The 132,872-nt window shown below is 37.8% G+C and overlaps 8 protein-coding genes and 2 long non-coding RNA genes across 10 annotated transcripts; 1 reads left to right on the forward strand and 9 right to left on the reverse strand.

Annotated features, from left to right (window-relative positions):
- Nucleotides 1-24,690: 24,690 nt before the first annotated feature.
- LOC115921700 lies at nucleotides 24,691-31,028 on the reverse strand. Its single transcript, XR_004063053.1, has 2 exons — nucleotides 30,940-31,028; nucleotides 24,691-24,830 (listed from the first exon to the last, which is right to left on the reverse strand). It is a non-coding gene; the product is annotated as an uncharacterized LOC115921700 (long non-coding RNA).
- Nucleotides 24,721-31,058, forward strand: LOC115921701. Its single transcript, XR_004063054.1, has 2 exons — nucleotides 24,721-24,809; nucleotides 30,919-31,058. It is a non-coding gene; the product is annotated as an uncharacterized LOC115921701 (long non-coding RNA).
- LOC115921699 lies at nucleotides 24,985-30,270 on the reverse strand. Its single transcript, XM_030979666.1, has 2 exons — nucleotides 29,474-30,270; nucleotides 24,985-29,340 (listed from the first exon to the last, which is right to left on the reverse strand). Exon 2 carries the CDS (start codon nucleotides 29,317-29,319, stop codon nucleotides 26,347-26,349), a length of 2,973 nt encoding a protein of 990 aa, XP_030835526.1. The 5' UTR covers nucleotides 29,320-29,340; nucleotides 29,474-30,270; the 3' UTR covers nucleotides 24,985-26,346.
- A 32,445-nt stretch (nucleotides 31,059-63,503) lies between the features above and the next one.
- Nucleotides 63,504-66,210, reverse strand: LOC105446633 (E3 ubiquitin-protein ligase Midline-1-like). Its single transcript, XM_030979128.1, has 2 exons — nucleotides 65,575-66,210; nucleotides 63,504-64,034 (listed from the first exon to the last, which is right to left on the reverse strand). Exons 1-2 carry the CDS (start codon nucleotides 66,208-66,210, stop codon nucleotides 63,504-63,506), a joined length of 1,167 nt encoding a protein of 388 aa, XP_030834988.1.
- A 5,154-nt stretch (nucleotides 66,211-71,364) lies between these two features.
- On the reverse strand, nucleotides 71,365-74,396 carry LOC105446634 (tripartite motif-containing protein 45-like). The gene is made up of 2 exons (XM_030979667.1): nucleotides 73,493-74,396; nucleotides 71,365-73,138 (listed from the first exon to the last, which is right to left on the reverse strand). The coding sequence occupies exons 1-2, from the start codon at nucleotides 74,126-74,128 to the stop codon at nucleotides 71,879-71,881; spliced, it is 1,896 nt and encodes a 631-aa protein (XP_030835527.1). The 5' UTR covers nucleotides 74,129-74,396; the 3' UTR covers nucleotides 71,365-71,878.
- A 3,426-nt stretch (nucleotides 74,397-77,822) lies between these two features.
- On the reverse strand, nucleotides 77,823-81,086 carry LOC115921567 (E3 ubiquitin-protein ligase TRIM71-like). The gene is made up of 2 exons (XM_030979129.1): nucleotides 80,451-81,086; nucleotides 77,823-79,091 (listed from the first exon to the last, which is right to left on the reverse strand). The coding sequence occupies exons 1-2, from the start codon at nucleotides 81,084-81,086 to the stop codon at nucleotides 77,823-77,825; spliced, it is 1,905 nt and encodes a 634-aa protein (XP_030834989.1).
- Nucleotides 81,087-85,584: 4,498 nt separating this feature from the next.
- On the reverse strand, nucleotides 85,585-90,823 carry LOC115921568 (E3 ubiquitin-protein ligase TRIM71-like). The gene is made up of 2 exons (XM_030979130.1): nucleotides 90,182-90,823; nucleotides 85,585-86,946 (listed from the first exon to the last, which is right to left on the reverse strand). The coding sequence occupies exons 1-2, from the start codon at nucleotides 90,821-90,823 to the stop codon at nucleotides 85,585-85,587; spliced, it is 2,004 nt and encodes a 667-aa protein (XP_030834990.1).
- Nucleotides 90,824-104,517: 13,694 nt separating this feature from the next.
- LOC115921703 (tripartite motif-containing protein 45-like) lies at nucleotides 104,518-109,534 on the reverse strand. Its single transcript, XM_030979669.1, has 2 exons — nucleotides 108,656-109,534; nucleotides 104,518-105,940 (listed from the first exon to the last, which is right to left on the reverse strand). Exons 1-2 carry the CDS (start codon nucleotides 109,289-109,291, stop codon nucleotides 104,684-104,686), a joined length of 1,893 nt encoding a protein of 630 aa, XP_030835529.1. The 5' UTR covers nucleotides 109,292-109,534; the 3' UTR covers nucleotides 104,518-104,683.
- Nucleotides 109,535-113,930: 4,396 nt separating this feature from the next.
- On the reverse strand, nucleotides 113,931-119,327 carry LOC115921569 (E3 ubiquitin-protein ligase Midline-1-like). Its single transcript, XM_030979131.1, has 2 exons — nucleotides 118,692-119,327; nucleotides 113,931-115,187 (listed from the first exon to the last, which is right to left on the reverse strand). Exons 1-2 carry the CDS (start codon nucleotides 119,325-119,327, stop codon nucleotides 113,931-113,933), a joined length of 1,893 nt encoding a protein of 630 aa, XP_030834991.1.
- A 4,613-nt stretch (nucleotides 119,328-123,940) lies between these two features.
- On the reverse strand, nucleotides 123,941-127,355 carry LOC115921570 (E3 ubiquitin-protein ligase TRIM71-like). The gene is made up of 2 exons (XM_030979132.1): nucleotides 126,720-127,355; nucleotides 123,941-125,200 (listed from the first exon to the last, which is right to left on the reverse strand). Exons 1-2 carry the CDS (start codon nucleotides 127,353-127,355, stop codon nucleotides 123,941-123,943), a joined length of 1,896 nt encoding a protein of 631 aa, XP_030834992.1.
- Nucleotides 127,356-132,872: the final 5,517 nt, after the last annotated feature.

The following is a 132,872-nucleotide window of genomic DNA, read 5'->3' on the forward strand; positions in this document are numbered from 1 at the left end:
ATTCACAATGTCACATATGTTGTGATACATGTTGATCTAATAGGGCTTCCAAATTCTCCTTCGCGGAATTTCCCCTCCCCCAGACCCTCCTCGTATCACCCCATAACTATTTTATCATCATTGTATACACAGCTCTCGCTAAACTTTGTATACCCGAAGTGTTCCCAATTTTTCAAATATTCGATGATATAGGTCAATTGAAGAAAAATACTAATTATTTTAGTAGTTTCCATTTCAAAAGGTCAGAAAATATTATCCTACCTTTGATATTGGTTTTACAGATACGAGTTGGCTTCAGTACTTATATCAATCAATGACCTAGTTCTTAAACCCCATTGATAATTTATTCGAACCGGATTAGACAAAAATGAATAGAATATTAGATGCGCTGGATAGACATTTAGTTTCATCGTTTCCATGACCTTGGCCAAGATCCTCGTTTAACTGAAAGGAGGAAGTTAATTCTTTTCATTCAAAAATAAATAATTAAATGAAAACCTAGATAAAATTTCGAAATGCAAACTTACTTGTTAGAATTAATTAATGAGATACAGCCCATAGGTTTTGTGGGCCAAATGGTCAAGTTCAGGGGGAAATTCCCACGATCTCTCCTTTGGGGGTTATAACAAATTTTTGCGTTTCACTCGAGAACAAAAACAAATGTACAAAATCCCTTTTTAGAAACATAGTGATCACTTCGTCAACCTTCAAACTTGGTTTCAAATATTTTATTTAACCAAAATAATCGTGTGATTTTTACTTTCTTATTGGGATTTATCAATAAGCGTAACAGGTCATTGGTTAATAATTTTGTCATTTCCTATATGTATTTAAAAATACTTACAACTGATTGTAAAAACCTGGAATAAACACATGATGCACATTACGATGTATGAAAATTACTGCTTACATAATACATGTATTACATGTATATATTTTAGGAGTAGCTTCCTTAGAACCTATTTATCATAGATTCATTGTATGACATAATTAAGAGAACACCATCCCTGGTTTTCTGGAGACATAATGTTTTTAAACTTGTATTTATTGTTTGTTTATTTGTTTGTATGTTGGATTTTGTTTGTTGTTTTTGTATAAAAACATGTTCATTTGTTTGTTTTGTTTGTTTATATTCTTTTTCTTATTTTTTTGCAGATGTAATGAGATAATGGTTTAAACCCTGCGATAAATTCGATCTTAATTAATCACACATCCGATGATCATCTTTAGAAAGTATTTTCTAAATATCCTCAAAATTGGTGCTGAATTCGTCAGCTCGGTATTCTTCCACCAATACAGCATTGTGTCATCAATTAATTAGATGCAACACGTGCATATTCGATGGCGTAAAACACATAATTATGCTCATTGCATTAATAAGGTATCGTCTTTGACAAAACCCCGTCTCGTTTTACGCCTGATGAATGGAAGATCATTGGCTCTCGGATCGTCTGAGTTGATTAATTGTTTGAGTAATGCGAGTCATAACAAATGGATGATGATTAAAACCCACCATGATGGGATTTGCAAAGGCATACCGGGGTTTCAGTAATAATCTCTTTTTGATCATGGTTAAGCTCAGCGCGTTCTTGTGTTTGAGTAACGGTTGGATAACAATATGCAACTGCAGTCAACTCATAGAAATCTAAATATGAAATTGTAATGGGGGAACACAGAGTTTCAGTACCAATCTGTATAATTTTCATCATCATTAAACCCAATTCGTTCTCATGTTGAGAGTAATGGTTGTATAACGATCTGAAATTATATTCATAGAACAAAACCCCTACATGAAAATGCAGCAGACTTTAGGGTTTTAGTAATCATCTTCACTTTATTATTATAGCTAAGCTCAATTCGATCGCATTTTGAGAATAATGATAGTTGCAATTCTTGGGTACATATCCGACGCCCATAGTATGACTATTATCAGCTAAGCTGTTGTAATGCATTCGATGAATTTCATCCTACCAGGTACCTATTAAGTATTATTTGCCCTGGGTGGAGCAAATGACGATTTAGGTCTTGCAAAACCAGGGAATGCCCAATGCTCCTACAAAGTATTACTGCTACCCAGGCTCAGCCTAGTGCCCCCTTCACCTCTGATAATTTACCCTCTTAAAATGTTAGAGATGCCCCTTTTCCTTCCTAATAAGTGTCACTTTTCTTTCTTTTAAGCGCCCCTTTTCCTTTCTCCATCACATGGATTTATTTAAAGCGACTAAGAGCGACTTTTTCTCGAACCCCCCCCCCCCTCCCAAGCTTGCTCACTGCACTCGCTCACATTAATAATTGATGTAATTATATAATTTATTAAAGGTCTTTGCAGTCTTTCATTATGAGATTATGCCTAAAATTACGCCAGCATTTTTTCTGCTTCTTTATAAGATCTAATTGATGGCAATGCGACCTAAAAATCTCCATATACCAGCCCACCCACGTATGATGTTTTGTTGGATCACGCGAAGAGAAAAACACATATTGAAATCATCCCTGACAACGTAATCACAATGAAGGGGTATATACCAATGTCAATGTCTGAAAAATATATTTTCGCTTTGAGGTTTCCCCTAGTAGGTGCCTCCTTTTTTCCAGAAGGTGTCTTTTTTGGCTTTGGAAGACGCTTCGCCACCCCTACAACTCAGTGTTGTATCTCCATATGCAGCCGCGTATCCTAATATTTATTAAGAGGAAGATATCAATGCTAAATGTTGTAATACCAACACCATAACTTATGTATGTAAACTGGTTAACCGTTTTCCCCTTATTTGTGGTTATATATGTCCACAATTTATTTTAACGTAAATATTGACACATATAATACAGAGTTCTCAATAATTTCCACAAAAACAAACATAAAAAAATAATTATTATCCTTAAAATGTACTCATTGATTGAAATCCTTCAGTCATAATACCCATCCACTTTTGATCCGGTGATTAACAAAGTATAATTTCAGATCTCCATAATATAAACTATTCTGGTGATTGCAACAAAACTGAAATACTAGTATTTCATTTGTACACTTACACTTTGAATTAAACATTTAACCGGTGCATATTCTATTTTCTTTTGAATGTACTTACATTAACATAGGTTTGACCAACATAAAGAAGTTGGATCCCCGTTTTTGTAAATAAAGACAAAAGATAAAAACTGATTTTTAAAATCTCTACAGATGCTTTCTAGATTTAGTAGCCCCATAACTTTCGTTCATGGGTCTGTGAAATACATAATGTAGGCCATAAGAACAGAACATGTGATAAGAAAGAAAATATTGCATCATTCTTGATTTACAATTGAATATAATTATTGTATATTCTGCTGATGGGTCACAATTTCTGGATTATTCTTGAGTGAAAATATATTTCTATAATCAATCAGAATACTGACGAGATCTTTATTCGTGGAAAAGAAGCGACATAAAATCCTTCTCGTTATAGACCAGGAGTCTACATGATGAAATTCAATTAGTTTTTACACAATATTTCATAGCCATATATGATTAATGATTAATGATAAATAATCATTTTTTTATCTCAAACAACACGTCAAAAATGTTATTGCTTCGTTCATAAATGGAAAAAGGTATGTAGCAAAAACAATAACAAATACTTATGATAATTGAATAAGACCAAATTACATATATAAGCATTAAGAATAAAGCTAAGTTTGAATTCAAATTAAACCAAATTCTAACATGTAGAGTCGACTTACCATAGGCAGGTGGCCCAAACCACCCTGGATACGCAAACATCATTGGCAGAAACTCAAAGAAGAGCACAAGAAAAGTTGAAATGTCCGCAAGTTGCTGCGACGACCTTGAAAGTTGAGCTTACAACAAGTCACAAAATTTGGCGCCTTTCCTCAGCTACAACAAATTCGACAGGTGATACGGTGTAATATACACATACACGCAAGCGGAGGAATGCACTATCGCCTGTTGCTATCTGGGACCGCAGTGAATGTGATAACATTTACAAGCATATAGCTCAGATCATGCGTGCATGTGGATCAGTTTGCACCGCTGCACCATTGACTTTTACATTAGCCAAATTAACACGGTCGGCTACTTGTTTGCTGGTATGCCGATAGGTTAGAATGATTCAGGATGCAATTAGAGTATCTATCCTTCGGTATTTAAAAAAAAAAGGTTATTGTTACCCCGTCTGGGCATTGAAAGTTTCAAGGCTTCGCGGCCGAACGGAGGTCTCTAGCGGTGTGGGTCAAAGTCAAGACGCCGAAACTGCAGGGGTTGAATACCATCTGATCACATGCACCTCGGAAGAATCACGCAACAACAAAAAGTAGTGAATCTTGAAAAGTTTTTAATTTATTGCGACTTCGCTATGTTTCTCTAGGATACATGTCCGTCTGATGTAAAGCTAATTCGCAAACCATCAGATCAGTTGTACGCTACGGGCTATTTGCATCGGTCCCCGACTTTTAAAAAAAAAATCGATTATGAATGGGCGGTGAGAAAATATAGATGGCTTAGTTATTCAAATCACAATACTTCTAAAAGAAAAACACATTTATCATACAATGGCTGAACGTGACAGAGTCGTATTGTGATGCCCGGGCTTGTGGTGAACCTGTGGGGAGTGTTGTTGAAGAATTTAGGAGATGGAGCAAGAGAGATAGAGAGGGAGAGAAGAGGGGAGAGGCGGAAAGAGGGACCTTAATTGCTATACTGTCGACATAATATTAGCGATGCTGTTGTGTTTTTAGCCGCCGGCGTCTGAAAGCACATTTAGGTAGTCCCATCAAATCAAAAGAAGCTTTTCTTCCAAGGACGCCGCGGAAATAAGGTATTCATCGGTCCCAAAGTCACCAAATGTTATTTGTTACCCTCTCAATACGATTTCAAATGCCATGAAATATGTTGTTTCCGATTATCATTGTTATCTCTGACCCCTCCAGTAATACCTTCCCCTCAGAAGAAGAAAAAAAATCTATCTGTGGTTTTTCGATTTCATATCATCCAATCTGTCCTTCTCTCTCACCTTCTTCCCCAGTCTCTCGCTCTCTCTCTCTCTCTCTCTCTCTCTCTCTCTCTCTCTCTTCCCCGTCTCAAATTTGTAGAAGATCTTCTTCTATTCTTCCCGGACTTGTCTGCTATTATTACGCCCAGGGTACTTGATAACACCCAAAATTCCATTACAAAAAACCCCAAAAGGTGCCCCCCCCCCTTCCTCCCCCTTGATTTTCTATTCAACTCATTTATGAATCACTTCAAGCGTTTATCTTGCACGGCGATCATCATCATCAATGAAAACAGAATTCCTCCCGGAGAGGAAAAAAATGAAATTAAATATCCAAATCTTGTTGACGACTTCTCGTGACACGCATCAAAAAAGTGCAACTATATCTCTTTGGCCGCTCGCCTCTATCGAGATTTTCATTACCAGGTAGTCCCCCAGTTATTTAAAACTTGTCGGTGTGTAAAGTCGCCCCCTTCGGGGCAAATAGATCCTATATTGTATCTCTTTCTATTGGCTCGGTTGATCATTACGAAAGCGGTTATCATCATATCCTTTATTAAAGCAATTTGTACTTTATTTCTTCACTGTAGACTCTTTTTTTCCTTCTTTTTCTTAGAGCTTTTTAAGGCGTGGGAAAAGGAAGATGGAGTTATCAAGCTTTCCTAATCACCGCCTATTTCGTCTCGTCAAGAAGTTACCTAATAATCTATGTCCTATACATGTACATGAATACAGTTGAATATGTCAACGTTGAATGAAAGGCAAAAGGGCGTTAACTCAGCTATTTTATCCACATACTCTTACACATATTGGGTAAAAAATTGTCTAGTACGTGGAAAATTATGTTCAACTTTATAGGCATTTTCCTTTATCTAACTTGGGTAACGTAACTCATTGTCCAATTAGGATCAAAATACTGAATAATTGCTTCAAAATGCGCAAAAAATTACAAAAGTTGGGTGAAAAAATGGCGAAAATTGGCCAATCACATAATTATACTCTCTCGGCAAAGTTTTACCCAATATCTTCAGGAGTGTGGAGCTAACGGCCTTCTGTCTCTCATCAGAAAGTCGATTACAATTTTGTGATTGCGGTAACAAGACGGTTAATCAACCGAAATAAAAACTATGAAAATATGAAATAAAAAAAACTATGAACTAAATATTGAGCAGACCGGGTCATATTACGGTCAGACCCAATAGTGCGTTTAACCAGACAATTGTTATCAGAATTGAGATTCATTCTTTAATACTTTTCTTTACTCGTAATTTCGCTGCTTAACGACTTGGGGACGTTTTTATCAAAGCTTGAATATAATCCTTTTTCCATAAGCTTAATTAGCCTTCGAGTATTAATCACTTTTGGGAGTTCATGGAAGGGTTACATGAGTTATTTTTGTTAAAGAAACGGAAATCATTTTAAAATATTGATTTCCTTTACTACTTTAAGTAATTTAAAAGTATATTCAAGGTTTATGATGAGTATGAATGAAAATTGTTTTTGGCTTTCTTAATGATTTCAAATAGCTCATATCAACGTCAAATGAATTGGAAGTTGTTAAGATTATGCTAAATCTTCTTAAGTCACTTCTTAAGTCTTAAAGTACAAGTATTCTAATATTCAAATGAGGAACTTAATACTTCAACAAGCTCTGCTTCTAGTTAGTTCCTCTTTTTTCGTGCCATTACTATTCTATTTGTCTTGTTTCATTGGATATTTTTTGTAATATGCTTATATTAAATTACAGATAACATTGCAATTTCAGTTTTTATTATGTTTTGCATGAGAACTAAAATCATTTGAATCTTGGATCTTGACTAAAATAACTTTACTTTACAAGATACATATGTTTTTGTTCTTGTAACATGGATACGATTTTGATATTATATTCAATTTTGAACCAGATTCTACATATTTTACTTATAACAGATTTTATCTTTTGGGTGACTTGACAACATGAGAAGATGCCGTTTCATATTAACGTCAATCATTTTATTTTTCAAATTATGTTAAACCTAAATACTTTACATAAAAACAAATGTGGCGAACAGAAAAGGTCTCCTTGACAGCTTTATGATATATAGCCTTTTTATTCTTAGTTTTTTTTTTTCTTAAAACATGGATGCAGCATTGATTTCTATTCCATGCCCCTTTTAAGGTTTAAAAATAAGGAAATCTACATTTTCGTCGGTATGATAAGCAGTAATATCAAAGATAACTCGAAAGATGATGTGACGAACTTTTATGTAAAAAGACTTAAATCCATTAACAAACATCAAGGAGTGAACAAATGAACTAAGACTTTATTTCATTCTACTCTTTCCCCGTAAAAATCAATTCATTTTTTCAAAACAGATTCAAGCCTCATTACACCGCCAAGCAACCCATCATCGTAATCCCTGTCTTCCTATGGGCTTCTTAAGAAAGCAAAGTGGTGATCACATTCTCGCACATGCACACAAAAGAAAATGCGCATCGACGAAACAATAAGCATAAATTGAAAAACCTTTGAATTATATTTTACGATAAATGGTATCTATTCAAAGCTGAGTATATGAATTGATTTGAATATACTAATCATAATTTGTACTTCACTTTTTAACAACGGATATAAGAGAGATACTTTCGGGATGAAGTTGGAGGTGTGGTGTTTAGACGATTTCAAAGCCGAACCCATTTGTATGGTGGTCGCAAAACGAAAACAAAGCCGAATTGCTTTTTTATGAATGAAACGGAAATTAACACAATAAAGTCAACCGCTCCTGGTGGTATAAAGCATCAAGGTCATCGTGTTGTTAAATTACTACATAACTTCATTGCAAAATATAATATATATACTTTCCTGTCACAACATTCTATTAATTTAAGGGTTGTAGTAGTAGAGAATTTGCTCTTTTTTTTCAATTTTCATTTAATTATATTAAATTCAAATCATTTTATCATTTTTAGATCGATCACAACTTTAAATGACATTTGTAATATAACATGAAAAAAAAATAAAAATTATTTGTAACTATACAATCCTGAATTAAAAGTAATCGAAGCATTTAAAGATACACAAATATATAAGCGTATCATAAATTAATTTTGTAAAGGAAAATAGAAATCCACTAAAAAAACAGAACTCATATATGTGTAGATTACTCCCCCCAAAAAGGAAGAAAGAAAAACAGAAACACAGATGCACTCCTCGGAATTATGGGCATTCATAGACATCAGAGCAGTTTATGTGGGGACAGACTATGCTCCAACACCCAAGGGCGGACGAGGAAACTTGGAAGAAGTCATCCATAAATTATGTTAAGCTCCTATTAAAAAATAATGGAGTTACTTTCTTTTTTAACGAGATGATTTACACAAATATACCCAGAATGTATATGTTGGAGTACAATGATGTATGTGATTGCCCTATCAAAATCATTACACTTCATGCTATTACTGCACCTGTACTAGCGGTTTCCAATCAAATATTCGCAAATGGTAATATTCCAATATTTCTCTAAAAAGGAACTGTCAGTCTCCATTCAATGTTGGACCCCTTCCGAAATTCATGGCAAAAAGATTCTTAATCTCTTTATATAAAGGCTTAGTTAAAAAAAAATTGTGGTAGGCAACTTCTGCAATATATTTGTTTATCACGATGAAGTGTGTAATAATTTCACAATACTTCTTAAAAAGGGGGACAAACTTTTTGACATGGACTCATACTAATAAAGGTTTTATACTAAGCCTACTTGTAAACTATGTATCATCATGGTTATAGCCTATGTATTTATTTGACAACTAGATTTATAAGGTTTTATTTTTTTAAATGAGCCCAGGTGTTTGATATAAAACCTTTTAATTTATCCGTCTGTTACTTCACTTTTAAGTAACGATTTTAAAATATCAGTCTGGTCTTTTTTTAAATGAATTGAAAAGGGAATCCTACAAATTATCTATGTTCTCGGATGGATTAGGGGGTTATATACTCTTGTTGTATTTGCACATGACATTTGATATTATACAATGAATAGTGCCTCTGTGTCAAGTTTGTGTCAATCAAAATCGATTAAAAATAATCTGTAAAATGCAGATGTTCAAGTAATTTATGTGGGAGTTTACCATCGTGAATAACACAATGACTGAGTAAAACAATCATTTGTATTCCAAAGATTTTATTTCAAAATCATGGACTTTCCGAGCAGGAAGTAAACAAAATTAATGTACTATTGTTGCGACGCGTGCGCAGAGCGGATGTATATTTTCAGTGGTAATCATGTCAACAACAAAATCTGATAGAGAATTGAATTACGGTTTATGAGGATTTATTTGGCATTAAAAGGCAAATTATAAAACTTTGTTCACAACAAATTTCACTCTTGTACAGCCATCTCTAAACATAAGTCAAATCATTAATCTGACCTTGTGACTAATTTTATCTTTCCTTTTATTTTCAAAATGATTTTACGACGGATGAAATAACACCAATTACCAGATTTTACTGGTGAAAATTGTGATAATCAAATATAGCCCCTGGCCAGTGAAATACCAGATGATACAAGATAAGGTCTGATATTCGAACAACCTGTACAGTGCGGATTCCGGCTCTTAAATGGCAATGAATAGTGTCGCATTATAAAGAAAATCATCATTTAAAAAAACAATTTTAGACAACTAAAAAAAAATGAGCTAGCACATCTTTTGCAAAACATAACATGGAACTCTTTTTATGAGACAGCTGTATTTTAATTGCACAAGGCAAAATGTGCATCAGTAATAGATGTAAAAAAAAGATGATATATTTCGTCATCAAAATAATTCGCTAAAGATGATAATTGTGGAATCTCGTTCCACAGATGTGTGCGTATTGGGGCAACTTTTTGCCTCGACATGAGCTCGGCTAACTCTTCAATTATGTGCTGGCGGTTGCCCGAATATTGGTATTTTTCAAACTTCTTGCCCCTAAAAAAAACACAAAGTGCCCCTCTATCAAACTTGCTTCCCATACACACACTCAAATGCTTTGAGTGTAAGGCAGACATTTTTTCACCAGAAAATCCAACTTTGATAATTTCTCAATCGAATGGTTTTCATGTTATTCAGAGTTACTTCGAGATTCGCAATTTCTTTCTTGTGTATTTATATTGTGAAATGAAAATATCGTTAGCTACTCAAAGGAAGCTGCAAACTGGACAATGTATTTTTTGTCTAAAGCTGGAGACGAATTTACCGGAATTAAACGTAAAAAGTGGCTAAGGTATCTTTAAAGCTTGTTTCATTATAAAGTGTAATTTTTTTACTGTTTATTGAGACGATTTATACAAACACGATAACAACTACTTTCAAAAAATCAACCTAAGTTATTTTCAATAGCCTTGTGCGTCACCTATTGAAATGTGCTAACATTTCGATGACGTTTTGCGAAATACGAACATGGTTTCTACACGAGGCATACTGAATAACTGAAATGTATAGGATCCTATAAAAACTGTTATTATTCTCTGAAGACATATCTATTCATCACTTCATAAATAATCAGAATCATGAACCCAGTGCATTGTTTTGTTTTTTCTTAAAGTGCATAGAGACATACAATTTGCCAATGTGTTATGCGCTATATAAAAATGTTTAATTATTATCAAATATTTTTATAAGTAGGGTGTTCAAAATGCCCTTGAGTTGACTTTTCGTAATTAGTTGCGATCATGTTCATGGTATATTGGTAATAATTAAGACCTATAGAGAGAATGAACATTTTAAGAAATCTTTAAATAGATAGTTTACCAGTGAAGGTATTTCATGGCGATGGGAAGATCATTTTGTGCATGTTTATGAGGTTTAATTTGATAAATGCATATTGTCTGTTCCGGAAGTCTTTTTCAAACTTAAACCGAACGGGGACTATATCCTAGTCCTTTCAAAAAATAAATTAATAAAAGCAGATGTTGGAGAAAGCTTCATCATGTTTAGTTCTGTTTCATTGACTTTATCAGCGCATGTATTGCGATCTGTGTCATCTCCGACAAACATACAAAACAATTAATTTTTGAAAGAATACAACTACTATCGATTCATTTATAAGTTATAACTCATCCATAACTTCCTAAATGCGAACGCTCTTTGCACACTCGGCGGGACGCAGAACACTAAACGCGCACTGCGACACTGCAATTTCTGAGGAGGCATGTGCATTCCAGCGTTGTGTAACCTTTTCACCAGGTATAACATTTGCAGGGTCTAAGTTGGGGTCTGCTTTTGAAATTTATGCCCGATTGTGAAGGGCTGGTGGCTGATCTAACTCTTCTGCACATAGGGCACTTGTTGCCGTCACGTTGCTTGAATACTAAATTACCCATGGTTTCCCGGTCTTTTGTGCCTAGTCCATGAGCATGGGGCAATTTGCTTGCCTCTGTGCCTTCTAAAATCTTTCTATTCTTCCCTCAGAGGAAAAATAATGCGCTATTCTTACTTATCCCAGGTCGCGAAAATTAGAAAGGGTAAAAATAGACGTTTATGTTTTTATCTTAATTGTGAACACTTCCTTTTTCAGCTGGTCGACAAATCGTTATCAGTTTTTTAGCAGTGCTGCTAAAAGATATTCATTTATTTCATCATCATGTTCTGATCTCTCCAATATGGCAAAACATTAGAACGACGCATGCGCTGCAAACTCCTAGGTTCTTCTTCGCTTTGATTATCATCATAGTCCATCCATACGTCTAACAAAGGCTGACGTTTCATGTGATAGAGGTGATTTCTTTCAATTTCTTTATCATTCTTTGAATATCTCTCCTTTTCGAATAAAATATCTGATTGTATAAAGTTAAGATATTTTCAAGGAAATATTGGTTTGTCTTCTTTGTTTGGTTTGTTTTTAAGGTTTTTTTCTCAAAATGCTAGCGATCAGATCATTTCAAAACCAACTATACTAGAGTAAAGCAAACCTTTGAAAGTGCGTGAAGTATAGTACAATTATGTGACAAATATTACGGATCTTGTTTCCCTTTCCTTCTCTTTCCTCGCTCTCTCTGTCTTTATCCCCCTCTCTCTCTCTCTCTCTCTCTCTCTCTCTCTCTCTCTCTCTTTTATATTTCTCGTATTTCTTACCTTCTCTTTTCTCCTTTCTCGCCCACTCTATCTCCTGCATAATCAATCTTTCGCTCGTATACAAACCAACCCATATCCCTCAGACGTAACCCCTTCATCTAATTATTGGTCTGTCCGATTATTTGTTTTCTCTAAATTAATACATATTCTCTCGTTATCTTTTTTTTTTTTGTCTCTCCCTTAATTTCTTCATTATCCCCAAACTCATAATTTGTCCATGTAATGTATATGTCTGTAGTTACGTATCTTCTCCTCTCCCCCTCCCCCCCCCCCTTAAAACTTCTCCATCTACCTCCTTCCCTTTTCTCTCTCTCTCTCTCTCTCTCTCTCTCTCTCTCTCTCTCTCTCTCTCTCTCTCTCTTTCAAACGATTATACATAACCTTTTTATCCAGTTACCTGTGCTATTTCAAGTACATAACCTGTTTCTCTCTCTCTCTCTCTCTCTCTCTCGCTCTCTCTCTCTCCGGTGAACTTTCTTTCGCACCCCATCTTCAGCACATCACACCTCATTACATTCACTTTCCCTTTCTTTCTACATTTTCCTCGTTCTTTGCTCCAATCCCGGGACGAAAAAAAATCCCATAAAGTCGACCAATATTGCTAGCATACTATCTTGAAAACCCATTAATAATCACAGTGCGATTATAATGGGAGCCAGTTGGTGTGTGTTTGTGATTGTGATGGTAAATGAGCCGATGAAAATACAGGGAAGAAAGAACTCCTGGAAAAACTGGAACGAGCCCAGATATTGCAAATGATTGGAAAATTAGGACATCGTTCCAATATATCACTGCGGAAAGACAGAAGGCATGGAGGTACCCTATTATGCGAGGGAAGAATATGCAAAGCAAGTTGGTGTGAGAGTATGATTGTTCAACTTTTCGATGTTTGTCATTGATTGATATGCTTATTTTTCTCAACAACAACAAACAACAAAACATATCTAATTTGCTTGACATTTATGATTCGTTATTACGAGAAAATGTACTCTTGTCTTAGCCTTTAGAGTAAGGTTAACGCCTAGAGGTGTGACTTTTATATGCGATGATAATATAATGTTCTACAAATTTGTTTGATTTGATTGGATTTCTGTATTTTTCAAATTGATAAAAAGTAATTTATATAAACTAGATGTACATTTATATTATTAACAAAAGTACATATAAATATATAATCATATCATAATATAAATCAATGAAATAATAACATCTTTGAAGAAAAAACATACTTCAACAATCATTTAAAAACTGAAAAAAGCAGGATACAGCCACCTTATTAGCTAGAGCTTGAACGTGATGACGGCCTCAGGAAGGGAGACTATATGGGCGACCAAACTTATGATAGGCTTATATATAATCAGAAAGAAATCAATTTATTATAACAGCCACATAACGAAGGAAATCAATTTTCTTACAGGCATCATATGAAATGCGTTTAGCTTGAATGTGTTATCATGGAAGTGTATGTCTTTTGTGAAACGTGTTATGTTTGATTTTTTTTTTTTATGTACAGCTGTATGTGCATTTGCCGTCATGTGATGGTTCTGCAATACTGCATTCTATAGGATAGGGATTTGTATATGAATTTCAAATCTATTTTATCCTTTTACTAAAATCTTCCATTCACTCTTTTTGTTTCTACCATCCACCCCGTCTCTTTCTATCCTTTTACAATAACAATTTATTTGTGTCGTTGATTTGCTATATTTTTATGATTTTTATTAACTAGCTTCGCATTTTCTTATGCTTTTCAGGGCCTTTATACCTCGATCCTTTATTTTTATATTCGTAATTCTATCATTTTATATATATTACAGATGAAGGAAATAAGCGTTATTTTTAAGAGAATTAAATTGATCTTGATTAATTGAATATCTTTACAAATATAGGCGTATACAGAAATTTATGATTGAAATTGCAATACTCAGGGCATTAGTAATTTATTAATAAATACACGGACTAGATATCGATTTTCATTTGAAGCTTTTTCACGGCTGCTGGAATTAAACACATTTGAAACCTTCGTGCTTATGCTATTTTCAGAAGGGACATATTTTCGTTTAACATTGCTCATGAAACAAACTTTTGATTAACATTCTTCTGAATATTTTTTACCAATATGGCGGCAATTTGGAGAACAAAAAGTTAAATCAGACTCTGCAAATATAAAGTGATGTTAATGCGCGGTGCTCAATTTTGTTTGGTCCAGTCTCAATTCCATTGGCACAAGTCGAATGAGCCTAATCAAAATAGGAAAACTGTTTGTATCTCTGTGATATTATCGATTCCCTCTTTCTGAATTCTCAGCTCCAGCTTCGGCGACAATCGCGCGGCGCCATTCGGTACACGTGCCGTGAATGTCCCGGCCGCGTGCAGCCCAGCAGGGTTTTAACGCATTAACGCTGATAGTGGTAGGTCCATGCTGAAACCTTCGCGTTTTCCGCGAATGGTGAGAGGGAAGGGGGCAGGTAAGAGAAGGGAGGGGAAAACGTACGGAGAAGGGGAAAAGGGAATATGGTCAAGTGAGATAGAAATATGTGGAGAGAAATTCGGCACTGTAGGGAGAATAGGAAACAGAATGATATTAATTTTTCTTTACAATGTCTTCTTACTTTACAGCGAACCTTGCTGTAATCTATTTGAAGATTTCTTTGGGAAACTCGATTTGAAAGGAACAATTTTAATTCCCCGCATTTTCATCAATGCGCACATATTAATGAGCGGTTTTGAGCACTTCACTGATGTTGGCAATGTTGACGCTCTGTGTTCTTCCCGTTTCTAGATATGACACTGTGATAAACTGTGGATATATGAGAATCATATTATGTAAAACGGTGTTACCAAGGGGAAATTTGGAATCCTTCCACAGTTTTACAATGTAAACACAATATAGGCACAGTAATTTCATATTGTGAGACACGATGTGACACACTGTGGACAAGGAGATACGTACAGTGTGTTCACACCGCAGTGTGATCACAAGGAAGATCTGGAACAATTTCACAATTTGAGCATACTTTTCACAACTGTGAACACACTTTGTGCCTACTGGTTTTTCCATATTGCGAGACACACTATGAAAACCTAATAGAATCACAATGTTAACACATCACAATGTAAACGTGGGGTGATTTGAATACCTTCACAGTGTGGCAGTTTTGACACACTATGTTCACAGTGTATCACTTTTGAAATACACGGTGGAAATGCGAAAATCGATGTATGTACATGTATACACACTGCAGCAATGTATCCACAGTGATCATTTGGAACATTTTCACAATCTGATAATGTGAACACACAGTATTCACAGTGTTTGTATATTTGTGAGACACACAGTGATATACTGTGGACACTTAAAATGTTATCACAGCAAAATTTTCAAACACTTCCATCGGATGACAATTAATTTCAAATCTTTTTATCATTTTGAACACTCTAGTCTCTCCGTTTAGGTCATAATAGCTACAGTTTTGTCTTTGGATTTTTCCGTTTTGCTTTGTGTTGACATGTACTTTTTTTTTGTTAGAGAATAACACTTTAGATATTGTGGAGAGATATCAAACTGAAACTTTTGAGGCAGTATTTTCATCGGTATCACAAAATCACAGAAGGTTGGACATGGAAGATTGATATTGGGGACATCCCATCATACACTATTCATATATTTTCAGTAATTGTGTTCGTGTGAATCCTGATTTTGTACGGATAATACTGCGTTATGATGCAGCGAGAGATATCCCGCTTTCAACTTTCACTAGTATAACGTTCATACATCATCCCATTTGGGGCTGTGACATTTAATCGTTCAGTTGAATCGTCGTACTGTTCTCCTAAGAATGGTGAATTCTCTTTTTTCTCCCTCTCTCTCACACACAGAGACTCTTTCTCTCTGTGTCTGATTCTCTGTCTCTCTCTCTCTTTCTCACTCACTGGTTCTCTTTATCCCTCCATTTATATGTCTATTCCCCCCCCCCCCTCTTCTCCTCCCCCTCTCTCCGTCTCTCTCTCTCTTTCTCTCTCTGTCGCTCTCTCTCTCCCTCTCCCCCTCTCTCTCTCTTTCTATTTATACTTTGAGTATCTTTAACATTGTTTGTTCTTTCTCTTATTTCATATAGATCTGCCTCTCCTTCACTCTCCGTGTCATAATTTCGACCACTGTGTACCAATACATCAACAATGTTTCATTTTTCTGTCTTTTGTGTATTTATATGTTCATGTCACTCCCCACTAACTTTTCTTCCTGAAACCTTACACATACCCTGTGAGCACCCCTTCCCCTGTGAACAACCATCTACCCTTTCATAGTCTACATCAGTTCTCCCGACTCATCCTCACTCTATAGTTTTTCTCAAATATCCACACACCAACACATCCACTCGGCTTCAAATTGGATATCAATCATCAGGCAATGTCTCCCAAAATATAGTTCAATCCTCCAATCTCTTCCTCTTCCTCTCTCTCTCTCTCTCTCTCTCTCTCTTTCTCTCTCTCTCTCTTTCCATCCCCCCTCTCTCTCTCTCTCTCTCTCTCTTGCCTTTCTATTTCTGTCTGCCTTCCCCTGCCCTCTCTCCGTCGTCTACCCGATACACCCCTCTCCATTTATTTCTTTCTTCCTTTCTTTCTTTCTCTTGTATTTTAATAGGTATCTCTCATTGTATCTTCACCTATTAAACCCGTATCTCATTGTTTTCCTTCTGTCCCTCTCCTCTCTCTCTCTCTCTCTCTCTCTCTCTCCCATTCTTTTCTCCTCTCTAGTCATACACAGACACATGCACACCCACACGCCTACTCACACACTCGTACACCCAACCTCTCTCTCTCTCTCTCTCTCTCTCTCTCTCTCTCTCTCTCCTTCCCCACCCCCCCCCCCCCCCCCCCCTCTCTCTCTCTCTCTCTCTTATTCCCGTCCCGCCACCCCTGGCTACTTCTCCATCTTTCACTCTCTCCTATCTGACTCCCCCTCAAACAATCTCTCTCTCTCTCTTTCTCGACATGACATCCATCATGGACGACTCATCCCTTTCTTAACTTCATCATTTCCACCAACCCATAAACAGATGGGCAATTTTATTACAGTTATTCCTCTAATCGGCCCCGAGGTTTCTTCCTATTACTGGGTTCTGTGTATTACTAGTGAATGAGAATATCACATTGAGTACGATGGTTGATTGTGGACCAAAAAAAATATTCATGATTCGCAGATTTGAAAAAGACGGATGGAGCTGGGGTAGAAAAGACACATAGCTCACATACAACTGTAACCACAGAATTAAATAGATATAATTTGATACATTGTATGATGAAAAGTAAGAGAACGTGAGAATATATAAAACTGCGTAAGAGAAGACGAAAAGGAGGGGAGGAGGAAGAAGAGGAATGCAAGATATACTGAAAGAGAGATAACTTTAAAACACGTAAACATCACTATCTGTCTTCTACTACTACTTCTTCTGCTATTACTACTACTACTACTACTACTACTACTACTACTACTACTACTACTACTACTACTACTACTACTACTACTCCTACTACTACTACTACCACTACAACTACTGTTATAACATATACGTCACTGCTACTAATACTACTACCTCCCCTGATACTTCTCACATCACCACCACCACCACCACTACAGTACAAGAAGAAGTACTATTTACTAATAGTAGCACTTCTACTACTGTTACTTATCCTACTACTACTACTACTTATACTACTACTACTACTAAAAACTACTTTTACTACTACTACTACTACTACTACTACTACTACTACTACTACTACTACTTCTACAACAACGTATACGACTACTAACACCATCACCGCTACTTTTACCATCAACACTAATACTACTTTAAGACAATTAGTCTACACTCTCAACAAAAGCAAAATAACATAAATTGAGTTAAAAGGGATCTGATTCATTAACTAAAGACAGTCTGATCACAAAAAGGTTCGACATACGGTTGCTAGTTTTGATACATAAAAAAGATGACATGGAAATTTATAGCAAAAAGAACGATGATAACAACAGTGTGTTTAAACTATGTTTGTATGATGATTGCTACAACGGCCTAAACGAACTCGACTATGATTGTGATGACGATAAAAAATCAAAACAAAAAAAAATATGATGAATTGCATGAAAAGTTAACGTAATAGCAATGATGCCAATAACAAAAATTTAATGATGACACAAATGTAGTCAAAATTATACTCTAAGGAAGAAAAAATTATGTTCAAATCTGTGCATTATCCTGGAAAAGGCGTTATAAAAATACATGTACAATATTATTACTATATAGATATTTGTATATATAAATATACATTATTAAATTATATTAAAGTAGTAGTACTAATAGAAGTAGTACTATATCGTGAATATGCATACTACGATGAAGACCCCCTGTTCAGAAAACACGACGAAGAACCAAAATATGATATCTTTGGATTTCATATTTATGATCACGAGATGTCGCTCTTCTAGAAATATGAAATCATAATTGGATTCCCTTCATCATTACCGTAGCAAATCGTAATGATACAATTAAATTTGCAAATTATATTTTCCTGAAAATAAAAATTTCCACATGGGTGCACACATGGATTCAGTTTAATAATTCATGGCGATGGGGTCGCTCATCCTACTTTTTAATTATGACGTTTCTATATTCTTTTTTGTTTTACCTCTATTCTCTATTACCAAGTCACAGGTACACTTTTTATCATTAGATATATATTATGTGTAGAAATATGGTAATTTTTTTAAATCTATTTTGTAAGCGCCTCTGTAATATTCGTCTGCGTTTTTGATAGTCAACGCATTCTTGTACAATACTGTGAATGTTAATAACCGGTTGTTTTTGTATCTCTCTCTCTCTCTCTCTCTCTCTCTCTCTCTCTCTCAATCTCTTTCTACATATTGCTGTTCATGAGGAGTCAGAGACACGTTTTTGCTAGAGGACTGTGTTGATGGCCCTGTTGAGTTTTTGTTCATTTGTTTTCTTTTCTTGTAAATTATATTTAAGTCTAAGCACCTTCTCTTGTTTGCTTTTTTGTTCTATATTTGAACTTTTGTCTGTTTGTTTGTTCTGTTTATTGTTCCTTTCATTCCTATATTTTTCTCTATCCTTTCTACTTTAAAGAACAGTTTGTGTAAACATATAATTTGATTGATGTTTGCCAATGGAAATTTATATACGAAGCCCATTTCATTGTGGGTTACAGTACTTCGCAAAGATTTCCGTTGGAAATTTACCAACTTCCTTATTTTACTCAGCCTTACTCACCATCAAAAGTGCAAACTATTATGTATCATGCTCCCGATTGCAATGGCGCTTAAATTAGCCGATGAAATCGATGAGTCTGGGATTAGCAGTTCAGGAAATGATATAATTATCATTCAGAATTAGGGTATCTAATTTGCCTCGATCAATTGTGTTGCGGTCACGACTTGGGCCTACATGTTTCCATTTCATTAATTAGAGAGAAAAACGAGGAAACCGTTGTCTCCGCTCTTTATTAATCGTTCTACGTGCTTTTGACGACGGGATGGGGCGGACTCTTTAGCTGACCGTGACCGCTGGAGCTTCGGGATGGAGTGCGAGGAAGACACGGAAAAGACAACGCGTGCGTGGGTAAACCGTGGATGATCGAGAAAAAATAAAACGAGGATAATGTTGTTAATACGCTCTGCGCGTGGTACAGGCGCGAAGATTCCAGACGTACGTCGCGCAGCGTATCAACGCAACTCAACTGAAACCGGAAAACTTCAAGAACATCATGCACTGGTTTAATGTCGTATTAAACAAGGTGACATGTCCCGGATTTAGCCGTGAAGAAGACACACAATTTATTAACAAACCATCACGATCTCGCGTGGCTGGGAGAAAGAAAGAGAAATCACGAAACTGGTTAAGTTCTCCTCGTTCATTAGTCCAGTTCTCTCAGCTTATTTGTCACCGGATATATTATTTTGATTCAATGATGTGACGTGGTGAAAAGGGGGTGTGGAAAGGGGAGTGGCACAATTCCACCGGTGGTGGTGGGAGAGGTAACATCTCTTGTCCCAATTTCAACTTTCCCAGTATTAAATTGTACAAGCGAGGTGATGGAGCTGAAAAAAATGATGTTAATGATAATGATGATGATGTACCTGGTGATGATGATGATGATGGTGATGATGATAATGGTGATGATGTTAATGAAAATGATGATGATGGTGTTGATGATGATGTACCTCGTGATGATGATGATGTTAATGATGATGATGATGATGATGATGATGTTGATGATGATATTGATGTTAATGAAAATGATGATGATGGTGTTGATGATGATGTACCTCGTGATGATGATGATGTTAATGATGATGATGGTGATGATGATGATGATGTACCTCGTGTTGATGATGATGATGTTGATGATGATAATGATGTTAATGAAAATGATGATGATGATGATGATAATGTTGATGGTTGTAGTGGTAGTGAAGATGATGATGATGATGATGATAATAACTACGATGGTGATTATGATGATGTCAATGGTGGTGACAATGATGATGATGATGATATTGATAATGCATATATCGCCACCATTCTAACACATCAGAAGGAAAGAGATTTACAAAAATACAATAAATACAGATTGATAAACTGAGAGGCTGAGAGACTATCAGTTGGAAAATATAAGAGGAAATGGTGCCAAATAATTATACGGCCAAATGTATAAGGGACGAAATCAATCTGAAAACAAACTTTACGTAGGATCATGTCAACATCTTTTGATTGATATATCTGTGGTTTTTCGGAGGAATCGTAAAAAGACACAACTATGATAGGAATTTTATCTTCTGTATAATCCTCTATCCCTAAGGCATGCATAACATTTTAAAGCCTTGTTATTGAAGAGATCATCAATACTTACATAGATTTATTGCCATTGATGGCGTCTGAATTCACGAAATTGCTAAAGATAAAATATTTGTGTAGTGACAAACAAAATTATGATACATCACTTGCGTAAAGTATGTCGGCGTTTTGACGACAGTGCGAGATACAATTTGTGTTTACAAAATAATTCGAAAATACTATTTTGGGATGACTGTGCAAAAGGCAAAGTAGGTAAATATTAGAGTCATGAGACACACGTGAACAGAAGGATTGTTTGATTTATGATCCATTTTATATTGTGGGGGTGTCGTGGTATAGTGGTTCGTTCACTTGACTCTCAATCCGAGGGTTGAGGGCTCGAATCTAGGTCTGACACTAACGTCTTTGTGCATGACGTTAATCCACATTTGCCACTTTCTCTATCTAGGTGTAAATGGGAACCTGCAATTGTTAGTGCACTAATTACTGCAGGGCCCTCAGGAAGAAGAAGAGGCTTCCCTGGGTAAACAAAGTTATGGTTATTATTATCATGATTATTGTTATTATTTATATATTTTATTGTTATCATTATTATTGTTATTATAATAATCATTATTATTATTGTCATTGTTCTTCTTCTTCTTATTATTATTATTATTATTATTATCATATTGTGGCATGCTGAAGGAACTGGGTATAGATGTCTTTCATTTAGTTTGGACACAATTATTCTTAGTGCAGTAGAAGAAGTTTTAAGCAAAAAAGAGCTACCACTGCAGAGTATATGTGAATTACAGTGTAGCAATAATGTAGTATACTGTGATATAAAAGTTAAGAATATCATTAAAAACTAGTCTGTAAAAAGTAAACAAAACAGCAGTAGGTTACGAGGAATTGGCATTTGTATAAAGTAGAAAGGCAGAGGAGACAAAAGCGGTAGTACATTTGATAGTATTATCGCCCTTTTACATGCTGATGATGTTCGCCACACTAAACTAAAAAAAATGTCCAATACTTTCTTAAATTGATCAAAGGAATGGAAAGACAACAGATAATCTAATTGACATCAAGTATAGAAGTAAATTCAATTCACAAATGGGTACATACACATTTACCTATAAACGTAACTTTGTAGCTATTGGAAGTATGTAAGTAGAAAATGAAGTACTGATGTACATGACTGATAAGATTGTCAGGAGGTGTATAATGTGAGTAAGTGAGTAAAAACAAGAGAGTTCATAAATGGGAGGGGGTCTCTACTGAGTTGTAATATAGAGGAAAACTGACCGATGCCATTAACGAAAGGATGGCCATGGTAAGAAATTGGGAAACAAACGGAATGAAGAAGAAAAAAACAGCATGAAAAAGAGGAGGAAGGTTAAGAAATAAGGGATAGAGGGAGAAATTAGAATTTTAGAAAGATAACATAAAAGGAGTATGTTGAGAGAAAAGTTGAGAGAAAGAGAGATTGAGAAGATATTTTTGTAAAGGCTTAGAAAAAGACCGAAATAGTTAAGAGAGGGAAATTTTGAGAGTGTGGGAATAGATATGTAAATAAGCAGAGAAAGAGAAAGAGTAAGAAACAGAGGGAGAAAGAAAGAGAAAGACATGTACGGACGTAAAAAGATAGGGAAGGGAAGAGATAACGGGAGAGAGAGAGAGAGAGAGAGAGAGAGAGAGATAGACAGAGAAATAGAGATGAGAGCGATAAAGCAAATACAGAGAAAAATACGAAAGAAATGTTTAGAGTTGTAGCCCTGACATTGATAGTTGTAAATGTGACAAATCACCCATTATCATGCCTGCGCTAAACCATCAACAATGCCTTGAAGTTTCTTCGTCTGTCCGGCTCTCTCAAGGGACAAAAGTGCGAATTAGTCAACGGCGCCAGCGAGCCATGTCTAAATTCCTATTGTCAAGAGTGTCGTCTGCCCTTAAGTCGCCATGTCAAAGGTTTTAACAGTCAAAGTTCTACAATAATTTTACGCCAACACTGATTGTCTGGTGTAGTCCCACGCACTAGATTTCGCCTCCGTTTAGATTCTATTTTAGAGTCCATGGTTATATCAAGAATACTATCATTTCTATAACTTTAGGGGGGATTATATTCGTTGCCGTCCTCATTTTTTTTTTATCCTGCGTGTCAACGTGTCCTGATCGATGAATGAATACATGAAAACAAATATTTAGTTTGCATACTGTTGTTGTATGACAATGTTGTTGAAAATTATCTCTCTTTCTTTCTCTTTCTCTCTCTCCCTCTCTCTCTCTCTCTCTCTCTCTCTCTCTCTCTCTGTCTCTGTCTCTGTCTCTGTCTCTGTCTGTATGTCTGTCTCTGTCTCTCTCTCTCTCTCTCTCTCTCTCTCTCTCTGTCTGTCTCTCTCTTATATAATTATAATAGATATAAGTATGCACTAGTGCGCGAGCACGAGTGTGGACGTGGGTGTACGTGGGTGTACGTGTGGGTGTGGGTGTACTTTATGCATATGACGTGAACAAACACACACATACACAAGCAAATATACACATATACACACACAAAGCCAGTACATTTAATTTATGATATAGACCTATCATTTTTATACTGAAATTATACATTATAATTCATAGAAATTTCGGCATTTTGAAAAGCTTTCTCATTTCTATATTTCGGTAAATATGACCTATTATTTGGTGCATATTGTCCCACTAAAATAGATCTTTGGGATTGGAGGGTAAGAGGTCGATTTTGTACAGAAAATACGAAATGAATTCTATGGATTAATGACCTCAATTTGAAGAAGTCAGGGACATATCTTACAAAAAGTCTCAATTGATCTCGATTGATTTGAATTCCTTCAATCAATAAGGGAGTTTACAGATACAATCTGCGCATGGGCAGATAAAAGTCATTTGTACCAAAAAGGTAAAACCCACAGAGATGAATACTGGATATGCGCTCATGAAAGTTATGTAACATTATTCATTTATGCACCAACGGTACATTCTATGATACGCAGGTGGAAGTATTCTTGTCAAGAGGGCAAACAAAAGGTCTTCATGAAGCACATCTAGGACTTTGGCAGTTATTATTCTAATATGCTCAAAGTGGAACTTCTCCATGTGTAAAAGACCTGTGGATATTTGGGGTCATTTGTACCATGTGCTCCTATCTCTTTAGTACAGAATTGCGATTGGTATCAAGTTAGAATCATTTTCATTTCTCGAAACCGTTGATAAGTTGGGGCTCATATTAAAAATTTCTTATTCATTGCTACATCACGCTTAGAATCGTCAATGAGTTCATTGGTAACACTTCCGCCATATGTCTAGATTAATTTCTATCTAAATCATTTTCATTTCAGACTCTTTATAAAAACAAAAGAGGGAGAGGGGTGGGAGAGATAAAGAGAGGCAGAGAGAAACATAGAGATTGAGAGAGGAGGAAGAGGGGTAGATAGACGAAGATAGCTGGGCGACAAAAAGAAAAGGCGAGAGGGTTACCGTGTGGTAAAGAAAATAAAAGAGCAGGAGTGGTGTGGAATGATAACCAGGAAATAGATGCAATGGGAGTCGGGTAAATTCAGAGAATAACAAAATAGAAAGACATTTTTTTTAAAGAAAAAGAGGGGGCAGATGACAGACATATATATTTCGCAAATAGATCCATCACAACATATCTATTGTTGTGTTTGGGATCGGTGTCGTAAAGTTATTGGAATATTGAGAGGTACATGAAATAAAGAGATGCTGAGACTTTCTTTGAAGTGTAATATGCAAGAGTATAATTTATTATAACTCTAAAACGATGAGTCGCATAGTCCAGATTCACAAGTATATTTACAAGATATAGAGCAGACAAAGTATAGGTACTAGCTTGGTGATGGTCTGAACTCTTCTCCTTTCCAGAAAGCCAGAACCTCTCCTAATTATACAGGAGGACACAAGGAATATCAGGGTAGGTTACATTGTGTCAAAGGGACAAAGACAAGTCAATTCTAGCTAACACTGTTCTGGGAAAGGGTCTTACCAAACAAGGGGGGGGGCTTTGGTTATTGGGAGGAAGACAGGAAGTCTTTTGTTTTGGTGGTTTAGGGGCACTTTAAAGATGTATACAATTCGTGGTTTATTTAGCTGGAATAAGTTATTAAACAAATGTCTTGGAAGGAGGTCTGGTATTTCGCAGGGTGGGTCTTATCTGTATTGGGGCATACTGAGTGATATTACATATTATTACTGAGGGGGTGTAGATTTGTAATACCTTTACATAACATCCCCTTTCTTTGGAAAATAAGGCTCCTCTCCCTCTTTTCAAAAACAGTAGAGGAAGAAAAAGGGGGACATCTTAAAATTATACACATATTAATTAATTAATGAAAAGTAAAAACTGATAAGCGAAACATGTGATCATTGTTCCATCTTCTCTTACTCTCCCTCTCTCTCAAACATATACAACATTGTAAATAATTAATATTGAAGCCTATACAAACTAATAATCCTAAACGATTAAACAATCATAACATGTAGCAAAACTTATTTGTGATTCAATACTGAATCCATCCTTACGTGCTAGTGCAGACTTATGCACAATAAGCAACTGTAACATTATAAAATTGTGCAGACTTATGCACATAAAAACAAAACTTCCAACTTTCAAATTATAAATTGTGCAGACTTATGCACATGAACATAAAAAAAAAAAATATATAATCATGTTAAATAACCATTATAAAGTTATTAAAGCCAAAACGTTCTCAAAATGTAAACGTGTGTCACTTATCAAATGACTCGATCCTTAAAGGAATATACGAGTCTAACCAAATAATAAATCGTCATCACAGTATGCACACTGTGGTTTAGAAATATACGAACAAAACTGTCGATGTAAATCTAACATCTTAACAATATGATTATAAATGAGAAAGCAAACGGGTGCGCTCTAGGCATTGAAAGTACTTCTGTGTTTAAACAGACAATATATGTACTTCGTATGAAGCATCAACACAGAATTCAAGTGACTAACATTCCTAACCCATTATAGAGTTCTTTCCATAATCATAAAACAACTTAAAGAATAATAAATGATGAACAAGTAATTTCAAACTTGTTGAATATCATATAACAAGTGTACATTCAATCCTTGTAAAACCATCAAAATGATGAGCTATGATACGTTATATAACTTCTGTCTTGAACGAGCTATAGTGCGTTCAACTTGTGTAAAATTCAACAAGAATTTAACATTCAATAACAATTGTCATACTAATCTTAACTACAAAGTGCCTGTAGACTTATGCAGGAAAACTTTGATTCAAATTTACAGTGATTTGTATAAACTAGGATGCTTCTAGACTTATAAAAGCATACAAAAAAATTATATTTTCTAGGGCATACACAATTGATATAGAGGCAACTGCCTACAAATATAAAGACTTATAAAATCTTCCTGGGCTGCCTGTAATCTGTATTCTTCTGTTTGTCAGTATGTCATTAATTAAGTTTTCTGTGCCTTTATACAAATTGACATTCCACCAAAAACGCACTTGCTTGGTGGTGTTATAACCAGTGTCAAATGATGTCAATATTTGTAGATTTCCAGCTTTGAAACGTCCTTTATGAAGGGTCATGTTCTGGTTATTGGGGGCAGTCATAAGTAGGTCAAATTGTCTTTCTAGGTCTGTCTGTGTTAAGGGTCTGGGGGCAGCTATCCCATTGTTGTCTGTTAGTGCATGCAAATAGTCTGAATCTTGGATCGGGTCTGATAGTTGGGAACACATAACCTGCTCAACATCAATCTCAGGGAGTTTCTCATCATTTTCATTGATGAAGTTTACTGATGGTTGCTCAGTGTTTTGTCTCCCTTGCTCTGTGTTTTTCCCGAGAGCCTCTTTGAGCTTCTGTATGTGCGTTATGTGTTTCCTATCATCGGACGCTTTCATGAAGCATGGCTTCAGTCTATTGAAGCTAAACACATCTCGCAGAATTTCTCCCTTTAGTGTGGCCAAAATGTAATGGGTCCTATCTAGAACATCATGTATTACTAATGGGCCGACCCACTCAGCTGCAATCTTCTTAGAATTAGCTGTCAAAGAAGAAGAGGTGGGCTTATACAAATATACTAATTGGCCTCTAGAATAAATGGGTGTCCTCCCCAATTTGTTTGCAATTTCAACATTCTGCTTATCTTGCTGTTTTCTCTGTAAAGAGAGCATTGTTCTGGAAATCTGATCAAATTTCTGTTTCAAATGGTCTACATATTCTTTGTATGATTGGGAAAGGCCAGACATGGGATTGAAGGACAAAGTTGTTAAATTTGGGGGCTCTCTTCCAAAAACGAGCTGGTAGGGGCTGTGGTCACCGAGGTGTTGGGAGGAAAAGGAATTGTAAGCATAGGTTGTAGTAGAAATGTATCTAACCCAATCGGTTCCAAATTGATTCAAGTTTATTTTGAGAAAACTTGAAAGGGTTCGGATGTGCCGTTCAACTTGTAGACTCCCATGATTTTCCACACTAATGACCTTGCGGTCAATGTTCAATGCTGAACACAAAGTAGTCAGTAGTTTGCCTGTCAGTGAAGATGCTGCGTCAGTCACTAGACATGATGGTGGTCCAAAAATGCAAACTACTTTTTGGATTAAAGCTTCGCAAATTGTCTCTGCATCGAGCGTCTTGAGAGGCGCGCAGATGACAAAGCGAGTTATCTCATCGCATATCACCATCAAATGTCTAAATCCAGTCCCAGAGGTCGGCATAGTCTTAAAGTCAAGACTAATGCGGTCAAATGGTCTGTACGAGTCTGGTACTCTTGTGTGAAATGGTCTAGTCTTGTCGGGCTTACCGCGAAACTGCTGACAACGCAAACAAGCTTTAACATAATTGTTAATTCGCTCAAACATGTTGGGCATATAGAAGTTGCGTCGTATTGTCAGGTAAGTTCGTTGGGTCCCTTGGTGGTTACTAAGTAGGTTGTCATGGTATTGGGAGATGATAGTGTCTGTCAGTGTTTCTGGTATTGCAAGTTGAAGTCGAAAGTCGTCATTCTTGTCAAAGAAGAGCCTAAAAAGAACGCCATCACAAAGAATATATTCCTCTGCCTTCAATCGTATAGCCTTAGCTGCCTTTTTGTCACTTGGCAGAATGTCATGGGCTAGAAAATCATAAACAGGCTTGAAGAATGGTGATGTTTGTTGTTCCGTTTTAAGTTCTCTCATGTCAATGGGGAGGTTGTAGTCTCTGATTATTTTCCTCTTTATTATGTCCGTAATCCTATCAAGTTCATGTTGTTTGGGGATATGTCCTGCTATTCTATTGTTTACCTTGGTGGTCAGTGGCTTAGGCGGTGTGTATAGATCAGGTGGTACATCTCTGTGGTGGTCATTAGTATGTCTGTCAACGAGTCTAGGCTCTTGGGGAGTGGGAGAAAAAGGGGGCATAATTCTAGAGTGAGAACATGTACTGTCTTGGTCACGCACTGGTGCCTGCCTGAGGGGCATGGTAAGTCGTAATGCCTGTCCGTGATTGGTTGGTCGTGGGGGGTGTGTAGTAGGCTTGTCAGGGGGTGTTGGGTCAGCTGGCCTAGTGGGTGTGTTTACACTAGTTTCTGTTGTCGTGGGGCTCTGAGATCTGTTGGGGAAAATGTCAGGAACAGATATTCCCATCTTCTTGGCATAAGCCCGTGTTATTCTCCTATCCATGGGTTGGACTGGGTTAAGGGTGTACATATGAACAAAATCACTCTCGTCAAATAAGCAGCATGAAATGGGGACAACCCTGTCAATCTCATCATGGTCACCAGAAGGGGCTCGAGAAAGAAAATCTGCCAAAACGAGTTCAGTACCCTTTTTGTATCCAATTTGGAAGGAGTATTCAGATAATTTCAAAATCAATTTTTGCAGCCGTGTTGTGCACGGTGCATCCTTTGATTTTAAAATCTGGACAATTGAACTATGGTCAACGAATGCATTGAACTCACATCCTTTAAGCAAATGCTTAAAGGCTGAGACATTGATCAATAGTCCAAATAGTTCCAACTCTGTCACACTGTATCTCTGACATGCATCGGGCAATACTTTCGAGTAATACCCAATAATACGTTCCTGTCCGTTAATAAGTTGAGTCAAGTAAGAGCCGGTAGCAGTCCGAGAAGTGTCACTGTATAGTGAGAATCGTCCTGTACTTTGGGGCATGTGTAATACTGGAGGGTTGGTCATTAGCTCTTTAACTTTGTTAAAGGCAGTTTCGTGTTTGTCAGTCCAGATGAATTTGTTTTTCTTTCTAGTCAGTTGGTGTAGGGGTTTGAGAACAGATTGTATATCGGGGAAAAATCCTGCAACATAGTTCACTGCTCCCACTAGTCTCCTAACTTGTCTGGGGGTCTTCGGTTTGGGCATGCCATGGATGGCAGCACACCTGTCACGAAGGGGTTGAAAACATGCCTCTCCCTCCTTATTGACAGTGATTCGGTGGCCCATATAATCAACATCAGTGCGGAAGAGCTTGCACTTTTTCGGGCTGACTTTAAGTCCATTGTCAGAGAGGGCCTTTAGTACATCTATCAAGTGGGATCGATGGGAGGTCTTGTCTTGGCTAAATAGTATTATGTCGTCATGGTGAGCTATGCAAAATTGCCTAGAATTGGGGATCGAACCCAAAATATCATCAATCTTTGCCTGAAAGATAGCGGGTGAAACGTTTAAGCCTTGTGCCAAACGTTTGTAAAAGTAATGTTTCCCGCCATGGTATGATGCAATACCTGTATACTTTTGAGCTGACTTGGATAGGGGGATGCAATGAAAAGCTGACTTCAAGTCAATCACACTAAGGACTTTTGTGTTAGCATTGCCAATTCGTTTGAGGGTTTCCGAAAGTAGGGGGAAGGGATGATTAATTCGTTTAACTCTAGAATTGAGATACCGAAAATCAGTAACAACTCTCTTTTCGGAGGTGTTCTTTTTGGAAAGGAGGAGGACAGGTGAGGTGTATGATTGATGTCCTACTTCTAAAATTCCCAACTTGACGAGTTTGGTTAGCTCATATTCTATCCTAGCCTTGTCAGTCTCAGTTGCAAAGTAAGGTCGAATGAAAAATGGTTCGTCATTAGTCAGTTCAATGTCTACTTCGAAATTCGGGCAACTAGATAGTTCGCCATATAGAGAAAATGCATCTCTATTTTCCATCAGAACACGAACGATTTCCTGTTTTTCATTTTGAGACAGAATACTCCCATTTAAGTCAATATGTTTCCGTATTATCTCGTCTTCTGTCATATCAACGATGGGGTCACTGGGGTCAAGGTGGGGGTATTTCCCTAAGTTATCAAGTCTAGTTTTGTTGACATGGGGGCTGTATTGAATCACAAATAAGTTTTGCTACATGTTATGATTGTTTAATCGTTTAGGATTATTAGTTTGTATAGGCTTCAATATTAATTATTTACAATGTTGTATATGTTTGCGAGAGAGGGAGAGTAAGAGAAGATGGAACAATGATCACATGTTTCGCTTATCAGTTTTCACCTTTCATTAATTAATTAATATGTGTATAATTTTAAAATGTCCCCCTTTTTCTTCCTCTACTGTTTTGAAAAGAGGGAGAAGAGCCTTATTTTCCAAAGAAAGGGGATGTTATGTAAAGGTATTACAAATCTACACACCCTCAGTAATAACATGTAATATCACTCAGTATGCCCCAATACAAATAAGACCCAACCTGCGAAATACCAGACCTCCTTCGAAGACATTTGTTTAATAACTTATTCCAGGTAAATAAACCCCAAATTGTATACATCTTTAAAGTGCCCCTAAACCTCCAAAACAAAAGACTTCCTGTCTTCCTCCCAATAACCAAAGCCCCCCTTGTTTGGTAAGACTTTTTCCCAGAACAGTGTTAGCTAGAATTGACTTGTCTTTGTCCCTTTGACACAATGTAACCTACCCTGATATTCCTTGTGTCCTCCTGTATAATTAGGAGATGTTCTGGCTTTCTGAAAGGAGAAGAGTTCAGACCATCACCAAGCTAGTACCTATACTTTGTCTGCTCTATATCTTGTAAATATACTTGTGAATCTGGACTATGCGACTCATCGTTTTAGAGTTATAATAAATTATACTCTTGCATATTACACTTCAAAGAAAGTCTCAGCATCTCTTTATTTCATGTACCTCTCAATATTCCAATAACTTTACGACACCGATCCCAAACACAACACTATCTATGGTGTTGTGAGTGTTTTATGGGACCTTTGTATCTTTACAGCACCCAGTCTCTGGCGGATCATCGCGTTGATGTATCGGCCATGCATCTATCATCAGACACAAAAGATTTGACAGCAAAACAAACACTCCTACAAAGACACACACCGCATCTTTTAGAACTATACCATTGTGAAGAAGTGGCTAAAGGGTTCATATTAAACTAAAATCAGGCGCGAGCACCCGTACTACAGCATTCTAAAGCCTACCAAATCACTGACCCCCTTCGTGTAAGTAACCTTTCTCTTTATGAAATGTGTTTTTTAATGGGCACGTTTTTATGGGGGCTCTAATTTTTTTGAGGGATTTGGCGCTTGGAGCGAGTGACAATAATACTTTATCGGTGATTCGGCAGGGGACAAGGAGGCCATTACAGGGGCCATTAATCCACCATTAGCATAGTCGATGGTCTGGAAGAGGGGAACAAAGATACAAAGAGGGGTAAAATGGTCCAGACCAGGGCAACCATTGGACCACCATCAATACCAAGTTACAAGTGTTAGGCGAGGCCGAAGAAGGGGGAGGGCAAGGGGTCTGATAGCATTGTCACTACGAGGACTTAACAAATCCACAAAAAATCCATCTATCTGTCTTTCTTTATAGAGAATAACCAAATTTGCCGGTTTGGGGGTTTTGTTTTTGTTATTATTGAAATTTATGTACTATAGTTTGTTCAACAGTATACTTTAAACTTGTGAGCTGAAATCAATGCTTATCTTAGAGCAGCAGTGAGCTGTGATGAAAGGGGATTGATGTTTGTCCGACAAGTTAGGATTCGTTATCCCAAATAACAGGTACAAACTTGTTTCTCTTCAATTCAATACATCAGAATTGGAAAGACAAGTAGAAGCTAACAATCAAAGAGAAATTGTGATTATTATTATTATTAATAAATGATCTACAAAAGTTAGTCGAGACACTTAAAGGAACACCAACAAGACTGACAACAAACCGAACAATACTTCTACTGACAAAGAATTTCGGAGTTTCGGTTTAGCGATGTGACTGTGTTTCAACGTATACGAATAAATATCCACTAATAATGTGCAAGATATGTTCACATCGAATGAAATTGTTGATATAACCCCTTTAAGGATTGGGTGTTAGTCACATCACTTCGCATATTTGTCACGAAATTTAAGAATGGTATCATGATGTCTTTTGTAACATAAACTTGGAATATCATATTTCAAGGTCATCACTATTCATCACAGTATGCTATAGAACGGATTTGATGTCGTAAATGGGACAATAAAACAGACACATGCTCTGTCCCTATTGTGCGAGGCAAAACTTTGCCAGATTTGAAGTCGCATGCTGGGCGCCAGTATGCAAACCACTGATAAAGAATCAGACACCATATTTTGTCAGGTTCTTTGATACTTTTTCGGGGATTGGCGTTGGATGTGTAAGGTTCCCATGACAACGAGGGTATTCAGCGATTTATGATCAGCGTTGGAGTTTGGTATGAGAATGAAAAGCATCGTGGTGATGATTTGTGTTGTGAAAATATATGCCAAAGGTCGCGTGAAGTTGAAAGTAACACTGTGCTCATCCTAAGGTGGTAATTGAAACACCCCTGCAATAATAGATGTATATTTCAAATTTATTTAGTTTTGTCCAAATAACATTCGCCTTTTAATTTTTCTTCAAATGATACTTAATCCCCTCATTTTTCTTGTACACATTATAAAACTAAACATCTTACAAACTAAGGAATAAGTGTGCAATTCTGCTACAAAAGCAGTACCCTCTGCTACAATAGCAATAGGCTACCTCCGCCAAATAAGCGTAGGTGGATGCAAATCTGCACCCACATTGGGCCCTTTCTTCTTAGTGTGTAAGGACCTAATGATTAATGTCAGGTTCATACCTATATTGTATAGTGTACGATTTAAGGGCAATTAGACCTTTACAAATCAGTGATGTAATAATGTATAATGATGATGACATCAAAAATAGTTCTTTTTTTCACAACCAAGTTACATCACCAGTCAGGTGAACCTCTTCAATAATTTAATGACGATGAAAGTAAATCAAGACAAGAAGTTGCTAGAACGAAGAAGAGCAAAGAAAAAAAGATATTCTCTAATACTCGAATCGAATAAGAGTCCATTATACTATACACACACCATGGCCTGTGAACATTAGGATATCGCACATCTTCAAGGGAAACTAAAGAGTGTTATGAATCGATGGATGGGGAAAAATATGTGTTGCTCACTGAATATACCACATGATTCATTCATACAAAGACTATGAAACGAAAGCAAAAAATAGAAGGAATGGAAATACCAGATACACCAACACATTTTGACCTTGATCACGTTGATGGTGAATCGCAACGCAAGAAAAGCACTAGGCCTTGTTTTATGAAAGCTTGTAACCAATTACAAATGCTAAATTTCAATGACAAATTTGCTCTCAGCCAATCAGATGCCACGATCTCAGAAGCTTATAACAGTTTATGTAACGTGTTATTGATGACATGTTTTATGAAAGTGGGTCCTGATATCTTAACTCCCCCACGGACACGGCGCCGCGCCGGCATGACATCTACTGATGACGTTACATCGTTTTCCTAAGATTGGAACCATTTGTATCTTCACCGTCTCATCCGAGACAAAGAATCTAATATAGCTAATCTATCAACACTGAACAGAAAAATAAGAAGAAAGTATGAATAACTACTACGAACAGACATCTGGTATACAATAGATGTTGTATGTTATACGACACGGATATAAATCATCTCATGTCTGTATTAATCTTTGGTTTACTGTCAATGAAAAGCCACAGCCAGCATGTTTGTAATATAGTAGAATTAACGATTTAAGAACATGTGACATGTCTTAAGCTACCTCCTGCCACAATAATGTACCACGTGATCACGGATGTGACTGCCAGGCGCGGATCCAGGATTACTTAGGGGAGGGGGCCCAACTTTTTTTTTTTTTTGCTCCCGAAAATTTGAAAATCGCGCCGGCCGAAAAGTCGCTCAGTGTGGGGGGGGGGGGGGGGGGGGGGGGGGGGGGGGGGGGGGGGGGGGGTACAGAGCACAATTTTTTTTTTTTTTTTTTTTTTTTTTTTTTTGCTCCCGAAAATTTGAAAAACGCGCCGGCCAAAAATTCGCTCAGTGGGGGGGGGGGGGGGGGGGGGGGGGGGGGGGGGGGGGGGGGGGGAGGGGGGGGGGGGGTAGTGAGTACATTTTTTTTTTTTTTTTTGATCCTCAAAAAAAAATTCAATTTGCACCCCCCCCCCCCCCCCCCCTTGAGCGCCAGGGGGGGGGGGGCCCAACCCCAAAAAAAGGTAAAAATCACGTGATTTTACATGATTTTTTTTCTCAAGGGGGGGGGCCGGGCCCCCGGGCCCCCCCCCCCCCCCCCCCCCCCCCCCCCCTGGATCCGCCACTGGTGACCGCTGATTGGACCGAACGTAACGCTACCAATGATCAAAACAAAGCGGCCAAGAGGCGTGCTTTATTATCAATAATATTCTTAGACAAAGAAGGAGGTAATAATGAAATCTACTTTCATTTATTTAAATTCCAAACCACATCTGGTCCTGTATGTAAAGATAAACACATAAAGAAGCCTTAACCACGCGCTGCAACCGGTAATGTGACGTTAATGCGATAATAAATGATGTTCTCTTCAATACGTTAATGTGCTAAGAACATGAATGGAGAAAATCTCAGAACTGGGGTGCACGAATGTCTCCAAGGATTCGGGGTGGTTGCATCTTCTCTCTCTTTTCATTCGCAATATTAATGTTGTTTGTCAGGAGCACATTTTCAGTTTTCTTTGGTCTGGTAAAGAAACAATGTGACAGCTGCCTTTTTATAAAAAAAAAGAATTACTGGAGATATTTCGAATGTTTACAAAAAAGTGATAAATCAGCGTCACTATTTTTCAAACTTTGACAATCTAAAAGAATATTATTTACTCAGATATTTCATGACTTATCGAGGCATTTCAATTACGTTTATACACTGAACTATCAGTAAACTTCTGAGGCATGTTTGATAATAGTTATATTTTTCCATTCATCTAATTCTAAATCACTGAAACCTAAAGCACACAATTCAGTGAGTGCGAGGGGGAAAGGGGGACATTGTAAAGGGAGCGATATGGGTTCGAATAGGGAGAAGGGTGAACATTTCTCCTCTTCCCACTTCGTTAATTTTGTAAGGCAGACACATAACAACTTTATAAAGAAGATAGTGTCTTATGTAGATGCAATAATATATAATCAACACATTATTGTGTACATCAATCACACATCCACGCTGAGAGTATTCAAAAATGTTACTCGATCTTTAAAATATATTGGAGAGTCACTTGAATCCGGAGTTTTTCTCTTTACAAAAGAATCATCAAAATATCACGACTGCAAGCTCAACAAATGTTCATTTAATATAGTCATGGCTGTTCAATGTAGTCATACAATGCAGAAAATTCATTGCTCATACTCATATATCTTTCATACCTACATGTCACACAAAGCAATGATGTTGGGGCAATGAGAAAGATATAGGGGAGCGAGATGGAGTTGACATGCTAGATATCATGATAGGGAATACCAACTTACTAAACGGAATGATGTTTGGATTCATCAAAGATTGGAAAGGGTTCAATATGATGCTATTAAATCACTTGTTGCTAATGTTTAAAAGATATATTTATATCCAAAAAAATGCAAAAAAAATGTTCAAGTGGGCTAACGTCTTTTATCAGTAACACGAAATATATAGAACTTAACATGGCAAAACAGAAAAAGATTGAAGGAATGCACTATATGAAATGGTTCCCTGTGGAAGAAGTATTTTGATTATAATCCTATGATAAACACTGTAGAAAAGAAAGTGTTATCCACTATCTCTGTATTGTTTGACGTTTTTCATCTGTTTTTTTACCTTTTGTAATTATTGTGCAGTGATTTTTATGATTATTGGTATCATGATGTATATATGAATTACTTGATAAATAAAAGTTTTAAAAGAAAGAAAAAATACAAACTTACTAGTCCTGCTTCCCTGGCATGCCATGTATCCGTTGGTCACACGGGGTCCATGCTCGACGCCATCTCTGTCGTAAAGCTCTTGTTTTATATCCATCCTCTCAGCCATCTTCCTTCAGGAACCCAGCCGAAAAACAACAACGATTATACCTTCCGAGGAACCACAGCAGATGATGTCAAATACGTTAGAGTGCCAATAGGCCAAACAATCTCTGATGATTAAGAAGGATATGCCAGTGTCTTGCTGTTGCTTTCAAAATCTATTTTTGTATTTGAATGTTTGTTAGTTACTGATAGCTCATCAGGTTCATCAGGCAGTGGTACATCTACAGAAAACTAAACAGTTCTGAATTTCCGACGTCAATTATACCTCAATCATTGTTCAGTATGTCGAATAGAATTGATATTCCAAATATGAGAAATCAATATTTTTGTTTAACTGGATCAAAAGCCAGAGGGCAGTTTTGTTTGGGAAAATCCCTTCAAAACATTTATGCAAGTCGAATAGGTCTACTCACATGAACCGCACACAAATGAACCTAGGAAGCACTGTTAAAAGCAGTATAGCATATGTGCCAAAATGAACACAGACATTCGATTTTTACTGAATCCACAAAGCTTACACTTGATGTAAATTAATGCTGTCCTTGGAAATCGGAGGTGCATCGGATAGGAGAAGTCGAAGTCCTGGATAAGTTAAAGATGAGGGGTATAGCTAGCAGATTCACAGCTCGATGGGCAACAAATGACCGCGAAAGACCATGAAAAAGACGAAATCCGAGCTTAGGCCCTAGCACGTACTGGAACAAGAATATCCGATGAAGTCAACGGCAACTTCGTAGAGTTCGACTGTCTCTGGAGTTAAAGTTTGTAAAAATAAAACTTTTGGTGAGTTGTCTGGTGAGCAAATTTCAAAGCCAGCTTGGGGCATCACCTCTGAATAAAGTGAACACAACGGAGAGGTGTCGAAAAGCTGCAAACGTAACGTCAATGAAGCGTGTAAACAGATCTAGGGTAGTAGGTGTCCTAAATGATTGTGTCCATACCTGGTTTATTCCCCGATTCTTGATTCACCGTTGTTTTTCTTTAAGAAATGGGAGTTTTATTCAGACAGCAAAAATATCCAAGCCTCATTCAGGAGGAGACCTTTGTATGTAAAGGCTTACTTTCCTCTTTCAATTCGGGTAAGTTATCATAGATTTCATGAATCAAATATGAAAACACAACATTCGATATCATTCGGTGGAAATAAACATCAATATTCATTACAATTTCACTCTTTAATACGAACTTCCTCGTCTTGTTTTCCTCTAGAACAATTCATCATAAAAAAAGCGTCACTAAGTGTTATGTTTTTAAATATAATTCTACAATTACAATAATCTGTTGAGCAGGCTAAATTCCGCTAATCAATAAAGATATGCGTTTCGAAATGCCACTAACTTTATTTTGTTCTGGAGTCAAAATCTGTCCAAATGAGAAAGAAGACTTACTCTGTTAAAACAGGAAATCTCAGTTCAAATCCGATAAAATATTCATAATTTCCTTACCGAGTAAAGCTATTCAATCAGTGGAAAACTTTGTATAGACGAATCCGTCAATTTTGCTTTAAAAATCGGGATACGCATTATCACACCGTTGGTGTCGTCTGGAGTTGAAGATTAAAGGTGATGGGTATGTCAAATGGTAGGGTTGGGGTGTTTATTGGGCGTGGTCACGGAACGACAGGTGGGAGCGGATTCGTTCTGGATATCAAAGACCATGAATCATATCTTCATAATTCTTTTCAAGATATTACTTCTACTTCTGCATAGGGTATTTGATAATCTTCTTTTTACATAGCTGTTATCAATACTGAAGACATCTCAATAAGTGATACTCCATGTGTCTTTTTATTCTTGATTTTTGTTCTTCTTCTTTATTCTCTTCTTTCTTTCTTCTTTTTTTTTTTTTTTTTTTTTTTTTTTTGCTTTTTCTTTAATGGACGGGAATCACCGAATAATATACACATATGATGGACGGGGAACGTATTAGATGAATGACAGATCAAGAAAAGAAAATTTGTGAATGCTGTTCCATTGTCATGGCCAACAAAGAGTCAATACTATGAATGGATTATCACCCTGTAAAAAGAGAGATTTGGTGATATAATTAATCAAGAATTTAGGCAGGTTTTTCTTTTGTTAATCGAAGATGGATGGTTGAGGCAGCATATCTTTCATGACACGCTTAGCGGGAGAGAATTCCTGCCGTGATGTTTGGAATGAGGGGTAATTTGTCCCCAATCTATGAACTTTTAAATGGAAGAATGATTAATTTCAGTCATGGATCCAGGATTAAATCTCAGGCCAGTGAGGGGACATGAGCCCCCAAGATCCGTGACAAGCAGAGATATTGGTCATCAGAGTTAGAGGTGCCTTTTTACCCCATATTTTCTGAGAAACTGAACATTGAAGGAACAAATTGTATTTACTTTTTTAACTCTAAAGTTTCATGAGAACAAGGATGTTGTCACTTTTGAAAAGTGAGTACATCGGAGCAAAACAAATCGTACCTGTGATATCTTTTTCTTTTGCATAAAATGTGTAGTAATGGTATAACAGATTGAACTTTGACCGGGGAATTGTATCCCCATGTCCCCCCACCCTGGATCCGAAATTTCATTTATGTAGTGTCAGATTTTACAGTACATGTTATTGGAATTGTCATTGCCCCCCCCCCCTTCTGCGGATACTACGCTGTAGTAGGTTAACATACTGAACTCAAGAGCAGTTGTAACAAAATCATGAGGATAACGTGACAAGTGTAACACTTTAGAAAAAAATTGTATTCCCCTTTACGACCGACCCAAAAATCTTAAAATCTATCGTCAGCTTTTTTTTATCAAAATTTTTTTTTTCCCATTTTTTGGAGAAAAAACATATGTATCAAAGCCTTCAAAACTAAAAACTATCAGCCTAAAGAAGAAAAAAATCGACCGACCGACCCAGGTGCTGGCACCTAAAGGACATCTTTGTGTAGGCCTAATGTGCGTGCAGCTCTGGACTAGAATACAAAGAGTAAGACCAGGAATAGACCAAAGTTTAGTCTCTTGTATCGACGTTTTCTTTTTCATCGAGACGACTACGTCCGACTCCAATACAATGACCGCCTCCACACACAGATGTTGAATAATTAAAGTTTTATTTTAAACATTCCCCATACCGAACGATTACTTCTATCTAAAAAGTAGATCAGGACCTGGTCTAGCTTGAAGTCCTATCAGAGGGACTTTGATGAGGCAGTGGCTTTACCCCCAGACACTGTAGCGAGTGCGACAGGAAAAGATACTCATGACCCAAGAGACCGACAATTACGGTCTCCCGGGCCGTAGGGAGTAATGTATTGTAAAGTTGTTTTGGTTTGTTGTCGATATGGTGTCGGTCTGTTCGATATGTCCGGATTATCAACTGTTTGACACGAGCTTGCACCTGAATAGTAGATTTAAGGATGGCAATCAAAATACCTAGCAAGATTGTCAGTCAGGTGAAGATGTAAAAAGAAATGGGTGATTATAATTTCCCGACCTGAAGATTTTGTGGCTACTTTTGATAAGCAGAAGCACATTCGAATTTTTCAATAACTCAGACGAGGAAAGAAAAATCATCTGATACGGGATGGTAGCATAATAATAGTTGCTGTGCTAGAAAATTACACTTGTGTATATGTGAATTTGCACTAAGTTGAATAATGAATTTTTTAATTATCGAAGTTGAAAGGTCAAAGTGCACTTTTGTGTTTTATCGAAAAGATCCGAGCTGACATCCCTCTGCGATCAAAAATGTGCACTTGCGTAGTATTTTGATGAACATCTCCCTTCTGACAAAAAAAATTGTTCATCTGCTTCTAGGAGGAAACTGACCCAATTATTTGAGGGGCACGTGACAGCCCTCCCCGACAGAATTCACAATTTCGTTTTTTTTTTAATGACAGCGATACTATTTCCTTTGGAAAATATCAAGTATAAGGGATATACTCTGGCGTCATTTGCCATGCTCTGCATTGGAGGAGGGGATGGCTAAACCTAACCGCCACTGTTAGCTGAACACCTTTTCATCAATGACTAAGATGTTCTATATTACTTTTAAGGATCATGTCCTATTGGCTTAATTTGATGACCGTTTTAAGACAGGCTCTTGGCCGAATACCAGGTTGCAATCATTGATACTGTTATTACACCAGTAAGCTAGGGCTCAATGTTTTACCTATTCAGTGTATTCAATTCAATTCAAAGTGACACTTATTTTATGTTTTTTCAACAAAATAATATGAGGTAAACATAATGACGTAAGCAAGTTTGAAGAGCATATCACATTTGGCAGAAGACGCCAATCCCATTCACGCATAAGTTTGTGTCGGATACGCTTCTACAAAACGGTACGATTAAAAATTGTTTAAGGCGAAAAAGGAAGGATAGACGGAAAAGTGGAGGAAAAAAGAATTTAGAAGGAAAAAAAATGACATGCATGATGGCGTATAACTATGCAAAATTATGTGAATCCTGTAACGCGATACCTTTATTAACCTTTGCAGATTCTTTTTTTTAATCCAAAGCTCTCATTAAGATCTCGAAAATGAATCCCAATGCTTATCTTAGATCCTTTATTACTTCCACGTATGATTATCCCACTGATCTCAAAGGAATTCATTTGGACTTTAGTGAGTTGATTGTGTGGAACTGTTAATGCGATAGAGTCTAGTAACTCCCTGAAAAGTATTTTTTGCGGCTATTGGTGTGCCCTTTTTTTTCCCTCTTTCTTTTCTTCACTCATCGTCCCTTGGGAAAGATGAAAAGAAGAATGAAATGAGAGAAAGAATTAAGAACGAAAGAGGAAGTAGTTAAATGAAGCGGATCAGAAATGAGACGGATAACAATCAAGTTGTACAGAAATGTAAACCGAAAAGGGAAGATGATTGATAGCTTCAAGAACCAGGAAAGATTAAGACCCCATTCACACTTACCAGACCGGTCATAGCTATATAACGCGGGCTAACGTCAGTGTGAAGACACAACCGTGCCAGGAAGCGTACCTCTAGACCGGTCTAGAAGACCATTTCGGGTATGGCCTCATTCACACTCACCCTGTTAGACCGGTCTTAGTCAAAGCGGTCTCAATAAGAGCGGTCAAACGTGAGTGTGAAGACACAACCGTGCCAGGAAGCGTACATCTGGACCGGTCCAAAACACTACATCGGGTATGGGGTCTGAAGGTCCGATTCGCTATGAGCCCATGGTGAGCTGGGTTTTGTTCTCCGGTGACAATTGTTCATTTTGTCAAAGATAAGTGTTATTATACAATACCATACCCACTTACATTACGATCCCTTACCATACTTCATCATACCATAATTACCATACCATACTTTATGATACCATTATATACCATATTATACCATAACATATGTTATGATACCATATCATACCATATTTAATGATACCATTCTATACCCTATAATACCATAACGTATCTTATCATACCATATCATGTCATACTTTATGATACCATTATATACCCTATAATACCTTAACATATATTACCATACCATACCATGCCATACTTTATGATACCATTGTATACCCTACAATACCATAACATATGTTATGATACCATTTCATTATATACCCTACAATACCATCAAATATGTTATGATACCATATCATTATATACCCTACAATGCCATAACATATGTTATGATATCATATCATACCATACTTTACCATACCGTACCATACTTGACCGTATATAATGCCTGACCACATCATACCATATCATTACATAATACTGTAGTATACTGTACAACACAAAACTATATACGTTGCCACACCATTTCACCCTTTACCACACGTTAACTTATGCCTTACCACACCACATCATATAAAATAACATACGTCTTACCACACCATGCCATGTTATATTTACCATATTATATCATACAATAAAATAAATAACTCATACCATAAAGTACACGACACCGCATTAAGCCCTTACACACCATTCCAAAAAATAATGTATGATACTGTTACCAAACCGAACTACCCTTTACCACAACATACCATACCATACCGTATCATATCATATCACACATCTATTTTTAAAAATATGATAAAATACTTTTGAGAGGAGGATTATATTTAAGAACTGAGTGATAAACGACTCTAAACTCCTTTCGTCTTCCATTTCTTTTCTTTTAACATTCCCAGGAGCCTCCAAGTAAATAGGAAGACATGCATGGTAGGGCAGGGGAAAGGGATCGTGAAGCCTATCAAAGGTTGGAAACCAATATAAAACGTCTCCACTCAATCACTTTGAATTGTGCGCTCTTTTAAGATGGCTATTGTAAACATGAAAACATCCTCTCTCTTTTTTAATACGCCCTTTTAAGACCTCTGCCAGTTGCAGTCAGTGCAGGGGTTAGTGCAAAAGATTATTCAGATGGCGGCCAGTGGAATTATTGCTAAACATTCCACTTCACATATTAATTGAGAAGAAAAATTGCAACTCTTTAGAATTGTTTGTACTTTACTATTCGTTAACTAAAATCCAAGTTGAATAAATCTGTTTGCGAAAATGTAGCTAGTATGGACTAGTGGGCTTCAGGGTGCAGTCTTTTAGACCGACAGCCAACGAGACCGTAGATGTCGGTCTCGTGGACCATGTGATGACTCTCCAGGGGGTGTTTCGCAAAGATCCTAAGTCAAACTTAACTCTAAGTTGGGCTTAAATATTGTGGAGAGCTATTTGTAGCCTTAAAATAAAATATAATAAAATAGAAAATTGAAGTATTTTAGACTTTTCATAAATTACACATCCAGAACATAAAATTTTCTTGATATAAATAGAAAATATGAATGATTTGAATTAACAATTTATGCCTTTTAAAATAACTTTTACAAAATATTTTCAAAGATGCTAACGGCTTTCCATAATTTTTAAGTCCATCTTAGAGGTAAGTTCAACTTAGGATCTTTGTGAAACGTTCCCCCCCCAAAAAAAAAAAAAAGTTCCAGGAGACTGAAATCATCAGTCTTGGGGTGATGTCGGTCTTTTAGGCTGTCGCCGGCATTTAGATAAACTAAACGAAGCTACCTTCAACTGAAAGAGAAAATAGACGAAAAAAGTAAATCTATCGCGAGCTAAACGTAGTCTAGAGTAGCTAATTGGAACTAACTGAGTAAGCTAAAGTGACCAAGGATAAATGAAACTACCTTAAATATGCTGAAGAGTGAACCGAATGTGACTGTCTCGATCCAAAACCAAGTAGCTACAAGTAGGACAGTGGGGCTTTAAAGAAACAAATAGACCATCAAAAATCTAGCCATATAAACATGTTTGAAATAAAATGAATTCTAATCGGGGTTTTCAGTTGATTTTGTTCCTAAATGTCTCAATTTCACCCTGGACGGTTTCCTTTTTAATGCATATATACGGCCTTCGTTCCACAAGACTCCACATGCCACTCTCGTTCCGGTCTCGTAGCGCGACCTAGAAAGGTGTCTTTTGCGCACCCCTGCTTCACCCCTTGCGCACACTCTCTTACCCCTATAGACTCCTTAACGCACCCGTTTAACCTCTCCCCCTCGTATTCTCTCTTTCCTGGCCTTTTTTCAAAATAGTACATTGACCGGGGCGTCGCACTCCTCTCGCCTTGCAGGGGACGTTGAAAAAAGACCAGACTATTGTAGACTCATTAACGGGGTCGGGAGGGTCATTACATAATAGCACCCCCTTTATGAGTGCTCTTTTGACTTCTCTATTCGATCAGATAATCCTATTCCGTTACAGAGTGGCGCTCCTATTCATGTGGTGAATGAGAATCAATTTAGCTTTTATTTTGCACGCTGACGTATTTTGTAAGGTTGCATCGGAATTTGTTAACTTCGTCGTTTCCCTTCCCTTCATACCTTTATCGTTGTTTTAAGATAGTTCCTATAATTCTATTTCAACTCAGCAATTAAAACTACCCAAAAATTAAATCAACAAATACAAAAAAACATAATTCCAAGAAAATTGATTATTCTTAAAGGCTCCTTTTCAACTCAGCAATCTTCAAATACCAAAACTAACATCAACAAATGAATTAGTATTGAATATGTATAATACAATATTATCATTCTGTGTCATTACACGTATAAGACATGAGACAGGATTTTTATAAATCATTTTACTTTATCATTCATTTTCTTTATGTCCTCCCTTATCTTCTGATATCCCTTTGAAAAAAATTAGGATTTCGACGATTCAACTGCTCTTTCGTTTTACCTTCTCTTGGGGAAATCGACTTGTTTGTTTGATCGTTTGATTTGTTTTATTCATTTATTTCTATTTTCTCTACAAAACTGCTTTCAATTATAAATATACACAATATAACCTAATAAACATTATAAAAACGGTGGGATAGCTTTGCTCTTTCTAGAGGTCTAGTAAGAAAGTCATTTCATGGTCTCTTTCATAACTTATGCCATCTGATAATCATGTAACATGGCTGATATGAGAATGTATTATACGTCTGCTCTTTAAAAGAAAATGAGATAGTCATGTGGGATTGTTTTAATCATCACCTCAAAACAAAACAAAATAACTGAGGGCATAATTAGAAGTAGACTTGAGTCCAATTTGTCATTGGAATTTTCACGTTTCCGCTCACATTTCTTTTTACTCGTGACCTTTATTAGAGCTTCGTTGCTCAAAGTAAAGAGCAGAAAATTGACACGCGGTTTTTTACTTTTATCGCCAAATGAAGACGGAACTGACGGATTATCTTTCTTTTTCAAAAGGAGCCCGAACGAAGGCCAGGAAAAGAATAGGGATAGGTAAAGACAAAATCGATAGCCTTCACAAACTACAAGATTAAATTGACCACAGCTATCCAAAAAGAAAACGTAGAGGGTTTAACTTCTATTTGCTTTTCAAAAGACCCACATTTTGTTTGTTTAGATTGGTATGCATTCGGGAACATCGATACTCTATTGGGAATTGCTTTCTGAATGGGGGAAGAAAATATATAATTGTATTTAAAGTGTTTAAGAAGGTAAACGAACGTTTCAGGACAAACTGTTTTAATATCGATGCCCCTAACCCATCTTCTGTTTTTTGTTGTTGTTATTTTTGGAGGCGCCAGACAACTTAAAGAAATCCTTTGCGATTTCGTTTCTCTTATTGTTCTTCTCTTTCTTTCATTTGTGTGAGGTTAGCTTAGTCAATTGATCGGCTTTTCATATTCCACGATTGAGGACGGACGAATAAGAATGGCAGATAGAAGAAAAGGTGATGGAAAGAATAGGTTCGGGGACAATAGAAGGGAAATTAAACAACTCTGAGGCCGACGTCACTCTATAAAGTACATCTAGAGGTCCTTCTCTAATGATTTCACAGCGAGGTAGTGATGAAATGAAAGCTTCAGGATAATAAGGTCAATTAACTTTTGATGATTTGAGGGAATGACCTATTAATTAGTGTAAGCATAGTCATCGTCCTCCTCCCGGTCCTCATCCCGCTCCTCCTCCTCCTCCTCCTCCCCAATTTCATTATCGTGATTAACATTACTGTCATTAATTATCATCATAATCGTGATTATTATGATCATCATCGTCATCACAGTCATCATCATGTTTGCAATCTTAGTCATCAGCATCACCACCATCATCGTCATCGTCATCGTCACCATCATCATCATCATCATCATCATCATCATTATCACCATCATCACCATCATCATCATCACCATCGCCATTATGATCATCATCACCACCATCATCATCATCATCACTTCAAATTTTACTTTTTTACATGGGAGGTTTGAATTGAAAGACATCATAGACATTTGGCATAATTCCACTTGAACTTATGACAACAAAATGGAAAAAGAAAAAAGTTACGGTGAATTATCAGTGAATTGATAGCCCATGAAGTCATTAACAGATGTGTTTTCTGATCCTTTTTATTTCAAATGTCATACAAAACGTTAAGATTAATTTCTGGAGGAGTTGGGTAATGTTGTTTTAAATTATCCCCCTCCCCACATTGCACTCGAGGGTAATTCGAATTCAGATTAACGTAACCTTTTTTTCCTTCTTGTCAAATGCATACAATGTGCTATTTACAATTTCATACATGGAGAAAGATTTGAATGCATGACCCGCTATGTACCTTCAATCCTTCTCTTACATCCCTATTAGCCAATAAGAATGACAGAAATATATTTCCGAAACTTGGATAGCACAATGAATGTAATCTTCTTGACATTTCGAGGACACCGTAGCATACAAACACTAAACAGGTTAAAGTACTTTGGCAGGTTGAGGGTAACACGGATATGACGTTTAGTTAATGTATTTTTAAATGTGTATGTAGGTTATTGTAGAATAATGTATTAAATTGGGATGACCTAAACCCTTCAAAAAATATATATATAAATGAAACAATAGTTTTGTTAAAGCAAAAGGGTTTTTAGTTAAGAAGTTGGAGGAGGAACTTTCACTGATTTTCATGTTTTCTACAGTGGTCTTGATTTATCTCGTTTCCTTTGGGGGAGGGGATGGGCAAAGCACTCCCTGTTTGTTTTGGCTGTTTCTGGAAATACATAATAATGTGGAGGTATCGTGGTAAAGTGGTTCATTCAAGGGTTGTGGGTTCGAATCCAAGCCCGGAACTAACATCTTTCAATAAGGCATTAATCCTCACTTGCCATCCTCCTTCCCAGGTGTTAATGGATGTCAGATATGCCAGGGCGCTACATAATTTGGCGCCAGTTGTTACCGGGGTAAGAATCTTTTAGCGCCCAGAGCGTAACGGCGTGACGGAAATGTGCGCTATATAAGAAACTATCATCATTATTACGATTACCGTTGATTTATTTGGCGCCTAGCCCTAAAACAATACTGAGCATCATCTTTGACATTTCAATATCTGTTACAAACTGCATCACCGCGTCACCATGATATCATTCTATTCTTTAAGCATCTTTATTCAGTGGCGGATCTAGCCCCTTTTAAAACCAAATGTGTAAAACCATAGACTGATCATAATAGAAAATACCCCTAAATGTGTCTTTGCGCCCGCTTTCAAAACTTAAGACTAAAATGTCACCTTCAAAATTCGGATGACACTTACCGTGCCTATGCGAATAATATTACCAAGCTATTTGGTACTTATCTATTTTCCGAAAGTGTAACCCCCCCCCCCCCCCACCATCACCACCTTAATACAAAATGCTTGATTGCCCCTGGGTATCAGCAGTAGTTTCGACAGTCTTCAAGAGCCCCCTTCAGTGCTTGACTCGGTAAGTGATACCCCTTTTCATCCCGTAGGTTGATCGGATCAGCTCGAGACGGGATATTAGAGACCCTTCAACCAAAATCACATCCCCACAATGCTGTCTCCATAGGTATGACAGGGGATTAGTAGGGGGCAGGATGATCCGGAGGGGATGGGGTAAACTTATCACATCCGATTCTTCTTCTTCTTCTTCTTCTTCTTCTTCTTCTTCTTCTTCTTCTTCTTCTTCTTCTTCTTCTTCTTCTTCTTCTTCTTCTTCTTCTTCTTCTTCTTCCTCGTCTTCTTATTCTTCTTCTTCTAACTGCTTCTTCTTCTTCTTCGTCTTCTTCTTCTTCTTCTTCTTCTTCTTCTTCTTCTTCTTCTTCTTCTTCTTCTTCTTCTTCTTCTTATTATTATTATTATTATTATTATTATTATTATTATTATTATTATTATTATTATTATTATTATTATTATTATTATTATTATTATTATTATTATTATTATTATTATTATTATTATTATTATTATTCTATTTCTTCTTTTTAATCTTCTTCTCCTTCTTCATCTTCTATCTTCTTCATCTTCTTCTTTCCGTCCTCCTCCTACTCCTAACTAATCTTATTGTTCTTCTTCTCCTTCTTGCTCTCTTTTTCTGAGAGAGGGGGAGTTAGGTAAAGAGGTTGACTGTTATAATAGGCAACAAAAGACACTTCTATTCAAAAACTGAATATTTATTTATTCATAATCTTTTGTGTACGTTTATCATTAATTTATCATGTAAAGCGCATTTAGCAGTATTTTATCGGATTTTTGTCTGTATGTACATGACCTGTGTGCATACAGACAAAGAGAGAGGGGGAGAGAGAGAGAGTGGGAGAGAGAGAGAGAGAGAGAGAGGCGAATTCTTAGTAGGTCCATGGTTAGGTGAAAAGAATAGGGGAGAGAGGGGATGGGTGAGGTAGGGCGTATAAGAGAACTTCTTTTATTATCAGGATCTTTATATTCTCCCAACCAAGGCGACAGACCCTGCACCGATCGAGCGCGCGTGATTGGAACAAAAATCGTCACGCCAATTATCTACTTTCTGCTCAACAGTCTAACAGTCCTTCGCAAAACTTTCACCTTTCTTGTACTCTCACCTCCAATAGAAGAAAAAAGTGAATGACAGCTCTAAACTCTTAGACCATATCCAATATCTTTGCAGAATATAGAGCCCAAACACAACAAGTATTTTTTTCCTTAACATAAAATACAAGACGATAATCGGCAATCGATGATTTGGTCGTAGTTGATCGGTAGTTCGAGTCGGTTCCGCTCGGCTCTCTTCGAATTGGTGATAGTCAGGCGCTACATGTTGTAGGGTGAGATTCGGGTCTTAAATGGTCAACGAACCCCAACAAAACGGTCGTAATCTAATTTGGTCGTAACCCCCAAAAGGAATTTCTATATCGTAACCGATATGAGGAATCGATGAGTTGTACCAATGGATTTAGGGGGAGGGGCACACCTGGCCCACACCCCTTCCCTCTAAACCATAAATGTGGAAGGGTGCCCCCTTCCCTTTTTTCAAATTTTCGACCCGAACGGGGGTCCCTGGACAACCAATAATAATTTAACATTATTCAAGTTAATAGGCGAAAAATAGAGATATTCGGATGAAGAAAGCAGCAACAAACGGTGATTTATAGGCAGATACGAAATACATCAATATAAGAAATTGCCCATTGCCAAATGATGTTACAATGAAAGTAGTTTTCTTTGTTGTAAAAAGAACAGAAAGGATGTTTGAATGAAGAACTGGGAAAGTTGTAGGCTACATACAATAATTGAATAAAAGGAAGAGAAAGAAAATAACGAGACGACATAGGAGGATGTGAAGAAAAAGAAAAAAGAGAAGAAGAAGAATGTGAAGAAGAATGTGAAGAAGGAGAAGAAGAAGAAGAAAAGAAGAAGAAGAAGAAGAAGAAGAAGAAGAAGAAGAAGAAGAAGAAGAAGAAGAAGAAGAAAAGAAGAGAAGAAGAAGAAGGAGAAAAAGAAGAAGAAGAAGAAGAAGAAGAAGAAGAAGAGAAGAAGAAGAAAAGAAGAAGAAGGAGGAGGAGAAGAATAAGAAGAAGAATGGAGTATGAGGAGGAAGGAAAGGAAGAATTGAAAAGGGAACGAGAAGTACAATATTGCAACATTTATCAAGAACATTAATACAACAGATCCCAGTCGGAGAGAAGAAGAAACAAACATGTAATTAACAAATATATATATATTTATGAGAGATCATTTAGAAAGATTTTCAAACATTTAAAATGAACTGGACGTTAAAATATGCACAGGGGAGGAGAGAAGAATACAAATAGATGGGAAGTCAGAGAAAACTTTGCAGGGGAGCTGCTTGCGAAATGAACAACAAAAGGTAAAATTAATAAAAAGGAGGCGAACGAGAATTTGGGAAGATCAAGAATAGAACAAATCAAAGGAGATAATTGAGTTAAAGAAATAAAAGGCAAGCTTACATACGGACAAAGAAGATGAAAAGTCATCAATGCTTTGATAGAAGAGAGACAAATTGGAAAGAATAAATAGGACAGACCTGTCATACATGCAAGGGGTATACTTGGCGCCCGAGCAGCCAAATGAAAGGGCTTTGAGAAGGTATACACTGAAAGGAATTTCCTGGAGGAAAGATTTAGTCGGGCTGGCGCCTGCCTCTTGCTCTTGGACAAAACAAGAGTAACAAATTAGTGACACGAATAAGGGGGCGTCTTTAAAAGACGACTCCATAATCAAGCCCATTCAACTCGATTAGATAACGGAAAAAACCCATGCAAGATTTTACTGATAGATTTTCCTCTCGACATAGCGGAGAAAAAGAAATAAAAGGAAGAAGAATAGAAAACTTTTAAAAGACAGTCTTCTATTTTTTGTCAGCTATCTGGTCTCCATCGTTCGACATGCGTTTCCATTTGATATTACAAAGTAGGTGGCCAAATGCGCTAAGAAACTTTTTTTTCTTTGTGGGAATGTAATTTTTTTACCCATTTGGTATCTATAATATCTTTATTTCTCGCTCGTCCTTCTAAATAGTGAGACTGTTGGATAAACATCATGAATTATGAACAATCCCTCTTTTGAATAAGTTAAATGTTATTATTATTTTCTTTTGTAAGCAACCAATGTCAATTATAGGCAAATTAATTAGTTATTGAGGGAAAAATCAGGAATAGTTTGTTGTGAATAACATTTTATAGGGAACCTCCCACACCCCCCCCCCCTCCCCCCACCCCCTCCCTCCCCACCGGATGGATGACGCCCCTAACACATACATTATATAGAGGTTATATGTTATGTAAAAGTTTGACTGAAATCGATATGGGATTAAGCGGTATTGATCGCCAAAATCGTGACAATACATCACTCGATATCAGATCGATGAAAGTAAACGATATCGCTCTTCAGTGAAGAGAGTCCGTAATTACACACCAGGTTCTCGAAGGAAGTTATCTTTTCCTCTCGAACATGCTTATTATTTTAATTATTGAGATAAGAGAAACGTATCAATTGGAAGAGCCAGATTCAATGAGATGGAAAAGAAAAAGAGAGGAAGTAATAGTGTTCAACATGGATGTTTTCGAGAGGTTATGTGACGGGTGAATGAAAGATCATTTTGACAATGCGATTGTTATATCATCGCCACGTGACTATGATATATAGATGTAAACTGTATAATTGACCATAATTTTAATCCCAAGTGTCCATGTTCTGCAAGTATAGGCTTGACACATGATCCAGAATTAAACAAGAAAGAAAAAGTATTGGAGAGTGTCACAAGATATGAAAGTGTTAATTGTATAATCTAATATATTGTTAGTTTATAGTCGTAGATAAAAACATAAATATATATTTTGATCCAGCCTACATACAGCCTACGTACACGGTCATCGTCAAAGAGTGGTTAGAATGAAGGTACAGACAAATCAAATCATTTAAACTAGAGTGTATATTCCGGGTTTAAATTTACTGTTTGGTGGCAGTGGCCACTAGATAATTTTGTCATACATTTGTTACCAGGAAATAGCTTCTTGCCATTAGCTTTTAATTTTAAAGAGAGCCAAAGGTGAAGAGAATTATTTAATTTCTTTCGAGACCAATTTTATGTCATTTCCTGTTGGTAACGGTAGCACCATCCGTAAATCTAAGGTATAGGGAAAAGAAAGACATTCAGATAGAAACAGCTTCTTATTACGAAACGGGACCAACATCCCGTTTCATAAGAAACCAATTATCATCGATGGTTACAGGGAGCCGAGAGATGGCGCTATTGAACTGCAAGAAAGGAACTCGCGGGAGTGACGTTGGCAGCATTCTACTAGGCTACTCGTTTAACAAGGTTTATGAATCATAACAAACCGCCATATTGCAATTATGTTCGTGGTTTTTCTTGAAGATTATTGCATGATTAATGAATGTTTGAATGAGGGATACTTCGGTAATTGTAAAGTAATAGCAACGTTTTTTTATCAGAGCATTCAAAAGGTGATGAAGAGGGTCCCCAACACTGGATTGACTGAAAGGGGGATAAGGAAAAAGAGGGCGATAAAATATCGCGGGGGGATCATTGGCATACAGTTCAGAACACTCTGTTGGGTCATGTGATCGAGATCATGATAGGATACAGGTCTCAGTTCTCGAGACGACAGAAGGTGTGTCCAGGGGCGTCTCCAAAGGGGGGTGTGGGTTGCGACACCCCCCCCCCCCCCACCCGTCAGGATATTGTCGGTAAAATTGCGCTGCCGTCGGGAAAAAAAGAGAAAAGGGGGAGTGAAAGAGAGAGGGAAAGGAAAGAAAAGAAAATGAAAAGAAAAGAAAGAAAGGAAAAGAAAGGGAAAAAAGGAAAAGAAAGGAAAGAAAAGAGAAGAAAGAAAGAGAAAAAAAGAAAAAGAGGGAGGAGAGGAAAGAAAGGAAAAGAAAAAAGACAGAAAAGGAAAAAAATAAGAAAAAAGAGAAAAAAGAAACAAAAGAAACGGGGGGTGAAAGAGAGGAGAGAGAGGGGAGGTAAGAGCCTGAGAGAGGAGGGGTTGGAATAAAAGAGAGAGGGAGCAATAAAGACACGGGTAAATATGTTGCTGTGTCGGATCAGCTGTGTCGGTATTCTTGCTCGATCCTCGTGTACTATATTAATGCAGAAGTTTGAAGTCGGTGAGATGTATATTGTCGGTCGGCCGACAAGTTATTTTCCGTACGAACTGTGACTTTTTATCGGTTGTGACGACTTCGAGAGTGACTACAACTACAATACTTGTATTTCCTCGAAGTTTCACTTTCCTATAATATCAGCTAAAGAAATCAGAGTTTTAACATTTTCGGGGAAGCTAAATTCAAACAAAGATTGAGAGTCAACAACGGTACGACGAATCGTCTTCCTTTCTCTAATAATTTAATGAAACGTCAAAAATTCCGCGCTTCGCGCGAGAGGGAGAACTGAATTCAGATAAGGATTGAGAGTCGAGAACAGTACACCCAATCTTCAGCTTTCTCTAATAATTTAAGGAAACGTCAAAGCTTTCGCGCTTAGCGCGAGAGGGAGAAACTGAATTAAGATAAATAGGGCTATAAATAAAAGTCGAAAACAGTGCAACGAAGCGTCTTCTTTCTATAATAATAATTAAATCAAACGTCTAAGCTTTTCGCGCTTCGCGCGGGAAGAGGGACACTAAATTCAGACATGGATTAAGAGTCGAAAACGGTACAACGAATAGTCTGCTTTCTCTAATAATTAAAGGAAACGTCGAAGCTTCCGCGCTTCGCGCTAAAGGGCGAAACCGAATTCAGACGATTGGGGTTTATTAAGAGTCGAAAACGATACAACGAATCGTCTTCTTTCTCCAATAATTTAATGAAACGTCATAACTTCCGCGCTTTGCGCGGGAGGGGGAGAACTGAATTCAGATAAGGATTTATAGTCGAGAACAGTACACCTAATCGTTTGCTTTTTCATAATTTAATGAAACGTCAAGGCTTCCGCGCTTCGCGCGGGAGGGAGAGAAACTGAATTCAGACAAGGATTAAAAGTCGAGAACGGTACAACAAATCGTCTTCTTTTTATAATAATTTAATGAATCGTCTAAGCTTCCGCGCATCACCCACACGGGCAAGCGCAAATACACGGGGGCGATGGGCGATTCGCCCCCGTGAGCTCCAAAATCGCCCCCGTCAGGTTGCTCACGGGGGCGATTGCAAAATTAAAAATCGCCCCCGTGGAATTATAAAATAAAGATTATCTTTTCTGATATAACTTTAACACAATATTGAGAATCAATTTTCAAACCTTAAACCAGTGAAATGGAACTAAGATGGCGGTGTGGACGCTGACGCCCAATATCTGCTGGAGCTGGAGACGATCGCGCAAGAACTGAAACATGGAAAAGTTTTTCGTTGTGAAAAGTGTGAATCCTCTTAAATCTGGTGATTCTAATATACCAGCAAATAATGTAACTCGACCAGTAAATCAATATTGAGAAGAAGAAGAAGACCACAGATGTTGCAGGAGCGGATGTATGCGTTTAAGGGGGTTTAAACCCCCCCCCCCCCCTCCACCCCCTTGGGCTGCCAAGTGAAAATGTGATGTGCATAGACATATGCTATCATGTGTCCAGACCTACACAGTATTAGTAGATGTCAGTAGATGCCAGGAAAACATCACTAACGGGCGTTCAAAATAGCACCAAAAAATCGCCTCGCCGCTTTGCGGCTCGTGGACGATGCTCCGCATGTTAGTAGATGCCAGGAAAAGATCACTTACGGGGGTTAAAAATAGCAACAACAAAAATTGCCTCGCCACTACGCGGCTCGTGGACGATGATCCACATGGTATTTGGGTTAAACCCCCCCCCCCCCCCTACCCTTAGAAAAAAAGCTAGATCCGCCCCTGTGTTTCGGAAGGATATGGTAAAGACTAAAAAGTAATGAAAGAATGTAAATAAGGTTGCTCCGAATAATGAGGAGGAAATTATGTGCAGAACGGGAAGAAATGGAAAGAATGTCATCAGGAAGATAAAAGTCAATAACAGCTATGTAACAAGTACATTTCTAAGAGGGAAAAAGCCGACTTAAATAAATGATAATGATAAAATACCAAGGAATGTAGGAGTTTTGCTCACTACCGCCCCTACCTAAAATAAGATCCTAGCTCCGCGCCTGCATAAGTTGACGAAATAATTCGTATATGTATGTCGTCGAGGAAAATGACCATTTGCGCATACGCAAGTACTATAGATAGTCCATAGGAAAAACAATTTAGCCTTCGGCCCCGAGTTTATAGGGTTAATTTTGTCGGTAATTGGGGGCTAGTTTTGTCGGTAATCGTTGGCCTCTACACCCCCCCCCCCCCCCTCCCACTGAAAAAGGTCTAGCGACGCCCCTGGGTGTGTCCGCATGAGCTCAGGATTGTTGAAGATATCAAGACATAGTGGCCACTTCAGGTTCTGTGAAGAGCTTGGAGCTTTAAAAAAGAGGTGCGCCTATCTTTGATCAAAAGTATTAATTCTCTGTTTAAGTGTCTATACACATGTGGTTACAATGTTAAAATCACACTTGATCATATCGTCTGCTCATATAATGCAGTTTGTACATCCTATGAATAGACATTGGTTTCCACAGAGAGCGCACGAAGCATGAACTGGCGGTATACGTACTCATCATTATTTTGTGTCTATAGAGGGCGATTTATTTACGCTTTCGGTGGTGGATATGATCATTATGATGGAGATCCACTTTTAATTATATTAGTAGTATCCTGGATTATAAAGCCAGACGTTTTATTTGCTTTCATTAATTTATTTGACAGATTAAAGAACGGTAATTATATTTGTTTTTTTACCCCTCTTCCTCCACTATTCTTCAGTTATTTCCTTCTATTTCTCCATTTTCTTCCTCTTTCTCTGTCAACAATTAAAAGACTCATCCAGTTCCAATCAACAAAACTGTGTACATACAAATAAATAATGAACATGCAATTATAGGCTCGATTTATAGCGTATACATACTTTTTATAACTATTTTCTAGTTATAAAACAAAAAGACAAAAGAGGAAGATACGAAATACGAGCTTTAAGACATTAAATAAATAAATACAAAACTGTGTACAAAAACAATATAAAAACAATATAACAACGCATATATATATATATATACAATTTTTTCATAATTTATGATAAACATAATCCTATCTTACCCCATTTTCTCTCTACCGTTATAAAATTCAGACGAAGATATTCCAATTCCACGTCACAAATCGATAGTCTGTATAGATTTAATTGAATTGAATCGAATTTAACTTGAATGAATTAAATTGAAATGAAGGGTTAATTATTGTTAAAAAGACAACCTGCCGAATTTACATGCAACATAAGCAAAGTGAAATTACTTATTATAACAGAACTGCAGTAAACATTTACATAATGTATCATAATTGTCAACAACAAAAACTTCCGACTGTTAAATTGTTATTAATACATCGTTCTTCTCTACTTCATAGCAAACTAATATGTCATACCAGTGGCATACGCAGGATTTTTTCAAGGGGAGGGTTTCAAATCGGGCCCAAAATTTCGCAACGACTCAGCAAGCCGCTGAATAAGCGGGGGGGGGGGGGGGGGGGGGGGGGGGGTAAGCGTACCCTTTTTTTTTTAAGAGTCCCAAAAAAATCGCAACGCCTCAGCCAGCCGCTGAATAAGCGGGGGGGGGGGGGGGAGGGGGTAAGAGGACACTTTTTTTTTTTTGTCTCGAAGTTTGAAAATTTGACATTTTGTCCAGGTGCGGTTACCTTTTCCAAAATAACATACAAAAAAACATACACACAAAAAAAACTCGAGGGGGGGGGGGTTAACCCCAAAACCACCCCTCTGCGTACGCACCTGTGTCATACTATCGGTCTCTAGAACATTCATTTTATTAGCTTTGCAGACAGGGTGCAAAGTTGATTTTGGGGGGGATTTTTTTTTTTGGATTTTCTTTTATTTATTTTTTATTGATTTGATGTATTAGTCAAATTCAATATAACATACTTACGAAGAGTAAAATGATATTATAAAATAAAAACAAAATACTACTTCCAATAACTTTTCAGGATGACCTGTGAAAAGCTTATTTAAATTGGGGTTCCATTTACAAACAATCAGCATTTATTTTTTCTTCATTTAAAGATACAAAATATTCACAATATAAATCACAAAATATAGGCACAAACAAAATATTGTGTAATACTTTGAGAATAACAACATGAGGTAAATTACACTAAAAGAAACTAATCAATGTGCTTATCAATTTTGAATTTATACATTATGATATCATCACTGACTTTCTGTAAATAATCTAAGAGATACGATTACACATTGCAAGAAGTAGTCGGGTCATATCTGATGGACTTTTGTTTACTCTGAACCAGCCAGTGCTTTGCACTTCGACGGTCGATTTCCTGGAGCCATTAGGGGAATATATGTCTGCTTTGCTTCGCGTCGATATACATAACTATTATAAAACAAAGAAAAAAAGAGGAAGATACGAAATACGAAATTTGAGACATTAAATATGTTAAGGTACTTTACAAAACTGTGTACAAAAGCAGTTTAGAAACCATGCATACTGTATCGAAATAGTTTCGCCATTTTACCCATAAGACTTGACTTTCTTTCTTGACCAACAACACAAGGTAACTGCATTTTCCATTGAAATGCTGTTATCAGAAAGCCCCCCCCCCCCCCTTAAATACAAAACAAAACAAAAAACTTTTTTTTTGTCGTTGTTAAAGAACAATAGAAAGAAACTTGTCCCCACCTAGTTTGTCTATGCATACAAGGAATTTCTTCGATGTAATCTTAATTTAAAAACATATTAACTGGTAAATTATTTTTGTAAACGATAGGAAAATATTAAAATAATTTTTTCTCCAGATTCATCCCTGGGTTTGCCATGCATGTCTACTAGCATGACCAGATGTAGGTCTAATATCCTCATAATTTCTACAATTTATCATAATTTATGATAAACATAATCCTATATTACCCCCATTTTCTTTCTACCGTTATAAAATGCAGAAGAAGATATTCAAAATTCCACGTCACAAACCGATAGTCTGTACAGATTTAATTGAATTGAATTTAACTAGATTCAAATAAATTGAATTGAAGGGGTAATTATTATGAAAAATACAACTGCATAATTAACATGAAATACATTCAAAGTGAAATGACTAGTAATAACAGAACTGTAGTAAACGTTTTCATAATGTATCTGTCACGTGAGTGACTTTTTAAAAATGATTTACACTGCTACCTCATCAGAAAACCACACCAGAAAACAATTGTAATAGGTATAATGAAGGTTTAATATTCAGCCTACAAATCTTGGCGTCAAAAATCAACAGAACATAAACAATTTAATAGAACATAATTTTATAACAGGGCAGCTTCCACCTCGTGAGTCCCTCCTGGTCTTGCTAGCTTGGCCAGTCTCTAGACTGCGTAGATATCCCCGTCGACTTGACAGCTTATCTCGCCCCAACGTGAAAGTCTCTCTGAAGAAAATGTTTCTGCTACTAAATAAATCTACCTCGTGCATTAAACGTCTGCACAGGAGCACTGACTTGAAGGATTCTGCCCATTATTCCAAAGCAACTTCCCTTAAAGGTGAAATTCAAAGAAAATCACAAATATGTCAACTAATGTATCACTAGAAACTGGTAAGCTAACAGATGGCCATCGTACAAGTTTTAGGTCAACTACATATAGGGTGATTTATAAAATACAAATAAAACCACCTCTATAGCAGATGGCATATACGAGAGATTCGCTGGAAAAATGTTAATGTTTTAATGACGTCACTATATGGACCACTACTGCCCAAGCAGACGACATCCCATAAAGAATGAACATAATTGCGAAGCTATTATTTGTCAAATTATAATGAGTTTAGGGTATATAAATGTAATGGAATGTCAAACCATTCAAAAGGGGATATGACCCGATTCCGATAACTAAAATATTTTGCTTGTGAATACACAGTATAGGGGTTAACTAACAATCAAAGAAACCAGAGTTTCAAATTGAAAAAACCCCGGAATGATATTACAGACGGTATTTGTTCCCTCTTGAAACGCCGAACATACCCCGTTGTGTGCAGCTGAATATTCAATGGCGTCTTATTTTGGTTACAAGCGACAGATTCCTTTATTTTTGTATCGCTGCATTTGTCATCAAAATAAAAACATGCGCGGGGTTTAGAGTGAGGCAATAGATTATACATTTAGCCTGACGGTAGTGAAGTAATACCCCATTCACAGTGGTTTTGAAATTTGTAGCGGCGTTGTAGCGGAGCGGCGACACCGCCATAACACCGCTACAAATGCATTCACAGTAGAAAAGTTATCCCGCTGCAGCAGCGGGATAAATATCATGTACCCATTCACGCTGCAGCGGGTGATTTTTATTACCTCCGTAACAAACACGTGTATGCATGGCTCATGACCCGCGAGTGACCCCGATATGACCGGAAATACTTCAGCGCGGGGTTTTCGATTGCTTGAAATTGCGCGCGCTAGCTGTACTTTACACACTCTTCCTCATGTAGCTAGCATTTTTATTGCTTCCAGTCAGAATATTTTAATTTTTGAAGTGTGAAATATTTTTATTTGGATAATTATAATATCTACATAATAATAAAATCAATTTGAATCCACTGGTTACTTTATTTCTATTTCACTTTATGTTCCCCATTGCTGGAGAAAAGAGGTCAGTGATAGGTAAGTAAACAAATCACACGTGTTTGTCGCGGTGTTATAGCGGAGAGCCTTCACACTGAGTAAACACCGCGACAGCAGCGGGACTGTCCCGCTGCTGTAGCTAGGCGAACCTAGCGATAGTTTGTCGCGGCGTTATCGCGAGGCGGTGTTATCCCGCGATAGTTTATAACGGGTCCGAGCCTTCACACTGAAGACAACACCGCGACAGCAGCGGGACAGTCCCGCTGCTGTCGCGGTGTTTGAGGCCACTGTGAATGGGGTATAAGAGAAAGAACTCAAGAGAAGATGAAAACACAGGCACTGAAAATGTGTGAGATGTCATGGGACATCGTCTGCTTGTGCAAATCGTGTCCATACTGTGATCTCACACATCTCAGCAGCGTTCGGAGAGCTCTTCAGGTGCTATGCCGGGGCTGTATTTAAGCGATTTATAATTTATAATAATCATTACTTCGAATATTTCCAAGCATTGCATTTTGATAACCTTGTCGAATAAAAGTTTCAACTTTGCAATAATGAAATTAAGTTAGTTTTTTAAAATCAATGAATATCTACTTTAACATTCAAAACCTCCTATGTATGCAAGCTATTACTATTATATTTCCATTCAATAGCCAACCCCAAAGCATGCATATCAAAAACCCCATATACTGTGTGTCTTAAATGCAAATGTATGCAATAATGCATCCTACGCTTGGCTACCTCTATCTGACCTTTGAGTAGGACATTTCCCTTCTCGCCTGGAAAAAATTCCTTTCATGACAATATCATAATATTCATTGGTGTCGATCTTGGGGGGATGGGGGATATATCCCCCCCCCCCCCAATATGTCAGGTGGGGGGATGGCCTGTACAATCATCCCCCCCCAATAATTCACCATCAAAACAAAAAAGAGAGAGAAAAATTAATGATGAGAGCCTGATGAGAGTAGTTCATGGTTATTACTCGCAAGATGACCATCAATATACACATTTTGCTATCTCATTTTCATAATACATACATATATACGAAATAAATTAGACAACCGTATATGGGGGTAAACTGAATTCAGACAAGGACACGATACAACGAATCGTCTTCTTTCTCTAATGATTTAATGAAACGTCAAAGCTTCCGCGCTTCGCGCGAGATGGGCGAAAATGAATTCAGAAAAGGATTAAGAGTAATAATTTATTGAAATGCAAAGCTTCCGCGCGGGGAAACTGAATTCAGACAAGGACACGATACAACGAATCGTCTTCTTTCTCTAATAATTTAATGAAACGTCAAAGCTTCCGCGCTTCGCGCGAGATGGGCGAAAATATAGACAAGGATTAAGAGTAATAATTTATTGAACCGTCAAAGCTCCCGCGCTTCGCGCGGGAGGGCGGGGGGGGGGGGAATTGCACTCAGACAAGGACACGATACAACGAATGGTCTTCTTTCTCTAATAATTTAATGAAACGTGAAAGCTTCCGCGCTTTGCGCGAGATGGGCGAAAATGAATTCATACAAGGATTAAGAGTAATAATTATTTGAAACGTCAAAGCTTAACCCTCTTCGCGCGGGAAGGGGGGGGGAATGAATTCAGAGTCGAGAACGGTACAACGGATCGTCTTCTTTCCCTAATAATTTAATGAAACGTCAAAGCTTCCGCGCTTCGCGCAGGAGGGGTGGGGAAACTGAATTCAGACAAGGATTAAGAGTCAAGAATGGTACATCGAATCGTCTTCTTTCTTTAATAATCTAATGAAACGTCAGAGTTTCAGACAAGGACACGATACAACGAATCGTCTTCTTTCTCTAATAATTTAATGAAACGTGAAAGCTTCCTCGCTTCGCGCGAGATGGGCGAAAATAGAGACAAGGATTAAGAGTAATAATTCATTGAACCGTCAAAGCTTCCGCGCTTCGCGCGGGAGGGCGGGGGGGGGGGAATTGCACTCAGACAAGGACACGATACAACGAATGGTCTTCTTTCTCTAATAATTTAATGAAACGTGAAAGCTTCCGCGCTTTGCGCGAGATGGGCGAAAATGAATTCATACAAGGATTAAGAGTAATAATTATTTGAAACGTCAAAGCTTAACCCTCTTCGCGCGGGAAGGGAGGAATGAATTCAGAGTCGAGAACGGTACAACGGATCGTTTTCTTTCCCTAATAATTTAATGAAACGTCAAAGCTTCCGCGCTTCGCGCAGGAGGGGTGGGGAAACTGAATTCAGACAAGGATTAAGAGTCGAGAATGGTACATCGAATCGTCTTCTTCCTTTAATAATCTAATTAAACGTCAGAGCTTCCGCGCTACGCGCGGAGGAAGGGGAACTTGATTCAAACAAGGATTAAGAGTCGAGAACGTTCCAACGAATCGTCTTCTTTCTTTAATAATTTAATGAAGCGTCGAAGCTTCCGCTCTTCGCGGGGGAATGGGGAAACTCCTCCCTCCCTGCACCCAACCCCCTAGGGAGCGCGCTTCGCGTGCTCACTACCTCCCCCCCCCCCCCCCCCCCCCCTAAAATGAAACCCTGGCTACGCGCTTGGGGATAGGGTGCAACCTGCCACACGCGTCTACCTCTTGGTTGCTTTGATCCATTGCCGAAAATATTTTGGCACCTATCATCCCCCCAACCACGGATACAAATCGACACCCTTGATAATATTATTACATTACTAAGCACGTTTAGTCAAGAAACAAATTGTACGCCTGTTAAAAGAGGCCTACTTTTTGTTAATACATCGTTCTTCTCTACATTATAGCAAACTAATCTGTCATTTTATCAGTCCCAGAACATTAAATTTAATGGCTTTTCAAACAGGGTGCAACGTGAATATGAAGGAATCTTTCATGGAATATAAAACCATGGACCAGGAAGATTTTTTTCTATTGATTTCATGTATTAGTCAAGTTCAATGTAACATACATACCAAGAGTCAAATGATATTATAAAATGAAAGCAAAATAATACTACCAATAATTTTTCAGGATGAAATGTGACAGCTAAAAAGCTTTTTTACAATGAGGTTCCATTTACAAAGTGAGCATCAAATATTTCGTCATCTAAAGATACAAAATAATCACAATATAATTCAAAAAATATAAGCACAAACAAAATAATTTGTTTAATACTTTGAGAATAACAACATGAGGAAAATAACAATAACAAGAGGATAATCAATTCTTATCAATTTTGAATGTACACATTATGATATCATATCACTGACTTTCAGTAAATATCTAAGAGATACGCTTACACAATGCAAGAAGTAAATGTATATTTAACGTATTGCATTTACATATTATTTCGAGAGAGCGAAGTTACCAGGAAGTTATCATTCTACAGTATAATGGCAACTGTATTCAGGCAATTACAATCTATCTAGAGAAAAGGCATTTTCTCATTTGGTTATTTATCACATAATAAACAACATAACATGAAAAATAGGCCCATTATTAGAGTATATTAGGAGCAGAGAGGTATACACAATACAAATACCGGTGAACAGAGCGTGAGATACAGATGATTACATTGATACTTTGATAAAATACAACTTCTTGTCACAAGCAAATGTGAGCATGTCCGGAGAGAGGGAAACCAAGTTACACCAATTATTTCCTAGCGTCAGATTAAGTACATTGAACTGAAATCTCTCCTTCAGGTTCAGACCATCAAGGTCATAGAGCCTGATCACCACGTGACCATTCTTTTTATCATAACTCGCTACATACACCCTGTCCTGCTCATCCACGGCAGCATACAGGGAGACCATGGATAGAGCTTGTAGAGACTTACCAGCATTCCCATCCCTGTCATAGACAATAACCACGCCTGGAATGCCGAAACTGCTCGTGACGATCAAACCCGACCTGGTGGCAGATACCTGGATCGTAATGTAGTGTTTTGTTGGAACAGTGTGCTTGAGAGTGGTTCCAGACGGGTCATAGATAAAGATTTTCTGCTCATTGCAAGCCGCGATGAGGATTTCATCAAACGAACTTTTGTTTACTCTGAACCAGCCAAAGCTGTTCATGTGGACGGTTGATTTCCCGGAGCCATTGGGAGAATATTTGTCTACTTTGCTAAACGTCGATAAGCACAATGACCTGTCATGTTGAAACACAAGATCATAATACGCAATGTTACTTGGTATGTTTGCATACTGTTCCTGTTTACCAGCTGAATCAATGATATCTATACCATTTTCGCCAAAATATCCGATAGCCACACTATTATCAGAGTACGGGGTCATACCTCGCATCTCTCCCGTAGATCTACACATTGAATGACTTGAACCTCGGGATCTGATTCTGAGATGCTCCCGAGGTCAAGACGAGAATCATCTGCAGGATTGAACCTCTTCTCGTGTGCTTTCTTTGTAATGGCTGCCGCAGAAGTGTGATCAGTAGCCTCCTTCAGCATGGCATCCAGCTCCTCACAGAGCAAGGTATGAGCAGACAGACTGTCTGTCTCAAGACGACCCAGTCTGTCATTAGCTACCAGTGTTATTGAACTACAGATACTCTTGATCCTCTGTCGATCCTTGGATTTCAAGACGTTGAGGTCGTCCTCGAAACTGTGCTTTACTGAATTGAGTTGCTCGATGAGATTTCGATGATTTTCTTCAAGCTCTTTAGCCTTGATGCTGTAGGCTTGACTGACATCGTCCAGTAGTTTCTGCACGGCAGTGTATACTTCATGGCGTTGTACTTCCACATTCTGAATGTTCTTCTCCAGTTCTGTCTTCTTAGCGGCACAACGCTGAACAAGGTCATTCACCTAATCAAAACAAATAAATAATAGAGAAGTGAAAAGAACATTCTGTAGAATGAGATGTATGCCAATCAGGCGCGGACCCAGGATTTCTTTGGGGTGGGGGCCCAAATTTGAAATCAATTTGAAATTTAGTGTGCTGAAATTTGAAAATCGTGCCGGCCAATATTTCGCTCAGTTTGGCCTTCAAACATTTGAAAAATCGCACCCCCTCCCCCTCGAACGCCGGGGGGGGGGGGCCTATCTCCAAAAAAAGAGGTAAAATTAACGTTTTTTCCCAGGACCTTAGAACCTCAGGGGTTTTATACATCATATTATCGTCGGATGAGCATAATTTTATACCTTATTTGTGACACTGGCAGGTCACGAAATGGCGTGGGGTCCAGGGGGTGGAGCCCCCAGAGGCCCGGGGTTTTGGGCAATAAATAACGGTTAGATGAGCATATTTTTATACCTTATTTGTGACGATGGCAGGACATAATTTGGCGTTGGGTCTAGGGGGCGGAGCCCCCAGAAGATCAGGGATTTTATACATTAAATTATCGTCAGATGAGCATAATTTTATACCTTATTTGTGACACTGGAGGGTCACGAATTGGTGTGGGGTCCAGGGGGCGGAGCCCCCGGAAGTCCAGAGGTTTTAGGCTATAAATAACGGTTAGGTGAGCATATTTTTATACCTTATTTGTGACATTGGCAGGTCAGGAATTGGCGTGGGGTCCAAGGGGCGGAGCACCCGGAAGTTCAGGGATTTTGGGCAATAAATAATCGTCGGATGAGCATAATTTTATACCTTATTTGTGACACTGGCAGGTCACTAATTGGTGGTGGGTCCAGGGGCGGAGACCCCGGAAGCTCAGGGATTTTGGGCAATAAATTACTGTCAGATGAGCATGATTTTATACCACTGGCAGGTCACGAATTGGCAAGGGAGGCGGAAAAAACAAATCCTTCCTTGTTTGTTAAGATATTTGGCATTGTGAGGGGGCGAAACGATTGGGCTCCGACCCCCCATACATGGGATAAAATGCCCCTGATTCTTCCTGCCTGTTGGAAACAGGCTTTCTACAGTATAAAGACAGGACTGCACTTTCTATATTTTGTAGAGCAGGGTAGCGACCAATAACTGAGTAAATTTAGTTTTTTTTTAATTATTAAATTCCGCATTTAAGATGACTAATCTGCTGATAGGGCTTTGCTGCAAAATATTTATTGTCAAAGGGGAGGATCTACTTTTGCCCCGACCCTTTGATTGATAGAAGTATCTACTCCCATGCTTGCAGTGCCTATATTGTAGAAGGGGGTTTACAAACATAATAAACATTAGGTCTATTGGTATTCGAGGGAGCGTAATGACCGTGTGGGGAAATGTTGATTTTAGGATGCTTATTGCAATGCAAAGGATTAATACTTAATTTTCCTTTTTCTACCTTGCGAGGCCACCCCCCCCCCCCCCCCCCCCTCCACTTGAATTACTCCATGAGCCCCGTCTGTCCCTAACCCTTCCCGCTTCCGGTGCCAACGGTTATAATGAAAACACGATTACCTTAAGCCGTAACTGCTGCTCAAAGTCGGCCTGATTCTTGATGTTGTGATTTTGATGACCGACGATCACGCACTTGAAACAGACGTGGACTTTACAATCCTCACAAAACATATCTTTGTTCTCTTGTTTGTGGGTGTAGCACTTCTCGGATAGATGACTAATGCTGACCTTCCCGTTGATGATATCCTGTACGGATACAATCTCATGGGCCTCAAACATCACAGACAAATTCTGATCACTCGTCAGACACTGCTCACACAAGTAGCTGTTGCAGGTTTTGCAGAATGACACAGCATCTTCTTGACGTTTGCAAGCAGTGCATTTTGGACGCATCTCAAGGACAGCATTCATCCCTCCACTCTTGGCGTGGTAATCGTCTACCAGTGCGTTGACAGTCACATTGGTGAGGAAATCTTTGACACGGTTCGCAGACAACTTGGTGACCTCCCTGCAGAGAGGACAGGTCATGTGATCGAGATCCTGATGGGACAGGTCATAGATCTCGAGACATTTCCGACAGAAGGTGTGTCCGCATGAAGTTAGGATGGTTGCCTCGTCGAAGATATCAAGACATAGCGGACACGTCAGGTTCTGTAAAGAGCTTGGAGCTTTATCGTCTTCAGTCTTCTCAGCCATTGGTACAAATATCAGCTTTTCGGCAAATGTACAAATGTCCAACAATCAGTTCATGCAAGCTTAAACAATATTCATTGACGTATATGTACCAATATCCTGAGTCTAAGTTTTCACGTTGAATAATAATATGCGTCGAAAGAGGTGCGCCTATCTATGATCAAAAGTATTAATTCTCTATCCAAGTGTGTATATAAATAAGGTTACAATGGTAAAATCACACTTGAGTAGATCGTCTGTTCATATAATGTAGTTTGTGCATCCTATAAATAGCAGTGGGTTTTCCCACAGATAGCGCACAGGATATAACCACCTTTGAACTCAATGGCGGTATATTTGTATTCATAATTTTGGGCTATAGAGGGCGACTTCTTTAGGCATTCAGTGGCAAATATGATTATCATGCTAGAAGTGCTGGATAATAAAGCCAGACATTTTATCTGCTTTCATTACTATCATTGGTAGGGGAAAGGACGGTAACTACACATGCTTTCCACCCCCTTCTTTCTTCACTATTCTTCCTTTATCTCCTATCATTTCTCTCTTTCTCTTTCTCTGTCAGTCAACAATTTTTATTCTTGTGATTGGATTTCTTCGAGGCTATGATTTTTCTGTCAATGTATAATTTGCCTGAAAAAAATATTTCACCGTTTTCTCTCATGATTTAGACTGTCTTATAACCATGATAATGTGAATCATTTCAGTCTCAAGAGCTGATAATGTGACAAATCACATCAAATTGAATATGTCACTATCATAGCCATACTGCATATAGAATGTGATTTATTTGAAATAATCATGCTTGGACCCTACAACACGGGTCCATGAAATAAAGAAATGATTTTCTCTCATGATCACAATTCTCTCTGATATAAGCTTCAATTTTTTTATTTTTTTTTCTCTCTCTCTTTCTCTCTCTCTCTCTCTCTCTCTTTCTCTTTCTCTCATTCTCTCTCTCTCTCTCTCTCTCACAAAAACATGCACAAACGCACATACTTTATCTCTTTCTCATTCTCTCCCCTCTCTCTCTCCCTCTCTCTCTCTCTCTCTCTCTCTCTCCTCTCTCTCTCTCTCTCTCTCCCTATAAACAGCTGAATATTACCGTTGTCTGTGATAATTTATGAGCAATAATCTCTCAAAGTGTTTCTTTTATCACCTCTTTAACAATGAACGTGTCCCTGTAATATGTTATATTATATACTTGTACTTATGAATACCTTGTCAAATATTTATGTTAATAATGATCGGGTAGACTACTCTATTGTGCCTTGACGTAACTTTACAAACTATTACATTAAACAATTGTACTCATTGAATAAACTGAATTTGAACTTTATGTCGACCACATATACTCAGTCTGTTGTTTGAAAGTAGTAACAGAAATTCGTATCCAGGCGATTGTAGCACATGTTATATACCTCACTTAAGTAATCCAGCCATCTGATTGGTCGAAATTGCATTCATAAACTTCAACTGTTCCTGTAAAATTCCCGGTAACCATGCATAAAACATTTAATATTTTTAATAACCATGGTTATTAAAAAAATAGGTCAGCCTCCATGGTTACCCCATAGGTTTACATGTTAAAAAATGGTTTGAGCGATCGAGGATACCGTATGTGTGCGAAGGATTGGTCGGTAATTTCAATACAATTGAATCTCGATCGATCTTACCGACAATTTTATCTTGCATTGTTGACATGAAGACGAAAATAAACTTCCAAAAACAAAAAAACAACATCTGCCGATAGATCTTGATCTAAGTTCGTGCCAATATGCATTGCAAAAGTAAAAGAAGGGTGCTTTTGCGAAGCATTCATCACGCCGAAGCCGGTTTCAATCCATTTTAATGTATATATTGTACAAAACTGCCAATCATGTGAACAGCGCGCAATGGCCGAGTGGTGTAAGGCGTTGGTTTAAGATTCATCACTCATTGTACGCAAGAGTTCGACTCTCACCTTCGACAAAAAAAAAAGTATTTTTTATTTTTTATTTTTTAGTCTATTTTTTTTCGGCATATAAAAGTATTAATGACTGCTTTAATATTCGAGAAATAGTTGTTTTTATACGCTCTCGGGAAGGTTACAATTGGGCTATTCCCCTCGGCACGCCTCGGGTAATAGCACAATTCTAACCTTCCCTTGAGCGTATAAAAACAACTATTTCTCTCAAAGCAGTCATTAATACTATATTAATATAGATGGAATGGTCGACTATATATTTAAAGGTAATACAAAGTAACTGTTATGGTCTTGGGACATGTATTTGGTTCAAATTAATATATTGGAAGCATATGCGATCCTACGATATTCAGTGATCGTTGTCGCGGTTGAAATCGTGTCTAAAGTTATGACAAACGCTTTATGTTGCATAGCTCCCTCTCAAGGTCAAGATATTAATTAAGCTATAAAACAATGTTTCTTGACTAAAATCGACCCATTAGCAATTCCTGTTTGGAAATTATATATCACAACTACATATTCTGAGATTTGTATGGTCGCAGCTACAATTGTACGGCCGTAGGCACTATTTGAAATTCATCAAAATTTACCGGGAGCACCGGTAAATTTTTATATTCAATTTTTCTCAAAAGTAGAAGTGTTTTAGGGGCTAAATTTTCTAGCGCTTATATTACATCCACAGGGGCATCCAAATATATCACAATTGTAAAGTATCACTGTCCACCCAATTTCGACATTTCCCAAAAATTGGTATTAGCTTTAATGGAGCCTACCTAACACAACTAGATCCTGTATAGAGCTCGACACATTTCGTTCATGTTGATTTAGAATATGTCGTACGCTGTGAGAAAAATGTATGTATTCAGTGTCTGTGATTTCAACCATGAACTTTTTGCTATCAACACAATACCCAACGCTATTTGCCCAGCTATGTATTCGCAAGCAGTGGCGTATAGCTAAGAGGCCGGGGGCACGAGATGTGCACGTACGTGCCCCCTAATCGAATGGCTCTTTACAACAACAAAAGTAAGAGCAAGAGGAAAGATCAAAGAAAAAAATAAAATACCGTTAAATAATTAATATAAGAGAAAAATCAGATTTGATTTCAGTGACGTAAGCAGCAAACGTTTCTACAATCTGATATCTTTCAAACAGACTCTCGCCAACAGGTGCTGTCTTTAGGGGGTTACTAAAAAGAAAGACTAATTTGTCTTTCGTGTTCAAAAGGAATTTGACGTATACAAAGGAACTTCGCTTATGAGAGTTCAGTTTTAAATTGCTGTACAATATACAGTACTACTTGTTTGAAACAATCTTTACGAATGGGATTAGCAAAACGACAGATACTGCCCCCAAGTACAACGTTATAGAGGACATTGCCCATGTGTTTATTGAATGTGAACAGAACAAGACTGTCCTTGATTATATCAAACAGGTTGTGATGTTTGGTTTTAATATTGATTTTTACATGGATATATCTCTCCTTTACCTAAGATTACTAATGACAGAGAAGTGGACGTTGTAATAACTATCGCATTCTGGTGTATATACAAAATGGTAGTCTTCCTGAATAAGTATGACTTTAATATTAAAAAAAGTGTTTCAAAGTCAGTTACGTATTTAAAAGAGAAAAAACACACAGACTACTCGTAAATCAGGAGCTTAAAGAAAACAGACGAAAAAGGTTGACAGAGAAATTGTTAAAAGCACTTTAATTGGTAAGTAGCAAATTATCGTACAAGCGAGAAAATGTATGTGTTTAGTATTGATAACATAGTACTACGATTACTTTGTTTCTAATAACTTTATTCTTGAGGCTCGAATGGAAAATAAATATCTCAACTGAGGCACTCACACACAAGCTTTCTCTTTCCAAGTATGTACCTGAACACTAATGTGGTTACAATGTTAAAATCACAAGACGCTTTATAAGCTTTCCTTACTATATTTGGAAGAGTAAAGGACGGTAACTACATTTGTTTTTCACCCCCTCTTTCTCCACTATTCTTCCGTTATTTCCTTCTATTTCTTTCTTTCTCTTCCTCTTTTCCTGTCAACAATAAATATTAAAGGACTCTTTCAGTGTCAATCAAAAATACCGTGTGTATACAACAGAATAATGTTAATGTAATTATAGGTTAGGTTTACTTTTTATAACTACGGTGAATTTTCTTATTAAAAGAAAAAGAAACAAAAGATGAAGATACAAACTACGAACATTAAGACATGTATTCAAGGTACTTTACAAAACTGTGTAGCGAAACATTATAGAGATTATGTGAGTGTGTCGAAATAGTCGCGCCATTTTACCCATAAGAATTTACTTTCTTTCTTCACCAAAAACATAAGGTAACTGCATTGAGATGCGGTTATCAGAACCACCCCCTTTAAAAACAAGACAAAACAAAACAAACAACAAACCTTTTTGTAGTTGTTAAAGAACAATAGAAAGAAAATTGTGCCCAAGCTAGGTTGCTTATGCATACAAGGAATTTCTTCGATCCAATCTTAATTTTACCCACATATTAACTGGTAAATTATTTTTCTAAACGATAGGAAAACATTAAAATGATGTTTTATTCAGATTCATCCCTGGGTTTTCCATGAATGTCTACTAGCATGACCAGATGTAGGTCGAATATCCTCATAATTTCCACAATTTATCATAATTTATGAAAAACATAATCCTATCTTACCCCATTCTCTTTCTACCGCTATAAAATACGGATGAAGTTATTCCAAATTCCACATCACAAAGCAATAGTCTGTATAGATTTAATTGAATTGAATCGAATTTAACTAGACTCAATTAAATTGAATTGAAGGGGTAACTATTATTAAAAAGACAACTGCCGAATTTATATGCAACATGTCCAAAATGAAAATAATTATTATAACAGAACTGCAGTAAACATTTACATAATGTATCATAATTGTCAACAACAAAAACTTCAGACTGTTAAATTTTTATTATTACATCGTTCTTCTATACTTCATAGCAAACCAATCTGTCATTTTATCAGTCTCTAGAGCATTCAATTTAATAGCTTTTCAGACAAGGGGTATTTTTTTGTTATCGATTTGATTTATTAGCAAGTTCAACGTAACATATATACGAAGATTCAAATAATATTATGAAATGAAAACAAAAAATACTATAAACAACTTTTCAGCATGACCTGTGAAAGCTGAAAAGCGTCTTTACAATGGGGTCCCATTTACAAAGTGAGCATCAATTATTTCGTCATCTAAAGGTACCCAATATGCACAATATAAATCACAAATATAGGCACAAACAAAATAATTGTTGTAATACTTTGAGAATAACAACATAAGGAAAATAACACTAACAAGAAGATAATCAATGTGCTTATCAATTTTGAATTTATAAATTATGATGTGATATCATCACTGACTTCTGTAACTATCTAAGAGATACGCTTACACAAAGCAAGAAATAGATGTATATTTAACGTACTGCATTTACATATTACTTCGAGAGAGGGAAGGCATTATTCTACAGTATAATGACAACTGTATTCAGGCAATTAAAATGTATCTAGAGAATGGGAATCTTCTCATTTGATTATTTATCATATAATAAACAACATAACATGAAACATAGGCCCATTATTAGAGTAGATCTGGAGCAGGGAGGTAATTATACACACTACAAATAAGGGTGAACAGAGTGTGAAATACAGATGATTACAGTAATAATTTGATAAAATACAACGTTTTGTTACGAGCAAAGGCGAGCATGTTTGGACAGAGGGAAACCAAGTAACACCAAGTATCTCCACGCGTCAGGTTAAGTACATTGAACTCAACTCTTTCCTTCAGGTTCAGACCATCAAGGTCATAGAGCCGTATCACCACATTACCATTCTTGCTATCAACACTCGCTATATACACCCCGTCCTGTTCATCCACGGCAGCATACAGGAGGACACCGTTTGGAGCCCGTAGAGGCTTACCAGCATTCCCATACCTGTCATAGACCGTCACCACGCCTGGATTTGTCCTAGAACCTGAACTCGTGACGACCAAACCCGACCTGGTAGCAGATACCTGCCTCGTATAGTTGTGTTTTGTTGGAACAGTGTGTTTCAGAATAGATCCAGTCGGGTCATAAATATAGACTTTCTTTTCATTTGTAGCCGCGAAAAAGATTTCATCTGATGGACTTCTGTTTAGTCTGAGCCAGCCATTGCTTTGCACGTGGACGGTTGATTTCCTGGAGCCATTAGGTGAATATATGTCTGCTTTGCTTCGCATCGATATACATAACGACCTGTCTTGTAGAAACACAAGATCATAACACTCCATGTTACTTGGTATGTTTGCATACTGCTCCTGTTTACCAGTTAAATCAATGATATCTATACCATGTTCATTCAAATATCCGATAGCCACACTATCATCAGAGTATGGGGTCATACCCGACATCCCTCCCCGAAGATCTACACACTGAATGACTTGAACCTTGGGATCTGATTCTGAGATGCTCCCGAGGTCAAGACGACTATCATCTGCAGGATTGAACCTCTTCTCCTGTGCTTTCTTCGTAATGGCTGCCGCAGAAGTGTGATCAGTAGCTTCCTTCAGCATGGCATCCAGCTCCTCACAGAGCAAGGTATGAGCAGACAGACTGTCTGTCTCAAGACGACCCAGTCTGTCATTAGCTACCAGTGTCATTGAACTACAAATACTCTTGATGCTCTGTCGATCCTTGGATTTCAAGACGTTGAGGTCGTCCTCGAAACTCTGTTTTACTGCAATGAGTTGCTCGGTGAGATGTCGATGATTTTCTTCAAGCTCTTTAACCTTGATGCTGTAGGCTTGACTGATATCGTCCAGTAGTTTCTGCACGGCAGTGTATACTTCACGGCGTTGTACTTCCACATTCTGAATGTTCTTCTCCAGTTCTGTCTTCTTAGCGGCACATCGCTGGACAAGGTCGCTCACCTAAACAATCAAATAGAAAATAGAGAAGTGAAAAGAACATTCTGTAGAATGAGATGTATGCCAATTACGTGGAGCTGGTTTGAAATTCACCGGATTTTGGAAGCGCTTGATGTTTCACAAAAACTAGAACCAAGACCCACCCCCTACATCATCATATGTCATATGAGGACCGAGGAATGTAATACATTTTTTTTCGGCCTATTTTTAAGGGAATCCGACCATTGCAATAAGTTAATTTGTATAAAAGCAGTAATATCAGATTTAAAAAAAATGGATATAGGCCATCAGCCCCCTCTGCCCTCACCTCCTCCCCGCTTCCGGCGCCTACGTTACCTTACATAAAACCATGATTACCTTAAGCCGTAACTCCTGCTCAAAGTCAGCCTGATTCTTGATTTTGTGAAATTGATGACCGACGATCACGCACTTGAGACAGACGTGGACCTTACAATCCTCACAAAACATATCTTTGTTCTCTTGTTTGTGGATGTAGCACTTCTCGGATAGATGACCAATGCTGACCTTCCCGTTGATGATATCCTGTACGGATACAATCTCATGGGCCTCAAACATTACAGACAAATTCTGATGACTCGTCAGACAGTGTCCACAAAAGTAGCTGTTGCAGGATTTGCAGAATGATACAGCCTCTTCTTCACGCTTGCAAGCAGTGCATTTTTGATGCATCTCAAGGACAGCGTTCATCCCTCCACTCTTGGCGTGGTAATCGTCTACCAGTGCGTTGACAGTCACATTGGTGAGGAAATCTTTGACACGGTTCGCAGACAACTTGGTGACCTCCCTGCAGAGAGGACAGATCATGTGATCAAGATCCTGATGGGACAGGTCATAGTTCTCGAGACATTTCCGACAGAAGGTATGCCCGCATGAAGTCAGGATTGTTGCCTCGTCGAAGATATCAAGACATAGCGGACATGTCAGGTTCTCTGGAGAGCTTGGAGCTAAATCTTCTTCAGTCTTCTCAGCCATTGGTATACAAATATCAGCTTTCTGGCAAAATGTACAAAAGTTCAACAGTCAGTTCATGCAAGCTCAAACAATATGCAGTGACGTGTAGGTTGTACCAATATCCTGAGTCCAAGTTTTCACGTTGAATGATAATATGCGTCGAAAGAGGTGCGCCTATCTATGATCAAAAGTATTAATTCCCTTTCCAAGTGTGTATACAAATAAGGTTACAATGGTAAAATCACACTTGAGTAGATCGTCTGTTCATATTATGCAGTTTGTGCATCCTATAAATAGCAGTGGGTTTTCCCACAGAGAGCGCACAGGATATTGCACCTTTGAACTTAATGGCGGTATATAGTATGTATTCATTGTTTTAGTCTATAGCGGACGACTTTGTTCGGATGTCAGTGGTGGATATGATTATTATGCTAGAAATCCACTGTAGTAGAATTCTAGATAATAAAAGTCAAACGTTTTATTTGCTTGCATTACTATCATTAGGGAATTTTCGATTTGCGTGGACGTGGACATGTGACTTCCTTTAAAGTCACGTGTGACGTCCTTTTAAGGCACTGACAGTGCCTTAAAAGGATATCACACGTTGCAGTCCACGTTCTCGTCGTGCAAATCGAAAAGTCCCTATTGGTAGGGAGAAAGAACGGTAACTACACTTGCTTTCCACCCCTTCTTCCTCCACTATTCTTACTTTATCTCCTTCCATATCTCTCTTTTTCTTTCTCTGTCAACAAATCATATTCTTGTGAATGGATTGCTTCGAGGCTATGATTTTCTCTTCAATGTACAATTTGCTTGAAAAAAATATTTTACCGTTTTTACTCTTATACAAAATCTCATGATTTAGATATATTATAACCATGATAATGTGAATCATTTCTGTCTCAAGAGCTGATAACATGAAAACTCATATCAAATTTAACATGTCACTATATCATAGCGATACTGCACATGGAATGTGATTTATTTGAAATAATCATGCTTGGACCCTGCAACAATGGATCCTTGAAATAAAGAAATGATTTTCTCTCATCGCAATTCTGTCTGATTTAAGCTTCTTACTTTCTCTAATTATTCCTCTCTTTCGCTCTGTCTCACTCTCTCTCTCTCTCTCTCTCTCTCACGCACACACTTTCATCTTTCTATCTCTATCTCTGACTCTTTCTTTTTCTCTCTCTCTCTCTCTCTCTCTCCCTATAAACAACTGAATATTATCAAAGTCTGTGAGAATGTATGTGCAACAATCCTTAAAAGTGTTTTTTTTTTAAACACCTCATTAACAATGAACATGAACCTGTAGATACTTGTACTTATGAATACCTTGTCAACTATTTATGTTAGTGGTGTCGGGTCGGGTAGACCCTATTTTGCCTTGATTAAACTTTACAAACTATTACATTAAACATGTCCTCATTGACATAACTGAATTTGAACTTTATGTCGACCACATATACTCAGTCTGTTGTTTGAAAGTAGTAACAGAAATACTTATCCAGGGGATTATAGCACCTGTCAATATAGAAACAATGGAAATGGAGCGTATTTTGATGCTCGAATGGAAATTAGACATATCAATAATATTAAGGCGCACACACACACAAACACACAAACATTCTCTTTCCAAATGTTTACTTGAATACCAAGGTGGTTACAATGGTAAAATCACTCTCGAGTAGATCGTCTGCCGATATATATCATGCAGTTTGTGCATCCTATGAATAGAATTGGGTTTTTCCACAGAGCGATTAAACATGCACATTTGAGCTAGTTGGCGGTATGTTTTTTCAATTATCTAGAGAGGCCGACTTATTTCGGATATCAGTGGTGGATTATGTTGGAGATCCACTTTAGTAGAATCCTGGATAATAGCGCTAGTCGTTATATTTGCTTTCATTACTATATTTGGAAGAGTTAAAGATAACAACTACACTTGTTTTCACCCCCTCTTCTTCACTATTCTTCCGTTATTTCCTTCTATTTTTCTCTTTCTCTTCCTCTTTCTCTGTCAACAATTTAAGGGCTATTCCAGTGTCAAACAACAATACCATGTGCATACAACAAAATAATGTACATGTAATTATAGGCTAGGTTTACAGCGTATACATACTTTTCATAACATTTTATTAAGGTACTTTACAAAACTGTGTACAAAAACAGTATAGAGACCATGTGTGTGTATTGAAATAGTAGCCCCATTTTACAAAAAAGAATTGACTTACTTTATTCACCAAAAACATAAGGTAACTGCATTTTCCATCGAGAAACGGTTATCAGAACCCCCCCCCCCCCTCCTTAACAAAAAAAAAAAAAAAAAACGAATATAAGGTGTTTTTTTTAATAACAATAGAAAGAAAAATGTCCACAAGCTACATGTAGGTCGCTTAACACAAAAGGAATTCTTCGATGTTATCTTCTTACAAACAAATCAACTGGTATGTCATTTTTTAATGACTCTGTTGGGAAACATTGAATTGATGTTTTCTCCAGATTCATCCCTACCTTTGCCGCGCATGTCTACTAGCGTGACCAGAGGTAGGTTTAATATCCTCATCATTTCTACAGTTTATCATAATGATAAACATAATCCTATCTCACCCCCATTCTCTCTCTCTCTACCGTTTTAAAATGCAGATGAAGATATTCCAAATTCCACGTCACAAATCGATAGTCTGTATAGATTTCATTGAAATGAATCGAATTTAACTTGACTGAATTAAATTGAATTGAAAGGGTAATTATTATGAAAAAGATCGCCAACTGCCGGATTTACATGAAATATGTTCAAAATGAAATTACTAATTATAACAGAACTGCAATAAACGTTGACATAATGTATCATACTATGAATTACTTAGGACGTTTAGTCAAGAAACAAATCTTCTGACAGTTAAACGAGGCCCTTTTTTTTTTGTTAATACACCGTTCTTCTCTATCTCATATCAAACTAATCTGACATAATCCGTCCCAGAGCATTAAATTTAATAGCTTTTCAGACAGAGTGCAAAGTGAATACGAAGGATTTTTTCATAGAATATAGCACAATGTCTAGTAAGATTTTGTTAATGTTTTGATTGATTTGATGTATCAGACAAGTTCAATGTAACAGACATACGAAGAGGAAATTGATATCATAAAATGAAAACAAAAAATTACTACCAATAACTTGACAGGATGACCTGTGAAAGTTGAAAAGCTTCTTTCCAATGGGGTCCTATTTACAAAGTTAGCATAAATTCTTTCTTCATTTAAAGATACAAAATGATCACAATATAAATCAAAAAAATATAAGCACTAACGAAATGTTCTTTGTAATACTTTAAGAATGACAACGTAAGGAGAATAACACTCACGAATTAAGAAGTTCATCAATATGCTTAACCATTTTGAATGTATACATTATGATATCATATCACTGACTTTCAGTTAATATCAAAGAGGTACGATTACACAACGCAAGAAGTAGATGTACGTACTGCATATTATTTCGAGAAAGGAAGGTTATCATTATGTATAGAGTATAATGACAACTGTATTCAGGCAATTAAAATCTATCTAAAGAATAGGCGTATTCTCATTTGTTTAGTTATCACATAATTATAAACAACAAAGGAAAACATAGGCCCATATTAGAGTAGATCTTGAGCAGAGAGGTATACACACTACAAATAAAGGTGAACAGAGTGTGAAATACATATGATTACAGTGATACCTTGATAAAATACAACTTCCTGTCACGAGCAAACGCGAGCATGTCTGGAGAGAGGGAAACCAAGTAACACCAATTATCTCCATACGTCAGGTTAAGTACATTGAACTCAACTCTTTCCTTCAGGTTCAGACCATCAAGGTCATACAGCCTGATCACCACGTTACTATTCATACGATCAACACTCGCTACATACATACTGTCCTGCTCATCCGCAGCAGCATACAGGAGGACACCGTTTGGAGCTTGTAGAGGCTTACCAGCATTCCCGTCCCTGTCATAGACCGTCACCACGCTTGGATCGGTGTAATTACATGAACTCGTGACGATCAAACCCGACCTGGTAGCAGATACCTGCCTCGTATAGTTGTGTTTTGTTGGAACAGTGTGTTTGAGAGTGGATCCAGTCGGGTCATAGATATAGACTTTCTTCGTATTGTCAATACTGATGAGGATTTCATCTGATGGACTTCTGTTTAGTATGGAAGAATAGCTACTGTGGTTCATGTAGATGGTTGATTTCCTGGATCCGTCGGGGGAATATATGTGTGCTTCACTGCTTTGAAACGTCGATATGCATAACGACCTGTCTTGTTGAAACACAAGATCATAACACTCCATGTTACTTGGTATGTTTGCATACTGCTCCTGTTTACCAGTTAAGTCAATGATATCTATACCATGTTCATTTAAATATCCGATAGCCACACTATCATCAGAGTACTGGGTCATACCCCGCATCTCTCCCCGTAGATCTACATACTGAATGACTTGAACCTTGGGATCTGGTCCTGAGATGCTCCCGAGGTCAAGACGAGTATCACCCGCAGGATTGAACCTCTTCTCTTGTGCTTTCTTTGTAATGGCTGCCGCAGAAGTGTGATCAGTAGCCTCCTTCAGCATGGCATCCAGCTCCTCACAGAGCAAGGTATGAGCAGATAGACTGTCTGTCTCCAGACGACCCAGTCTGTCATTAGCTACCAGTGTCATTGAACTACAAATACTCTTGATGCTCTGTCGACCCTTGGATTTCAAGACGTTAAGGTCGTCCTCGAAACTCTGTTTTACTGCATTGAGTTGCTCGATGAGATTTTGATGATTTTCTTCAAGCTCTTTAGCCTTGATGCTGTAGGCTTGACTGACATCGTCCAGTAGTTTCTGCACGGCAGAGTATACTTCATGGCGTTGTACTTCCACATTCTGAATGTTCTTCTCCAGTTCTGATTTCTTAGTGGCACATCGCTGGACAAGGTCATTCACCTAAACAAAACAAATGAATAATAGAGAAGTGGAAAGAACATTCTGTAGAATGAGATGTATGCCAATTACGTGGAGCCGGTTTGAAAATCAAACACCGGATTTTGGACGCGCCTGATTTTTCATAAAAGTTATAACCAAGACCCACCCACTACATCATTATATATCACATGAGGACCGAGGAAATGATTAAAAAAAAGGAATCCGACCCTTGTAATAAGTTCATTTGTATGAAAGCAGATAAACAAAATGAAAATAGGCCAAATAGTTAAAGTATAATGATAGTATCATGATAATGAAAAGAAGAATTATAACAATACTACTGCATCGATTAGCAATTATGGTGATGATGATATATACGAAGTATGAAGTTTCTGGATAATCTCGGCACGACTATAACAATGCGAGGAAGTCTAGCGACCGAGAGGAAAAGGATAGCGTTTTGGAAATTTGAAACCGTTTTAAAAACGGTTTCAAATTTCGTTTTTCTGTACTTAAAAGCTTTTCAAGTTTGCTAAGTATAATATCAAATACAATCGTGCTATTATCTTACGAGCCGGGCGGGGCCGTTGCCATCTCCCCACTGATCTGTTTTCCGTACAGATCAGAAAGGGTACATCTATTAATGTGCGATGGAGCGTAGCGACCAAGAGGGATTTTTCAAATATGGCATGGTGACACTTTTTTTTTAGAAGCTCTTTTGCTTTGCAAAATTATTGATGTAAAAAAAAGTTCTGGCGGAAAAACAAATCCTCCTTTGTTTGTAAAAATATTTGGCATTATGAGGGGGAGAGGGCAGAAACGATTTGGCTCCACCCCCAATAGAAGGAATGAAATGCCCCTGGCTTTTGCTGCCTCTTGAAGACAGGCTTTCTACAGTATAAAGACAGGAGTGCACTTTCTATATTTTGTAGAGCAGGGTAGCGACCAATAACTGAGTAAGTTTAGGATTTCAAATGTTGTATTTTAGAGGACTAATCTGCTGATATAGCTTTGCTTCTGAATATTCATTGTCAAGGGGGAGGAGAGGATCTACTGCTGCCCCGCCCCTTTGATTGATACAAGTATCTGCTCCCATGCTTGCAGTGCCTGTATTGTACAAGAGGGTTTATGAACATAATAAACATCGGGTCTATTAATATTCGAGGGAGCGTAATGGCCGTGTAGGAAAATGTTGATTTTAGGAAGCGTATTACAATGCAAATGATTTACATCTAATTTTCTTGTTTCTACCTTGCGAGGCCCCCCCCCCCCCCCCCCCCCCCCCCCCCCCCCTCCACTTGAACTATTCCATCAGCCCCCTCTGCCCTCACCTCCTCCCCGATTCCAGCGCCGATACGGTACCAATGAAACTACGTTTACCTTAAGCCGTAACTCCTGCTCGAAGTCGGCCTGGTTCTTGATTTTGTGAAATTGATGACCGACGATTACGCACTTGAGACAGACATGGACCTTACAATCCTCACAAAACATATCTTTGTTCTCTTGTTTGTGGATGTAGCATTTCTCGGATAGATGACAAATGCTGACCTTCCCGCTGATGATATCCTGTACGGATACGATCTCATGGGCCTCAAACATCAAAGACATATTCTGATGACCCGTCAGACACTTCTTACATAAGTAGCTGTTGCAGGTTTTGCAGAATGACACAGCTTCTTCTTGACGTTTGCAAGTAGTGCATTTTGGACGCATCTCAAGGACAGCGTTCATTCCTCCACTCTTGGCGTGGTAATCGTCTACCAGTGCGTTGACAGTCACATTGGTGAGGAAATCTTTGACACGGTTCGCAGACAACTTGGTGACCTCCCTGCAGAGAGGACAGGTCATGTGATCGAGATCCTTATGGGACAGGTCATAGTTCTCGAGACATTTCCGACAGAAGGTGTGTCCGCATGAGGTCAGGATGGTTGCCTTGTCGAAGATATCAAGACATAGCGGACACGTCAGGTTCTGTGAAGAGCTTGGAGCTTTATCTTCTTCAGTCTTCTCAGCCATTGGTACAAATATCAACTTGCTGGCAAATGTACAAAAGTTTAAAAGTCAGTTCATGCAAGCTCAAACAATATGCATTGACGTACTAGGTTGTACCAATATCCTGAGTCCAAGTTTTCACGTTGATTAATAATATGCTTCGAAATAGGTGCGTCTATCAAAAGTATTGATTCTCTATCCAAATGTGTATAACAAAAAAAAGGTTACAGTGGTAAAATCGCACTCGAGTAGATCGTCTGTTCATATTATGCAGTTTGTACATCCTGTAAATAGCAGTGGGTTTTCCCACAGAGAGCGTACAGGATATAGCACCTTTGAACTTAATGGTGGTATATATTATGTATTCATCGTTTTAGTCTATAGCGGACGACTTTGTTCGGATGTCAGTGGTGGACATGATTATTATGCTAGAAATCCACTGTGGTAGAATTCTAGATAATAAAAGTCAAACGTTTTATTTGCTTGCATTACTATCATTAGGGAATTTTCGATTTGCGTGGACGTGGACATGTGACTTCCTTTAAAGTCACGTGTGACGTCCTTTTAAGGCACTGGCAGTGCCTTAAAAGGATATCACACGTTGCAGTCCACGTTCTCGTCGTGCAAATCGAAAAGTCCCTATTGGTAGGGAGAAAGGACGGTAACTACACTTGCTTTCCACCCCTTCTTCCTCCACTATTCTTCCTTTATCTCCTTCCATATCTCTCTTTTTCTTTCTCTGTCAACAAATCATATTCTTGTGAATGGATTGCTTCGAGGCTATGATTTTTTCTTCAATGTACAATTTGCTTGAAAAAAATATTTTACCGTTTCTACTCTTATACAAAATCTCATGATTTAGATATATTATAACCATGATAATGTGAATCATTTCTGTCTCAAGAGCTGATAACATGAAAACTCATATCAAATTTAACATGTCACTATATCATAGCGATACTGCACATGGAATGTGATTTATTTGAAATAATCATGCTTGGACCCTGCAACAATGGATCCATGAAATAAAGAAATGATTTTCTCTCATCGCAATTCTGTCTGATTTAAGCTTCTAACTTTCTCTAATTTATTATTCCTCTCTCTCGCTCTCTCTCACACGCACACACTTTCATCTTTCTATCTCTATCTCTAACTCTTTCTTTCTCTCTCTCTCTCTCTCTCTCTCCCTATAAACAACTGAATATTATCAAAGTCTGTGAGAATGTATGTGCAAGAATCCTTAAAATTGATTTTTTTTTTTTTAAACACCTCATTAACAATGAACATGTACCTGTAGATACTTGTACTTATGAATACCTTGTCAACTATTTATGTTAGTGGTGTCGGGTCGGGTAGACCCTATTTGCCTTGATTAAACTTTACAAACTATTACATTAAACATGTCCTCATTGACATAACTGAATTTGAACTTTATGTCGACCACATATACTCAGTCTGTTGTTTGAAAGTAGTAACACAAATACTTATCCAGGGGATTGTAGCACCTGTCAATATAGATACAATGGAAATGGAGCGTATTTTGATGCTCGAATGGAAATTAGACATATCAATAATATTAAGGCCCACACACACACACACACAAACATTCTCTTTCCAAATGTTTACTTGAATACCAAGGTGGTTACAATGGTAAAATCACTCTCGAGTAGATCGTCTGCCGATATCACTATGAACATGACAGACAATGAAAGAGGACAAAATATACAGTTCCTCATTCTAACCTCAACAATTGCTGTGGTAGACAAAGGAACATCCCTTCACTGCTATTATTTAAAAATGTGTAGAACAGGGGAATATGCATGTGACACCTGTTCTACACATTTTTACATAATATCAGTGAAGGGATGTTCCTTTGTCTACCACAGCAATTGTTGAGGGTAGAATGAGGAACTGTAAATGTTGTCCTCTTTCTTTGTCCGTCATGTTCATAGTGTATCATGCAGTTTGTGCATCCTATGAATAGAAGTGGGTTTTTCCACAGAGCGATTAAACATGCACCTTTGAGCTAGTTGGCGGTATTCATTTTTTTCAATCATCTATAGAGGGCGACTTATTTCGGATATCAGTGATGGATATATTATGTTGGAGATCCACTTTAGTAGAATCCTGGATAATAGAGATAGTCGTTTTATTCGCTATCATTACTATATTAGGAAGAGTAAAGGACGGTAACTACATTTGTCTTTCACCCCCTCTTTCTCCACTATTCCTCCTTTATCTCTTCCTCTCTCTCTGACAACAATTAAAAGACTCATCCAGTGTCAATCACCAATACAGTGTACATACACAAAAATACTGTACATGTAATCATAGGATAGGTTTAAAGCGCATATATACTTTTTATAACTACAGTGAATTTTCTAATTACAAGAAAAAGAAACAAAAGATGAAGCTACGAAATACGAACTTTGAGACATTAATTATGTTAAGGTACTTTACAAAACTGTGTACAAAAACAGTATAGAAACCATGCGTGTGTATCGAAATAGTCGCGCCATTTTACCCATTAGACTTGACTTTCTTTCTTCGCCAACAACACAAGGTAACTGTATTTTCCATTGAGATGCGGTTATCAGAACCCCCCCCCCCTCCCTTTAAATACCAAAAAAAAAATTGTCGTTGTTAAAGAACAATAGAAAGAAAATTGTCCCCAAGCTAGTTTGCTTATGCATACAAGGAATTTCTCCGATGTAATCTTAATCTTACAAACATATTAACTGGTAAATCATGTTTTTTAAACGATAGGGAAACATTAAAATGATGTTTTCTCCAGATTCATCCCTTTGTTTGCCATGCATGTCTACTAGCATGACCAGATGTAGGTCTTAAGTACTCATCATTTCTACAATTTATCATATGATAACATAATCCTAGCTTACCCCCATTCTCTTTAAACCATTATGACATGCAGATGAAGATATTCCAAATTCCACGTCACAAATCGATAGTCTGTATAGATTTCATTGAAATGAATCGAATTTAACTTGACTGAATTAAATTGAATTGGAAGGGTAATTATTATGAAACAGATCGCCAACTGCCGGATTTACATGAAATATGTTCAAAATGAAATTACTAATTATAACAGAACTACAGTAAATGTTGACATGAATGTATCATCCTATGAATTACTTCGGACGTTTAGTCAAGAAACAAATCTTTCGACTATTAAACGAGGCCCTTGTTTTTGTTAATACACCGTTCTTTCTACATCATAGTAAATTATCAGCCCCAGAGCATTTAATTCAATAGCTTTTTCAAACAGAGTGCAAAGTGAATATGAAGGAATCTTTCATGGAATATACTGTAGAACCATGGCCCAGTAAGATTTTTTTCTATTGATTTGGTGTATTTGTTAAGTTCAATATAACATACATACGAAGAGTCAAATGAAATTATAAAATGAAAACAAATTAATACTACCAATAACTTGTCAGGTCTGGATGACCTATGAAAGTTTAAAAGCTTCTTTACAATGGTGTCCTATTTATAAAGTTACAGCATTAATTCTTTCTTCATTTAAAGACATAAATTAATCACAATATCAATTTTTTTTAAATATAAGCGCCAACAAAATAATTTGTTAAATACTTTTAGAATGACAACATAATGAAAATAACACTAACAAGAAGTATGCAAGAAGTAGATGTATATTTTACGTACTGCATTTACATACACTTTCGAGAGAGGGAAGTTATCATTACAGGATAATGACAATTATACAACGCCTACTAAGATTCTTGCAACCTCATTGGTCAATTCTTGATCACATGACATGCGCTAAAAGTACCACTGAACGGCATCATTCTCCAGCAGTGCAATTCGGTTTGATCCTTTCGCACCATTGCACTCTGACGTCACTAACGATGTACAAAGTAAATGGTGAGCTAAGTGACGTCAGAGTGCAATTAAATGGTGCGAAAGGATCAAACGAAATTGCACTCCGCGTAACAATAAACATAAAAGTTGGTACGCGCGGCGCAATGTACACATTCTCCAATACCCCAATGTGGGTGACATGAGAATAAATTGTCATTGTCATTGTCATTGCTGCCTGCTTAATAGTGCGCGCTCACTATCAGCAATTTCATCAATTGTTTAATTGAAAACAAACAAAAAATCGCTGAGATTTAGGCCTAGGAAAACTTTTTTAAGCCCGTTAACGTCCGAGGTGTTGTATAAAACAAATAGTGAATGGTCTTTATTCGTGCAATGGAACAATATTTTGCATTCGGTGAAAGATGAGACGCCTCGTTGAATATAGCGTCTCTTATCTTTCACCTCGTGCAAAATCTTGTACCATTGCACTCATTCACTATTCACTATTTGTATACTGTGTTCAGGCAATTAAAATCTACCTAAAGAATGTGCTCTCCCTATTTGGTTATTTATAACATAATGAACATCAAAAAATTAAACATAGGCCCATATGAGAGTGGGTCTGGAGCAGAGAGATATACACACTACAAATAAGGGTGAACAGAGTGTGAGATACAGATGATTACAGTGATACTTTGATATAATACAACTTATTGTCACGAGCAAACGCTAGCATGTCTGGAGAGAGGGAAACCAAGTAACACCAGTCCCAACCAAGCGTCAGATTAAGTCTTTTGAACTTAACTCTATCCTTCAGGTTCAGACCTTCAAGGACATAGAGCCGTATCACCACGTTGCCATTCTTGCTATCAACACTCGCTACATACACCCTGTCCTGCTCATCCACGGCAGCATATAGGTAGACACCGCTTGGAGCTTGTAGAGACTTACCAGCATTCCCATCCCTGTCATAGACCGTCACCACGCTTGGATTGGGATAATTACATGTACTCGTGACGATCAAACCCGACCTGGTAGCAGATACCTGGCTCGTAGCGTTGTGTTTTGTTGGAACAGTGTGTTTGAGAGTGGATCCAGTCGGGTCATAGATATAGACTTTCCTATCATAGTTAGCGATGAGGATTTCATCTGATGGACTATTGTTTAGTCTGAGACAGCCATTGCATTTCACGTGGACGGTTGATTTCCTGGAGCCATTTGGAGAATATTTGTCTACTTTGCTACTCGTCGATATACATAACGACCTGTCTTGTTGAAACACAAGATCATAACACTCCATGTCACTTGGTATGTTTGCATACTTCTCCTGTTTACCAGTTGAATCAATGATATCTATACCATGTGCATTCAAATATCCAATAGCCACACTATCATCAGAGTACGGGGTCATACCCCACATTCGTCCCCGTAGATCTACACACTGAATGACTTGAACCTTGGGATTTGATTTTGAGATGCTCCCAAAGTTAAGACGACTATCAAATGCAGGATTGAACCTCTTCTTCTGTACTCTCTTCGTAATGGCTGCCGCAGAAGTGTGATCAGTAGCTGATTCTGAGATGCTCCCGAGATCAAGACGACTATCATCTGCAGGCTTGAACTTCTTCTCCTGCGCTTTCTTCGTAATGGCTGCCGCAGAAATGTGATCAGTAGCCTCTTTCAGCATGTCATCTAGCTCCTCACAGAGCAAGGTATGAGCCGACAGACTGTCTGTCTCAAGATGACCTAGTCCGTCATTAGCTACCAGTGTTATTGAACTGCAAATACTCTTGATCCTCTGTCGATCCTTGGATTTCAAGACGTTGAGGTCGTCCTCGAAACTCTGCTTTACTGCATTGATTTGCTCGACAAGATGTTGATGATTTTCCTCAAGCTCTTTAGCCTTGATGCTGTAGGCTAGACTGACATCGTCCAATAGTTTCTGCACGGCAACGTATACTTCATGGCGTTGTAATTCCACATTCTGAATGTTCTTCTCCAGTTCTGATTTCTTAGTGGCACATCGCTGGACAAGGTCGTTCACCTTAACAGAACAAATAATTGAAAAGAACATTTTGCAGAATGAGTAGGCCAATTACATGGAGCTGGTATGAGAATCAAACACCGGAGTTTGGGGGCGCCTGATTTTTCACAAAATGTAGGACCAAGAACCCCCCCCCCCCCCCCCCCCTCATCATAATGTCATGAGGAATGAGGAATATAATACTTTTTTTTCCGGCTTCGTGAAAAGGAAATCCAACCCTTGCAAATAGTTCGTTTGTATGGAAGCAGCAATATCAGATAAACAAAATGGATTTAGGCGAAAAAAAGTAGTAAAATGACAATGATAAATAATAATTAAAAGAATGCTAATCATAATAGTAATAATAATTATAGTAAAAGTAATATGATAATGATAATGATACTACTACATCTATTACCATTTCTAGTAATGATAATGATGATGATGATGATGATGATTTTCATTTACATTATTACTATCATTATTATTGTTATCATCATCATGAAAATGGTATTAATACCTCTAAATAATGTTGTATTGATACTTTGATGTAAAGTGCTGGCTAAACATATTAATCTGCTATAGGCCCTTTTTCACATATATATACAAAGTATGATTTTCCTGGATTTTGTTTTTCCGTTGCGAAAATGGCGTCAAGGTACGAAGTAAACTGAATAATTTTGTTGGATGATCTGGGCACGCGAATCCTTTTACCTATTAAACGGTAAACTACGAACATGGGGAGAGTAACGAAGAGACAGAGATAATTGAAAGAAGCAGAAAACAGGGAGAAAAGAAAAATATTAAGATGATACCTGGTACCCCCTTCGTACCTTCAAGGCGCGCCGGAAGAGTTTCAACGGTATGGAGGCGGGGGGGGGGGTTACATCGAGGATATTTTCGATAAATTTAGCTATGAAATGCAGCTACGTTTACTAACGCCATTATACATCCCCCTCCTCCGCAGCAAACACATTTTCTTCTTTCTTGGTATTTACAAATAATAATGTATACAAGTTTCAACAACAACAACAAAAGAAAATACATTGTATTCCTTTTTTTTATTTTTGCTCCCAAAAATTTGAAAATCGCGCCGGCTGATAATTCGCTCAGAGAATTTCAAAAGGAATGGTGACATATTGTTGTTTAGAACCTCTATTGCTTCAGTTTGCAAAATTATTGGTGTCAAAAAAAATTGTCTGGCAAGGGAGGCAGAAATTACAAATCCTCATTTGTTTGTAAAGATATTTGGAAATGTGAGCGGGAGGGGGCAGAGACAAATTCACTCAACCCCCGATGGAGACAGGGGCGTCGCTAGACCTTTTTCAGTGGGGGGGTGTAGAGGCCAACGATTACCGACAAAACTAGCGACCAATTACCGACAAAATTAAATGTCCGATATCTACAAATTTAACCCTATAAACCCGGGGCCGAAGGCTAAATTGTTTTTCCTATGAACTATCTATGGTACTTGCATATATATACTTGCAATTGTCAGAATTTAGTTTCCCCCTCTCGCGCGAAGCGCGGAAGCTTTGACGTTTCATTAAATTATTAGAGAAAGAAGACGATTCGTTTTTACCGTTTTCGACTCTTAATAAGCCCTATTTGGTGTACTGTTTTCGACTCTTAATCCGTATCTGAATATAGTTTCCCCCTTTCGCGCGAAGCGCGGAAGTTTTGACGTTTCATTAAATTATTAGAGAAAGAAGACGATTCGTTGTACCGTTTTCGACTCTTAATAAGCCCTAATTGTCTGAATTCAGTTTTCCCCTTTAGCGCGAAGGGCGGAAGCTTCGACGTTTCATCACAATATAGAGAAAGGAAGACGATTCGTCGTACCGTTGTTGACTCTTAAACCTTGTTTGAATTTAGTTTCCCCGAAAATTTTAAACCTCTGATTTCTTTAGCTGATATTATAGGAAAGTGAAACTTCGAGAAAATACAAGTATTGTAGTTGTAGTCACTCTCGAAGTCGTCACAGCGGATAAAAAGTCACAGTTCGTAGGGAAAAAAACTTGTCGGCCGACCGACAATATACATTTCACCGACTTCAAACTTCTGCATTGATATAGTACACGAGGATCGAGCAAGAATACCGACACAGCTGACCCGACATAGCAACATATTTACCTGTGTGTTTCTTGCTCCCTCGACGAGACGACTCCACCCAACAACCCCTTCTCTCTTTTACTCCCATTCCTCCTCTCTCAGGCTCTTACCTCTCCTCTCTCTCCTCTCTTTCACCCCCGTTTCTTTTGTTTTCCTTTTTACTTTTTTTTCTTTTTTTTTCTTCTCCCTTTTCCTTTCTTTCCTCTCCTCCCTCTTTTTCTTTTTTCTCTTTCTTTCTTCTCTTTTCTTTCCTTTCTTTTCCTTTCTTTCCTTTCTTTTCCTTTTCTTTTTTCTTTTCTTTCCCTTTCCCTCTCTTTTTTTCCCTCCCCCTTTTCTCTTTTTTCCCGACGGCAGCGCAATTTTACCGACAATATCCTGACAGGTGGGGGTGTCGCACCCCCCCCCCCACACCCCCCCCCCTTTGGCGACGCCCCTGGATGGAGATGCCCCTAGCTTTTGCTTCCTCTTAGAGACAGGCTGTTTACAGTATAAACATAGGATTGCACTTCTTTCTTTAATTTGTTGAGCAGGGTAGCGACCAATAGCTGAGTAATTCAAGGTTTCGGAATGGTTAGATTCTGCATTTTAGTGGACTAATCTGCTGATAGGGCTTTGCTGCAAAATATTTCTAGTCAAGGGGGTGTATCTGCTGCCATGCTTGCGGTGCCTATATTGTAGAAGGGGGTTTACAATCATACTAAACATCGGGTCTAGTAATATTCGAGGAGCGTAATGACGGAGGGGGGGGGGACTTTTTGATTTTAGGATGCTGAAATTTTACATTTCAAAGCACTTGTTATTTTATTATAATACTAAGAAATTACGTACAATTTTCCCTTTTTCCTTTGCGAGGCCACCCCCCCCCCCTAGTCTGTAGGCACAGACCCTAATTTGACACTTTATCAAAAAAAATCATTGTGCCTTGAGAGAAGTCTAGCCCAGCTACATACTGGTTGTGTCAGGAGCAGCTACAGTACATGGCCTATGGTAGTCTTATAGTGCAGACTCACTTTTACGACTGACCAGGGTTGTGCTTGCAGGCTACCCCCCCCCCCCCCCCCCCCCGACTCAAATTATTGCATCAGCATCTCTGCCCCCTCCCTGATTCAGGCACCTACGTTACCTTACATAAAACCATGATTACCTTAAGCCGTAACTCCTGCTCAAAGTCAGCCTGGTTCTTGATTTTGTGAAATTGATGACCGACGATCACGCACTTGAGACAGACGTGGACCTTACAATCCTCACAAAACATATCTTTGTTCTCTTGTTTGTGGATGTAACACTTCTCGGATAGATGACTAATGCTGACCTTCCCGTTGATGATATCCTGTACGGATACAATCTCATGGGCCTCAAACATTACAGACAAATTCTGATGACTCGTCAGACATTGCTCACACAAGTAGCTGTTGCAGGTTTGGCAGAATGACACAGCCTCTTCTTGACGTTTGCAAGCAGTGCATTTTGGACGCATCTCAAGGACAGCGTTCATCCCTCCACTCTTGGCGTGGTAATCGTCTAGGCCTACCAGTGCGTTGACAGTCACATTGGTGAGGAAATCTTTGACACGGTTCGCAGACAACTTGGTGACCTCCCTGCAGAGAGGGCAGATCATGTGATCGAGATCCTGATGGGACAGGTCATAGTTCTCGAGACATTTCCGACAGAAGGTGTGTCCGCATGAAGTCAGGATGGTCGCCTCGTCGAAGATATCAAGACATAGCGGACACGTCAGGTTCTGTGAAGAGCTTGGAGCTTTATCTTCTTCAGTCTTCTCAGCCATTGGTGCAAATATCAGCTTCCTGGCAATGTACAAATGTTCAACAGTCAGTTCATGCAAGCTCAAACAATATGCATTGACGTGGTAGCTATAGGTTGTACCAATATCCTGAGTCCAAGTTTTCATGTTGAATAATAATATGCGTCGAAAGAGGTGCGCCTATCTATGATCAAAAGTATGAATTCTCTATTCAAGTGTGTATATGAATAATGTTACAATGGTAAAATCACACTCGAGTAGATCGTCTGTTCATAAAGTGTAGTTTGTGCATCCTATAAATAGAAATGGGGTTTCCCACGGATAGCGCGCAGGATATAAGCACCTTTGAACCTAATGGCGGTATATACGTATTCATCATTTTTGGCTATAGAGGGCGACTTCTTTAGGCTTTCAGTGGCGAATATAATTATTATGCTGGAGGTCCACTTTAGTAGAATCCTGGATAATAAAGCCAGACGTTTTATTTGCTTTCATTACTGTCATTGGAAGGGGAAAGGATGGTAACTATACTCTCGTTTCACCCCTTCTTCTTCCACTATCTTCTTCCATTGTCTTCTTACATTGCTCTCTTTTTCTCTCTCTCTCTCTCTCTCTGTCACTAATTTTTATTCTTGTGATTGGATTGCTTCGAGGCTGCCTTTCCTTTCAAAGTACAATTTGCTTGAAAAAAAATGTTTCACAGTTTCCTCTCTTATAAAAAATCTCATGATTTAGATATATTATAACCATGATACTGTGAATCATTTCTGTCTCAAGAGCTGATAACATGAAAAATCATATCAAATTGATTATGTCACTATCATAGCCATATTGCATATGGATGTGGTTTATTTGAAATAATCATGCTTGGACCGTACAACAATGGGTCCTTGAAATAACGACATGATTTTCTGTCATCACAATTCTATTCTGTCTGATATAAGCTTCTATTTTTTTTTTTCATTTCTCTCTCTTATCCTCTCTTTCTCTCTCTCTCTCTCTCTCTATCTCTCTCTCACGCACACACTTTCTTCTCTATCTCTCTCTCTCTCTCTCTCTCTCGCCGTACCCCTCTCTCTATCCGTGACTCTTTAATCTCCCTCTCTCTCTCTTTCTCTCTCTCTCCCTATTATAACAGCTGAATATTAACAAAGTCTGTGTCCTTCAAAGTGTTTCTTTTATCACCTCTCTAACAATGGACGTATACCTGTTATATTATATACTTGTACTTATGAATGTCATATATTTATGTTAATAGTGATTGGGTACACTACCCTATTGGGCCTTGACTAAACTTTAAAAACTATTACATTAAACAATTGTACGCATTGAATAAACTGAATATGAACTTGATGTCAACTACATAATACTTAGTCTGTTGTTTGAAAGTAGTAACAGAAATACTTATCCAGGCGACTGTAGCACATGCCAATATTATAGAGCTCAACACATTTTGTTCAACTTAATTTAGAATATGTCGTACGCTGTGAGAAAAATGTATATATTCAGTGTCTGTGATTTCAACCATGAACCGTTTGCTATCAACACAATATCCAACGCTATTTGCTAAGCTATGTATCCACATGCAGTGGCGTAGCTAAGAGAGGGCGGGGATGGCACGGGATGTGCACATATTACGTGCCCCCTAACCGAATGGCTCTTTACTGCAACAAAAAAGGAAGAGCGAGAGAAAAGATCGAAGAAAAAAAATGAAAAAAGTGAGATAATTAATATAAGGAGATACTTTTTGCTTGATAATGTTCTTCGAATATTATATTGTTATGTGAACGCAACTCTTTCAACAGATTGTGATGAAGAGCCAATCACATTTTCATTTCAGTGACGTAAGCAGCAAACGTTATAACAATCTCACCAACAGGTGCTGTCTTCAGGGGGGAGGTGGTATACCAAAAAGAGACATTGATTAGTCTTCCGTGTTCAAAAGGAATTTGACGTATACAAAGGAATTTCGTTTAAGAGAGTTCTTTTTTAAATTGCTGTATAATATACTACCTGATTGAAACAATCTTTACGAATGGAGATTAGCAAAACGACAGAATACTGCCCCCGAAGTACCACGTAATAGAGGACATTGTCCATGTGTTTATTGAATGTGAACAGAACAAAAATTTCATTGATAATGTTAAACAGGTTATGATGTTTGGTTTTAATATTGATATTTACATGGATATATCTTCTTACCTAAGATTACTAATGAACAGAAAGATGGACGCTAAAATAACTCTCGCATTCTGGTGTATACATACAAAATGTTAGTCTACCGGAATAAGTATGATTTTAATGAAAAGCGTTTCAAAGTAAGGTACGTATTTAAAAGAAAAAACTCAGACTACTCGTAAACCAGGAGCTTAAAAAAACAGACAAAAGGTTGCCAGAAAAATTGTTAAAAACACATTAAATGGTAAGTAACAAAATATCGTACAGGCGAGAAAATATATGTTTACTATTGATAACATTAGTACTACAATTACATTGCTTCTCATAACTTTATTTTGATGCTTGAATGGAAATTAGACATCTCAACTGAGGCACTCACACACAAGCAGTCTCTTTCTAAGTGTGTACTTGAATACCAATGTGGTTACAATGGTAAAATCATAAGACGTTTTATAGGCTTTTATTACTATATTTGGAAGGGTAAAGGACGGTAACTATATTTGTCTTTCACCCCCTCTTTCTCCCCTATTCTTCCGTTATCTCCTTCCATTTCTCTCTCTCTTTCAAGAATAGAAGTAAAGGACTCTCCCAGTGTCAATCAACAATACCTTGTGCATACGACACAATAATGTACATGTAATTATAGGCTAGGTTTACAGCGCATATATACTTTTTTTTATAACTACGGTGAATTTTCTAATCAAAAGAAAAAGAAAGAAAAGATGAAAATACAAACTACGAACTTTAAGACATGTATTCAAGGTACTTTACAACTGTGTAGCGAAATATTGTAGAGATTGTGGCCCGAATTCACAAAGGAGGTTTGTCGACAAACCTTGGTTTTTGTGCGTCATATATGACGCGTTCCGACGCGTTTTTACAAAATCAGGTTTATAAAAAAATGCGTCAAAACGCGTCATAAAATTATGATGTACATAAACCTAGGTTTGTCGACAAACCTCCTTTGTAAATTCGGGCCTGTGTGTATATATCATAATAGTCGTGCCAGTTTACCCATATGAATTGACTTTCTTTCTTCACCGAAAACATAAAGTAACTGCATTTTCCATCGAGATACAGCTATCAGAACCCCCCCCCCCCCCTCTTAAAAAAAAATAATAACAGAATTTATAATTTGAAAGAACAATCGGAAGAAAATTGTCCCCAAGCTAGGTCGCTCGTGCACATAAAAGAATTTCTTCGATGATATCTTCTTACAAACAAATCAACTGGTGTGTCCTTTTTCAAACGATGGGGAAACATTAAAATGAAAGTTTTCTCCAGATTCATCCATGGGTTCGCCATACATGTCTACTAGCAGTGGCGTACGCAGGATTTTTTCAAGGGGGGGGGGGGGGTTAAAATCGGGCTTGCTCCCGAAAATCGCGCCGGCCGAAAAGTCGCTCAGTGGGGGGGGGGGGGGGGGGTTGGGGGGTAAGCGGACACTTTTTTTTTTTTTTTTGGAGTCCCAAAAAAATCGCAACGACTCAGCCAGCCGAAAAGTCGCTCAGTGGGGGGGGGGGGGGGGGGGGGGGGGGTAAGCGGACACTTTTTTTTTTTTTTGGAGTCCCAAAAAAAATCGCGACGGCTCAGCCAGCCGCTGAATAAGCGGGGGGGAGGGGGGAGGGGTAAGAGGACACTTTTTTTTGGGGGGGGGGTCTCGAAATTTGGTCTCGGAAAAAAAAGTTTAAATTTTTTTGTAAAAAATCAGAAGGGGGGGGGGGTTTTCACAAAACACATACACAAAACATACACTTAAAAATAACTCAAGGGGGGGTTAACCCCAACCCCCCCCCCCCTCCCCCCTGCGTACGCGCCTGTCTACTAGCATGACCAAATGTAGGTTTATATATAGTAGGTTCATAGTTTAATATCCTCATCATTTCTACAATTTATCATATGATAAACATAATCCATTCTTACCCCATTCTCTTTCTACCGTTATAAAATGCAGATGAAGATATTCCAAATTCCACGTCACAAATCGATAGTCTGTATAGATTGAATTGAATTGAATTGAATTTAGACTCAATTAAATTGAAGGGGTGATTATTATGAAAAAGACAACTGCCGAATTTACATGAAATGTATTCAAAGCGAAATTACTAATTAAAACGGCACTGCAGTAAACGTTTATATAATGTATAATAATACTCTTACACAAGTTAATAGAATGCTTAGTCACGAAAATTCCTACTGTTAAATGAGGCCTAATTTGTGTTATATATCGTGCTTCTCTACATCATAGCAAACCAATCTGTCATATTTTAAATCCCAGAGCATTAAATTTAATAGCTTTTCAGACAGGGTGCAAAATTAATATAAAGGAATTTTTCATGGAATAAAGCACTATGGTCCAGTAAGATTTTTTTTAATTTTGTATTGATTATTTTAATGTATTAGTCAAGTTCAATGTGACATACATACGAAGAGGAAATTGATATCATAAAATGAAAATAAAATTATAATACCAATAACTTTTCAGGATGACCTATGAAAGCTGAAAAGCTTATTTACAATGGGGTCTCATTTACACACAGTCAGCATTTATTATTTTTTCATTTAAAGATACAAAGTATTCACAATATAAATCAAAAATATAAGCACAAATGAAATAATTTGTTTGATACTTTGAGAATACCAACAGAAGGAAAATAACACTAACAAGAAGCTAATCAATATGCTTATCAATTTCGAAGCAATAAATTATGATATCATATCACTGATTTTCTGTAAATATGTAAGAGATACGATTACACAATGCAAGAATTAGATGTACATTTTACATACTGAATTTACATATTATTTCGAGAGAGGGGAGTTATCATTCTACAATATAATGACAACTGTATTCAGGCAATTAAAATCTATCTGGAGAATGGGCATCTTCTCATTTGGGTATTTAATAATAAACAACAGAACATGAAACATAGGCTCATTATTAGAGTAGATCTGGTGCAGAGAGGTATACACACTACAAATAAGGGTGAACAGAGTGTGAAATACAGATGATTACAGCGATACTTTGATGAAATACAACTTCTTTTTAGAAGCAAACGCGAGCATGTCTGGAGAGAGGGAAACCAAGTAACACCAACCAGAACCAAGCGTCAGATTAAGTGCATTGAACTCAACTCTTTCCTTCAGGTTCAAACTATCAAGGTCATAGAGCCTGATCACCACGTTACCCCCCTTACGATCAACACTCGCTACAAACACCCTGTCCTGCTTATCCAGGGCAGCATACAGGTAGACACCGTTTGGAGCTTGTAGAGGCTTACCAGCATTCCCAACCCTGTCATAGACCGTCACCACGTCGGTTGGATTGGCGTTACATGAACTCGTGACGATCAAACCCGACCTGGTAGCAGATACCTGCCTCGTATCGTTGTGTTTCGTTGGAATAGTGTGTTTGAGAGTGGATCCAGTTGGGTCATACATATAGACTTTCTTCTCCATGTTAGTCGCGATGAGGATTTCATCTAACGGACTTTTGTTTAGTCTGAGAAAGCCATTGCTTTGCACGTGGACGGTTGATTTCCTGAAGCCATTAGGGGAATATATGTCTGCTTTGCTCCGCGTCGATACGCATAACGACCTGTCTTGTTGAAACACAAGATCATAACACTCCATGTTACTTGGTATGTTTGCATACTGCTCCTGTTTACAAGTTAAATCAATGATATCTATACCATGTTCATTCAAATATCCGATAGCCACACTATCATCAGAGTACTTGGTCATACCCCGCATCTCTCCCCGTAGATCTACACACTGAATAACTCGAACCTTGGGATCTGATCCTGAGATGCTCCCGAGGTCAAGACGAGTATCACCTGCAGGATTGAACCTCTTCTCTTGTGCTTTCTTCGTAATGGCTGCCGCAGAAGTGTGATCAGTAGCCTCTTTCAGCATGGCATCCAACTCCTCACAGAGCAAGGTATGAGCAGACAGACTGTCTGTCTCAAGACGACCCAGTCTGTCATTAGCTACCAGTGTTATTGAGCTACAAATACTCTTGATCCTCTGTCGATCCTTGGATTTCAAGACGTTGAGGTCGTCCTCGAAACTCTGCTTTACTGCATTGAGTTGCTCGATGAGATTTCGATGATTTTCTTCAAGCTCTTTAGCCTTGATGCTGTAGGCTTGACTGACATCGTCAAGTAGTTTCTGCACGGCAGAGTATACTTCATGGCGTTGTACTTCCACATTCTGAATGTTCTTCTCCAGTTCTGATTTCTTAATGGCATAACGCTGGACAAGGTCGTTTACCTAAACAAAACAAATTAATAATAGAGAAGTGGAAAGTACATTCTGTAGAATGAGATGTATGTCAATTACGTGGAGCCGGTTTGAAAATCAAACACCGGATTTTGGACGCGCCTGATGTTTCACAAAAGTTATAACCAAGGCCCAACCACTACATCATTATAATTATGAGGACTGAGGAATGTAATACAATGTTTTATGGCTTTTGTTATGGGAATCCGACCCTTGCAATAAGTTCATTTGTATGAAAGCAGTTAAACAAAATGAAAATAGGCCAAAGAGTTAAAGTATAATGATAGTATTATGATAATGATAAGAAGAATTATAATGATACTACTACATCGATTAGCAATTATGGTGATAATGATATATACGAAGTATGAAGTTTCTGGATAATCTCGGCACGTGCTCCTTTCACCCATTAAATGGTAAACTACAAATAAGGGGAAAGTAACGAAGACACAGAGAGCTTGAGAGAAACAGAAAAACAGGGAGAAAAGAAAGAAATGGAGATGATGATAAAAGGTATACCTTTGTACCTTCAAGGCACGCCGGAAGAGTTTCAACTGAATGGGGGGGGGGGGGGCTCAACAGGATTTTCGAAGAGGGAGCAGAAACGATGTGGTTCCACCCCCGACAGAGGAAATGATATGCCCCTAGCTTTTGCTGCCTCTCGGAGACAGGCTTTCTACAGTATAAACATAGGAGTGCACTTATTTCTATATTTTATAGAGCAGGGTATAGCGACCAATAATACTGAGTAAATTTAGGTTTTGGAATGATTAAATTTTGCATTTTAGAGGACTAATCTGCTGATAGGGTTTTGCAGCAAAATATCTGTTGTCAAGGGGGAGAGGAGGATCTACTGTTGCCCCGACCCTTTGATTGATAGAAGTATCTGCTCCCGTGCTCGTGGTGCCTATATTGTATTGTAGAGAGAGAGGGGGGAGGAGGTTACAAACATATAAACATCGGGTCTATTAATATTCGAGGGAGCGTAATGACTGAGTGGGGAAATGTTGATATAAGGATGCTAAAACATTACCTTTCAGAGCACTTGTTATCTTATTACAATGCAAAGGAATTACATTTAATTTTCCTTTTTCCCCTTGCGAGGCCAACCACCCCCCCCCCCCCCCCTCCACTTGGATTATTCCATGAGCCCCGTGTGTCCCCCACTTCCTCCCCGCTTCCGGCACCTACGGTACCGTAAATAAAACTACGTTTACCTTAAGCCGTAACTCCTGCTCGAAGTCAGCCTGATTCTTGATTTTGTGAATTTGATGACCGACGATCACGCACTTGTGACAGACGTGAACCTTACACTCCTCACAAAACATATCTTTGTTCTCTTGTTTGTGGATGCAGCACTTCTCGGATAGATGACCAATGCTGACCTTCCCGTCGATGATATCCTGTACGGATACAATCTCATGGGCCTCAAACATCATAGACATATTCTGATGACCCGTCAGACACTTCTCACACAAGTAGCTGTTGCAGGTTTTGCAGAATGACACAGCCTCATCTTGACGTTTGCAAGCCGTGCATTTTGGATGCATCTCAAGGACAACATTCACCCCTCCACATTTCGCGTGGTAATCGTCTACTTGTGCGTTGACAGTCACATTGGTGAGGAAATCTTTGACACGGTTCGCAGACAACTTAGTGACCTCCCTGCAGAGAGGACAGATCATGTGATCGGGATCCTGGTGGGACAGGTCATAGTTCTCGAGACATTTCCGACAGAAGGTGTGCCCGCATGAAGTCAAGATGGTTGCCTCGTCGAAAATATCAAGACATAGCGGACACGTCAGGTTCTGTGAAGAGCTTGAAGCTTTATCTTCTTCAGTCTTCTCAGCCATTGGTACAAATATCAACTTTCTGGCAAATGTACAAAAGTTTAACAGTCAGTTCATGCAAGCTCAAACAATATGCATTGACGTACTAGGTTGTACCAATATCCTGAGTCCAAGTTTTCACGTTAGTTAATAATATGCGTCCAAAGAGGTGCGCCTATCAAAAGTATCAGTTCTCTATCCAAGTGTGTTACAATGGTAAAATCGCACTCGAGTAGATCGTCTGTTCATATTATGTAGTTTGTGCATCCTATAAAAAGCAGTGGGTTTTCCCACAGAGAGCGCACAGGATATAGCACCTTTGAACTTAATGGCGGTATATATTATGTATTCATCGTTTTAGTCTATAGCGGGCGACTTATTTAGGCTTTTAGTGGTGGACATAATTATTATGCTGGAGGTCCACTTTAGTAGAATCCTGGATAATAAAGCCAGACGTTTTATTTGCTTTCATTACTAGCATTTGAAGGGAAAAGGACGGTAACTACACTGGCTTTCCACGCCTTCTTTCTCCACTATTCTTCACTATTCTTCCTTTATCTCCTTCCATTTCTCTCTTTCTCTTTCTCTGTCAACAATTGTTATTCTTGTGATTAGATTGCTTCGAGGCTATGACTTTCCTTTCAATGTACAATTAGCCTGAAAAATATTTGATCGTTTCCTCTCTTATAAAAAAATATCATGATTTAGACTTATAACCATGATAATGTGAATCATTTCTGTTTCAAGAGCTGATAACGTGAAAAATCATATCAAATTGAACATGTCACTATCATAGCCATATTGCACATTAAAGGTGATGCATATGAACAGGCGCGCCAGGGAGTTTGGGATGGGGGGGGGGGGCAAACACTCCAGGAGGCTCATCTTCCAGGGGCAGTGGCGTAATGAGCAGAAACGTCTGGACGGGGGGGGGGGCAGAAGAAAAATCGGCATCACCACCACTCTTATACGTTACATGCGAGCCCCGCGGAACGTTTTTCAAAGTGATTATTAACAATCAGGTAGTGCGTAAATTGGCGTGGGGTCCAGGGCCTGAGCCTCGGCAGGGGGTCAAGGGGCTGAGCCCCGGAAGCTCAGGATTTGTAGGCATTAACTTACGGTCAGATCAGCATCCCGGGGCCGTCCTTAGGGCCCTTGGTGAGGTCCGGGGAGCGGAGCCCCCGTAAGCTATGGGGTTTTAGGCATTTAATTAATTGGCGGTCAGATGAGCATATTTTGATAAATCATTTTTGACATTGGCTTGTCACTTATTTTTTCTCTCTCTCTCTTCTTTCTTTTTCTCTGTAACATACTTTTTTCAAAAAGTGAGGGGGTTCGAGCCCCCGAGCCCAGCCGTTCTGCAGGCCCTGACATGAAGGCTTCGAAATAAGCATATTTTTTGCCCGACTGTAAATTTGGGAATTTCTCAATTTTCAACAAACGCATAAAAAGTAGGACTTACAAAAAATTGAGAAAGTGTATCGGAAAATCATGAAATTTCAGCAACATTTGTAAATCACTGGTATCGAATAAGAAATACCCCCCCCCCCCTCCCATTAGTACGCCAGGGTTAAAATACAAACCTTCTTTACTCCTTTACTGCTTTTTTTTTGGGGGGGGGAGGGGGGGGACGTTTTCTTTTTCTTTTCTTTTTTCGGGGGGAGAGCAAAAATGCGTTTTGCCCCCCACTTTTTTGGTTGGAGGGCGAGTGCCTCCCCCCCCCCCCCCCCTACTTCCGGTGTCTATGCATATGAAATAATCATGCTTGGACCCTACAACAATGGAACCATAATAGAAAGAAATGATTTTCTCTCATCACAATTCTGTCTGATATAAGCTTCTATCTTTTTTTTTTTCATCTCTCTCTCTCTCTCTCTCTCTCTCTCTCTCTCTCTCTCTCTTTCTCTGTCCCCCTCTCTCTATCTGTGACTCTCTCTCTCTCTCTCTCTGCCTATAAACAGTTGAATATTACCAAAGTCTGTGATAATTTATGTGCAATAATCTTTCAAAGTGTTTCTTTTATCACCTCTTTAACAATGAACGTGTACCTGTTATTATATACTTGTACTTATGAATACCTTGTCATATCTTTATGTTAATAGTGATTGGGTACACTACCCTATTGGGCCTTGACTAAACTTTACAAACTATTACATCAAACAATTGTACGCATTTAATAAACTGAATTTGAACTTTATGTCAACCACATAATTAGTCTGTTGTTTGAAAGTAGTAACAGAAATACTTAGCCAGGCGATTGTAGCACATGTCAATATAGATGCAACACAACTAGAGCCTGTATAGAGCTCAACACAGTTCGTTCATATTAATTTATAATAATGTCGAATGCTGTAAGAAAAATTAAGATATTCAGTGTCTAAGATTTCAACCTTGAACTTGTTGCTATCAACACAATATCCAACACTATTTGCTAAGCTATATATCCACAAGCAGTGGCGTAGTTAGAGAGCGAGGGGGTGGGGGGCACGGGATGTGCACGTACGTGCCCCCTGATCGAATGGCTCTTTAAAACAACAAAAGTAAGAGCGAGAGAAAAGATCGAAGAAGAAAAAAATTAATACCGGGATATAATTAATATAAGGAGATACTTTATGCTCGGAAATGTTCTCCGAATATTATATTATTATGTGAACTCAACTCTTACAACAGATTGTGATGGAGAGAAAAGTCACATGTTCTTTTCAGTGACGTTAGCAGCAAACGTTTCTACAATTTCAGCAACAGGTGCTGTCTTCAGGGGGGAGGTGGTATACCAAAAAGAGACATTGATTAGTCTTTCGTGTTCAAAAGGAATTTGACGTATACAAAGGAACTTCGTTTAACAGAGTTCAATTTTAAATTGCTGTACAATATACTACAATCTTTTCGAATGGGGGTTAGCAAAACGACAGGTACTGCCCCCAAGCTAGTACCACGTAATAGAGGACATTGTCCATGTTTTTATTGAATGTGAACAGAACAAAACTGTCCTTGATTATGTCAAACAGGTTGTGATGTTTGGTCTTAATATTGAATATTGCATGGATTTATCTCTTCTTTACCTAAGATTACTAATGACAGAGAAGTGGACGTTCTAATAACATGATCTGCTGTATATACAAAATGTTAGTCTTCCTGAATAAGTATGACTTTAATGAAAAGCGTTTCAAAGTAAGGTACGTATTTGAAAAAGAAAAAACACACAGACTACTCGTTAATCAGGAGCTTAAAACAGACAAAAGGTTGCCAGAAAATTTGTTAAAAACTCATTAGATGGTAAGTAGCAAAATATCGTACAGGCAAGAAAATGTATGTGTTTAGTATTGATAACATAGTACTACAATTACATTGCTTCTCATAACTTATTTTTGATGCTCGAATGGAAATTAGACATCTCAACTGAGGCACTCACACACAAGCATTCTCTTTCGAAGTGTGTACTTGAACACCAATGTGGTTACAATTTTAAAATCACAAGACGATTTCACAGGCTTTCATTACTATATTAGAAAGAATAAAGGACGGTTACTACGTTTGTCTTTCACCCCTCTTTCTCTACTATTTTCCGTTATTTCTTCCTAATTCTCTCTATATCTTCCCCTGTCAACAATCAATTCCCAGTGTCAATCAACAATACCGTGTGCATAAAACAAAATAATGTACATTTAATTAAAGGCTAGGTTTACAGCGCATATAGGCCTATACTTTTTATAACTACTATAGGCTATAAGTGTGTATCGAAATAGTCGCTCCATTTTACCCATAAGAATTGACTTTCTTTCTTCACCAAAACATAAAATAACTGCATTTTCCATCGAGATGTATCAGAACCCCACCCCCTTAAAAAGTTTTAAAAAGGCTGTGTTTTTTAAAGAACAGTTGAATGACAATTGTCTCCAAGCTATAGGTCGCTTATGCAGACAAGGAATTTCTTCGATGTTATCTTTTTACAAACATATCAACTGGTATGTCATTTTTCAAACGATGGGGAAACATTAAAATGATGTTTTGATTTGATTGATTTGATTCATTTATTTATTCACGGTAAAAGCCCAGTTCATTTGTAAAAGCTTTTTTACAATGGGGCCGTGCATATACAATAAAAATGCAAAGTAAACATACAAGAAAACATATATCATATAAAGAATAAAAAAAATAGTAGAATTACTGATGACACACCGAGTAAAGATAAATTATTTGAGTTCTTATGCATGTATACGTAAATATAAAGTTTGTTATAAGTTGGTTTTAGAACACACATTGTAAAGAAATATCAAAGAATTTTAACCACGACATTAACATGATAAAAGATGCTGAAATATGATATTACTATAATATATTATAATCAAATATAGAAACAAATATAGTTAACATAGTTACATTTATTTTCTCCGGATTCATCCCTGGGTTTGCCATGCATGTCTACTAGCATGACCAGAGCTAGGTTTAATATCATCGTAATTTATACAATTTATCATATGATAAACATAATCCTAGCTTTCCCCCATTATCTTTCTACCATTATGACATGCAGATGAAGATATTCCAAATTCCACGTCACAAATCGATAGTCTGTATAGATTTAATTTAATTGAATCGAATTTAACTAGAGTGAATTACATTGAATTGAAGGGGTAATATTATTTTTAAAAAGACAACTGCCGAATTAACATGAAATATATTCAAAGTGAAATTACTACTTATAACAGAGCTGCAGTAAACATTTACAATAATGTATCATAATATTCTTACATTACAAAGGACGTTTAGTCAAGAAACAAATCTTCAGACTGCTAAACGAGGTCTAATTTTTGTTAATACATCGTTCTTTCCACATCATAACAAATTATCAGCCCCAGAGCATTAAATTTAATAGCTTTTCAAACAGAGTGCAAAGTGAATATGAAGGAATCTTTCATGGAATATAGACACATGGCCCAGTAAGATTTTTTTTTCTATTGATTTGATTTATTAGTCAAGTTCAATATAACATAAATACGAAGAGTCAAACGATATTATAAAATGAAAACAAAATAATACTACCAATAACTTTTCAGGATGACCTGTGACAGCTAAAAAGCTTTTTTACAATGAGGTCCCATTTACAAAGTGAGCATCAATTATTTTGTCATCTAAATATACAAAATAATCACAATATAAATCAAAAAATATAAGCACAAACAAAATAATGTTTGTAATACTTTGAGAATAACAACATTAGGAAAATAACACTAACAAGAAGTTAATCAATGTGCTTATCAATTTTGAAGTTATACATTATGATATCATATCACTGACTTTCAGTAAATATCTAAGAGATACGATTACACAATGCGAGAAGTAGATGTATATTTTATTTACTGCATTTACATATCATTTCGAGAGAGGGAAGTTATCATTCTACAGTATAATGACAATTGACAACTGTATCCAGGCAATTAAAATATATCTAGAGAATGGGCATCTTCTCATTTGGTTATTTATCACATAATTATAAACAACAAAATATGAAACATAGGCTCATATTAGAGTAGATCTGGAGCAGAGAGGTATACACACTACAAATAAGGTTGAACAGAGTGTGAGGTACAGATGATTACAGTGATACTTTGATAAAATACAACTTCTTGTTACGAGCAAACACGAGCATGTCTGGAGAGAGGGAAACCAAGTAACACCAACGATCTCCAAGCGTCAGGTTAAGTACATTGAACTTAACTCTTTCCTTCAGGTTCAGACCATCAAGGTCATACAGCCTGATCACCACGTTACGATTCTTGCTATCAACACTCGCTACATACACCCTGTCCTGCTCATCCACGGCAGCATACAGGTAGACACCGTTTGGAGCTTGTAGAGACTTACCAGCATTTCCATCCCTGTCATAGACCGTCACCACGCTTGGATCGGAGTAATTACATGAACTCGTGACGATCAAACCCGACCTGGTAGCAGATACCTGGCTCGTAGCGTTGTGTTTTGTTGGAACAGTGTGTTTGAGAGTGGATCCAGTCTGGTCACAGATAAAGCATTCATCCTCATAGTTAGCGATGAGGATTTCATCTGATGGACTTTTGTTTAGTCTGAGAAAGCCATTGCTACGCACGAGAACGGTTGACTTCCAGGAGCCATTGGGTGAATATGTGTCTGCTTTGCTACGCGTCGATATACATAACGACCTGTCTTGTAGAAACACAAGATCATAACACTCCATGTTACTTGGTATGTTTGCATACTGCTCCTGTTTGCCAGTTAAATCAATGATATCTATACCATGTTCATTCCAATATCCGATAGCCACACTATCATCCGAGTACGGAGTCATACCCCGCATAATTCCCCGTAGATCTACACACTGAATAACTTGAACCTTGGGATCGGATCCTGAGATGCTCCCGAGGTCAAGACGAGTATTACCGGCAGGATTGAACCTCTTCTCATGTGCTTTCTTTGTAATGGCTGCCGCAGAAGTGTGATCAGTAGCCTCCTTCAGCATGGCATCCAGCTCCTCACAGAGCAAGGTATGAGCAGACAGACTGTCTGTCTCAAGACGACCCAGTCTGTCATTAGCTACCAGTGTTATTGAACTACAAATACTCTTGATCCTCTGTCGATCCTTGGCTTTCAAGACGTTGAGATCGTCCTCGAAACTCTGCTTTACTGCATTGAGTTGCTCGGTGAGATGACGATGATTTTCTTCAAGCTCTTTAGCCTTGATGCTGTAGGCTTGACTGACATCGTCCAGTAGTTTCTGCACGGCGGTGTACACTTCATTACGTTGTACCTCCATATTCTGAATGTTCTTCTCCAGTTCTGATTTCTTAGTGGCACAACGTTGGACAAGGTCGTTCACCTAAACAAAACAAATAAATAATAGAGAAGTGAAAAGAACATTCTGTAGAATGAGATGTATGCCACGTGGAGCCGGTTTGAAAATCAAACACCGGATTTTGGACGCGCCTGATATTTCACAAAAGTTAGAACCAAGACCCACTCCCTACATCATCGCAAGTCATATGAGGACCGAGGGATGTAAAACATTGTTTTTCGGCTTTTGTAAAGGGAATCCGACCCTTGCAATAAGTTTATTTGTTTGAAAGCAGCAATATCAGATAAACAAAATTGATATATGCCAATTGGTAATAGTATATAGTAATAGTATATAATAATAATTATTATTTTATTATTTATTATAATATTAATGATAAAAACTAATAGTAATAACAATTATAATGAAAATAGTATAACAAATATAAGAAGAATGATAATGATACTACTGAATATATTACCATTATGGTGATGATATAGTACGAAGTATTCTGGGCTAATCTGGGCACGTGCCCCTTTCACCCATTAAATGGTAAACTACAAATAAGGGGAAAGTAACGAAGAGACGGAGAGGGTGAGAGAAGCAGAAAAACATGGATTAAAGAAAGAAATGAAGATGATGATACCAGGTACCCCTTCGTTTCTTCAAGGCGCACCGTAGTGTTTTTTACTTTATGTTGGGGGGGGCACCTCAAAATGATTTTCGACAAATTTAGCTATGAAATGTAGCTACGTTTTATCCGCAACAAACACTATTTCTCCTTTCATACAGATGTTTCTTGATATTTACAAAGAAAAGTGTTTTTTAAGTAACAACAACAAAAAAGAGAAATATACACTGTATTCCTCTTATTTTGAAGTATGGGAATGACGCTCTCTTAAACAGATGTGTTAACGCACAGAAAAAGATTTAATATATTCAAAGTTATCACTTCCATGAGATATAAGATACCTCATTTAATAGAGTTTCTATACATTACTAAGGATCATATAACTCGACAAAAAGTTTACTAATAAGCGAGTCAGTGTAGCGACACAGACAAAAACATTGCGTCCGTCAAATTGAAAAGTGTAATCAAGTATAGTTTGAAACACATCGGAAAATCCCAGCGTACTTCAAAATAAAAGTTTGCATATAAGAGACCATAGGCGAGCAGCATTTAAGAACTTTATGTCTGCTCAGATGGGTGGCAAGATTGTTGTCTCACCCCATTTACTAGAGATAAGCTTTGAACTTCGCACCCTACACGTTTCAAGCGCATTTGCAGTAGACAGGGTTTGTGCAATGATAAGAAACATTCCAACTATTAAAATGAGAGGAAAAACATAGCGTTTTGGAAATTTGAAACCGTATTTCAGAGTACTTAAAAGCTTTTCAAGACTGCTATAATATTATGTACAATCGTAATATTTTTTTGCGAGCTGGGCGGGGCCTTTGCTATCTCCCCACTGATCTGTATTTCATACAAATCAGAAAGGGTACATCTATTATTGTGCGCAGGCGCGTACCCAGGATGTTTTCAAGGGGGGGGGGGGTTTAACATTTATAAATCGGGCCGAAAATTTCGCAACGACTCAGCCAGCCGCTGAATAAGCGGGGGGGGGGGGGGGTAAGAGGACACTTTTTTTTTTTTTTTTGTCTCAAAATTTGAAAATTTGAGAATTTTTTGTTAAAGATGGAATGGTGACACTTTGTTAAAGGTAAAGACCAGTATTGGAAACGCCCCAGTTTCAAAAAATGAAATGGAAGCTCTCATTACCAATCATGTGAAAGAATATGTTTTGACTAATACATGATGATAAAAAATTTGCCGGGAAACCGCCTACTAATTCATATATTTGGTAAATTTGTTTCTCTCATGGTCTGTGAGAGATATAGGGTAGTCCCATATACATCTTTCTGTGTATAGTGCTTGTAACTTTACGAAGAATGGGCCAAATTTCTTATCATTTTGATGATTCTAGAACCTTGCAGATGCTAGATGCTAGATGATCAACCTTTTCTGACCGATTCCACAACGTTTCTTTCACAATGCAATCGCATGACCATAACTGGTCTTTACCTTTAAGAAGCTCTTTTGCTTTGCAAAAATTATTGATGTCAAAAATCTTTGTCTGGCAAGGGAGGCGGAAAACCAAATCCTTCCTTGTTTGTTAAGATATTTGGCAGTGTTAGGGGGCGAAACGATTGGGCTCCGACCCCCCATAGATAGGATAAAATGCCCCTGGCTTTTGCTGCCTGTTGGATGCAGGTTTTCTACAGTATAAAGACAGGACTGCACTTTCTATATTTTGTAGAGCAGGGTAGCGACCAATAACTGAGTAAATTTAGTATTTTTAATTATTAAATTCTGCATTTAAGATGACTAATCAGCTGATAGGGCTTTGCTGCAAAATATTTATTATCAATGGGGAGGATCTACTGTTGCCCCGACCCTTTGATTGATAGAAGTACCTGCTCCTGTGCTTGCAGTGCCTATATTGTAGAAGGGGGTTTACAAACATAATAAACATTAGGTCTATTGGTATTCGAGGGAGCGTAATGACCGTGAGGGGGAAATGTTGATTTAAGGATGCTTATTGCAATGCAAAGGATTAATACTTAATTTTCCTTTTTCTACCTTGCGAGGCCACCCCCCCCCCCCCCCCCCCCCCCTCCACTTGAATTATTCCATGAGCCCCGTCTGTCCCTAACCCTTCACGCTTCCGGTGCCAACGGTTATAATGAAAACACGATTACCTTAAGCCGTAACTGCTGCTCAAAGTCGGCCTGATTCTTGATGTTGTGATTTTGATGACCGACGATCACGCACTTGAAACAGACATGGACTTTACAATCCTCACAAAACATATCTTTGTTCTCTTGTTTGTGGGTGTAGCACTTCTCGGATAGATGACTAATGCTGACCTTCCCGTTGATGATATCCTGTACGGATACAATCTCATGGGCCTCAAACATCACAGACAAATTCTGATGACTCGTCAGACACTGCTCACACAGGTAGCTGTTGCAGGTTTTGCAGAATGACACAGCATCTTCTTGACGTTTGCAAGCAGTGCATTTTGGACGCATCTCAAGGACAGCATTCATCCCTCCACTCTTGGCGTGGTAATCGTCTACCAGTGCGTTGACAGTCACATTGGTGAGGAAATCTTTGACACGGTTCGCAGACAACTTGGTGACCTCCCTGCAGAGAGGACAGGTCATGTGATCGAGATCCTGATGGGACAGGTCATAGATCTCGAGACATTTCCGACAGAAGGTGTGTCCGCATGAAGTTAGGATGGTTGCCTCGTCGAAGATATCAAGACATAGCGGACACGTCAGGTTCTGTGAAGAGCTTGGAGCTTTATCTTCTTCAGTCTTCTCAGCCATTGGTACAAATATCAGCTTTTCGGCAAATGTACAAATGTCTAACAATCAGTTCATGCAAGCTTAAACAATATTCATTGACGTATATGTACCAATATCCTGAGTCTAAGTTTTCACATTGATTAATAATATGTGTCGAAAGAGGTGCGCCTATCTATGATCAAAAGTATTAATTCCCTTTCCAAGCGTGTATACAAATAAGGTTACAATGTTACAATCACACTTGAGTAGATCGTCTGTTCATATGATGTAGTTTGTGCATCCTATAAATAGCAGTGGGTTTTCCCACAGATAGCGCACAGGATATAAGCACCTTTGAACTTAATGGCGGTATATTCGTATTCATAATTTGTGGCTATAGAGGGCGACTTCTTTAGGCTTTCAGTGGCGAATATGATTATCATGCTAGAAGTCCACTGTAAAGTAGAATCCTGGATAATAAAGCCAGACATTTTATCTGCTTTCATTACTAGGGGTAGGGGGAAGGACGGTAACTACACCTGCTTTTCACCCCCTTCTTTCTTCACTATTCTTCCTTTATCTCCTATCAATTCTCTCTTTCTCTTTCTCTGTCAGTCAACAATTTTTATTCTTGTGATTGGATTTCTTCGGGGCTATGATTTTTCTGTCAATGTATAATTTGCCTGAAAAAATATTTCACGGTTTTCTCTCATGATTTAGACTGTCTTATAACCATGATAATGTGAATCATTTCTGTCTCAAGAGCTGATAATGTGACAAATCACATCAAATTTAATATGTCACTAGCATAGCCATACTGCACATAGAATGTGATTTATTTGAAATAATCATGCTTGGACCCTACAACATGGATCCATGAAATAAAGAAATGATTTTCTCTCATGATCACAATTCTGTCTGATATAAGATTCATTCTTTTTTCATTTTCTCTCTCTCTCTCTTTCTCTTTCTCTCATTCTCTCTCTCTCTCTCTCTCACACACACACACACACACACACATATGCACAAACGCACATACGTTATCTCTTTCTCATTCTCTCCCTCTCTCTCTCTCTCTCTCTCCCTCTCTCTCCCTCTCTCTCTCTCTCTCTCTCTCTCTCTCTCTCCCTCTCTCTCTCTCCCTCTCTCTCTCTCTCTCTCTTTCCCTCTCCCTATAAACAGCTGAATATTACCGTTGTCCGTGATAATTTATGAGCAATAATCTCTCAAAGTGTTTCTTTTATCACCTCTTTAACAATGAACGTGTACCTGTTATATTATATACGTGAACTTATGAATACCTTGTCAACTATTCATGATAATAGTGATTGGGTACACTTTGACTAAACTTTACAAACTATTACATTAAACAATTGTACTCATTGAATAAACTGAATTTGAACTTTATGTCAACCACATAATCAGTCTGTTGTTTGAAAGTAGTAACAGAAATACTTAGCCAGGCGACTGTAGCACATCACATGTCAATGTAGATGCATTGAGCGTACCCAACACAACTAAAGCCTGTATAGAGCTTAACACAGTTCGTTCATATTAATTTAGAATATGTCGTACGCTGTGAGAAAAATCTATATATTCAATGTCTGTGATTTCAACCTTGACATTTTTGCTATCAACGCAATACCCAACGCTATTCGGCCAGCTATATATTCACAAGCAGTGGCGTAGCTAAGAGGGCGTTGGGGGACACGGGATTTGCACGTACGTGCCCCCAAATTGAATGGCAACAAAAGAAAATGGAAGAGCGAGCGGTAAGATGAAGGGAAATTAAAACAAACACCTTGAGTTCATTAAAATAAGAAGATGAAGGGAAATTAAAACAAACACCTTGAGTTCATTAAAATAAGAAGATGAAGGGAAATTAAAACAAACACCTTGAGTTCATTAAAATAAGAAGATGAAGGGAAATTAAAACAAACACCTTGAGTTCATTAAAATAAGAAGATACTTTTTGCTCGAAAATGTTCTACGAATATTATATATTATGTGAACTCAACTCTTACAACAGATTGTGATAAAGAGAACAATCAGGGATTGATTTCAGTGACGTAAGCAGCAAACGTTTCTACAATCTCACCAACAGGTGCTGTCTTCAGGGGGGAGGTGGTATACCAAAAAGAGACATTGATTAGTCTTCTGTGTTCAAAAGGAATTTGACGTATACAAAGAAACTTCATTTAAGAGAGTTCAATTTTAAATTGCTGTACAATAATTATACTACCTGATTGAAACAATTTTTACGAATGGGGATTAGCAGATAATCGCCCCCAAGTACCACGTAATAGAGGACATTGTCCATGTGTGTATTGAATGTAAACAGAACAAGTATGTCCTTGATTATGTCAAACAGGTTGTGATGTTTATTTTTGATAATGACTTTTGCATGGATATCTCTTCTTTACCTAAGATTACTAATGGCAGAGAAGTGGACTTTGTAATAAGTCTCGCATTCTGGTGTATATACAAAGTGTTAGTCTTCCGGAATAAGTATGATTTGTATGAAAAGCGTTTCAGAGTAAGGTACGTATTTGAAAGAAAAAACACACAGACTACTCATAAATCAGGAGCTTAAAAACAGACAAAAGGTTGCCAAAAAAATTGTTAAAAACGCATTAGATGGTAAGTAGCAAAATATCGTAGAGGCAAGAAAATGTATGTGTTTAGTATTGAAAACATAGTTCTAAAATTACATTGCTTCTCATAACTTTATTTTGATGCTCGAATGAAAAGTAGATATCTCAACTGAGGCACTAACACACAAGCATTCTCTTTCCAAGTGTTTACTTGAATACCAATGTGGTTACAATGGTAAAATCATAATACGTTTTATAGGCTTTCATTGGAAGAGTAAAGGACGGTAACTACATTTGTTTTCCACCCCCTCGTTCTTCACTATTCTTCCGTTATCTCCTTCCATTTCTCCCTCTCTTCCATTTTCAACAAGTAAAGGACTCTCCCAGTGTCAATCAACAATACCATATGCATAACAAAAAAATGTACATTTGATAAAAGGCTAAGTTTACAGCGCATAATTATACTTTTTATTACTACAGTGAAATATCTAATTGAAAGAAAAAGAAACAAAAGATGAAGATACAAACAAAACTGTGTAGCAAAGCAGTATAGAGACAAGGCTCGTTAACCCCCCCCCCCCCTCAATTTTGTTATGTGTGTGCTTTGGAGGAAACCCCCCCCCCTAAAATTCGTTTTAATAACTAAAATATAAAAAATATAAAAATATAAAGATATGCTCTTAACCCCCCCCCCCCCCCCCCCCCCGCTTATTCACCGTCGAAATGGTCGAGGCATTTGACTTTCTTTCTTCACCAAAGTTATCAAAACCCCACCCCACCCACCCCCCCCCCCCACTTTCAAACAAAAATAATTTTAAAAAATGTAAGAACAAGAGAAAGAATTTTTGTCCCCATGCTAGGTCGTTTATGCACACAAGGAATTCCTTCGATGTTATCTTCTTACAAACATATCAACTGGTGTGTCATTTTTCAAACGATGAGGAAACATTAAAATGATGATTTCTCCAGATTCATCCCTGGCTTTGCCATGCATGTCTACTAGCATGACCAGATGTAGGTCTAATATCCTCATTATTTCTACAATTTATCATATGATAAACATAATCCTTTCTTACCCCATTCTCTTTCTACCGCTATAAAATACGGATGAAGTTATTCCAAATTCCACGTCACAAAGCGATAGTCTAGATTTAATTGAATTGAATCGAATTTAACTAGACTCAATTAGATTGAATTGAAGGGGTAATTATTATGAAAAAGACAACTCCCGAATTTACATGAAACATATTCAAAGTGAAATTACTTATTATAACAGAACTGCAAACATTTACATTAATGTATCATAATTGTCAACAACAAAAACTTCCGACTGTTAAATTGTTATTAATACATCATTCTTCTATACTTCATAGCAAACTAATCTGTCATATTATCAGTCTCTAGAGCATTCAATTGAATAGCTTTGCAGACAGGGTGGAAAGTTGACTCTTTTTTATCGATTTGATTTATAAGTCAAGTTCAATATAACATAAATACGAAGAGTAAAATGATATTATAAAATGCAAACAAAATAATACTACCAATAACTTTTCAGGATGACCTGTGAAAGCTGAAAAGCTTATTTACAATGTGTTCTATTTACACACAGTCAGCATTAATTATTTCTTCATGTTAAGATACAAAATAATCACAATGTAAATAGAAAAATATGAGCACAATCAAAATATTTTTGTTAATACTTTGAAAATCACAACATGAGGAACATGACACTAACAAGAAGCTAATCAATGTGCTTATCAATTTTGAATTTATACATTTCGATATCATCACTGACTTCTGTAAATATCTAAGAGATTTCGCTTACACAATGCAAGAAGTAGATGTATATTTTACGTACTGCATTTACATATTATTTCGAGAGAGGGAAGTTATCATTCTACAGTATAATGACAACTGTATTCAGGCAATTACAATCTATCTAGAGAATAGGCATCTTCTCATTTGGTTATTTATCACATAATTATAAACAACAGAATATGAAACATAGGCCCATTATTAGAGTAGATCTGGAGCAGAGAGGTATACATACTACAAATGTGTGTGAACAGAGTGTGAGATACAGATGATTACATTGATACTTTGATAAAATACAACTTCTTGTTACGAGCAAACACGAGCATGTCTGGAGAGAGGGAAACCAAGTAACACCACTTATCTCCAAGCGTCAGGTTAAGTACATTGAACTCAACTCTTTCTTTCAGGTTCAGACCATCAAGGTCATAGAGCCGTATCACCACGTTACCATTCTCACGATCAACACTGGCTACATACACCCTGTCCTGCTCATCCAGGGCAGCATACAGGTTGACACCGTATGGGGCTTGTAGAGGCTTACCAGCATTCCCATCCCTGTCATAGACCGTCACCCCTCCTGGATTGTACTGACCTGAACTCGTGACGATCAAACCCGACCTGGTAGCATATACCTGCCTCGTTTCGTTGGGTTTTGTTGAAACAGTGTGTTTGAGAGTGGATCCAGTCGGGTCATAAATATAGACTTTCTTCTCATTGGAAGCCGCGATAAAGATTTCATCTGATGCACTTTTGTTTAGTCTGAGAAATCCATTGCTTTGCATGTGGACGGTTGATTTCCTGGAGCCATTAGGGGAATATATGTCTGCTTTGCTTCGCGTCGATATACATAACGACCTGTCTTGTAGAAACACAAGATCATAACACTCCATGTTACTTTGTATGTTTGCATACTGCTCCTGTTTACCAGTTAAATCAATGATATCTATACCATGTTCATTCAAATATCCGATAGCCACACTATAATCAGAGTACTGGGTCATTCCATACATACGTCCCCGTAGACATACACACTGAATGACTTGAACCTTGGGATCTGATACTGAGATGCTCCCGAGGTCAAGACAACTATCACCTGCAGGATTGAACCTCTTCTCCTGTGCATTCTTTGTAATGGCTGCCGCAGAAGTGTGATCAGTAGCCTCCTTCAGCATGGCATCCAACTCATCGCAGAGCAAGGTATGAGCAGACAGACTGTCTGTCTCAAGACGACCCAGTCTGTCATTAGCTACCAGTGTTATTGAACTACAAATACTCTTGATCCTCTGTCGATCCTTGGCTTTCAAGACGTTGAGATCGTCCTCGAAACTCTGCTTTACTGCATTGAGTTGCTCGGTGAGATGACGATGATTTTCTTCAAGCTCTTTAGCCTTGATGCTGTAGGCTTGACTGACATCGTCCAGTAGTTTCTGCACGGCGGTGTACACTTCATGACGTTGTACCTCCATATTCTGAATGTTCTTCTCCAGTTCTGATTTCTTAGTGGCACAACGTTGGACAAGGTCGTTCACCTAAACAAAACAAATAAATAATAGAGAAGTGAAAAGAACATTCTGTAGAATGAGATGTATGCCACGTGGAGCCGGTTTGAAAATCAAACACCGGATTTTGGACGCGCCTGATATTTCACAAAAGTTAGAACCAAGACCCACTCCCTACATCATCGCAAGTCATATGAGGACCGAGGGATGTAAAACATTGTTTTTCGGCTTTTGTAAAGGGAATCCGACCCTTGCAATAAGTTTATTTGTTTGAAAGCAGCAATATCAGATAAACAAAATTGATATATGCCAACTGGTAATAGTATATAGTAATAGTATATAATAATAAGCAAATAACTACCGTTGGTGAAGGTGATGGGACAAACTATCACTTCCGAGGCGATCTGGATGTAGCTATCTTTCCGAAGCGAAGCCGAGGAAAGATAGCGTATACATTCTGATCGACGAGGAAGTGATAGTTTGCCATCGCCTGAAACCAAAAGGTGATTATTTGCTTTATATTCCACATCTAAAACAATTTAACTACAAAAAGAAAAGGACGTGTATGCATCTACAGACACCATGCCCAAATTCACACCAAAAAAGTTAAACAGTAGTTTAACCCAACCCCTTGAGGGTACGGTGCGCGCATGTATTTGTTTTAATTGCGCTCATTGGTAATGCGCGCTTAATTACGCCTGTTTTAGTGCGCTTTTGGATAATCTTCAGTGAAAGTGCGTTGCCCTTTGTAGATAGTACCTCTATCTTCAGTGAAAGTGCGTTGCACTGTGTAGATAGTAGTACTATCTACACAGTGTAACGAACTTTTTGCTTCTCCCGTCAATAATGGCCGATCTATCTTTCATCACGTGATTTACTTTTGACCAATCGTAGAGCAAGATTCTTAGTATGTGGAATATAATAATTATTATTTTTATTATTTATTATAATATTAATGATAAAAACTAATAGTAATAACAATTATAATGAAAATAGTATAACAAATATAAGAAGAATGATAATGATACTACTGAATATATTACCATTATGGTGATGATATAGTACGAAGTATTCTGGGCTAATCTGGGCACGTGCCCCTTTCACCCATTATATGGTAAACTACAAATAAGGGGAAAGTAACGAAGAGACGGAGAGGGTGAGAGAAACAGAAAAACATGGATTAATGAAAGAAATGAAGATGATGATACCAGGTACCCCTTCGTTTCTTCAAGGCGCACCGTAGTGTTTTTTACTTTATGTTGGGGGGGGCACCTCAAAATGATTTTCGACAAATTTAGCTATGAAATGTAGCTACGTTTTATCCGCAACAAACACTATTTCTCCCTTCATACAGATGTTTCTTGATATTTACAAAGAAAAGTGTTTTTTAAGTAACAACAACAAAAAAGAGAAATATACACTGTATTCCTCTTTTTTTGAAGTATGGGAATGACGCTCTCTTAAACAGATGTGTTAACGCACAGAAAAAGATTTAATATATTCAAAGTTATCACTTCCATGAGATATAAGATACCTCATTTAATAGAGTTTCTATACATTACTAAGGATCATATAACTCGACAAAAAGTTTACTAATAAGTGAGTCAGTGTAGCGACACAGACAAAAACATTGCTTCCGTCAAATTGAAAAGTGTAATCAAGTATAGTTTGAAACACATCGGAAAATCCCAACGTACTTCAAAATAAAAGTTTGCATATAAGAGACCATAGGCGAGCAGCATTTAAGAACTTTATGTCTGCTCAGATGGGTGGCAAGATTGTTGTCTCACCCCATTTACTAGAGATAAGCTGTGAACTTCGCACCCTACACGTTTCAAGCGCATTTGCAGTAGACAGGGTTTGTGCAATGATAAGAAACATTCCAACTATTAAAATGCGAGGAAAAACATAGCGTTTTGGAAATTTGAAACCGTATTTCAGAGTACTTAAAAGCTTTTCAAGACTGCTATAATATTATGTACAATCGTAATATTTTTTGCGAGCCGGGCGGGGCCTTTGCTATCTCCCCACTGATCTGTATTTCATACAAATCAGAAAGGGTACATCTATTATTGTGCGCAGGCGCGTACCCAGGATTTTTTCAAGGGGGGGGGGGGGGGGGTTTAACATTTATAAATCGGGCCGAAAATTTCGCAACGACTCAGCCAGCCGCTGAATAAGCGGGGGGGGGGGGGGGGTTGTCTCAAAATTTGAAAATTTGACATTTTGCTCCGTTGAGGGGGGTAAGGTCAGCTTTTGTAGGTAAACCATGGGAATATTTTTTTTTTTTTTAAATAAATAAAATTTAAAAAAAAACAAAAAACCAAAGGGGGGGTTTGGGGGGTTATGGGGGGGGGGGTTATACACACAAAAAAATACCAAAGGGGGGTTTAACCCCCCCCCCCCCCCTGTGTACGCGCCTGATTGTGCGATAGAGCGTAGCGACCGAGAGAATTTTTTGTTAAAGATGGAATGGTGACACTTTGTTAAAGGTAAAGACCAGTATTGGAAACGCCCCAGTTTCAAAAAATGAAATGGAAGCTCTCATTACCAATCATGTGAAAGAATATGTTTTGACTAATACATGATGATAAAAAATTTGCCGGGAAACCGCCTAGTAATTCATATATTTGGTAAACTTGTTTCTCTCATGGTCTGTGAGAGATATAGGGTAGTCCCATATACATCTTCTGTGTATAGTGCTTGTAACTTTACGAAGAATGGGCCAAATTTCTTATCATTTTGATGATTCTAGAACCTTGCAGATGCTAGATGCTAGATGATCAACCTTTTCTGACCGATTCCACAACGTTTCTTTCACAATGCAATCGCATGACCATAACTGGTCTTTACCTTTAAGAAGCTCTTTTGCTTTGCAAAAATTATTGATGTCAAAAATCTTTGTCTGGCAAGGGAGGCGGAAAACCAAATCCTTCCTTGTTTGTTAAGATATTTGGCAGTGTTAGGGGGCGAAACGATTGGGCTCCGACCCCCCATAGATAGGATAAAATGCCCCTGGCTTTTGCTGCCTGTTGGAAGCAGGTTTTCTACAGTATAAAGACAGGACTGCACTTTCTATATTTTGTAGAGCAGGGTTTAGGGTAGCGACCAATAACTGAGTAAATTTAGTATTTTTAATTATTAAATTCTGCATTTAAGATGACTAATCAGCTGATAGGGCTTTGCTGCAAAATATTAATTGTCAAGGGGAGGGGGGATCTACTGTTTCCCCGACCCTTTGATTGATAGAAGTATCTGCACCATGCTTGCAGCGCCTATATTGTAGAAGGGGGTTTATGAACATAATAAACATCGGGTCTATTAATATTCGAGGGAGCGTAATGACTGTGTGGGAAAATGTTGATTTTAGGAAGCGTATTACAAATGCAAAGGATTTACATCTAATTTTTTGTTTCTACCTTGCGAGGCCACCCCCCCCCCCCTCCCCCTCCACTTGAACTGGCATCAGCCCCCTCTGCCCTCACCTCCTCCCCGATTCCAGCGCCGATACGGTACCAATGAAACTACGTTTACCTTAAGCCGTAACTCCTGCTCGAAGTCGGCCTGGTTCTTGATTTTGTGAAATTGATGACCGACGATCACGCACTTGAGACAGACATGGACCTTACAATCCTCACAAAACATATCTTTGTTCTCTTGTTTGTGGATGTAGCATTTCTCGGATAGATGACCAATGCTGACCTTCCCGTTGATGATATCCTGTACGGATACAATCTCATGGGCCTCAAACATCAAAGACATATTCTGATGACCCGTCAGACACTTCTCACACAAGTAGCTGTTGCAGGTTTTGCAGGATGACACAGCTTCTTCTTGACGTTTGCAAGTAGTGCATTTTGGACGCATCTCAAGGACAGCGTTCATCCCTCCACTCTTGGCGTGGTAATCGTCTACCAGTGCGTTGACAGTCACATTGGTGAGGAAATCTTTGACACGGTTCGCAGACAACTTGGTGACCTCCCTGCAGAGAGGACAGGTCATGTGATCGAGATCCTTATGGGACAGGTCATAGTTCTCGAGACATTTCCGACAGAAGGTGTGTCCGCATGAGGTCAGGATGGTTGCCTCTTCGAAGATATCAAGACATAGCGGACACGTCAGGTTCTGTGAAGAGCTTGGAGCTTTATCTTCTTCAGTCTTCTCAGCCATTGGTACAAATATCAGCTTTCTGGCAAATGTACAAATGATCAACAGTCAGTTCATGCAAGCTCAAACAATATGCAGTGACGTATATGTACCAATATCCTGAGTCCAAGTTTTCACATTGAATAATAATATGCGTCGAAAGAGGTGCGCCTATCTATGATCAAAAGTATCAGTTCTCTATCCAAGTGTGTATACAAATAAGGTTACAATGGTAAAATCACACTTGAGAAGATCGTCTGTTCATATAATGTAGGTTGTGCATCCTATAAATAGCAGTGGGTTTTCCCACAGATAGCGCACAGGATATAAGCACCTTTGAACTCAATGGCGGTATATTCGTATTCATCATTTGTGGCTATAGAGGGCGACTTCTTTAGGCTTTCAGTGGCGAATATGATTATCATGCTAGAAGTTCTGGATAATAAAGCCAGAAATTTTATCTGCTTTCATTACTATCATTGGTAGGGGGAAGGACGGTAACTACACCTGCTTTCCACCCCTTCTTTCTTCACTATTCTCCCTTTATCTCCTATCATTTCTCTCTTTCTCTTTCTCTGTCAGTCAACAATTTTTATTCTTGTGATCGGATTTCTTCGAGGCTATGATTTTTCTGTCAATGTATAATTTGCCTGAAAAAATATTTCACGGTTTTCTCTCATGATTTAGACTGTCTTATAACCATGATAATGTGAATCATTTCTGTCTCAACAGCTGATAATGTGACAAATCACATCAAATTGAATATGTCACTATCATAGCCATACTGCACATAGAATGTGATTTATTTGAAATAATCATGCTTGGACCCTACAACATGGGTCCATGATATAAAGAAATGATTTTCTCTCATGGTCACAATTCTGTCTGATATCAGATTCATTCTTTTTTCATTTTCTCTCTCTCTCTCTCTCTCTCTCTCTCTTTTTCTTTCTCTCATTCTCTCTCTCTCTCTCTCTCTCACACACATATGCACAAACGCACATACTTTATCTCTTTCTCATTCTCTCCCTCTCTCTCTCTCCCTCTCTCTCTCTCCCTCTCTCTCTCTCTCTCTCTCTCCCTCTCTCTCTTTCCTTCTCCCTATAAACAGCTGAATATTACCGTTGTCTGTGATAATTTATGAGCAATAATCTCTCAAAGTGTTTCTTTTATCACCTCTTTAACAATTAACGTGTACCTGTTATATTATATACGTGAATGTATGAATACCTTGTCAACTATTTATGATAATAGTGATTGGGTACACTTTGACTAAACTTTACAAACTATTACATTTAACAATTGTACTCATTGAATAAACTGAATTTGAACTTTATGTCGACCACATAGCCTATACTCAGTCTGTTGTTTGAAAGTAGTAACATAAATACTTAGCCAGGCGACTGTAGCACATCACATGTCAATGTAGATGCAATGAGCGTACCCAACACAACTAGAGCCTGTATAGAGCTCAACACAGTTCGTTCATATTAATTTATAATAATGTCGTATGCTGTGAGGAAAATTTAGATATTCAGTGTCTGTGATTTCAACCTTGAACGTGTTGCTATCAACACAATACCCAGCGCTATTTGCTAAGCTATGTATCCACATGCAGTGGCGGGACATGCCCCCTAATCGAATGACACCAACAACAACAAAAATGGAAGAGCGTGGGGTAATATGAAGGGAAATTTAAAAAAAACTTGAGTTAATTAATATAAGGAGATTATTATATTTTTATGTGAACTCAACTCTTACAACAGATTGTGATAAAGAGAACAATCAGGAAATTGATTTCAGTGACGTAAGCAGCAATCGTTTCTACAATCTCACCAACAGGTGCTGTCTTCAGGGGGTAGGGTAAACCAAAATGAGACATGGATTAGTCTTCCGTGTTCAAAAGGAATATGACGTATACAAAGGAACTCCGTTTAGGAGAGTTCAATTTTAATTTTGCTGTTAATACAAACCTGTTTGAAACAATCTTTACGAATGTGAATTAGCAAAACGACAGATACTGCTCCAAGTAACACGTAATAGAGGACATTGTCCATGTGTGTATTGAATGTGAACAGAACAAAAATGTCATTGATTATATCAAACAGGTTGTGATGTTTGTTTTTAATATTGATTTTTGCAAAGGTATTTCTTCCTTACCTAAGATTACCAATGACAGAGAAGTGTACGTTGTAATAACTATCGCATTCTGGTGTATATACAAAATGTTAGTCTTCCGGAATAAGTATAATTTTAATGAAAAGCGTTTCAAAGTAAGGTACGTATTTAAAAGGGAAAGAACATACAGACTACTCATAAATCAGGAGCTTAGAACAGACAAAAGGTTGCCAGAAAAATTGTTAAAAAAACTTTAATTGGTAAGTAGCAAAATATCGTACAGGCGAGAAAATATGTGTTTAGTATTGATAACATAGTACTACAATTACTTTGCTTTTCATAACTTTATTTTTTATGCCCGAATGGAAATTAGACATCTCTAATGAGGCACTCATTCACAAGCATTCTCTTTCCAATTGAACACTAATGTAGTTACAATGTTAAAATCACAAGACGTGTTATAGACTTTCATAACTATATTTGGAAGAGTAAAGGACGGTAATTACATTTGTTTTTCACCGCCTCTTTCTCCACTATTTTTTCGGTTATTTCTTCCTAATTCTCTCTATCTCTTCCCCTGTCAACAATCAATTCCCAGTGTCAATCAACAATACCGTGTGCATACAACAAAATAATGTACATTTAATTATAGGCTAGGTTTACAGCGCATATAGGCCTATACTTGTTATAACTACTATAGACTATAAGTGTGTTTCGAAATAGTCGCGCCATTTTACCCATAAGAATTGACTTTCTTTCTTCATCGAAAAAATAAAGTATCATTTTCCATCGAGATACAGTTATTAGAACCCCAACCCCCCCCCCCTCCTTAAAATAAAACTAATGAAGAAAAAATTAAGAACAAGAGAAAGAAAATTGTCCCCAAGCTAGGTCTTTTATGCACACAAGGAATTTCTTCGATGTTATCTTTTTACAAACATATCAACTGGTATGTCATTTTTCAAACGATGGGGAAACATTAAAATGATGTTTTGATTTGATTTATTTGATTCATTTATTTATTCACAGTAAAAGCCCAGTTCAGTTGTTAAAGCTTTTTTACAATGGGTCCGTGCATATACAGTAAAAATGCAAAGTAAACATACAAGAAAACATATATCATATAAAGAAAACAAAATAGTAGAATTACTGATGACACACCGATTAGAGATAAATTATATGAGTTCTTATGCATGTATACGTAAATATAAAGTTTTTTATAATTTGGTTTTTAAACACATATTGTAAAGAAATATCAAAGAATTTCAACCACGACATTAACATGATAAAAGATGCTGAAATATGATATTACTATAATATATTATAATCAAATATAGTAACAAATATAGTTAACATAGTTACATTTATTTTCTCCGGATTCATCCCTGGGTTTGCCATGCATGTCTACTAGCATGACCAGAGCTAGGTTTAATATCATCGTAATTTATACAATTTATCATATGATAAACATAATCCTAGCTTACCCCCATTATCTTTCTACCATTATGACATGCAGATGAAGATATTCCAAATTCCACGTCACAAATCGATAGTCTGTATAGATTTAATTTAATTGAATCGAATTTAACTAGACTGAATTAAATTGAATTGAAGGGGTAATATTATTAAAAAAAGACAACTGCCGAATTAACATGAAATATATTCAAAGTGAAATCACTACTTATAACAGAGCTGCAGTAAACATTTACAATAATGTATCATAATATTCTTACATTACAAAGGACGTTTAGTCAAGAAACAAATATTCCGACTGCTAAACGAGGTCTAATTTTTGTTAATACATCGTTCTTTCCACATCATAACAAATTATCAGCCCCAGAGCATTAAATTCAATAGCTTTTCAAACAGAGTGCAAAGTGAATATGAAGGAATCTTTCATGGAATATAGACACATGGCCCAGTAAGATTTTTTTCTATTGATTTGATTTATTAGTCAAGTTCAATATACATGTAACATAAATACGAAGAGTCAAATGATAGTATAAAATGAAAACAAAATACTACTACCAATAACTTTTAGGATGACCTGTGACAGCTATAACGCTTCTTTACAATGGGGTCCCATTTAGAAGTTAGCATTAATTATTTCTTCATTTAAAGATACTAAATAATCACGATATAAAACACAAATGGAAGCACAAACAACATTTATTTGTAATACATTGAGATAAGAATAACAACGTAAGGAGAATAACAATAATGAATTCAGAATTTAATCAATATGCATAACCATTTTGAATGTATACATTAGGATATCATATCACTGACTTTCAATAAATATCTAAGATATACGATTACACAACGCAAGAAATAGATGTATATTTTACGTACTGCATTTACATATTATTTCGAAAAGGAAGCTTATGATTCTACAGGATTATGACAACTGTATACAGGCAATTAAAATCGATCTAAAGAATGGGCATATTAGAGTAGATCTGGAGCAGAAACGTATACACACTGCAAATGAGGGTGAACAGAGTGTAAGATACAGATCATTACAGTGATACTTTTATAAAATACAACTTCTTGTCACGTGCAAACACGAGCATGTCTGGAGAGAGGGAAACCAAGTAACACCAACTATCTCCAAGCGTCAAGTTAAGTACATTGAACTCAACTCTTTCCTTCAGGTTCAGACCATCAAGATCATAGAGCCTGGTCACCACGTGACCCTTCGAATAATCAACACTCGCCACATACACCCTGTCCTGCTCATCCACGGCAGCATACAGGTAGACACCGAGTGGAGCTCGTAGAGACTTACCAGCATTCCCATCCCTGTCATAGACCGTCACCACGCTTGGAATGGTGTTATGACATGAACTCGTGACGATCAAACCCGACCTTGTAGCAGATACCTGGCTCGTAGCGTTGTGCTTTGTTGGAATAGTGTGTTTGAGAGTGGATCCAGTAGGGTCATAGATATAGACTTTCTTCTCACTGGCAGCCGCAATGAGGATCTCATCTGATGGACTTTTGTTTAGTCTGAGAAAGCCATTGCTTTGCATGTGGACGGTTGATTTCCTGGAGCCATTGGGAGAATATTTGTCTACTTTGCGTCGCGTCGATATACATAACGAACTGTCTTGTTGAAACACAAGATCAAAACACTCCATGTTACTTAATTTGTTTGTATACTGCTCCTGTTTACCAGCTGAATCAATGATATATATACCACGTTCTTTCCAATATCCGATAGCCACACTATCATCAGAGTACTGGGTCATTCCATCCATACGTCCCCGTAGACCTACACACTGAATGACTTGAACCTTGGGATCTGATCCTGAGATGCTCCCGAGGTCAAGACGACTATTATCTGCAGGCTTGAACCCCTTCTCCTGTGCTTTCTTCGTAATGGCTGCCGCAGAAGTGTGATCAGTAGCCTCCTTCAGCATGGCATCCAGCTCCTCACAGAGCAACGTATGAACAGACAGACTGTCTGTCTCAAGACGACCCAGTCTGTCATTAGCTACCAGTGTTATTGAACTACAAATACTCTTAATCCTTTGTCGATCCTTGGATTTCAAGACGTTGAGTTCGTCCTCGAAACTCTGTTTTACTGAATTGAGTTGCTCGATGAGAATTCGATGATTTTCTTCAAGCTCTTTAGCCTTGATGCTGTAGGCTTGACTGACATCGTCCAGTAGTTTCTGCACGGCAGAATATACTTCATGGCGTTGCACTTCAACATTTTGAATGTTCTTCTCCAGTTCTGTCTTCTTAGCGGCACACCGCTGGACAAGGTCATTCACCTAAACAGCACAAATAAATAATAGATTAGTGAAAAGAACATTCTGTAGAATGAGATGTATGCCAATTACATGGAGCCACTTTGAAAATCGAACACCGGATTTTGCAGACGCCTGACGTTTCACAAAAGTTAGAACCAAGACCTAACCTCTACATCATCACATGTCATTATGATGACCGAGGAATGTTATACATTGATTTTTCGGCTTTTTTAAGGGAATATGACTATTGCAATAAGTTTATTTGTATGAAAGCAGTCATATCAGATAAACAAAATGGATATAGGCCAAATAGTAATAGTAATATAACAATAATACATATTATAATTATAATACTAATGATAACAATAATAGTAATAACGATTATAATAAAAGCAATATGATAAATATAAGAATGATAATGATACTATACATCTACTACTAATTATGATGATGATGATATTAATAGTACGAAGTATTGTAGATAATCTGGGCACGTGTCCCTTTCACCAATTAAATGGTAAACTACAAATAAGGGGAAAGTAACGTAGAGACAGAGAGATTGAGAGAAACAGCAAAACAGGGAAAAAAGAAAGAAATGGAGATGACGATACCAGAATTAGTTAGCTTTTTCAATGTTGATCTCGGTGATCATTCTAATTCGCTCGAAATTGAGTGAACTCATCGTTAAATCGAATGCAATTTTGATGAAATTGGGCGGGAAAACATGTATATATATAGCGAATCAGTGAAGAGACTCAGATAACAAAAAATGCCTGTGTGAAATTAAAAAGTGTAATCAAGTATAGTTTGAAACACATCAGAAAATCCCTGCCTACTTCAAAAAAAGGTTGCATATAAGAGACCATAAGCGAGCAGCATAAAGAGCTCGGTGTCTTCTCAGAGAGGTGGCGAAATTGTTGTCTTGCCCCCTTTACTAGAGAGAAGCTTTGAACTTCACACCCTACCCGCTTCAAACGCATGTGCAGTAGACAGGATTTGTACAATGATAAGAAACATTCCAATTATAACAATGCGAGGAAGTCTACGACCGAGAGGAAAAAGGTAGCGTTTTGGGAAATTTGAAACCCTACTTACTAAAAAGCTTTTAAAGTCTGTCAAGATATCATATACAATCGTAATATTATCTTGCGGGCGGGCCGGGCGGGGCCTTTGCCATCTCCCCACTGATCTGTATTCCGTACATATTAATGTGCGAGAGAGCGTAGCGACCGAGAGAAATTTTTTGTTTAATATGGAATGGTGACACTTTGTTTAAAAGCTCTTTTGCTTTGCAAAATTATTGATGTAAAAAAAAATTGTCTGGCAAGGGAGGCGGGAAAAAAGGTCCTCTCTTATTTGTAAAGATCTTTGGCATTGTAAGGGGGAGGGGGCAGAAACGATTCCCCCCCCCCCCCAATAGAGAGAATGATATGCCCCTGGATTTTTCTGCCCCTTGGAGACAGGTTTTCTACAGTAAAGACAGGAGTGCACTTTCTGTATTTTCCGGCGCCTACGGTACCTATAATGAAAGCACGTTTACCTTAAGCCGTAACTCCTGCTCGAAGTCAGCCTGATTCTTGATTTTGTGAAATTGATGACCGACTATCACGCACTTGAGACAGACGTGGACCTTACAATCCTCACAAAACATATCTTTGTTCTCTTGTTTGTGGATGTAGCACTTCTCGGATAGATGACTAATGCTGACCTTCCCGTTGATGATATCCTGTACTGATACAATATCATGGGCCTCAAACTTCAAAGACGTATTCTGATGACCCGTCAGACACTTTTCACACAAGTAGCTGTTGCAGGTTTCGCAGAATGACACAGCCTCATCTTGACGTTTGCAAGTAGTACATTTTGGATGCATCTCAAGGACAGCGTTCACCCCTCCACATTTCGCGTGGTAATCGTCTACCAGTGCGTTGACAGTCACATTGGTGAGGAAATCTTTGACACGGTTCGCAGACAACTTGGTGACCTCCCTGCAGAGAGGACAGATCATGTGATCGAGATCCTGATGGGACAGGTCATAGTTCTCGAGACATTTCCGACAGAAGGTGTGTCTGCATGAAGTCAGGATGGTTGCCTCGTCGAAGATATCAAGACATAGCGGACACGTCAGGTTCTCTGAAGAGCTTGTAGGTTTCTCTTTCTCATTCTTCTCAGCCATTGGTACGAATATCGGATTTGTGGCTTATTACAAAAATGAGCTCATTCTACGCATAATATATCCAAATGTCCAATGGAGCATACAGGTGTGATCAGCTAATGTGTACTTAAAGCCAACAGTCAGTCAATGAAATCACAAACTATATGCAGTGATGTAGTACATAATTGTACCAACATCCTGAGTCTACGTAACAAGTGCGTCCTATGTGCATGCAGTTCTATACCAATTTCTCACGTTGATGAAAAAATATGTGCGAAAGAGGTGCGAATAACGTTGACCAAAAGTACTTATTAAAGTGTATACACCGGTGCAGGCGCGTACGCAGGATTTTTTCAAGGGGGGGGGGGGGGGGGGGGGTTTTAACATTTATAAATCGGGCCGAAAATTCGCAACGACTCAGCCAGCCGCTGAATAAGCGGGGGGGGGGGGGGGGGGGGGGTAAGAGGTCACTTTTTTTTTTTTTTTTTGGTCCCAAAAAAACGCAACGACTCAGCCGACCGCTGAATAAAGGGGGGGGGGGGGGGGGGGGGGGGGGGGGGGGGGGGGGGGCAAAGAGGACACATTTTTTTTTTTTTTGGTCTCGAAATTTGAACATTTGACATTTTGCTCCGTTGGGGGGGGGTGGTAAGGTCATCTTTTTAGGTCAACCATGGGGGATTTTTTTTTTTTTTTTTTTTTTTTTTTTTATTAAAAAAAAAAAAAAAATCCAAAAAGGGGGGGGGGGGTTTTAGAGAAATTTAGGGGGGGGGGGGGTTTACACACAAAAATTACCAAAGGGGGGGGGTTTAACCCCCCAAACACCCTCCCCCCTGTGTACGCGCCTGCACCGGTGTATACATCAATACAAATGTGATTGCAATGCTATACGCTCACACGTATTATTAAGTAGATCGTCTGTGAAAATAAGCAGTTTGCGCGTCCCATAAATAGAAGTGGGTTTTCCCACAGAGAGCGCGCCCAGCGTATGCACCTTTGAACTTAAATGGCGGTATTCATCATTTTGATCTATAGAGGGCGACTTGTTTAGTTTTAGTAGTGGATACATTGTGTTAGAGATCCACCTTATTAGAACACTAGGTTTTATTTGCTGTTATCACTTTGTTTGGAAGGTTAAATGACGGTAACCACACTTACATTTCACCCCTTCTTTATCCGATATTCTTCCTTATCTTCTTCCGTCAGTCTCTCATTCTCTTCTCTTTCACTGTCAAAAATTATCTTAACGTATGGAGACCTACTTGGCGACACTTATTACAATCCGAAATTCGCCTGAAAAAAATATTTCTCCACTGCTTCTCGTAAACATTGTATACAAAATCTTATAGATTAGGCTTCTAACTATAATAATGTGAATCATATCTGTCTCAAAGAACTGACGTTAAGAAAAGTGATTTCAAATAGCATATGTAGGCCATATTGCACTTAAATATTAGTCTTCCGTGTTCAAAGGCATTGAACGTATACAAGGGAACATCGTTGAAGAGTTAAATTACCTGTTTAAAACGATCTTTACGAATGGTGATTAGTAAACGACAGATACTGCCCCGAGTACTACGTAATATAGGACATTGTCCATGTGTTCATTGAATGTTAACTAATCAAAAAGTCCTTGATTATGTCAAATAAGTTGCCATATTTTTGTAATATTGATTTTTGCGTGGATATCTCTTGTTTGCCTTAGAATAAAAATGCCAGAGAAGTGGATGTTTTAATAACTATCGCTTTCTGGTGTATATACAAAATGTTAGTCTTCTAGAACTTTTAAGTATGATTTTAATGAAAAGAATTTCAGAGTAAGGCACGTATTTAAAAGAGAAAAAACACACAGACTACTCGTAAATCAGGAGCTTTTTGAAAAAAAAACAGACAAAAGTTTAGAGAAATTGTTAGAAACATCTAAAATGGTAAGTAGCAAAATATTGTACAGGCGAGAAAATATGTGTTTTGTATTGATAACATAGTACTTAATTATATTGGTTTTCATAACTTGATTTTGATGCTCGGATGGAAATTAGACATCTCAACTGAGGCACTTACAATCAATCATTCTCTTACCAAGTGTGTATTGAACACTAATGTGGTTACAATGGTAAAATCATAAGACGTTTTATAGGCTTTCATTACTTTATTTAGAACAAAACTAATTAAAACAAATAATTAAGAACAAGAGAAAGAAAATTTTCCCCATGCTAGGTCGTTTATGCACACAAGGAATTCCTTCGATGTTATCTTCTTACAAACATATCAACTGGTATGTCATTTTTCAAAGGATGGGGAAACATTAAAAGATTCATCCCTGGGTTTGCCATGCATGTCTACTAGCATGACCAGAGGTAGGTGTTATATACTCATCATTTCTACAATTATCATATGATAAACATAATCCTATCTACTCCCATTCTCTTTCTACCATTATAAAATGCAGATGAAGATATTTCAAATTCCACGTCACAAATCGATATAATAGTCTTATAGATTTCATTGAAATTAATCGAATTTAACTTGACTGAATTAAATTGAATTGAAGGGGTAATTATTCTGAAAAAGATCGACAACTGCCGAATTTACATGAAATATGTCAAGATTAAATGACTAATTTAACAGAACTGCAGTAAACGTTGACATAATGTATCATACTATGAATACTTAGGACACCGTTCTTTCTACATCATAGCAAATTATCAGCCCCAGAGCGTTAAATTTAATAGCTTTTCAAACAGGGTGCAGAGGAATATGAAGGAATCTTTCATGGAATATAGCACCATAGCCCAGTAAGATTTTTTTCTATTGATTTGATTTATTAGTCAAGTTAAATGTAACATAAATACGAAGAGTCAAATGATATTATAAAATGAAAACAAAATAATACTATCAATAACTTTTCAGGATGAAATGTGACAGCTTAAAAGCTTCTTTACAATGGGGTCCCATTACCAAAGTGAGCATCAATTATTTCGTCATCTAAAGATACAAAATAACCATAATATAAATCAAAAAATATAAGCACAAACAAAATAATTTGTTAATATTCCGAGAATAACAACAGAAGGAAAATAACACTAACAAGAGACTAATCAATATGCTTATCAATTTCGAAGTAATACATTATGATATAATATCACTGACTTTCAGTAAATATCTAAGAGATACGATTACACAATGTAAGAAGTAGATGTATATTTACGTATTGTATTTACATATTATTTCGAGAGGGGGAAGTTATCATTCTACAGGATAATGACAATTGTATTCAGACAATAACAATTGGTTATCTATCACATGATAAACAACAGAACATGAAACATAGGCCCATATTCAGTAGCGTATGCAGGATTTTTTCGAGGGGGGGGGGGGGGGGAGGGTAAGAGCACATATTTTGTTTTGGTCCCGGAAATTGGAAAATTATGCCGACCGATATTTCGTTCAGTAGGGGGAGGGGGGGTAACGTCACTTTTTTGTCACCCTTTAGCATAATTTTTTTTTTTTGGTAATCGAATTTGAGGGAGGGGGTTCCTCCAAAACACACACATAAAACAAAATGAGGGATGGGGTTTTTAAACCCTCCCCCACCCCCCCCCCCCCCCCCCACCCCCCCCCTGCGTACACACATGCCCATATTATTGTAGATCTGGCTCAAAGAGGTATACACACTACAAATAGGGTTGACAGAGTGTGAGATACAGATGATTACAGTGATACTTTGATAAAATACAACTTCTTTGTAACAAGCAAACGCAAGCATGTCTGGGGAGGAGGGAAACCAAGTAGCACCAGTTTTCTCCAAGCGTCAATTTAAGGACATTGAATTCAACTCTTCCTTCAGGTTCAGACCATCAAGGTCATAGAGCCTAATCACCACGTTACCCTTCTTACGATCAACACTCGCTACATACACCCTGTCCTGCTCATCCACGGTAGCAAACAGTAGGTACCGTTTGGAGCTTTTAGAGGCTTACCAGCATTTCCATCCTTTCATATACCGCACCACGCTTGGATTGGTGTAATTACATGAACTCGTGACGATCAAACCCGACCTGGTAGCAGATACCTGCCTCGTTTCGTTGTGTTTTGTTGGAACAGTGTGCTTGAGAGTGGATCCAGTAGGGTCATAGATATAGACTTTCTTCTCACAGAGAGGCGCAATGAGGATTTCATCTAATGGAGTTTTGTTTAGTCCGAGAAAGTCATTGCTTTTCGGGTGGACGGCTGATTTCCTGCAGCCATTGGGAGAATATTTGTCTACTTTGCTACTCGTCGATATACATAACGAACCTGTCTTGTAGAAACACAAGATCATTACACTCCATGTTACTTGCTACATTTAGTTTTTCATATGCTCCTGTTTACCAGTTGAATCAATGATATGTATACCTTGTTCATTCCAATATCCGAGAGCCACACTATCATCAGAGTACGGGGTCAAACCCACATCATTGTCCGTAGAGCTACACACTGAATGACTTGAACCTTGGGATCTGATTCTGAGATGCTCCCGAGGTCAAGACGACTTTTATCTGCAGGCTTGAACCTCTTCTCTTGTGCTTTCTTTGTAATGGCTGCCGCAGAAGTGTGATCAGTAGCCTCCTTCAGCATGGCATCCAGCTCATCACATAGCAAGATATGAGCAGACAGACTGTCTGTCTCAAGACGACCCAGTCTGTCATTAGCTACCAGTGTTATTGAACTACAAATACTCTTGATCCTCTGTCGATCCTTGGATTTTAAGACGTTGAGGTCGTCCTCGAAAACTCTGCTTTACTGAATTGAGTTGCTCGATGAGATTTTGATGATTTTCTTCAAGCTCTTTAGCCTTGATGCTGTAGGCTTGACTGACATCGTCCAGTAGTTTCTGCACGGCAGTGTATACTTCATGGCGTTGTACTTCCACATTCTGAATGTTCTTCTCCAGTTCTGTCTTCTTAGCGGCACATCGCTGGACCAGGTCGTTCACCTAAACAAAACAAATAATAGATAAGTGAAAAGAACATTCTGTAGAATGAGATGTATACCATTTACGTGGAGCTGGTTTGAAAATCAAGCACCGGATTTAGGACGCGCTTATTTTTCATAAAAAGTTAGATCCAAGACCTATTCTAATTTTACCATAAAGTCATATGAGGACGAGGAATGAAATACTTTGTTTTCGGATTTGACAAAAAAGGGAATCAGACCCTTGCAATAAGTTCATTTGTATAAAAGCTGTAATATCAGATAAACATAATGGATATAGGCCAAATAGTAATAAAATAATAATAGTAATAATAGTATTATGATAATTATTATTATATTCATAATATTAATGATATAAAAATAACAATTATAATGAAAGAATATGATATGATAAGAAGAAGAAGAATGATACTACTACATCTATTACCAATTATGGGAATGTTGGTGTATTCGAAGTACGAAGTTTTCTGGAAAATCTGGGGACGTGCCCCTTTCACCCATTAAATGGTAAACCCCCCCCCCCCTTAAACTTGTTATGTGTGTGTTTTGGAGGACCACCCCCCCCCC

This window comes from Strongylocentrotus purpuratus, unplaced genomic scaffold (genome assembly GCF_000002235.5).
Source record: "Strongylocentrotus purpuratus isolate Spur 01 unplaced genomic scaffold, Spur_5.0 spur5_scaffold_10, whole genome shotgun sequence".
NCBI lineage: Eukaryota > Metazoa > Echinodermata > Echinoidea > Camarodonta > Strongylocentrotidae > Strongylocentrotus > Strongylocentrotus purpuratus.

Bases quoted from the DNA above. Each gene is read 5' to 3' on its own strand.
- LOC115921567 (XM_030979129.1), bottom strand. From the start codon at position 81,086: ATGGCTGAGAAGACTGAAGAAGATAAAGCTCCAAGCTCTTCACAGAAC. The intron at 79,092-80,450 runs GTAAACGTAGTT...TGTTTTGTTTAG, and splicing joins AGCAGGAGTTACGGCTTAAG to GTGAATGACCTTGTCCAGCG.
- LOC105446634 (XM_030979667.1), bottom strand. From the start codon at position 74,128: ATGGCTGAGAAGACTGAAGAAGATTTAGCTCCAAGCTCTCCAGAGAAC. The intron at 73,139-73,492 runs GTAATCATGGTT...TTGATTGTTTAG, and splicing joins AGCAGGAGTTACGGCTTAAG to GTGAGCGACCTTGTCCAGCG.
- LOC115921569 (XM_030979131.1), bottom strand. From the start codon at position 119,327: ATGGCTGAGAAGACTGAAGAAGATAAAGCTCCAAGCTCTTCACAGAAC. The intron at 115,188-118,691 runs GTAAACGTAGTT...TGTTTTGTTTAG, and splicing joins AGCAGGAGTTACGGCTTAAG to GTGAACGACCTTGTCCAACG.
- LOC115921568 (XM_030979130.1), bottom strand. From the start codon at position 90,823: ATGGCTGAGAAGACTGAAGAAGATAAAGCTCCAAGCTCTTCACAGAAC. The intron at 86,947-90,181 runs GTAATCATGGTT...TGTTCTGTTAAG, and splicing joins AGCAGGAGTTACGGCTTAAG to GTGAACGACCTTGTCCAGCG.
- LOC115921703 (XM_030979669.1), bottom strand. From the start codon at position 109,291: ATGGCTGAGAAGACTGAAGAAGATAAAGCTCCAAGCTCTTCACAGAAC. The intron at 105,941-108,655 runs GTAATCGTGTTT...TGTTTTGTTTAG, and splicing joins AGCAGCAGTTACGGCTTAAG to GTGAACGACCTTGTCCAACG.
- LOC115921570 (XM_030979132.1), bottom strand. From the start codon at position 127,355: ATGGCTGAGAAGAATGAGAAAGAGAAACCTACAAGCTCTTCAGAGAAC. The intron at 125,201-126,719 runs GTAAACGTGCTT...TGTGCTGTTTAG, and splicing joins AGCAGGAGTTACGGCTTAAG to GTGAATGACCTTGTCCAGCG.
- LOC115921699 (XM_030979666.1), bottom strand. From the start codon at position 29,319: ATGCCCAAACCGAAGACCCCCAGACAAGTTAGGAGACTAGTGGGAGCA.
- LOC105446633 (XM_030979128.1), bottom strand. From the start codon at position 66,210: ATGGCTGAGAAGACTGAAGACGATAAAGCTCCAAGCTCTTTACAGAAC. The intron at 64,035-65,574 runs GTAATCGTGTTT...TGTTTTGATTAG, and splicing joins AGCAGCAGTTACGGCTTAAG to GTGAATGACCTTGTTCAGCG.